Source organism: Conger conger, chromosome 9 (genome assembly GCF_963514075.1).
Source record: "Conger conger chromosome 9, fConCon1.1, whole genome shotgun sequence".
Taxonomy (NCBI): domain Eukaryota; kingdom Metazoa; phylum Chordata; class Actinopteri; order Anguilliformes; family Congridae; genus Conger; species Conger conger.
Window position 1 is genome coordinate 31889723 of NC_083768.1, and position 144179 is coordinate 32033901.

Sequence of the window (144179 nt, forward strand, 5' to 3'; positions counted from 1 at the left end):
CTTTTGTTTAAATGTATAGTTTTGTGTCGTAAATGTAGTTAAGCTGGATAGCATATCACAAGTAGATAATAAAGGCTATCTATCCCACAGAAAGAACTGCAGGGACAAACCTGCCCTATCAATCTAACTGCAAAATGTGGCAATTGCCTGAAAATGCAATGTAGGAATTGAGACAATTATATCAATCTTTTTTAATGTTTCAACTTAGAATTAATTTCTGCAGCAAAAGGCAACAGAGATATCACAACATCAGCAGGGGAAACAAAATGAAACTTTTGATGTACACCAGGTGCCTAATCATGTGCAATGGACAGACAAGAGTATGCAGGTTTTCATTCCAAACAATGACTTTACCTGCTAATTTCACTAATTAGTCCCGCCTCTCTGGTCGAAGGTGTGTTAATTAGTGAAGTCAGCTGATAGGTTGAAATGAAACCGTCATAGTCTCCCACCATGGCGCTTCATTGGGGCAGCCCTGGTGTAGGCTCTCATCTTGCGTGTTTGTAGATGTGTGCAAGCATGTGTGCACGTGTGTGTGTTTCAAAGTATATACAATTTCAAAAGATTAAACATTGCATGGCTGCAAGCTACAGCCTGAACTGTTGATGCAGTCAGCCAACCTACAGGACATAACTCTGTTTGCATTGGCCACCTGACAGTGTTTTCATTAACTGTCAGGTAGCAAGGTGTAAATAAGGAGTCCGTTGGACTCTGGTCAGGAACTCTGGACTCCGAAGAGGCCAGTTCCTGTGGTGACCATGCAGTGCCTCTAATCCTCTGTCAATCCTCTCTGTCACCACTAGAGGATGACAAAACTTCACATCATCATTGACATTACCTGTGGTAAAAATGGAAGCTGCACTGCTTGCAGGAGTTGTAATCAGATCTGTATGCTGTCCTTAAAAACTCAAACTGCAACTTCTTTTATACATTATGTATGTCCATTGATTTGTTACATTAAATGCAAAATGATCCTGGTCCTGGAGTGCCAAGGATGGTCCATGAAAATTTCCTTGTGCAACACCTTATTTCAATAGCATTAAAATGTATTTCCTCCTGTATTTACTCTTACTGAACAATGGATTAATAACATTCAGGTCAAAGTCTTTTCTAAACCATAGGCTACATTACACATTTGAACTAGTGATTTTACATATGTATTTATGATCTCATCATAAGTGGCTTCAAAACCTCTTAAATACATTTTAGGCTGTAGAGATTACATATTTGTAAACATATGAAGCTTGTTCAGAAGTGCAATTTAACAATTAATCCCTTGAAAGATGTCAGTTTAAATTGCATGGAGAGTTGATAGATCACAGGCTCTTTTTTGTCTGAGGAATATTTTAGTTAAGTACATATTAAAGCCCTCTTTCACTACTCCACCGCGTCATTCCTCTGAGTGCGGTCGCGTTATTCTTCCATTGTATCCCTTAATCCCAGACATCGTGCTACTTCCATTCCGTCTAGTTCAACAAAAACACCGGCGTTGTCTGGGATCATCACCACATACCACGCTCAGTGCAAGCCTTACTTATCACACATATATTTATTTTCATTTTAAGACAAACTCGGAAACAATTTTACAGGATAAAGGCTTCATGTCCACGCAAACCCCCCCCCCCCCCCTTTCATTCTTCACAAACCTGTTGAAAGACAACCATATTTTTTCTGCTGTCAAAACGAGATGAAACAAAGGTAAATTCATGAGTAAAATCACATTGCCTAGATTGTTATTTTACCGCTCTCCCTAAGAATTTATATGTAGTTGTTCAGTATTGACTGAGAAGGCACTACACTATTACCATTATTAGAATGCTGTTAGGAGACAGTTTCTCAACTTCTCTGGCAATATTAGTGTAAAAACATTGAGAATAATATCCAGCTTTCTCACAGCTGTTATACTGGCCTAATTCAGTCAATATAAATTGTGATTCACCATTTTTGATTCATTGGTTTGATTCACAAGGTACTTCACAGCAGCAGAAAAACAAAATGTCTAAAAAATAAAGACATTTATTTATCTTCGATTATCTACTTTTTTGACATTTTTTTTTACTGCTGCTTGAAATACACAAATTTTTGATCACGGTTTCTTGTGCCATCCTTTGTAGCTTTCATGGGCTGAATTGCATAATGCAGTTAATGTACCACTCTATAAATACCGCGATTTTGCATGTAATTAACTGTATTCATTTTACATATCAACCCATTTTAAATACATATCGTCATGATGCACCACACTTAAGACGGGCATGCTGGTGTTGCAGTAGTTAGTCTTGGAAACAACAATGTGCAATATAATGTGAAAACACTATCAGCTAAATCACTTTATAATCCCCTAAAGCTTGTCTGAGGTTTGGTTTGGGCCTCATTTAAAGCAGGTAGATACAAGCCTTTATGAGTTTGCTTGTGCTGCTGTCTTCCTGTTCATCTCTAAATAAAAAAATGTTTTAAAATCTAATTACAGTCATGAAAGACAAAAAAATATTCTTGGAAGGGGGTATATCTGTCCTTTAACAGACATTCCTCCTGCAACAAATCCTGCTTGAGAAATGGGAGTTCTTGCTAGTAGTGCATGACAGAGCAGGTGAGAAGCCATGCCACCAGAATCACACTTGAGAATGGCTCTCTGGGGCATGTGCGTTAGGGTGCGAGCCTCTTCTATACGTCTTCAGTGCCTGGTGATCAGAAGGACGCACATCAGCTTTTGTTCCCCTAATGTAACGCTGGCCTCTGTCAGCACCCAGCCTCCTGATCCCATCTCCCTCAGCCACTGCCAAGCCTCAGCTGCATTGCTTACATACTTTCTGCTCTTAGGAGGAAAAGTTTGAGTAATATGATATTTTCTCTTGTCCTTAGAGCCAGACTCCATTCATCCATAACTTATCCTTTCTTTTCTCTATTTTTTCATTTTTGATCATTTCGTGGAAGGGCTGAAACTTAATTCCTCTTAAAGCTTTGTAATTGTATTGTATGTTACGAATCATCTGTTAGATTTTTGTAAACAAGTGTTCCACTTACTTTAATTATATTACTGAATCGTTGTAATGGAATAATGTTGCATGAGGAAACATAATGAGCTTATATGAGCATTCTATGGAATAATAAACAGATTGTAGATAAAAAAATAATGGCTATTTGGTGTCATCCTTCATTCAGAAAAAAATATTGAGCTTGATTTTGATTGCCTTTGTGTTCATAAACCATTACTTGTTGGGGTAATCCTGTGGGATCAATGGGTTACATTACATGCGGGCATCCTGTCCTCAGCAATATGCTGGATATCCCAGCTGTACTTAAACCTTATATATCAGGGCCCCACACACAGAATAACCCAGAGATAACCTGGCACCTGTGTTCTGTGCTGCACTCAATAATTCAGCTCTTACAATAATACAATAAGAATGTGTCTCATACATTTCTTCAATAATACTTTAGATTTTTCATAGATCAGCCAGATCACTCTAATAAAATGAACTTTACAATAACAAGTGAAAATATATGTTCATATTATGGTTATTGCAAATATATTTTATTACACTCAAACAATTGCATGTACAATGTACTTACCTTCTACAACTGAACATAACATAACTCAGCAACATCGTGCTGAAACTTTGGACAATCTTCTCGCCAATTCTGCATTAGGCCAGCACTAACTTAGTGTAATCTTTTAATTGATTGACAGATATCCATATAAATTACCATTCACAGTACTCAGAAAATGTACAATGGTGCCATCTGGTGAATAATAAAAGATGCTGCAATTACCTGGAGACCAGTCCTCGCGGATCATTTTAATTTCCATTGATAATCCACCAGGAAACGATATTATATACAACTGCAGGTAAAAGAAGTGACATAAATCCTTCTGACTGCCAATGAGGAGGGGAAGGTGAGCAAAGGTCATCAAAGCCTAATCTGATTGGCTCATCAATTAATCACTATTACGATGTAATGGAAGCTCAGGCAGGTCTCAGAAGACACATAGCCACTACTAGGGTAAAACCTAGTCCAGCAACAAGAAGGATTGACACATTCACCACCTCTAAACAAAAAAAGGAAAGCACTCACCTGAGAAGACATCAATGCAATAAAACCAGGAGAGTTCTGAAACAGGAATTCTGCAGTTATTTAGAGACTGATATTTTTACTTCATCTTTAGTTCTATTATGGTGGCGTTTGGAAGAACAGTCCCAGCACAATTTGGTCACTGCCCCTGTTTCTGTGTAGGGATCCTCAGATCCATCATTCAGATGGATTTCCACAGAATCCATGTCATCACTTAGACTGAAGAAAGATGTTTTTTTAGTTTACAGGAAGAAACGTAATATTCTAACAGCACTGGAGACCAAATGGAGCATACAGTGACGAGCAGTAAGCAAGGTCACATTCAGACCACAGCAGCTCATACAAAACAAACAAGAAAACCACATCCCTTGGACAGCCTCAGGCACGTGTTTCCTAAACAAGAGGCAAATATGTCCTGAGCCAATGCATTCTCATGTGAAACTGATTTATAGCACTCTCACACACAAACACGCAGATTACTAATTTCCTTTTACATTGTAAAAGCTTGGAATAAATGTGACAAATCAAAATGAATGCACTAAGCTTTTGAATGTTTAGTTTTTCATGAATCATTTATTTTCTGCTAACTTTGTTTGTGCTTTTTGTGCTAACAATGCTGAAGCCAAAAACAGAACCGCACAGGGCCCAGGTTCTGCTAGCAATGCTGAAGCCAAAAACAGAACCGCACTGGGCCCAGGTTCTGCTAGCAATGCTGAAGCCAAAAACAGAACCGCACTGGGCCCAGGTTCTGCTAACAATGCTAAAGCCTGAACCGCAGTGGGCCCAGGTCCTGCTAACAATGCTGAAGCCAAAGACACAAACAAAGTCCTGCAATCCTGTGCAACTGATTTCAGCTTTATCTCTAAGTTGTAACAAATGAGGGGAATCCTATGTTTGCTCAAGAAACTACAGCAAGACGCTAATACTCCCATTAAAACATACACAGGATGAGGGATTTGGGGTTGGAGATTATTTCAGGATGACAAATTCCTCAAACCTCTCAGTACCTTTGGAACATACCTATTCATCCATTTGGTGCCCCATAGACAAATGCAGACATCAGACCAGAAATCCCGATCTTCTGCCAGTGGATTAACCATTTGATCCCTTATTCTGATTATAAATTTAACCAATCACAGGATAACTTCATTTCCAAGGGCACAGAGATATTCTTACTGTCCCTGGGGGTTTTATTTACCTGAATAGAAGGTTTACAGGCCCCATGTGTGCATTCATGTTACCAGGGGAGAAGGTGTACAGGTCCCAGGTGCGTGACATAATATCTGTGCTTATGATCCTGGCTTTTTTCCTCATCTCCAGAGTTATGCGGGCAGGTAGAGCCTGATGCTAATATTATCCAGTGTACTGCAGTGTAGTGGCAATCAGCATGTTCTTCAACAAAAATACTCAACAAAGTACTTTCTCCTGTGAACATGTGCAGTGGGATCCCTCAATGCACAATTCCCTGACAATATGACAAGTATCACTGACACTGGTAGTTACAAGGCCAAAAACCCAACAGATAAAGAACTTTGGTGTCTCATTTGTGCTGGTGTTCAGTTTGGTCACATTAGAGTCTGTGGCTAAGGCTGGAGGGGTGGGGTGCTAGGGTGATAGGCCAATTTTATATAAGCAACACCACTTTGTCCTTACTGTTTTTGCAGAAAATAAAAAATAAATAAATTAATTAAATTTAAATGTAAAATATAAAATTAATTATTGTCTTTATTGAAGCATACTAGTTTAGGTCACTGTATAGGACCTGACAACATCATAACTAGGAGCTTAATCTGTAGCCTGAACCCTTACCTATATCCTTATAGGCATACGTATAATCCATGGCAAATACAAATTATTGCTGCTAACTTGAACTGCTTTTGACTATTTGTTCCAAGTGACTGAAATATTTTGGAATAATCTCAATTTCATCCTACCTCAGAGATACTTGGAGATAGTAAGGGGAAGGTCTTGTGATGGCACTTTGCTAAAAAACCTGACATTCCTGTTCCGGGGAGTTTTGATAAAATATGATTCCTGCTGTTGTGTTGAAGCTAGGTTGTTCTTGGCAACATAATATACATGTTCTCACAGCAATTTATGATTCATTTAGAAATGTAAAAAAAAAGTAGGCTATGAAACAACTTAAACACAGATGTTCAACAACCTTAACAGCGAGCTCCCCAAGGATCAAGTTTGTGAACCACTACTCTAACGTAACCGTGAGAACGTGACCGAGAGAACGGGCTGATTGCTGTCAGCGCTGCTGCACGGTCGATCTGCACGTAGGCGCCTCTCCCGCTCCCGGGACCAGAGCCAGTCATAAATAGCGATGATTCGCTCATGCTGGTAGCTGTGATAAAGTATCTGTTTCCCTACTGTATGTCACCAGCAGTAAGGTAAGAGAGATGCATCACTATGGAAATGACAAAGAATGCAGATGTACCATCCTTGCAAGTCAAATTTAGCACCCACTTGGGTTTCTGTGGAGTCCAGTTTATAAGTATTTTTATCCCATCTAAAAAGATGCAGTCACAATTTCCTTCTATCCCTGAATATGCTGCATTGCTGTTGCCTATCATGACTTTATTTATAGTTGCATAGTGCCTTATAGTTCAAGTGAATTCAGTGACACATCAGCTATATTCTGTGTTGTTTTGAACCAAGGAATGCACATTAAAATGGCTGCGTAAAGTTTCAAAGTTCACGGGAATGCTGTTCTTCAGTTTTCTATTGAATGGGATTGGCCATTCTAACAATGTTTAGACAAAGCTGATAGATGGGTTTTAATGCGAACAAGGTTAAATCGTTTAAAATATCTGGGCCACTGAAAGAGCTGCATTCTCTCCGTGGCTCTGTCCTAGCTGACGTGCAGCTGTGGGGCGTGATTTATGGGGCGGTGGGGAACAGAGGCTTTGAACTGACCTCAGCTCCGATGTGACGGTCCCGGGTCAGCGCCTGTGTTTGGGAAGTTTTTGCCCGGTCGGGCAGCCAGTCGCTGCTCCAGCCTCCGCTGAATGGCGCTGGGGTGCCCCTCCCAGGCAGAGGGGTACAGGTGTAACCTGAGTCAGTCAGTTCTTCACCACTCACCTCATAACAGCGACTGCTCTCAGAGTTTGTCACCACTGTTTGAGCATTCATGCATATAGGGTTTCACAGTTTGGTCAAAAAAATCATTTGGTGCCATTCTTGCAGTGGGGTTGGTGAAACTGTGATGTTTCACTTGTCACATTTATTTATTTATTTATTTTGTGAGACAGATCTTTTATCTGTGGCAACTTTCATAGCACACATCTCATCCACATAAACAGCTGTGTCCTTAGCTGAGTAACTCAGATGAAGTTCCTTGTTTATAGGTACAATGGCAGTACCTCACTTGGTGTGGAATGACAGGCCTTGTGCACTGTACCATGTGTTCTGAGGACTACCGTGGAGATGAGTCATCAAGGTTAAAAGGTGAAGCGATGAATGGATGGTTATCTAAGTGCAGATGAGTGCATTAGCCGATGGGTGTTGCTGATAGCATTCACTTCCTGGTGCAGATCAGTTCTTGCACACGCCATTTTATAGTGAATCATCACTGGGCATCGTACCCCTCCACAGTACCAACAATTAAATAAATATGTTCACTGCCACTGTTTCTCTCATCCAATACGATGTCAAAACTATTCAAATACTTTAATTTTTTTTTCTGCCGGGTCTCATGGTGCTATACAAAGAAAAACAATTTGTATCTTTGTTATGTTTGTGTTACAGTACATGAACAAATTAATGAATCCATCATCGAGCAAATTAAACATCAGACCAATAGAATTCTGGGCCCTGTGACCAGCAAACAGGTTGCTTTTGAGAAAGGGCCATCGGACACTTCATGTGTGCCCTTCAGTTTAGTCTTCTCTGTAGCTGGCAACATGGGATTCATTTACCGAGGTACATGACTATGTAGAGAGGCCTTCTTCACGTAACCACGGGTCCAACACAAAACATTTTCACCTCAATCATTTTTTAAATAAATGTCCTGAGGAATGTCCGTTAGCGCTTCGCCCGGCTGCGCAGACACAACACGGCTTCGCTCTTTCTGTGAACCAGGAAGCCGGGCTGAAGGAAAGGCTAAGAGCCAGGCAAGGTAAAGAATGACCTCCGCACACTCCAGCACACCTGCTCCTCTTCTCACTTTACACAAAGCGTGTTCAGACTTCAGAGTGGATGTCTCCACCCGCCGACTGACCTGGGATCAGCTCACTCTCCGGTGGGTCCTGCAGGACTCAACACCTCTCTTGAAGGGGGACCCCTAAAAGCACGCAACACACCTAATCCAGTTACAGTTTTTGGGATTTTACAAGGGGCTTACTGATACCACCACCTAACAGGCACATCAGCATCCTTTTGCTCAGCCCAATAACTGCTTCAATATCTTAAGGAACAGATTAACCTTTGCTGGAGGTCATTTCTGTCCATTTAGTGTGAGAACAAGCACATTGTAATTACAAGTTGCCCCTTACTGGGTTTCAAACTCTGACATGAGCCATTTTCATTTTAGTCATGGCCATATAGCTGCACCTTTACATTGAATGTGTGATATTTTAAGAAATCTCTACAAATATTTCATAAGCAGCATCTCTGTTTGGGAATACTATTTCATATTCACTTAACTCCTCCTAACTATGTCTGATCTGAAATATTTTGTGTAAATTCATGGTAAATGAGGTTTATCTATGTATGAATTATCTTACATCATGTGTCTTATATAATAATCTGCTTTACACATTGCTTTCTACATCCTCACGTTAAAACCTCAGAACTCCCGTCATGTGCGATACCTTTCCATGGCATCCTCTAAAGATACTGGAGGACTTTCATGGTTCAAAGGAGCTGAATTATGTTGACTTCCTTGCTTCAGTGAGCAGCATTTCTTTTACAACAGCAAACATGAGAGGATATGTTCAGCCACTCGTTTTCTTCCTTTTTTGGTATTTGTGTTTCTGTAGATGGCTAGGTGCCCTGTCTCTTGATGTTGACTTTTTTATTTTTAATAGTTTATTTTTATACTGGATTTATTCAGCCTTCAGAGACACAACAATAACCATCTCCTAGCTACCGTGACTTTGTACGTGGCACATAAGTGAAACAGGCTGGGGAACAGGTCCTGATGGTCAGATAAGATATTTTTAAGAGTGTGAAATACAAAATCCTATTACTTTTATGAACTACTGATTGAATCTGTAAATTATTATTTCATTAATTGAAATAATTTTAGAACCAAAAAAACTTCACCTATTTATATGTTTGCTTTATAATAGCCATTGACAAAACAATATCCTGCAATTGCCTTTTCAGGTAACATTTGTTTGACATTTATTATGGTCAATTAATTCTGTCTGTCATTTCATGGTAATCATAATAATAGCTTTATTTTTATAGCACCTTTAATACAATTACAAGTTAAAAACATAAAACAAGTTTAAGAAAGAAATTACATATTAAACTAATTTAAACTAAATACTGAACTATTAAAATGAAAATATAAAATGTGAATAGGCAATGAAACACAGCAGAATAAAGGAATTGCTTAAAAGCCAAATTAAAAAGGAATGTTTGAAGTTGCTTTTTAAAATTGCCAACCGAGTCCATTGCGCTAATGTTTTGTAAGAGAATGTTCCAGAGTTTTGCATAGTAGCAGAAGGCACTATCAGCACTTCTTTTTTGTATATAACAGGTACAATACAACATACTTCTGAGGCAGATCAGTAAAATGTGCATTTGAATAGTCCAGATGGCTAGAAGCAAAAGTATGTATCAATTTTTCTGTATCTTGCTGGCTTAAGAAGGTCTTACTTGGGCTATTTTTCTTACAGTAGGTGAACAAAATGTAGACTTGGTCACCTCTCATCTACAGTATGTGTGATTTAAAAGTAAAAATACTTTTTTAGTTGACTGAATCATTCTTTGTTTTACCATCTAATCCCCAAAATGTATTTTTGACAGTGATGTCTTTCTCTACTGTAACAAAAATAAGAGGGCATTGAGCTCCATAAATGATCATACTGTACTATACAGTACAAAATAAAAAATAAAAATACAAAATAATGGATTAAACTGTTCTCCAGGCCAACCTGGTGGCAAGGAGCTGTTACCAAAATATTAAATATAATACATAACACAAATTACAGTTAGTAAAAACAAGCATGCAGTAGTAATTCCATGCATGCATGTATGTGTGGGTGTGTGCTTGGTATGAGAGTATGTGCGTGTGGTCATCGGTGTGTAGGCTAAAATGGGTAGGAGAGGTAGAGAGAGAGAAGAGAGAAGGTGAGAGAGAGCAAGATGGAGGAAGAAATAGGAAAAATAACTAATGCATAAGGGTAGACCTCAACTTGTCTTTGAAGTTAGAGAGAGATGTAGCGGTTTGTAATTTGGTTGTATACTCATTCCATAACTGCACCTCTGTACTGAATTTAAAAGTGACAATAAGAGGAGTGAAAGAGAGGGAGATTAAATGTTTGTAGTTATTCAGAAGTATATTCAGTTTAGTAAGAAAGTGGGTAAGTTGGCTTGGAACAGTTAGAAGGTGTAATCAGTCCTACCATTTTCAACCAAATGAGGCTGTAGTACAGAGTTAAGAGACAGGATTGCTGAAATAAATTATGTGTTTTTCAGATGATGCCAACTGATTTTGTTAGCAATTTAACTTTAACTTCAATTAAGATGCCAAGAAATTTGGCTGACCGGATTTTCATAACCAGAGGTTTCATAACCATCAATAAGTACTTGTTGTTCCTGAAAAGATAATGAAGTTTAATTTGTTAATATTGAGAGTTCAGTCTAAACTCACTGGATAATATAGTTTGTCCTAGACTGGCCTCGATAATGACTGAAGTGAGATTTTTATGTGCCAAAATTAGACTGGTATCATCTGCAAACAAAAAAGGAAGCAAGTTGCAGCGGCTAGGTCATCAAAACAGCAGGGGTCCCACAATGGAACCCTGTGGGACCCAACATGAAATTAGTTTGATTGCAAATCTAAAACTGTAGAGTACAGAGCCAAATCAAGAAACAATATGTACTTGTCCCAAACATTACGGCTATATACAGCAAACAGTTCCAAACCTGTCATGAGAAGTCTGAAGAAGAATCATCATGTGGTTTCATGGAAAAGCACACACACACACACACACACTGTAAATCTGTAAATGTACACCCACATGAGTACAGCCAAAACTCATGTGCCTGGAAATGTTCTGCCTTTAAGTAGGTTTCACAGACGGAAGCTCTTTGATGTGAAATAAGGGTGCTTTGCTTTTAAACACAGCACATCATCTTCCCGCTGTTCGTAAACAAATCCTCTTCAGGTACAGTGTGGATAATGAGGGCTGGGTGTGGATATCAGGGTGATGGAGGCTCAGATTCATCCAGCACACCACTATCAGTTACAAGCTGTCAGTTACCAGGTCTGGGCCGGTGAGGTTTTTTTTGCATTCACTGCTTTTTTCAGGGCGCAATTTTCAATCACTATGGTAACAGGACATACTGTTTGAAAACGTTAAAAGGCACGGTTCTATCTGTATACCATATTTTAAGATGCCATTGTTTTAGTGACAATTTTGTAACATGTGGGTGGTAAAACAAGTGTGGGGGGACTTCACCTTCTCTGCATTTTTGAAATCCACATACTACAAGAAATACAGTAATGTCAGTGTCCTTTTCACGACAAGTGTCCAGCAGACCAAATGCCTAATAGTTTATCATTCTAAACATGTGCTAACTTGGAGAAACATTGATAGAATGTCTATTGTTTACTTTAATTTTAACTCAGTCCTCTGCTTTAATGTTACTCTTGTTTAGAAGTAGTTTGCACCTTATTACTTTCTCATGAATACCTTATTTGCCTGGTCTCTTTTTTTATTATAGAGTCACTGATATTGGCTTAGGCTAGACAGGCCTGCTGGTCTTTGAATGTTCTTCTGGAATCATTTGCAACTTCCTGGGTGAATTGTCACTGCAAAGTTGGAGTAATTTTTGGCAGGCAGGCCATTCCTAGGATGATTCACCACTCTTCCAAGTGTTCTCTGTTTGGAGATAATGGCTCTGACTGTGGTTCGGTGGAGACACAGAGCCTTAGGAATGGATTTTTAACCCTTTCCAGAATGGAATTTCCTTTGATCATGGCATTCCAAACCTATGAATTTGTCTAAATTAGAAGTGTTCTACAAAGAAAAGTGGGCTTTCCTCTACAGCAATGTGAAAGATTAATATGATGCAATATATATGATGAAAGAAAAAAAGTGTTTACTCAGGTTGCCTTTGTCTGATATTACATTCTGTCTAAAGATCTGAAACCATTTAATGTGACAAATATACAATAATAGAGGAAATAAGGAAGGGAGAAAATACTTTTTCACAGCACTGTGATTGAATCGACTTGTTCAAATGATGTTTGAAGTAAGTGATCTGTTCAATTTTGTTATGCACTGTTAAAAACAAACGTTAGATTGAATTCTGCCAAGTATTTATTTATCCAGGGGTCTTGATGTATCTGGCCTTTGGAGACAATTGCATTACTCATGCAGACTACATTAAAATGAGATTAGAATCCCCTGTCTTATTCATGAATAAAAAGATCCGCATCTGTTCCCACATTGGATGGATATTGCGTACCGAATGCACTGTTTGATCTGCGTTTATTTGGATTTTTCAGGTCAGCACAGATCCCTTTCTGCTCCTTTATATCTTATCGTGATGTAATCGGTGCGTGTTTTGCGCTGACCGCGGTATAGATAGAAAACCTTAAAGAGGTGAATCCCAACCCTGGCGCTCAGGGGTTCCGTGGCAGCGTGCCTTGTTATACACAGAAGTGATTTTCTCTTCTTCGCATCTTCACAGATTGTGGGACTTAGGAGGGTAGAATAGGGGCTGTATGATCTTAACAATAAAGACATCACCTGTGTTTGTTCTCCCCACCTTCTTTGCTATTGTAGCGTCCGAGCGACCGGGTTTGACCATCCGTAGGCCTATTAGACTCAGTAAAATATAACTGTGAGAAGGGTATTGCATAGTCAACATGGATAACTAACTTCATTTTTATCTTCTTCTTCTCTTCTTCGCAGGAGAATATTTGATACCACCAAGAACATAAAACATATCATTGCATATCATCGTCTTGTCCTCATCTGAATATCGTTTTTTTAAATGAAAAAATACGGGTTAATTAAGGAATAAAGCTAATTTCAAGATTATGTAGCCTAAGGGAAAATGTCATCTTCAAACCACCTTTTCATTTTTTCAACTACTATTCTTTCTTTTTTGGTATTAATGCTGCTATTCATTTTGTTTGTTGATAGTTCGTACCTCTACTGGCAGGATAATAAGTTATTTTGTCTTCGCGTCTGCACATCTAAACAAACGCCGCTGCCGAAGCTTGTTGCGCGAAAGAGAAACGGTGCCTTCGCCTGAACCGCGCCACTGAAGAAAGATTCTGTCAGCGGCGCATTTTACCGTCTCGTTCCGCGTTTGGGCCTCTTAGTCGTTATCCTCCCGAAGCATAAGCTCCAGAGACTGCACAAATGAAAAGCATTCTGGTGACAAATTGGGGAGGGGGGGTCTATTTATTTGAATGCTGACAGACAATTGGACAAGCATGTTACCCAGCATACTGCCATCAAGTCCTTCACAGCCTATTTAATGATATAGGAATGGCTCATCTTGTTATGTTGGTTGTATGTATTGGCCATAATCAACATGAGTTTGTATAGCAGAGTTTCCAATTACTTTTTGGTTCAAAATCACAAAAAAAGTATTGAAATAGAACTGAAATAAATAGTATATTTTCAATATTTCTGTTTTCATATAAAGTTTTAATTAAACAACAAAACTCATTGTGAATGAAAAAATAATGATAATCTTAAAAATATGCATTGAAAAACCTGGATAATTATCCCCTCATTGAAATGAGTAGGGTACATGCCTGTGTGTATGCAGATTAATTAATTTTGATTCTTCATGGCTTTTTAGAAAAACAGCAAAGCTATCCATCCAAAATTATTTACACAATTCTGGCATATAAATAGGAAGCAATATGTACACTATTTATATTGTATATTGACAAACATTGGGCCAAATTCAAGTCAAATGTCATTGACTTTATCTATTGTTTGAATTTGTAAATGAACTCAATATTTTTCACCTTTGTAAAGTTTTTCAATAAATATCTGTGGCCACTAAATAAATTCACAACTCGCAGTAAGAAAAGGGATGACTGGCCTTTGTTTTCTGATAAAGATGAAACCATAAAAAGGATGATTGTATTGTTCAACTTATACATTTTACAACTATTCTTGTCATCCAGTATAGCAACACATGTTACAGTTCCTTTGGCTTAAATTTGTTGAAACAGAACTGTGGATTCTGCATATTTTCGTGACCAATCAGTACTCTCCACAGTCATACTTTAAGGAGTGCACAATGCGTTCTGGGTAGCTGTAGGACGAATAGCTCCCACACCGATAGGCCTCCAGGCTCTCCCCCCTCTCCAGCTTGGCGGGCGATGATTCCTGCTCATACGAGACGGCGGATTTGATGACTCCGGACTCCGGATTTGATGGCGCCTCTGGAAGCTTCAGGTCAGGGTAGGAAGCGGGCGAGTCAGCTTCTCGCAGAGAGTCGCAGCTGGTGGCACTTTTCACGTCGTAGAGGTTGTCGCCATACTTGGCGATGGGGGGACTACAGGGCTGGTAGGAGACCTTGGTGGTGGTAGTGATGACCGTCTGCAGGGCTGGGGTGGAGGCCGGGGGGGCGGCAGGCCCTGAGCCGCCCCCAGGGTACCTGTACAGGTACTCGCCGTTGTAGTAATGGTGGTTGGGCCCTGAGGGAGTCTGCACATAATCGCCCCGATCCCCGTGCCCCACCCTGCCCAAGGCCGACTTCCAGCCCTGGGGTTTTCCTGGCGGGGTGTAGCCGCATTCGTGAGCACTCAGGAAGGCAGCCCCATGTTGAGACAGGGGCAGCCCGGTTCCGACCTTGCTGGAATCGCCCTCCCCCATCGGGGCGCTGCAGGGCTCCTTGTAGAGCGACGCGTAGGAGCCTGAGCCCAAGTAGCTGGGCACGGCGAAGTCGTATCCGTACGGCGGGCGCGGCACGTACAGCCGGTGGCCGGCGCTGTTCTGCAGGGGGGAGAGCGGCTCTGCGGGGGCCGCTGTGGGGTCGTAGCTGAAGCGGTACGGGTCCGGGTTCTGGAAGGCCGGGTAGGGCTGCGGCTGCAGGGGGAAGCTGTGCTCCATTATGCTGAAGCGATCTGGGCCCTCAGCGCAGGACAGGTGCTGCAGACTGGGGAAGGGGCTGCCAGGATCATGGAACCTCCCCGCCTTCAAAACAGTCAGGAAATGACCCTTTACAATGGCACTCTGACCTCATACAGACATTGGAAATGCGGCGTAATGTTTTATGTTAGCTACCTCTGCTTCCAGAAGCCTCTTTTTATGAGTGAACTGTGGGGAGGACATCCTCCTTTTCAGCGCGGTTCTCCTGGCGTCTGTCTCACATTTGCTTTCTGGCCTGGGGTGGTCATGCACTCCTTTAGCCTGCACCACAGTGGGGAATTCACAGTACAGCATTAAACCACAAAAAAGTCTTCACCAACTGTATCCCAACCCATACACCACTATGTGTTTAAAAAAAACCCTGCTTAGCAGCCAGGAGTGCATATTGGATAAATGTGTCCCCACAACCAGAGTTTTAATATCTAAAATATTAAGACATTGTCATGTCCTGATTGATAGCAGACATTTCATACCTGAAAGAACACAGCCTTTCCCTCCAACCTCCAGAAGTTTGTGACAGGGTAGCCACTGTGTCCCCTGCAAGGCATGAGCTCCAGAGGTGAGTCACAGCTGGGACAGACCTTCTCTGCAAACCACACAAGGCCTTGAAATCTTAATGTGCAATTACAGACAACAACAGTCCACTTAACAATATTAGTGTAAATGTACTAGTGCAATTTTTGTTTAAACTTAACTTAAACTGTTTAAACTTTCCAAGAGACTAGATGCTCACCCACATGTTTATTACTCTTGGAGCATGCACATTTCTGAGTGAAAGTCTTCAGTCACTGCAACATTTTAATAAGTGTGACAAATGCAATATTATTATTATTATTATTATTATTATTATTATTATTATTATTATTATTATTATTATTACACTATGAAGATATTTGGCTGATAAATCATGAAATTCAACATTATGCAGTTTTTGGGATATCGTAACCATTCAGATTTTACCTTTAAGATTTTACGTATTATTTGAATTGAGCATATGGTATAGCTAGTCATGAAATAAATAATTACTGAAAATTATATGGGTCTTTCCTTTGGAAAAAATTTAATTAAGAAAACATTTCCTTCAAAATACATATTGCTGTCAGAAGAAACAACTTTTGGAAAGTTTTCAGATAATTTAGCAGCACTTTTTAGGTTTTTAGAATATCATACTAATAGGTTTTGTACATAACTTTTTTTTTTTTTTTTTTTTGTATTTGAGAATTACAAAAAAACAACAACAAAAAAACATCACTGGTCACTACCATTTAGTCAACATTCCCTCAAGACACAGGGTAGCGACTAAATAATATTTAAATTCACAATGAAACTGGAATTGAATGAATGGAATTCAGCATTTCAGATTCCCTGCTATGGGTCACATTCAGAGGCAAAGTTCAGTAGGCCTATTCAATTTATGGATGTTTTATTAATTAGCGGAGGAGCTTTGAGTTAGATTGTGGTATGGGTAGGTTATGTGCGATGTAATCAGACAGATATAAACTGATTACCTGTGAATATTCGGTCTAAATAAGAAATAAAAGCTGCAGGTGTGTACTAAAATATAGGCTATTGGAAATACTCACTCTGTTGCTTTTGGCGTGCTTTGTCGCAAATAGCTGGTCTGAGCTGTATTTTGCTGCCGTCGGCGAGAGAGCAATTCCTGCCACAGACGACAACGCCAAGGCACGACTTCTTGAGAATCTGGCAGTTGTGGTTGTTCGTGTTCCGCATCGCCCAACCACTGAGGTGTCGCTGTGCGTTCTTCTCCTCACTGCTGTATATGAACCGAACATAACCATCCGTCCATTCTTGGAATGCGTCGTACTGTTTGATATCCTGTCAAAGATAGCATTCAAAGGTAGTGGATACCTTAGAAATTATATAGAAGTTGGCAAGTGGCGCTTAAAAGATTAAATTGACAGAATAAGATATTGTTTTCGACTTTCAAATACAATTTCAAATATAATCCATTTTGTTTGATGAAATCGTCTCATTAGTAGGCAAAAATATAAATGAAACGATTAGACGCAATCAAATAAACGAAGTGCAACTAAACTAAGGAACCCAATGGTCTAAGAATGCAACCCCGTGTTGTGTATTTATGTAGGCAATTAATTCATTTCACCTGTCATCTCCTGGTTTGAGTGTATGCGATCAATGAAAGGTACTTTATGAGGAAATTCATTTTAATGAATTAAATTTATTCAAACAATGCTGCTGGTCAGAAATTAAACTAAAACATCTAGTTTTGAGGTTCAGGCTCTGAGATTAAAAAAAATTGAAATGCCCCTACCTGTGGCAGCTTCGGGTCGTTAATATCCCAGGTTAACTGCATCCCAAAGGAACAGACACAATCAGAGTCGTTATACGAATCGGCTGACTTTGACATGTTGTAACCCCTGTAGGAAGAGGGGCGGTCAAGCAATTATGTGTAAAGAAAATTCGATTTGTGATCTATAATTCCTGTAAGAGGAAATGCGTGCAATAACGTTTAATTCGTGCCCTACTTTTAAAAGGGGCAAAAGTTTTCCCTTATTTATCCGAAATACATATAGGTTTTTGGTTGTCCCTGTGGCGCACTGAGTGCGCTCCTTGGGGCCACGGAGCATAATGGCTGCAGGTACGGGCTCGCAGGTTTATGTAAAGTAGGAGGCTGGATTTGCAGTCCGTCTTATCAGCGATTCTGAAGTCAAGCACCTTACAGTTTTATTCACCTCATCCATAACTCTGACACCTCCAACCGCAAATCCGCATCCAAAAAGACTCCAAAGTCAACAACATATGAAAATTATTTAGACTTGTCTTTTCACGTATATGTAATGGTGTGCGTCCTTGAATTATTTATTTAGAAATTAAGAAATTATCAAAACAAATCAAAATGGTATGATTTTCTTCTTAATAGTAGAGAAATTTGTGCATGGCCTCGCCAGTCACAGAAGTGGGATTCTACAGCTCCTCTAAATGGGTCGTATACAGTGCAGACTTTTTCACCTCCAGAACATTTTAAGGCCAATATTCTCTGGGCATATGATAATTTACAATGCAATCCGGACATTTTTTATTTTGGCTCTGTGCTTCAGCACATTGGGTTTGAAATAAAACTGTGAGATTTAAAAATATATGGTTAAATTTGAGGTTAAAGTGTAGAATATCCACTTATGTGTCCACTTTACATAGGAATTATAGCCCTTTTGTTCATAGTCCCCCCATTTTTGGGCACCAAATAGACAACTGACTGGTCACCCCTTTCTTGATCTGTATTTTTCCATCAGTAAATTATGCCAAAGAGCTAACAAAATGTCTTGAGTTGATTGTTGGCATTGCGTTTGCATTTGGGTGCATGCATATTACTCTTGCCTTTGAACATGAGGACACAAGAAATATCATTTAAAAATCAGAGTAAATCCATTAGAGACATGGCTAAAACATTTGGTTCATCAAGATAAACTGTTTGATACATTTTTTAGGAAGCAAGAATGCACTAGTAAGCTCAGCAATAGCAAATAACCTGGTAGACCACGGAAGGCCACTGTATCGGATGACAAAAAATACTTTCAATTGTGAAGAAAAACTCCTTTCAACTGTTGAAGAGATCAAGAGCACACTCCTGGATGTAGGTGTGTGGAAGACTTCCATAAAGAGGAGTCCAGAGCAGCATAACCTCAGAGGGCCTCAGAGAAGTGACCTCTAAATGGTTCAAATTTTAAAAAACATTTTTTTACAGTTTCAAAATAATAATAAAAGGGAAAAGGCCCACCACCAACCCCAAAGCATAATGGATCCATCTCAATGCTCCAACGTGTTCTTCTCTACAAAGGCTTCACCCTTTTTTCTCCTACCTTCTTTGGTGGTGGCCAAAAAGTTCAGTTTTGGTTTTGTCTGTCCAAACACAGCCTTCAGACTTCTAAATGTTTTCTTTTGCATACTTCAGTCTCTTAATTTTGTGTTGAGGTCATTCTTTCTGGCAATTCTTCCAGGTCTTTGTTGTTTAAAATACGTATGTGGCTTGGTGAAGGCATGTAGTCCTACGGATCTCTAGATCTCACCGGGCCGCTGAGGGATGAGGACGTAGACAGTGTATCCTAAATTGTTAGAATGGGTCATTGGAATAGATAGGGTACGATTGGCAACCAAATTGGGAGAAAATAGGGGAAAAAATCAGAAACAAATTTTTTTTATAAATTGCAGAAAGGTCCCATGTTTAACTCTACCATTTAGAATTCATGTTTGCTTTTGATCTTTTGATCAGGTTTGCTTTCATTCAAATACAGATTTCTTGTAACAAATCTTTGCACCCCACTGTGAATTCCTCAATGTACATTACACCAGGCCATTGGGATAAGCAGATATATTTCTTCACGTATTATGTGTATATTTATGTATTATTTGCATGGTCTTTCATATTCGGCACTGTTTCCTGTCAATAGGCCAGATCTTGACAGTACAGACCCAGCCCAACCCAAAATAATAAAGAAAGACAGCTTTTCATCGAATAGTTGCGTCATTGTGTAGCCTTGTCATGGACACAGAAAACAGCCAGATAACATCTCTGGGACTGTCTATAAACAAACAGCGACATGCATACAATAGCATTTTCATTTTATCACAAAGCTGACACTCTATTGCAGTTCAAGCGATGATGTAAGCGGAAAAATACAGAAACATTTTATATTCCTTAATGCAATGTGCTGAACATATTCATAAAATGTACTGTTGTTAATAACAAACTGCATTTTCATCAATTCCCACATGAAATTCCAGTTTAGAGCAAATAATACTAGATTTAGTAGATGTATTAGGCTACTGTTTGTTAGATTTATTAGATTGGTTTAAAACATTTTCTCTCTTAAAGACTATGCATCAGTCCAATAGGCCCCATATGTACTCTGTGTACTTTCTGTGTAGATATATTTAAAATGTGTTTGTATACATAAGGGGATAGAATTTAATTCTGTTATTATTAAAAGTTTTCATAGCCCCTGGCCTTTACATTCTCCGGTCAATTAACTGATTACCAAAAGTTGAAATGACCAACTGAGAGGTAAAATAGATAATATCCAAACTTTTATAGTTTTGATCCAAGGTCACTGAAACAGAATCAAAGAGAACAATCTTCATCCAATTAATGTAAAGCATTCTGGAAGAACGTGTTTTAACAAGACTACTTGATAAGACATTGATTGTAGCAAAAACCAGCTTGTTCAACGTTCAAAAACCTCTGGAATGGCCAAGCAGTCGGTTGGGTTGTCTTTTACAAGGGCACCATCTAGTGTTTGAGAGAGAATAAAGCCAAATGAAACATAAACCGAGTACATACGAATAGTGCAAACAGAATCATATCGAATACATCCACAAGATGGCGACATGCCACTTTTTACTTTCAACTTTTAAGATTTTTTTTAGCAAATGGCTGTCATTCTATATTCGTGTGGGGCACATACAATGCCCTTTTTACTCACTTCCATTGATAAAAATGTGTTTTGTGTCCATATCTTGAAAATATATATTTTTATTATTTTCACTTGAACAGCAAATTGTAGAAGGCCATTCTCAGACCACTTCTGTGGATCCATACTATCATGGTCCTTTCCAGGAATTGCCTCTTGGTTACTAATTAATGGAGCAACGAGAGACACACAGAGTTTTTAAATTGGTCAGATAAGGGGGTTGTCACGCTTGTTCCTTGTACTAATGAACAGACTGGTTCAACTGTTCTGATTCCCTGAAAATCACAACATGGACAAGACCTTGGTAACCAGACAACCCTCATCACCTAATTAGTGGAATGGAGGCGTATCTAAAGTCCAAATGGTTCAGATGGCCAGGATTTATTTTGATGTTTGTGACTCCTGACCTGCAGTATAATTGGTTAAATTAATTGAACCGCTTGCCAAGTTCACCTTTTGATCAGTGCAGAACATACAGTAATATACATTTGATTACTGATTAGTTATTTAGCCTCAGACACCATGACAAGTTGATGACAATTTTATTAATCTCCAAGAATGAAATTCACCAACAAAAAAAGTTTGGATTCTAGGGTGGTCTATCAGATGTGTTTTATATTTCCACCTGTCATTTGCAAACCCACACATTTTAAATAACACATGACACAACTGAGACAGAACACAATCAATAAGTTGCCTGAGTTCACTCATAGGGCAGCCAGCCTCCACCTATCAGCTGTTAAAGCCGTGCCTTGTTATTGCATATTCACAGTGTACACGATGTACTTTGTGCAACTCACTCCACTCACTCCACTCACTACAAATTATCTTCATTACGTACAGCATAAATTAACCATTTAAACACTGTTATATACATCTGTTTCTCATAGGGCTGACTATTGTGACAGGATGTCCGCAGGATGACAGCATGTTAACGTTCTTTAGATAAAATATTTTATCAGATGTTATTTACATATTATATTATTATACAACACATTAGAAAATACTGAACACATTTGTAAAATGCCCAAGCTGTTGCCACTTTCACATAATTTAATATATCTTGTATTTTACAGAAATTTATGTTTCATAATAAGTCATATATTTTCACAAACTATTAAAATGTGTTTACTGTGTGCATTAGTGTTTTATTTTCATAAATCAAAATAATGTAAATGCTAATGTTTTATTAAACAAATGTCTCAGTATGCCTTCATACAGGAATATTTTTCATTATTTATATATTTACATATCTTAATATAGATCATTGCTGTGTAAGCATAGTACTTTGTACATTGGTTGGGAACACCTCTGACTCCTTTCATTCAGTCTTAGGACTTGTTCAGAGAGGTGTGTTTTGTGTGGTGATGGTGATTTGATGATAGCTGAGGGACTTCAGTAAGCACTCTTATCTTTATGGGGCCCAAAGGTTAGCGCCATAAACATACCTTATGCAACCAGAGACAGACATTTTATCACTGCTGGCTTCAAGTGGCATTAATTGAAAATACACAATTTCAGACACAAACAGCGGCAGTACTATCAGCAAGACTGGAAAAGGCAAACACTTTTCTTTCATAGCTTCCCCCCTTTCCCCAGTCTCAATACTGCCAATGTCCAGTTGCCATTACCCCAAAAGAGATTTACAGGGGTTGGCTGCCTTGGGAATCAGTAGGGTGTTACTGTACATTACAATCCATCCTTAAGCCTCAGCTGCCAAATTATTCAATTTGGACTATCATTGTTTTGAATTGTTTTATTTTATATGTGATATGTGAGTTAAACAAATACATTTTTTAATTTAAAATGTAAACAAATGGCAGATGCAATGCAAAGCTAATTGACCTGTAGTGAAACAAGAATTTAATACTGAATTGCCCAACATAACACCCATACCCCAGGACAGGATCTCTTTCATAAAATCCACGCAACATCGGGAGCGCGAGTATTTGCAACTGGAATCTAAAAAGTTGCTCATCAATCGATCGCCCAAGTAACCCACGTTAAAAGGGTTTTTTAGGCTACTGAATATCCGCACCAAAATCTGTATAGGTCTAACGAAGCCGACTTTCCAAAGGCCACAAGTTCCTGGTAAATTACGTTTAGACTGTAGAAAAAAACTGTACATTTACATTTTTACATTTTTGTCATTTGGCAGACGCTTTTAATCCAAAGCGATTTACAAGTGCAACTTTAGAAATACATTGGGTAAAGTAGGCGAGATAAAAAAATATAGTCTAATAATAACTGTCTTGGACGGCTCGTGCGCACTAAATAAGTAGTTGATGCTCATGTTAATGACAAAATAAGGATTCTGGTATCTCATAATAACGGCAACTCATAAGATCCCATGCGTAATGCAGTTGTGCTGCAATTAAATTATTGTGACAATTATTTAATTAAAATGCACCTGGGATTCATGATATTCCGCCGCCCTGTGTTTCCCTTTGGGAAATTGGTGGGTAATTCTCATCCGTGACTGTCAGGAGATGCGGCTGTTTATTCTAGAGGTTGCTCTTTTGGATTATTTACGGTAAGGTGGACCAGCAATGTCCACTAAGCGATCAGGTGATCCACCAACCAACTACGGCACGCGAGACAACCGACTGGAGAAAATGCAAAATGGCAAGTAGCAAATGTGGGAGCGTAATTCGTTCACCTTTTCGACCCACATTTGGATTGAAATTCTATTTCTGGAGCTTCGTTGAGACGATGATGCGTTGAACCTGCCGCAGAGACAGTCAACATAGTGAATATTTTATTTTATTTTGCGATTTCATTCATTCAGATAACATACATCGGAAAAAATTACAACATGGGGCTATGTTATAGTCTGCGTCCGCGTCTCTTTGGTGATCTGAGTGGGTCCATCTCCAATGCTACCTCGGATTCGGACCAGCCACCGGACTCATCTGTACCGCTGCGCGCTGGGGGCCTTCGCCATGAAGAGACTGGGGGATACAGTGAGACGGTGCCGCTCCGCGACGGCCAGATACGCCGCGGGGACACCAGCAAGACGTCCGCTGGGGAGATCCGCCGTGGGGACACGAGCACTGACGGTGTGGTGATCCAGAATGGGGGTGGCGGAGGAGGCAAGGGTGGGGGAACGGACCGCAACCGACGACTACAATTACTGCAGAGGCACAGCACCCAGAAACAGAAAAACTGGGATAAACTGCTAATGGAGGAGAAGGAGGCCGAGAGGGAGGCTAAGAAAGTCAGTAAGAACATTGACAGAGCCCTAAAGGAACTGAAACGGGAGTACAAACAAACCCACCGGCTGCTTTTGCTGGGTAGGTGTGATAGCATTAGCTGTCTTTCTGCATATGTATGGTCATGCAATTCTCATTATATGAACGGTGCTGATGTATTCCCTCGATATGTCTCCCTTAATTATGCATCGTCTTTACCAACAGGGAATACCATACCGCTATGTTTCATTTTGGGGTTTATTGTATCGGTTGTTTTTCCCCTTAACACTGAATTAAATTATGGAGGCTCCCTCTCCGCCAGTCCACGTGAAAGGGTGTATCCTGCTGGCAGTAGAGAGAAGCAGTGCCAGACCTGTCCGGTCGAATAGTTGTCAGGGTCGATGCGTCTTTTCATCAGTTCAACTGGTTTAATTTCTTAACATATACTCATAATGGGATTTCTAATGGGAGTTTTTCTTGCAAACGAGGAACAAGTGATGTTGCAGATATGCGCACATTGCGCGCACAGTCTGTGTCAATGACATGCATCTACAGTGTTGTCTAACTACTCACTGATGGGCCTTGAAATGACTCTCATTGCTTGTCATTACCTCGCGATGAGACCAGTGATGAAAAGAACCGCTGAAACAAATATTACTCAACGATTAATCATTTCATGTCTGCTCACGAATTTTAAGCAGTTAACACATCCTACGCATATTTCAGATGAAAAAGCACTGTACATGTTTATTGGTGTGTGTGTGTGTGTGTGTGTATGTATGTGTATGTGTGTGTGTGTGTGGTCCTCCTCACCACCTCAAAGACAAAACTACATTTCAAAACTATTAACTGGATTTCAATCTGAAATCAGGAGATTATGACTTTTCTGAACCGGTATGACAGAACTGTCAGACAGCTGATTGTTAGTGGATTTCCCAGGAGTGACGTTTAGTTTCCCGGGTTGTGGTTTCCTGTAAGAAGGTTGGCAACTCAATACAGTCAAGCCCCTGTGCAAGGAAGCAACCCCCCCCCCCCATAAAAAATAAATAAAATAAATGCAGTAAATAAGATGAAAGATAAATAGTGTATTGCACTGTTCCCAGTCACCTCAGCCATGTCTTTGGGAGGGTGTTTGAAATTATCTGCATTGACCTGACACGTGTTGCATGAAAGCGTCCGAATACAGACTGCTGCTCTTATTTATGTGGAGGATAAATGGTCACAGAAACGGACTCAGTGGAAGGCAAAATTGCAAAATGGAAAACATGATTATCATGTATTACCTTACTCCTGTACCAACCCTAACCCACACACACTATCTATTCAATAAGCTAACTTGCAGTTTGATAATAAATTGATTGATGTCAGAGATAGTGAGATTGCAAAGGTGTTATATTATGCGCACTTGGATCATAACGCGGTTATGAACATGGTTGCATTTCGGGAACGCTCATTGAACCCAACTGTCCCCCACCTGTTGCCCACCTCTGTGCCACAGTCAGGTCACTCTCTGTTTGTGTTACATGTAGCTGATTGCTGTTACATTAGCCTAGACATGGTATTCTATTAGCATCTTCCACATAATGGACAACCGTTGCAGTTAATTTTGGGTTGTAGATAATAAGAGACTCCATTGTACTCTAGCAATGGGCTTGACAATGAAGTCCCGTGCACTTAAAGCTTGGATTGTCTGGTTCCAGTCAAACAGGTTCACTGAGAAGGGTATTTATGGATTGATTCACCTGTGATAGAGTGAAGGCAGGGGGGTTTTTGAGTGTTAAACTCATTCCTGGAAACTCCAGTGCTAACCTTGAAGGGCACAATGCTGAGGTATCAAGTACAGAGTGCAGTACTTACCATTTTAACTCTATAAGGTGTAAGATAAGAAATATGTGATTGTGATTATGTAACAATCACCACTCGTAATTGAAAGCAATGAAGTTGTTGAACACTGACTTTTAATTTTGAATATACATTTGTAAAAAACATACTCTTCAAAAAACAGAACATGAGAGCATGCCTGTTGGTGCTAGGGGAAACTGGGTTGGGGATGTTTGTTTGTTTTTTGCCAAATTAGGATGAAACGATATAAAAGTATTTCGGCTTTCTATGGTTTTATCCTAACTTTTACAAAACGTTGCAGTCTGTGGGACCAGGAGTGTAGTCTTGTCAAATACCTCCGCTGACAATGGGGGAAACATATTAAAAAGAGACTGCTAATCCCCATAATTTAGGGTGCTCTAATTCCACTCTTGTAAATGCTGATTGGTTTTCTCGTGGGTAATGAGAGAGAGAGCTGTCCGGTCACTGTTCCTGTCCTTTTAAAGTACTCTTCAGATGAAACATCACCCAATTCAGAATACGCCTCACACAAATACTGAAAATAGAGAGGATTGAGCAGGGATATTCTCTATGTGAGATCGTCTCATCCAGCCCTTGCAGACCTTGCCTCTGCAATTAATTTATGTCCAGGGTCCGATTGATTCCCAGACTCTTGAGCCAGTTTTATACCTGAACCGGGGTGGGTTCTGAATGATTGATGGACATTGAGTGCAGGGAGGGGCTTTCGCTCTGTTAATGCTGTACCTGGTCAAGAAGCACTGTAAACGGCCTGGATGACACCTTCCTCTCTTGATGTGCATGTGCAATATTCCTGCTCTTTTGCGATTGGTCAGGAATAGCTGTTGGCTTCCTGTGGCTGAGGATTCTCACAGTGTCACGGTGCTTGTGCAGAATTCTGTGTGTGTGTGCATATGTGTGTGTGGTCATGCATGCACATACAGTGTAGGCCATAAGCAGTGACACAATTTCTCTTTTGGCTCCAGCACATTGGATTTGGAATGAATAGATGAATATAAGATTTAATTGTAGATTGTAAGCTTCAATTTGAGGGTATGTACAGTACTGTGTAATAATCTTACACATCCTAGATTAGGTCTTAGGTATTTTTGTATATATATTGTTGTTTTCTGCATTCGTGTCAGTAGAAAGGATATCCAAACATTAATTTTCCATAAGAGTTTATGTTAGTTACATTTTTGCATTTCAAGTAGCATATTAAGTAATAGATCACTTTTTAGATGGAAAAACATGATCAAGGCTGTCTGGGATTAACTGGAGAGCCAGAAGTCAGCGAGACAGCCAACGTCTGTAGAAGAAATGTGGCAAGTTCTCCAGTATGTTTGGTACAACCCAGCAGCCTATTTTCTTATAAAACTGCAGGAAAGTGTACCTAAGATAACTGATGCAGTTTTAAAGGTGAAGGGTGGTCACAACAAATGTTGACTTGATTTAGTTTAGCTGTTCACTGCTCTTTCACAGTATTTTTTTCTACATTTAAAACAGTTGATTTCATTATTTGTGAGAGCATCTGTGCTTTATGGAATTTATTTGACATGTGCCCAAGTCTATTGCACAGTACTGTACATCCATATCAATGTTGTAGGAATTACAGCCATTTTTATACGTAGTCCCCATATTTCAGGGCACCATACTATTTGGACAAATGGCTTCACAGGTGTTTCTGATTACTCAGGTGTGTTCAATCGCCTTAGTGCAGGTATAAGAGCGCTTTCAGTATTTTGTCTTGATTCTTGGCTTTTGATTGCATTTGGAGTCTGTCATTGGTGTTTGTCAACATGACATCCACAGTTGTGACAATGGAAGTCACAACTCTGAGAAACAAGAGGCTGAGAAATAAGAAAACAGTCAGAAAGACGTAGGCCAAACAATACGCTTACCAAAATGAACTGTTTGGAAGAAATAGAGAAATAGAGCCCTGGTGAGCTCAGTAATCGCGACTGGCAGACACAGTTGATGACCAAATAATCATTTACTTTAAAATCCAATGTGCTGGACTAGAGAGACAAAACAGCAGAAATTGTGTCACTGTCCATATATTTACGGACTGGACTGTATGTATATCTGTGCAATGTATTCAAGCAAGTCGAAATACACCCTCAGTATTCATTCAGATTTTTCTTACCACACACTGTACATGAGTGGGTCAAAGTCTGAACTTGATAAGTCCCTGGCCACATTGTTCCAGAATATAGATAATGGGAGTTGGAGACTGATGTAGACCCACTGTGGCATGCAATTCATAAAGTGTGTGTGTGTGTGTGTGTGTGTGTGTGTGTGTGTGTGTGTATGTATGCATGCATGCATGCTTGCGTGTTTGCGTGCATGTTTGTATGTGTGTGTGTGTGCATGTATGTGTGCATGCATGTGTTGTGTTCAGGCATGTCTCTGTCGCTGTAGCGTAGGTATGCATATGTGTATGTGTATGTGTGTGTATGTGTATGTGTGCATGCATGTGTGTGCATGCATGTGTGTGCACATGCATGTTTGCATGTTTGTGTGCGTGCATGTGTTGTGTTCAGGCATGTCTTTGTCACTGTGGCGCAGGTAGATGCAACGCTGTGCTTCAGGTTAGTTATCATGCTGGATCAGCGTAGCCGTGGTAACCCTGAGAGGCAGTCTGGCAGGGCATAGCTGTCTATTTTTAGCTCTTGTTAAAGCAGAATCTGGGTTAAGGAATTTTGAGAAAGAGAGATGGGAGCTGGCCCAGACCCTGAGAGTGTGCACCTTTTTCAGGGCCCTGCAGGGGGAATATCCTTCACGCACGGGCCGTTTCAAACACAACCCCCCATGCCCCCTATCCCCCTGTCCCGCTGACCCCCCTCCCCCTCTCCCCCGTCCCCCCTCCCCCTCCCCCGCCACCCCTCCCCCTCCCCCGCCACGCCACCCTCGCCATCCCAAACACAAACATCCTGCCTCTGACTGTCCCTCCAAACGGAGGGTGTGGCTTCAGATAGCAGGTGGGCCTCTGGTGCAGGGAAAACACTGCCCATTCCCAGCCACGTGAGTCTCCTTGGGAGAATTGCCTTGGTAGCCTGTGTGCAGCCTACATAAGGTACTGTGTTGGGGTCGGGTCTCTAAAGATGTCGGACCAGCGGCTTGGACTCAAACTGGGCCTGCTCCACCAGAGCACGCTTCATGTAATTCATACAGGTCCCAGATGTATGGCATCATTTAGAACATGGGCCTATGTTCAGAGTCTGCCCTCAGAATGGTGAGAATAGATTATATGTATTTGCCCCTTCCTGATTTCCTCCATTATTGCATATTCATCACACTGAATGGTTTCAGATCTTTAGACAAAATGTAATATTAGAAAAAGGGAAACTGAGTAAATGCAAAACATTTTTGAAATTATTATTTCATTAATTTAATGAAAAGTTATCAAACACCCATTTTGCCCATGTGAAAAAGTAATTTTCCCCCTTTGTTATTTAATTAACCAGTTAACCTAATTGAATTGATAATTAGCTTCAGCTGATTGAACACAGCCCGGCTTGATTGCAGACAGCCCCTTTGAGTGTAAACCTCGCTCATGTTGAATCTTACCATCAGAGTGAATTAGTCACCACAATGTTTCTGCAAAGGCACACTATGTCACAATCAAAGTAATTCCAGAAGAGATGAGAAAAAAAGTTGGTGAAATATATCCGCCCGGAAAGGGTTGCAAAGCCACTTCTCTCTCTCTCTCTGGGACTCCACTGAACCACAGTGAGAGCCATTATCTCCAAACGGAGAACACTTGGAACAGTGGTGAATCTTCCCAGGAGTGGTGGGCCTGCCAAGATTTCTCCCAAGGGCACAGCAACAACTGATCCAAGAAGTCACAGAAGATCCCAGAAGAACATCCAAAGACCTGCAGGCCTCACTAGTCTCAGTTAAGGTCAGTGTGCATGACTCCACAATGAGAGAGACAAACATGGGATTCATTGGAGAGAAGCAAGACGAAAAACACTGCTAACTATCTCCAATTTGCTAAAAACACCTGGATGATCCCCAAGCCTTTTGGGATAATATTTCATGGATAGAAGAGTCAAAATGGAACGTTTGGATGACACAGATCCCTATGTCTGGTGTAAAGCAAATACAGCATTTCACAGTAAGAGCATCATACCAATTGTCAGCAGTCAAACGTGGTGGTGGTGTAAGGATGTGGGGATGCTTTGCTGCCTCGGGACCTGGATGACTTGCCATTGTTGGAGGAACCATGAATTTGGCTCTTAAGTTGAATGCCCGGTCTTCTGTCCATGAGCTCAAGCATAATTTGGTTATGAAGCAAGACAGTGATCCAAAACACAAAAGCAAGTCCACATCTAAATGGCTGAAAAGAAACTATGAAAGTTTTGGGCTTGAAAAGGCCTGATTTGAACCCTGAAATTAGCAGTTCATACCCAAATATCTGCCAATTTGTCTGAATTAAAGCCGTTTTTCAGAGAAGAGTGGGCAAAAATTCTTCCAGAGTCATGTGAAAGGCTGATATGACCTTATAGGAAATGCTTGGGTGCAGTTATTGCTGCTAAAGGTGGTGCAACCAGTTAAGTTTAAGGGGGCAATTACTTTTTCACATGGGTGATATGGGTGTTTGATAACATTTTCATTAAATAAATGGAATCATTTTAAAGAGGTGTTTCATGTTTACTCTGGTTCCCTTTATCTAAAGGTACAATAATTGAGAATCAGCAAGGGGGGAAATATTTTTTTCAGGGCACTGTGTTCTGTCTGGGCTGGTTTGTATGTGCACCTGTGATCAGTCAGTGAGCCATGTGCAGTTGCAGTTTTTGGACAGCATGTACTGTTGACACATTGCAATGTGTTTATTGTTTGTAGGACTACAAACACCAGGTGCACTTCCACACGGATTAAGTGTGGTGTGGAGAGAAGGGGTACAGGCAAAAAGCTTCCAGAAATGCACAGGCTTTCTTTTTGAGATTGTCGGCCCTTTTTAGCACTCTCTCACTCTCACACTCACACACACAGGAATAGAGGAGTATTAGCATCTCCCTGCATGTGTGGTATGGAGAGCAGCATTGAGGTAAACGGGTGAAAAGGGTCAACCTGAGCGAGTGTAGAGAATCCACACACAACTTGTGCAGATATTGAAAGGTAGGGGGCAGTACTGTCTGCATGTGTACAGACTACCACTGTCCAAATAACTAACGGAGGAACACGAGCTCTTCCTCAACAAATTCCATCAACTCACTTCATTGATGGTCATTTGTGATCATTACATTACATTACATTAATGGCATTTGGCAGACTCTCTTATCCAGAGCGACGTACAGTTGATTAGACTAAGCAGGAGACAATCCTCCCCTGGAACGATGCAGGGTTAAGGGCCTTGCTCAAGGGCCCAACGGCTGTGCAGATCTTATTGTGGCTACACTGGGATTAGAACCACCAACCTTGCGTGTCCCAGTCATTTACCGTAACCACTACGCTACAGGTGAGGATTGACACTGACTGGCCTTATGAGGGTGCAAGTGGACCCCCAAATCATACAAGGAAGATCAGGAGACCAATTGTACTGTAATTCAGACATTTATAAAAACACTTAGTTGATCGAATATGGGGAGGGTCTGGAAGAAAGACGAACACGGATGGAAGTTTGAATGCTACGATAAGCAGGTCCTCACTCCTGGTCCTGGAGAGCTACAGGGTCTGCCTGCTTTTGTTGTTGCTCAGTTAATTGCACAGTTAACTCAGGTCACCTGGTTTCTTTGGCATGAATTGTTTGATCTTAAGGAAAGAATTCTGCTGATTCTGAGGCTCTCCAGGACCAAGATGGTACTGTAAACAATCCATATACATCTTTTGTGTTAAATTGGTTAAAGGCATACTATGTAGGATTTCTTTCCTTGCTACACTCCATTCTCAAAACCGCCTGTAACAAGTTGCTATATTGACTACAACGGTAATGTTGCCTGGCAGGCTGGTATGAAACTTGAGTGGTAGCCGGCGAAATATAACCGTTGTAGTTTCAATGTAACTGGATAGCAGCTTACTTTTTTTTAAAGCACATGACGGCATTGGAAGTGCACTGTTGAGATATTAACTCGTATAACAAAACGTGAAACTTTCTTTAGCGCACATTGACCACAGACCTTATATTCGGAAGAAATCAAAATCCCTGGGGGCGGGGGGGAGGGGGGGACTGCTGGGTTTCCATTTAAAGATGTCATTGTAGCACACTATTGAGGTGGTGAAAATGGGATAATTGTTTGAGAAGGGGCTTGACAAAGAAGCTATCGTGACCTCTAGCTGGTAGAGGACTGAAGTACAATGTGAGAAAATGGGGGGAGACAAATAGTTTCAGGACTACAATTCCCATCAGTCCATGCTTTTATCATTTTGTGGTGTTTTGCAGTCGGTACTGTACCTTGTACCCTGGTTTATAAAAAAAAAAAAAGAAGAAAAGATTGCCGTGTTGTTCTATGGGGCCAAAAGAATTTTAAGTGACCAGTTGCATGATAGAGGTGGAACATCACCTTTCCCATATCAAGCACCGCACATGCCTGCACCTTTACCCCCAGATTAGAGAAGCCAGCCAGCATCCACCAGCAGAACGTGTCACTTAATGTCTTACTACGCCCGTTTGTCCTGGCCTTGTACTCGCTGCAATCTTAAAGTTTATTGAAGTTCACTGACAGTCTACCTGTCACTTGCTTTTTTATAAATGTAAGGGTCAGAGGTATCCAACTGTGCTTCTTTTGCTTATGTGTGCCTCATGATGTCAGTGGAGAGAGTTCTACATTGACCTCTCAGCTCAGGCCACCACCTGCATGAACAGAGACTACTGTATATCTACTGCATGAACAGAGACTACTGTATATCTACTGCATAAACAGAGACTACTGTATATCTACTGCATAAACAGAGACTACTGTATATCTACTGCATGAACAGAGACTACTGTATATCTACTGCATAAACAGAGACTACTGTATATCTACTGCATAAACAGAGACTACTGTATATCTACTGCATAAACAGAGACTACTGTATATCTACTGCATAAACAGAGACTACTGTATATCTACTGCATGAACAGAGACTACTGTATATCTACTGCATAAACAGAGACTACTGTATATCTACTGCATAAACAGAGACTACTGTATATCTACTGCATAAACAGAGACTACTGTATATCTACTGCATAAACAGAGACTACTGTGTATCTACTGCATAAACCGAGACTACTGTATATCTACTGCATAAACAGAGACTACTATATATATACTGCATAGAGACTACTGTACATCTACTGCATAAACAGAGACTACTGTATATCTACTGCATAAACAGAGACTACTGTATATCTACTGCATGAACAGAGACTACTGTATATCTACTGCATAAACAGAGACTACTGTATATCTACTGCATAAACAGAGACTACTGTATATCTACTGCATAAACAGAGACTACTGTATATCTACTGCATAAACAGAGACTACTGTATATCTACTGCATGAACAGAGACTACTGTATATCTACTGCATAAACAGAGACTACTGTATATCTACTGCATAAACAGAGACTACTGTATATCTACTGCATAAACAGAGACTACTGTGTATCTACTGCATAAACCGAGACTACTGTATATCTACTGCATAAACAGAGACTACTATATATATACTGCATAGAGACTACTGTACATCTACTGCATAAACAGAGACTACTGTATATCTACTGCATAAACAGAGACTACTGTATATCTACTGCATAAACGGAGACTACTGTTTATCTACTGCATAAACGGAGACTACTACATATATACTGCATAGAGACTACTGTATCTACTGCATAAACAGACTAATGTGTATACTGCATGGACAGAGACTATTCTATATCTACTGCGTAAACAGATGACTGTATATTTAGTGCATAGAGACTACTGTATATCTACTGCAGAGAGTGCTGCGTATCTACAGCATAAACGGACCTCAGTATGTCTAATGCGTAAATGGAGACCACCAGGTACAGCATAACAGCTCCGATTTAGGGACACAGTGCAGCACATGCAGTACATGCATACTGTACAGATCCAGCTTCATAATGCGATAGCAGTGTGTATGTGCAGTACAGATTCAGCTTCATAATGCGATAGCAGTGTGTATGTGCAGTACAGATCCAGCTTCATAATGCGATAGCAGTGTGTATGTGCAGTACAGATCCAGCTTCATAATGTGATAGCAGTGTGTATGTGCAGTACAGATCCAGCTTCATAATGTGATAGCAGTGTGTATGTGCAGTACAGATCCAGCTTCATAATGTGATAGCAGTGTGTATGTGCAGTACATATTAAGCCTTAAAATGTGATAACTCCAAACCTGTATGGGAAGTTGCATCTACGTGTGTTTTTCCATGTACTGATAAAAAAGCTGGATGAATAAGGTACATTGTACATATGCGTAAGCAAGGAAGATACCTTTTTAAGGTATGCATAGCCACGATTTATTATGCATTATTCTGTCACCAGTGGGTGGTGTGCTGGTGCTGATGATGGGGATCTAGCCATAGTCACATATTTTAATGCATCTAAATACTTTTTTTTCTAAATAATGCTCTTTTTAACAAATATTTTTCTTATCAGTGACCAAGGGCCAAAAGTATGTCAGGTGGGCCACATTTGGCCCCTCAGTCTGCCAGTTGAGCACCACACTTCAGTAGTTCTTGCTTGACACATACAGTACATATTCAATACATATTGAATATGCATTTCCCCAGTCAGACATAAGAGGGAGACAATTCTCACTCTTTATACAAAAGGCTAGAAGCTAATCCTATTGCAAGATTCAACATAGATATCAGCTGAATGTGATAATGGTGTTGTTCACACAACCATAAGATTTGAATTAGAATTCAACACAGACTAGGGTGCTTAAAGTATCAATAAAGTGTTTGGATTGTTTCTTGGTTGGGGACGGAAATCTGGTTATATACAATACTATGCCAGAGTTATCCAAATCTTGTATAAAAGAGCAGTGTGAACTATGACTGCTTTAAATGGTCTCCATTCGAAATGAATAAAAACCAGTTAATATAAACTAGTTCTGAGAATATTTGAGTTTTAGTACAACTGAACTGAATCAGTATGGTTCGAATAAACCATGGAACATAACACGTACATTTGGTTCTGAAAATAAAATACAAAGACATCATTTTATGAAATCTGCTTCGGGCCCTCTACAGGAACTACTGCAATGGCATGTTATGCCTACAATGACCGCTAGAGGGAGACATATGCGTGCCACTGGTTTTGACCTTGCGTGTCAGAGTCGGGAAGGGGTGCAAACTCCTAAACCAGCGCAATTACAGTCAGGCGGAGGGCTGAATTCTATATGTCTGTCATAATTTGCATTCACAGGAGCCGTACGCCACTCATCTCCCTATGTAAAATAACATTTGCATCTTGCTTTCATAACTTTCTCTGGTAGATCTCTGGTAGATAATGATAACATTGCTTTTCATAACTTTGTACAAAAGTAGCTCTTTTTTGTTTTGGCAAGCATGTTAGCTTGGTGAGATATATAATATGAAGAATAAATCAAATTATTGATCAAGCTCAGTAGAGTAACTTAAACATCTGATATACAATTATTGAGTCAGTCAGACTAGTTTCACTTAAGGTAGTACCCATAACAGTGCTTCTAAACAGGGATGTTATCCACTGAAATGGCATCAAATGCTAGTCAAACATAGGATAGAATATTATTTGATTAGGCCACACTGTTCTTCACAACACTACTTCGGTATAATGGTACCTGAGAGGTAAATTGTTACATTTCATAATAGTAAGTGTTATAAACTTTGTCTTCCATACAAATTGTATTCAAGTAAAAAAGAATATCTTAGAAAATACATTTCAAAAGCCTTTAAAGAAGTGTGTCCCTTTGCTAGAATATTTACTGGCTTTGCCAGGGACTTGCTATTTAATGTCTGTAACCAGCATGTTCTGTGGATGTGCACCTATGCAAATCCTCTGAATGATTTGCATTTAGTACACATTATTTGCATTGTGCGTTCTTGTGTGTTGTTTGATAACTGGTTGAATGCATTACCATGTCCGGGGTTAGATCATGTTTTTAAGCCTCATAAATGTTTTAAACTCCTTTTATCTAATTACTTGCTTTGACCAGTGTTTATTGAATTCAGTCAAAGATTAACTTTGGTTAGTTTACCTTAAAGATTAACTTCGGTCAGGGTTTGACACAAGCATGTTATAATGTTACATAAAGTATACATGTTGGGCATATCAGTCAATTGTGTACAGTGACTACTTTTAAGGGACATTGACTTGGTTGGATGTATGTATACACTACCTACTACTATAGGCTTATGTCTATGAGTGAAATACCAGGTGAAGTACTGGTCATTTCTCAGAGAATGGTTTCGGTGCATTTAAGTTGAAATGCATGTGATAAAGTTAACCCAGCAGTGATGTAACTGGACTTAAATTATCATACATATTATTATTATTAATTCATATTTTAGGAATTCAGAGAATTCTCTCAACCAGATTAGATTCTGTACATGTAATCCATTTACAGAGTTGGAAATGTGCTGAAGCAGTTTAGGGTCAGTACCTTAGCTCAAGGGCTATAAATGCAGTGCCCCACTGAGATATCAGGCCAACACCCTTGTCATGATCAGGCCAGTTCTCTGACTATTGCACTATTCTGATTGTGCACTAGTAGTGGTGGTAGTGGTTGAAGTATTTGTTTCATAATTATATACTTAATTTGATCATTTATATACACAAGTGGTATATGCAAGTTTTTTACAGGCAAAATTAATTCCATGGTGAACAATGTCCATTAATATTTATATTGCATCAGTTATTAAAGTTATATACACTCACTAAGCACTTTATTAAGTAGACCTGTACACCAGCTTGTTAATGCAAATATCCAGTCGGCAAATCGTGTGGCAGCAACTAAATGCATTAAAGCATGCAGACATGGTCAAGAGGTTCAGTTGTTTTTCAGACTAAACATCAGAATGGGGAAGAAATGTGATCTAAGTGACTTTGACTGTGGGATGGTTGTTGGTGCCAGACAGGGTGGTTTGAGTATCTCAGAAACTGCTGATCTCCTGGGATTTCCATGCAGTTTCTAGAGTTTGCAGTGGATGATGCGAAAAACAAAAAAACAGCAGTTCTGCAGGCAAAAATACCTTGTTAATGAGACAGGTCAGAGGGAAAGGGCCAGACTGGTCAAATCTGGAAGCTGGAAAAAAGGAAGGTAACAGTAACGCAAATGACCACACATTACAATTTGTCAAACCTCTAAGTGGATAGGCTACAACAGCAGAAGACCAAAAAGTCTAAAAAATAAGTTAAAAAATTACATGAAAATGGCTCACTGGGTGCATAGCTTACATGAAATCCACTAAAATATGACATGGTGCATTCTCAACGATAATTGCAAGTTGTTTATGTTAAAACCAGGTCTCTTTCAGTCCATACTAACATGTCAATGTAATATGGGTGTGTGTGCAAATGACCACATCCTCATACTGCATACTAGCACCAAGGTTTTTAAACAGACTGGTGATCTAAAAAGTAGCCTAAATTGGCCACATTGTTTTACTGCCATACGGGGTCTCCCAAAATATGTTTTTTCAAAAGCCACCAAAATTTCCAGTTCTGTTCCTCTCTGAGACAAAGCAAGATAGGTGTGAGTTTCTCCTGAGACCACTGACTAACACACACACACACACACACACATTAACGTAAGAACAGGGGGCTCTGTCAGACACACAGGGTTTCTTTCTTAAATAGCCGTAGAGCCTCATTGGCCTAAACCCTCACCTAACTGGTATGGAATGTCCTACACTGCAAATTAATTTGAGTGTTTCAAGCAGGCATGTGGCTACTTGCGAGGAGCCATGATATTGAGGTCATTAGCAGTGATTTACTTTAATTAAAGCTGATAGGTAATTGATAGTATTGGCAGTTACCACCTACCTATCTGGTGAAACTTTTACCAATTACATGAAACCAGTACATGTGCATTATCCAGTGTATCAACAGATGTAGTAAAGCATCTCTTATCAAATGTGTAATACCATCAATAGCTTGTGATTATTAAAACAAATGTTCTTACTTGCATTACAAAATAATATTATGGTTAATTACTGAAGGCACCGGTACAATCAAGTGTTTTAATGAATACTTCTTGATCTCATAAAGTGGGCTCCAGAATTATTGGCATCCTTGATAAATATGTGCAAAAAGTGCTGCAAATTAAAAACTTATATAGTTATTGACATAAGCTTTATTTAACAACATGTATGCTTGATTAATGATTCAGTGGAAACCAAAGTCAAAAAAATATTTCACAAAACAGGTTCCACAATTATTGGCACCCCTGGTTCAATAATTTGTGCAAACACCCCTGGCAAAGATGACAACAAGGAGTCTTTTCCTATAATTTGTGTTCAGGTTAGAGAACACATTTGGAGGGATTGTTTTTTTACCATTCCTCAATTTTCAGAATCATTGATTTTGGTTGTTGTTTGCACTTAACCATTTCTTAGTGGATTTTGATTTATTCTTGGAGTCAACCTACTGGACAATCTACCTATTGCCAAGACTCCGCTTCCTAGCAGAGTCAACCAGATTTTCTGCCAAGATTTCCTGGTACTTTGTTGAATTAATTGTGCCATTGATCTTAAATGGCGCCCCTGGACCACTGGCAGAAAAATCTTCAAAACATCAAAAACAGTCTTTGTGTCACTCTTCCATAGAGTGTGTAGGTATGGAGAGGCCATTTTCTGTTAGTCTTTTAGACTATGTGACCCCAATACACAACAAATCTCTGCAATTCTTAAATTGTGGTCTGTGGGTTACTTTTGGCCTCCCTCACCATCTTCCTTGTCGTCCGTGTGGATAATATGCACTTGCATCCTCTTCCTGGCAAGTTTGCAACCACTTCATGTTTTACACCTTTTAATTATTGCCCTTAATATTTATGTTTTTTTTTTTGTTCCCATTACCTGACTTGTGATGGTCAATTACCATCTGTGTCTTCTGCATTGACAGTTCTTCGGCTTTTCCCATGCTGATGGTTAACAAAGGTAATTACTTGTTACCTCATTTTGTATACTCTAGTGAAACAGGAAGTGATGGAGTGACACAATATAATTGTCCTGCCAATTTCACTTTGTTTGATTTTATTTACAGTAATTGGGGGTGCCAATAATTTTTGCACCTGTGGTTTTCAGAAATAAATAGATTACTAAATGAGAAACATTGAAACATGAGAGTAAATGTATTGAAATAAAAGTATATAGTTTTCCCATACGTTTGAACATAAAATATAGATCATCACCCACGTTATTTATTATATGCAGCCTTTTTTCCATTTTTATTAAGGCTGCCAGTAACTCAGAGCCCACTGTATACCCATTGGTGTGTGTGTGTCTGTGTGTCTGTGTGTCTGTGTGTCTGTCTGTGTGTCTGTCTGTCTGTCTGTATTCTGAATGCTACAGATGGTATTTTGTCTTGCTTATCCCAAAAGTTACTATCAGGGTAAATCTCATTTAATCACCATCTTCATAATTTTGTCATCATCATAATAATGACAACAACACTATTGATGCATTGAATTAAATGTGTTATTTTTTATTAAATATATCTGTTAAATTAGAATAATTTAGAAATTTATTTAAAACTGTCTGATAGCAAACCAACTGGAGAAACACTAACTGCCAGGGTAATGAAATAAAATAATTGACTTGAAATGGGCTTTGGATATAAGGAACTGCCAAACAAAATACATCACATCAATAAAATCACAGATAAATATATTTTACATGTGAAGTGAGGTTTTAAATAACCTTAAGAATATAAAGAACGAGGGAATGCATAAGTACTATTTAAGGAAACGATTTAGTTTTTAAGCTTTAATTACATCTGGGAATTTGAAGATAAAAATATTGATCATCATAATTCGTCTAAATGCAGTTCCCGTAGTTGCGCGTACATTCGAGCAATGGTCGTGAACCCGCTTTCACGCGAGTGCCCGCAAGTGCTCGTGATACATTTGGAGAGATTTGCACCGCACATGCGCACGATGCGCAGGGGACATTTCCACAGAGAACTTTATTCGATACAACAGCTGACCGAGGCAAATTAATTCGAATGGAAGTGGTTAATATACAGCAGAATCATCACCTGGGAGTACTTTATCTCTAGTCTAGACTATTTCTTTAAATTAATTTAGTTAGGTAATCTATTCGTGTTTAACTTTGTTAAAATGCTGTATTATTTACATTTCTTACGAAGTTAGGATAGCGGTGAGCAAAGTTTGTGTTGGTAAACTGTTGGCAAGCTACAAATAGCTTACTGACTAAATGTACTAGCCACCGTAACTTCATTATTACAAACCGACTAACGCTGTCTGTAGCCTATTCGATTCGTAGGAGAGTTTACAAAAACCGTGGTAAAGTGGGGTAGGCTATTTCATACGTACGGGATTTCAGTCGTGTGTAAAGGACTTGGTGGACCCAACCCTTCGTTTTGCACCTAAGCCCGTTAACTTCGATATTTATTGACCGGCATTCGATTTGTTTTAATCGCAAGGACGCACGATACAAGTAATTGAAGTTCACATCGTACCTTCCTCATATAAATCATGAGATAATATCCAAACGGATTGTAGCTAGGTGTCGGTGTCATTAGGCTACACTGTAGCTGAGGTTTTTCTTTCTGCGCTCAGGGTTACTTCCTGGTGTGACAGAGAGAGGCAGTGCTGAGTTAGAGAGACAGAAATACAGATAGAAATTTAGATAGAAAAATACTGAGTGGAGAGAAGGAGTGAGTGAGGAGCAGTTGGCTGGTTTCCAGAAGCAGCCCCGCTCCACTCTTTTTGTGTATTTATAAAAATTATTTTAACGGTTTATTTTTATTTATAATACATGTATTTATTTGGATTATCTGAATCTCCGAGGTCCGGCTGCGAGAGAGGTTAAATCGAAATTGTATAGGCAACATTTTTTTTCGGAGCGACGGAGAAGCGTCGCGCGGATTTTTCGCACCGATCGTTCCTTTTTAATAACAATACGATCACTGATTTTTTAAGCTATTATTTCAGACCTTCAGTTTTAGAAAAGAGGTTAACGGAAGATGGGTTGTTTAGGCAACAGCAAGACCGAAGACCAACGCATCGACGAAAAAGCACAACGAGAGGCGAATAAAAAAATAGAGAAACAGTTGCAAAAGGAGAGACAAGCGTACAAAGCCACACATCGACTGCTTTTACTGGGTAAGGGTGAAGAATGCCTTTCATAATACACATGTACAATCTCTCCTGTTTTCACCCATTGTATTTGACAGCTCTTGCTATATGTCACCGAGGTGGGTATGCTCGCTTACGACTCTCTTGGTTTCTAAAGCTTCTCCCCTTTGCGGCGAATGCGGTCGTCGTCTATGCTTCTCATAAATGGCACTTGTATTTATTTATTTTTGCTTTATTTCGAAGGGGCCGGAGAGTCCGGAAAAAGCACTATTGTGAAGCAGATGAGGATCCTGCACGTCAATGGTTTTAATGCAGAGTGAGTGCACTGTTATTTTTAAACCGCTGCTACAGCCAAGACGACATGTTTTATAATGTATTTAACATTTTCATTCTGTAGTTGCCTTTACTTCTGTTTTAATGCGTTTCTTTCACCGTGACAGTCGATTACTTAGCCACCCAAGGCAGAAATACATTGTCGCTTAGCAGGATTTTGTCTAACACTGCAGCGCTTACAGGGCCCGTAGCAGCACCAGCATGGCGACGAGTTTCCAGCGCTATCTCGGCACTGACAACATGAAAGGCGAAACAGTTCAGGGATCACAGTATAGACGCTGGCGTTCCCGGATTCCGGCCATCTCAAAATTTACACTTATTTCAATTGGCCGATTACATTCTGCAGTAATTCCATTTTTCACATCGCCGACTGACTGAAGCTTTCGTGTGTCTGATATCTGACGCATCATTACAGTCTGAATTGTGTTCATGCATGTACAAGCATACGGAGCTGCCGTTTGTAATGTTGCCATGTCGCTGGCTATGTAGTTCCACAGTATTGATTATAAGTATGCAACGATTTTCTTGTGTGATTGCAGTTACATACCGGTCTCTTTTTTCATATAGGGAAAAGAAACAAAAGGTCCTGGATATTCGGAAAAATGTGAAGGATGCCATAGTGGTAAGTCGCAGTTTAAACATGTTCTCCTTTTTCGATTAAAAATGGTGTTTGGACACTTCCTGCACGTTCGTAATGCAGTCCAATTTAACTGATAATAAAGGATTATGACTTAATTTGTCTGGTATTTATCTATCTTAATCACTACTTTTGTTTTATCCTATTTCTAGACTATAGTTTCGGCGATGAGCACTTTAATACCGCCAGTTCCACTAGGCAACCCCGGAGACCAGTTCAGAGTCGACTACATCAAGAGTATAGCCCCTCTCTCTGACTTTGACTATACGGAGGTAAGGCTTATGTACTTCCCCTCCCTCTACACTGTTCTTTCAATATAGGCGCAGGCCAGACATTTCTTTATTCTTTCTATATTTTCCTAATTTAACATTTTCTAGCTTTTGCCTGAACACAGGAGTAGCCGATAATAGTAGTTGTATGTTGTATGTCCCTTTGGGTAAATCTTGGTGTAGTTGTGGTAGGCATTTTTTGGCGATCCTCTCCTATGAATGGTAGAAGTATTTGAATGGTGAAAGATGAGAGATGAACTAAATAGGCACTGCTTTGACTGCACAAAATGCCCACAAAGTCTGTTGGTGTTGTGCTCTGGCTGGCTTGCCCCGAATGTGGAAGAATAGGCTTTGAAGTACTCAATTTTCGCTATTGTACAAATGTGTGAATTTGACGTCTGAGATCAGCTATCATATTTGGCTTGACATGTTCATGGGAGCCCTCAGATGCGGTGTGTGTGTGGTCGTAAAATGACATGCATTCCTGCTTTATCAGTTATTCAGTGAAGGGTGACATACACTTGTCTTTTAAAGCAGTTTTTGGGGTGTTATTTAGGGTGTCATGTTTGACTTATTTTGCTTTTCTCTTGAGTTCAAATGTGTATCTGAAAGCGACCTTTTAGTTCTAAGCGTGAAGTATTGCCTAAAAACAAATCTTCCCTGTTGGCTTAACAGGAGGGCTGGTGTATTGCATTTACCTGGACACACTCATCTTGGATTAATTATTGTTGAACTAAGTTGTGGTTACTAGCTGTGCTGCCTGGTTGAATGGTGTGTATGTAGCCTAACTGATCGATCCCTTATGCTGCAACTTTTATTGTATTTATATTTAGGTTTTGTTCAAAACCTGAAAGTGGAATTATAATATTTTACTTTCTGTGTGTGATATTTCCTCCCTGTGTATCTGCCTGTTTGTCTGGATTTAAGGGTACAAAGGTTCTCGGCTGGTGCTGCTTTAAGTTTCTCAGTGTTAAAGCTGTGGCATGGTCAAATTTAGGCCTGAAACCAGGCTTGGACATTCTCTATTTACTTATAAGCATCGGCTGCGTGTACGTGTGTGTGTGTGTGTGTGTGTGTGTGTGTGTTTGTTTATCTGTGTGTCTGTTTTTGTGTGTTGCTGAGGGATGTGACAGGATGTGTTTTTGTCTATAGAACCGCAGCAACACTAATTGACTGAAACTGGGGTGGGGGGGGGGGGGGTGGACAGGCGTGCAACATGGTGTGTTAGCAGTAGCAGGTCCCAACTCCCCTTCCCGGCTGGTCCCCAGTCCCTATTCCCCTCTCTGGCCGGTCCCCACTTCCCACTCCCCTCTCTTGCCGGTCCCCGGTCTGTCCCCACTCCCCTCTCTGGCCGGTCCCTGGTCTGTCCCCACTCCCCTCTCTGGCCGGTCACCGGTCTGTCCCCACTCCCCTCTCTGGCCGCTCCCCACTTCCCACTCCCCTCTCTGGCCGGTCCCCACTTCCCACTCCCCTCTCTGGCCGGTCCCCACTTCCCACTCCCCTCTCTGGCCGGTCCCCGGTTTGATCTCGGCCTGGTCTGTCCCCGTTGTCACTGCTGGCTGCTGCCAGGGGCCGTTTTCTCTCTGCCATTTCTGCCATGCCAGTCCTGCTGTAGTCAGTCCCACCACATTACCGCAGAACTCGTATTCATCCCAGATTGCTGAAACAGTTTTCATTAAAAAAAAAAAAAAAAGCTAAGATGGAAATCTGTTGCCCTGAGTGTGTTCTTCAGCTTTTCTCTCTATGAAATTAATTTTCTGTTTAATGATCATGTGCCCCTCACCACAGGAAGTGATGGGGCTCATGTAAATGCCATCCCCTGGAAAATGCTCTGCTTCACAGTTATCTTCCTCGTGCTCATGGGAGTTGCAGTTTTCTTTGAGTAAGAGTCAATTTTTTCCACTGTCAGGCTTGCTTTGGGCTACAGGTACAGAGAGCTAAAGCAGGATTACAGCCTCTCAGTATAGTGGCCTGTTTTTGGCTTTAAGCATTTGACATGAATGGATCTTTGTGTAATATCACAATACTGCACTTAGTGTACTGTAGGTAATTCTTTCATCTGCAAAAAGTGTATTCCCAAAGTATTTAGAACATGGATTTCAATTTCAATTCAATAATCGTGAATGTAATCCTTTAATCGCTTCTCAGAGCTATAGTGTTCAACTGCAGTCTTTAACATTTTTCAGTATATTAAATATTAAACTAAAACCCTATTTAATTGTGGACCTTGGTTTAGTCTGTTAAGTGAGTGATCATTTATTGTAAAATTTGTTTTCTTAATTACTTCGCAATAGCTTGTGACACATTGAAGAAAGGGCCTATTGGGGAAACAAACTTGACTGAATATTCGTTGGAGATTATAACAAAATGGCCGTAAAGTAAATTTAGAGTTGCTAAATTATTTTTGGTTACTAGCCTAAATTCTATTGAGCTATATCTGATATTGGCCTCCACCTCTTTCTGTACATAAACTCTATGTTGAGAGAGAACTTTAACATTTTTTTAGCATTTGCTTGTCTGCGCTCTTGCGCTTGTGGTTCTGGTGTAGTATAACAATTGAAACCGTGTTTCGGCTAATGGTGCGTCAGCCACACCAATGCTCATGAAGAGCACATGTCTGTTAGTGGTTTACAGGGCTGTCTGATTAACTCGGTCATACGAACCACCGCTGCTATGCAACAACATTCAGTGAGTCACATTAAGGTGAGGGTATGAGGTTGACGGCTGAAACCTGTCTGTGTGGGGTACAGATCATGTGTGAGAGAGAGGGATCAGGTTTCACTTCTTACTCTGAGGATATGTATTTTGTGCCAGGAGGAACAGCCTAGCCCATGTTTGGCCTTGCAATTTCAGTGGTTACTCAGCATTTGTCTTTTTTTATCTTGAAGTTGCAGTATTTGAGCCAGTATATTACAGTGCTCTGTTTTCTGTACAGTGAACCTACATTTTGAATACTCTAGAAATGTTTGGATTTGAAGAGGCAATATTAACCGTAAGCCATTCGCTGTCTGTATTTCTGACACGGGGCTTGTCAACAATCGCAGGTGTTTTTCCGTCCTTCCTCAAAGTAAAGCGTTTCCGTTGACTGTGTCGCTGCATTCGAAACTGCATATTTGGCATACTACTCAAGCTACATTTCCATGGGAATCAACCTGAAATTTAGTATGAGTAGTATGCTAGAATGCGGCTTCAAACATCGCCTGTGAGTACAAAACGGAAGCATCCAAACCTCAGAAATGCCAATTTGATGGACTTTATATTTGTGGAGTAATGAGCAATGTGGAATATATCCGCCACAGAGCGCTCCTCCCAATCAGAAATGCTAACTGACTTTAGTACCTGCCCGAGTGTTCAACAGTGAACAGAAGTGCAATGCAAATAAACATGTTTTTTTCTTTTATGACGTAAAGACGGCACAGGTATTAAGGCATCTTGTGATTACATCGATGTGTGGTTTGTGCGCAGTGATGATTTCATTTTTCAGTCATTCAGTGAAAAGCGAGCCCTACGCTGTTAAAGTCAGCCTCCACTGAAAACACCTGCGAAAGTCATCTCTGTATTTGTTGTATTTCCATCAACTGTTCTAAGTGTGCTTTGGAAATACTTAGCATCTCTCTGAAATACTTACTGTGCACTTTCCCTGACGATTATCCATCGTTCTAGTATTTGGGCAGTATACATCATCAGTCCGACTGTAGTACGCTGTGCCAAACACCTTCTGATATCATGGCTGAAACAACCGTTCGCAGGAGTGACGCTGTTTTAGAGCCCACCGTTTCAACTTTGGACTTTAAGAGTTGATTGGCTGCGAGCGATTTGAAAGTGGATCAATAAATAAATAGGGTTGGCTGAAAACAACAGGGACCTGCGTGGCCTGAGTATGGTGCGGACCGTGACGTCATAAGCCCTGTGAAGATGGAAAGCGTTTCGTAAGCCCGTCGGACAGAGGGGAAAGGCCCGGAACGTCAGTCAGGCCGCAGAACTGGACTTTCACCCACATAGTAAGGGCCTATTATTCGGCATTTCCTGTTCTACAGTTCCCAACACGGTGAGGTACAGCTCACACACAGCGAGTGCAAAGGACCGGACACCTGTGCAGGCACGTTTTACTGGTCCTATCACACGTGGTGCTGCAGGAAGTCGGTTTTAAATATCAGTTATATGATATTTCTGTGGTCATCACCTTATTGAGATCAGATTCAGTGTTTTCTTTTCAATCTGGTTCTTATTTTCATAGTATTTTCCATCATCTCTAGTTTTGATTCAGTGTATTTCCCCCAGCTTCATTGTTTTAGGCTTTTTTTTTTAGTGGTTTGTTTTTCTCTGTAGCTTCACAACAGTGTCTATGGTGCATATATACAGGTTCACTTTACCTCACACAAGTCCAGTTTATCTAAGGCTCTTATTTGGAAAGCTAATGTGAAAGTTGACATTTATTTGCCGAAATTAAAATCAAAATAACGGTTTCTACTTACAGAATTGACCTACCGTACTTAACTATTCTGCGTGCGCAAATATTTATGGTTTAGTGGTGTGTGGCTCACCTTTCTAATATGGAAAATCACAATCTTACACCTGCTGCAATGACTGATTATTTATCAGACTATTATGAGGATGTCGTTGTCTCTTCACTTTGATGGCTGCTCGTATTTATTTGAACCGGAACACACGGGCAAGGAGCTCATTCAAATCTTTGTGGGAAATGATGGAAAATGCGATGAGAATAAGGATCGTACCGTCGGCAGTAGGCCACAGACAGGGCTCATTGTAAATGGTGAAGCCCCGTCTGATTTCACAATCATGCCTCTCAGGAAAGAGTATCGAAATAGCCAAACATCCTGAATCGCTGAGTCGGTTAGCCGGCGTCACAAGTGCTCATTTCTCCTCCGATCGAGACTAGCGTCGTAAGGAGAGGTTCCAGTCCAAGTAGGAGAACGTGAGCCCCATTCCTATAAACAGACATGCGGCAGGGTTGATTTGTTCTGAATGTGGAATTCTGGCTGTAGTAGGACGAGCTGCAGTTAGGTAATGCTATGTGGACCACTGCTGAGCGCTTGTGAATGTACATGTAGCCTAAATGCCGGACAGACGGGCTAAACGCTCTGCCCCTGCGCGTACTGGAACACGGAAACCCCTGCCGCTATCCTGCGGCTTATCAACACACCACGCATGACCATAGTTTTCTCCCTCTGCTATCAGCCATTTATGCTCCGAAGAGGTTTTGCTGAGATTTCAGCTTTGGCTCTGAAGCAAGTTGCCATCTCATCGGAGTTTATTATTGGCTATGATTCTGCTCTTGTCAACCATTTTCTGTGAAATAAATAAAAATTAAAAAAATTATCCACAACGTTAACATCTTTTGCACTGTTTTCTTAGTGTCTTTATATCTTCTGTCTTTGTATATAAAAGGGGACTTCCTTTTATGGTGCGACAAGTGAATTCTGTCTGCCCCAGAATTCCTGTCTTTGATATTGTTTGTGTAGTTGTTGAAGCTACAGGGAGATGTTTTGATAGATAGTTGTTGGGATGGCAGATGACTCATGTTGTCGGGGGTGGGCTGTCATTGGCATTTCAGCCAATGACCATACCTTTATTGCAATTTCCCCTCCCCCCACAACTTCATTTGTGATTAACATGGTCTTTTTCTGATATTATAACTTATGGATTGCTATGGCTGTCCAGTTTAGTTGTGAATTTATTAATGCATCATATTTAATCTATAGGCGTTTACTGGTGTGTTTGCAGTAAAACTTGTACACTGTTATTCCCATAGCATGAGACTAGCGCTCCGTTATTCCTGTAGCATGAGAGTGGGGCTCTGTTATTCCCGTAGCATGGGACTAGCGCTCTGTTATTCCCGTAGCATGGGACTAGCGCTCTGCTATTCCCACAGCATGAGACTAGCGCTCTGTTATTCCCGTAGCATGAGACTAGCGCTCTGTTATTCCCATAGCATGAGGGTAGCGCTCTGTTATTCTTGTAGCATGAGACTAGCGCTCTGTTATTCCCGTAGCATGATACTAGCGCTCTGTTATTCCTGTAGCATGAGACTAGCGCTCTGTTATTCCCGTAGCATGAGACTAGCGCTCTGTTATTCCTGTAGCATGAGACTAGCGCTCTGTTATTCCCGTAGCATGAGACTAGCGCTCTGTTATTCCCGTAGCATGAGACTAGCGCTCTGTTATTCCCGTAGCATGAGACTAGCGCTCTGTTATTCCCACAGCATGAGACTAGCGCTCTGTTATTCCCGTAGCATGAGACTAGCGCTCTGTTATTCCCGTAGCATGAGACTAGCGCTCTGTTATTCCCGTAGCATGAGACTAGCGCTCTGTTATTCCCACAGCATGAGACTAGCGCTCTGTTATTCCCGTAGCATGAGACTAGCGCTCTGTTATTCCCACAGCATGAGACTAGCGCTCTGTTATTCCCGTAGCATGAGACTAGCGCTCTGTTATTCCCGTAGCATGAGACTAGCGCTCTGTTATTCCCACAGCATGAGACTAGCGCTCTGTTATTCCTGTAGCATGAGACTAGCGCTTTGTTATTCCCATAGCATGAGACTAGCGCTCTGTTATTCCTGTAGCATGAGACTAACGCTCTGTTATTCCCACAGCATGAGACTAGCGCTCTGTTATTCCTGTAGCATGAATAGCTATCGATGAGACTGTTCTTTTAGACAGCACTTTGCAATATATGATAATGCTACATGCAGTAACAAGTACCAGCTCAGTCCATAGTGTCGCAAAATGCTAATTTGACTAGTGTCTCCCTACTGCATCTGTTCAGGGTCTACAGTATATGACTTTGGCTCTATATGTTGAAAGCCCAGTTTAAAAAATAATAGACAATTCTGTAGAATTATGTATAGAATTTAATACTTATGTGAAGTATTGCCCTGGGCCCAACTGGCGTGTGCTTTGGTCACCTGTGGGAGTCACCTGCCAGGATTTATAATGTAATGAGGTAATGTTGTGCAAACATGGACTTAGGATGGGGATCCCAAAGACTTGTTTTCTGGAATGTTGTCGAATAACCTCCAGATTACAGGGAACAAATAATTTTGTGTCAGAAATAAACATACGCCATTTTAAATCTGTGTGGTAGTTTCCCATCATCAGCGGTAATTCCCCTACTCTAGTGTGGCACAAGCCTTATATGAGATCACATGTAATCCTGCACACCGATGCTTCTAATAAGCCTGCAGAGACTGTTTCACTGGGAAAGGGGACATTGTCAGTTAATTTATTCTGATAAAGTTTAAAAACTGTGCTGGCTTGAAACCTGCATGGGCACTTTTCAGTAACCTTGGTCACGATGCAGAAGCAGTATTGCTGAAGTAAACCTGTGTAAAGTCATAATGTGAAAGTACTGTAAATAGCATGTCTGCTAAGCAAAAAAATAAAAAATGCAATGCAAGTTTCACATCAGAAATGTATCGGTAAAATAATAACTGTCTATGGTTTAAAAGGGGGACAATGGGGATTGGGCATCATTAATTGTAACGTTACATCAACATGAATGTACTAATGTATCGCACTGCTCCTGGGTGGCACGTTTTCGGCAGTGAGCTCAAACAAGCTTTAATCAGTATTTTAAAATGGCTTCCTTTTGGCCTTTTTGATTATGGATTTTTAATGGAGCCCAGGAAGTGATGTATTTTTGGAAAATACTTTTTAAATGAACTCTCGGGAAGTAAGTTATGTTTGTCTTCATGATGGCACAGCCAGTTTGTGGCTTTTCTGCCTCCAAATCCTCCGTCTAGAATTTAGCATTTGAGGTTAGTTTGAGAGAAAATATCTGTGGTCACGGAGGACGCCCCCTCCTTCACTCTGAAATGGTGTCTCCCTGTCTGCACCGGAGCACCTGCAGTACCTGCATACAAACATCAGTGTTATTTAAGGAGCGGGTGAAACCACTGAACACAGTGCTGGGGAGGGAAACGTATAAAGCGGTGTGTCAGCTCAGTTTGCTTGGGGGAAGTTTGCTCAGATACGTCTGATGGTTGCTGTTATGGTATGTTTTCCCTTCTGCCATTTTTAGACTGCAGAAAATATGCAGATTTTTAAATAGAGTTGCACTTTTCATTTATTCTGAAAAGAGAAATGGCGCTTACTGTTTAAGTTTAACTGAAATTATGACCCTGTTGAAAATTACATTTCAGTGGCTCTGTTAATTTGGCCTAATGCGACCAAGTCTTTGTCTTGATTTGTGTTAACTTTCACTGAAGGAACAACTTTCACGATGCCCCTACATTTAAAAAATAAATAAATGAAACCTGCTCCTTTTTATTACTTTTGAAAGATATTGGAAGCAAAGCAGGCTTTTGGCCTTAGAGAGAATGGTTTTATACATGCTCTCTCTGTTCAGTGTGTGAAGGCACTGGAGACGCAGCCTGAGGCCCTACCTAAAATTGGCTGTGTTTTTGTAAATTTGCTGTAACTAAAGTAACACATGAAAGTGTGGCTGTGCTACTGTGCTTCTCGGCTGTTATCTAACGCAGAGCTTTTTAATCCAACAAAAGTAGCGACGATGGCCCATCGGTCCGCTGCTTTGACGCTGCTTTCTGGGGGTTCCGCTCTGAACTCACAAAGTCCTTCGAGAGGGAAGAGGAGGGTCATTCACACAATTAAAAAATGTTAAGCGTCACCTTTCGATGTTAAAGGCAGTTCTGCTGAGTTACTGCGACGGCTCTAACCCAAACGTCTGATTGACACACCAGCTTTCGGTGCTCAGCGTTGGTGGCGTGGCCAAAATCAGCATCACTTTTCGCCCCGAAACTATATGTAATAATAATAATACGTATGTTAATGCTAATATCAGCTGCAATTTGGCACGTGGATGTGTGAGCTTAATTGTCTGTCCACACTGACTGCGGTACTCATGTCTGTCTGAAGATGATGTCAAGATATGTGCTTGTGAGGTACATTAATTACAATACAATACAGCACAACTTTATTGTCCACACAAAGTGTAAAATGGTCTTTGGCTTCGCATGGCCTTACGTTATGATGTAATGACCATTGATTTCTGACCCAGACAGAGGGTGAAGTGCTGAGGAGAGACCTGGCCTAGGCTCTCACAGGGCCCCAAATTCAGTTCACAAGACTATTTCCAGTTCCAGTCTCAAGTCATTGGTTTGGATTATGTAAAAGTGTGTTGAATGGGCACAGTGCAGTTTATTCTTTTGTTTGGGTGGGCTCTCTTCTTTTGGCCTCCCTGCATTATGCTGCTTCACCTGAGGGCTCCAAAGTAACCTCCAGAGCCACATTCGGCTATGCAAATCTTCTCAACTGTTTACTAACAAACTCACCCATTTCCTTAGCTCTGTTTGCTAAAGCAGCTCCTCTTTTGTTTGCTAAAATGGCTGATTACCTGGAAGGAGCTCGTACCTGAACAGATTATGTATACTCCCACTGTCAGTGTTTCTATTAAACACACCCGGAGTACCTTACTGTCGTCAAAGTGTGGCATTTCACATGGTTTCACAACAGAAAATAAATTGTGCTCCCTCTGAGGCATTGGTAATGGCAGCAAGACGAACCTGCCCTAATGTTAACTCATTAGCCACATTTTGGTTGTTCTAATGTTAGCTCATTAGCCACATTTTGGTTGTTCTAATGTTAGCTAGTTAGCTAGCTAGCTTGTTTCTTCTAACATTAGTGCTATACGTCTTGGTTGTGCTAACCGGCAAACTAGCTAGGTAGCAAGTTTGGTAACTTGTAAAACCGCAATTCTTTCATATTTTCTTCAGTAGGTAGCTGTTCAGCCAGCAGGCTTTGTGTGTGTGTGTGTGTGTGTGTGTGTGTGTGTGTGTGTGTGTGTGTGTGTGTGTGTGTGTGTGTGTGTGTGTGTGTGTGTGTGTGTGTGTGTGTGTGTGTGTGTGTGTGTGTGTGTGTGTGTGTGTGGGGGTCAGTTGAAGTAACACTTAAACCAATTTGCTTGAAAACTGCACTTGTTGCTGTGTAGATAAATTAAAACAATTTAGCTTGGACCTGTGTGTGTTGATGACCATGCAGTGCTTCTTCTGAATTGGGACTTTTAACTGCCGAGGTCTGAATGTTCTAAACCTGTGGGCTTCAAAGACCCTCCTGAGGTTTCTCGCCAACAGAACTGGTTAGCAGGGTTTTGCTGAGTGTGTTGCTTTGTGGAACACGTGTTAATATTGTTATTCATGTTTAAAAAAATATATATATATATTGTTATTCATGTAAAAAATAAAAACCCCAGCCCATTGCTGATATTTATAAAGCAGTTATTGATCTCGTGGGAGCCTAACTATAGCTCACCTCAGCAATGTGGATAAAAGGAGGACCACACTTTTTAAAACAATGGCGTAACGCATGCCATACTGTATCTGTGCAGAGGCACGGTACTGTATGGGTAAATTAGGCTTTAAAAGATCTCAACCCAGTACTCCTATGGAGTCAGTCAGGCTGCACTCATTTCAGTTGAGTTGCTTCTCAACTGTCTCTTAATGAGTTTTTAAATGTTTTAGTAGTGAAGGTAAGGACAGTCTTTTCAGAGTGTTGGGCAATACACAGCTCTTGCGTTGCTTGTGTGCCCCGCAAAAGGTTCAGGTGAGGCGACATCTTAACTTCATTCGAGCGACTGGGCATCATTTGGCTTGCTAAATGCGCAGTGAGAATGCAGTGTGTGGAATGCAGGTTCTGGTGGTTATATGTGGTGTGTGTGGTTCTGGTGGTTATATGTGGTGTGTGTGGTTCTGGTGGTTATATGTGGTGTGTGTGTAGGAGTGATTAGCGGAGGCAGGGGGGGCAGTGATAGAGTGAACTCAGCTTGTTCTTTGCTGGGCTCCACTGTAGGGCAGTACATCTCACACACTGCAGTTATTCAGCCCCATTCAGCCCCTCTGTGTCACAAGCCTCTCTGGAAATGAGCCTGCGGGGCTCTGCTCTACTTTACACAGCCGCCCCGCCACGCCAGGAGAGACTGCAGGATCAGGGCCCGTCTTCTGCGCCGTGTGCTGGGGTGGGAGAGGAGAGGAGGCCCAGTGTAGAGTAGTGGGAGAGGAGGCCCAGTGTAGTGGGAGAGGAGAGGAGGCCCAGTGTAGTGTAGTGGGAGAGGAGGCCCAGTGTAGTGTAGTGGGAGAGGAGGCCCAGTGTAGTGTAGTGGGGAGAGGAGGCCCAGTGTAGTGTAGTGGGAGAGGAGGCCCAGTGTAGTGTAGTGGGGAGAGGAGGCCCAGTGTAGTGTAGTGGGAGAGGAGGCCCAGTGTAGTGTAGTGGGAGAGGAGAGGAGGCCCAGTGTAGTGTAGTGCGAGAGGAGGCCCAGTGTAGTGGGAGAGGAGAGGAGGCCCAGTGTAGTGTAGTGGGGAGAGGAGGCCCAGTGTAGAGTAGTGGGAGAGGAGGCCCAGTGTAGTGTAGTGGGAGAGGAGGCCCAGTGTAGTGTAGTGGGAAGAGGGGGCACAGTGTAGTGTAGTGGGAGAGGAGGCACAGTGTAGTGTAGTGGGAGAGGAGGCACAGTGTAGTGTAGTGGGAGAGGAGGCCCAGTGTAGAGTAGTGGGAGAGGAGGCCCAGTGTAGTGGGAGAGGAGAGGAGGCCCAGTGTAGTGTAGTGGGAAGAGGGGGCCCAGTGTAGTGTAGTGGGAGAGGAGGCCCAGTGTAGAGTAGTGGGAAAAGGGGGCACAGTGTAGTGTAGTGGGAAGAGGGGGCACAGTGTAGTGTAGTGGGAGAGGAGGCACAGTGTAGAGTAGTGGGAAGAGGGGGCACAGTGTAATGGGAGAGGAGAGGAGGCCCAGTGTAGAGTAGTGGGAAGAGGGGGCCCAGTGTAGTGTAGTGGGAAGAGGGGGCACAGTGTAGTGAGTGAGGAGAGGAGGCCCAGTGTAGAGTAGTGGGAAGAGGGGGCACAGTGTAGTACAGTGGGATACATTAATGGTATTGACTAACTGTGGCTCCAACATTCCACTCCATATAAAAAAAAATACCAAAATATAAACTTGACCCCTAAAACCAGTTCTGAAGTGGCATATAAGATGCGGGTGGCTCGTAGTTGTTGTGGCGTTTGCAGGGAGCGGAACAGCAGGGCAGTAATATGGAGCCTACGTGCCCTCAGAGCTGTGACAGACACCTGCTCTGCGGCTCTTCAGCAGCCATGCAAACCACATCGCTGAGTGGAGTCAGCAGGAAGTGCATCGGGTGGCCAAGGGCGTGGCGTATTGGGAGAGGATGTTTCGGCGTGTGTCTGTGTGCTTGTTCACTTGTGTCTTTGTGTGCTTTTGTGTGGGGCTGGAGGAGAAATGTTTGGAGTGTGTGTGTGTGTGTGTGTGTGCACCCATCACCTGCCCCCCTGCCACCTCTTCCTCACTCGTGTTAGAAGCTGCACCGCCCGTCCGATTCGGCAAACGGCCACACGTAAGGGAAACCTCACAGCGCAATGGCTTAAAACCAGTCCGCCTTATAACCACAAAATGTCCTTTCATAGGTGCCAGTTTGGGAGGAGTATGTGTGAGGGTGTTCATGCTTAGACAGATTTAGGGAACCCCAGCCCCTGAGTGACGAAACGCGAAATAGCGGCTTTTCCGTTATAAAATATTTTCTGGATTTTCTTTTTTGCATACTGCTATTCAAACCGATTAGCAGTAAAGGGACATATTCAAAAAAGAGTTATCTAAACTGTCTGTTAGTTGTTTTTATGAACTGGTTTTATGTAACTAACATGTACAGTCGGTTACTTCTAAATGGCATGCGGGAAGGTTGAGCACTTCAGTTTTCTGGGCTGAACTTTAACAGCGTGTGAAAGAACACGCACACCATAAAGCAGCAGCACTAACGGGCGAGAGGGTGAAAAGGTACGGTCAGTACATGTAGTCAGTATATGTAGCAGAGGAAGGTCCAGGCGGTGAAGGCGTGCTGAGCAGGCAGCTGCACGTCCGTTACAGACGCGTTCGGCTCGGTGGCTTTCGCTCGGCGCGATGCTTTCAGTTTTGCTTCCTCTCTTTGTCCTGTGAGCTCCCTGGCTGGCGGCCCTCTCGCAGGTCTGTGAAGGCGGCCATTTAAACCGGATCCGAGCAGGAAACGCACGGGGCCGGCTGCGGTCAGCTGATCGCCGCCGGCCTATGGGAACAGAGGGGAGTTTGATGTCCGTGTGTCCGTCAGCGCGGCGGGCGGAGGCTGTCGTTTCCACGGGCTGGAGAGCTCCTTCCTGAGACACAACCGCCGTCTAAAGATAGGCTCATTCTCACTTCAGCCATGACTCATCACCGGCCTAAATGTGACACAGGGCTAAACATAGACCAGAATGCACGGATTATCGCCGGCTTGCGAATACACACACACACAGCCTAAATGTTTATATCTTTTTTTGATGGCGGTCCACGGCGGGATTAGATTCCGGCGGGTTTTTAGGCAGCCGCAGTCTGGGTGTTCCATTACGTAAGGTTCTTGCGGCCGCATCGATCTACAGGGCTTGAAATTAAAACGATCGTCTTCATTTCACTCATGGGTATTCTCCGTTTACCGCAAAGGCCTGTTTGAGCAGACAGGCTTTCTTTTTTTTTTTTTTTAAACAACTGCTGAACATGAATGTGGAAGCAGGCCTTGATTCATATCGCTGGCTGGCTGCACACAGGCCTGTACTGTGAGTGACAGCGGGGAACACTAGCAGCATTCGCAGAGCAAGGCGCAAATCTCAAAGCTCTATACAGGGAGAGATGGTGTGGGATTCATCATTTATATATTATATGTTATGTATTTATTATTTATTCTGTTATTCTTATTAAGGGATGTTTAGGTGCTCAAACTGGGAATGAGGGCAGGGTACCTTGAACCCACAAACTGAGTCAGAGCCTTGCTATGACATCACACCCAGGAAACAGGGTCTCCTTTAGCACTGTGTCCCCATTCTCTAGCACTGCGAAATGCCGCAATGTTGGACTTAAGTGCAGGTGCTTATTTTTCATTCTGGTCAATACCATCGCTGTGTTTTTGAACAAAGAACATTCATTAGAAACAACATGCAGAAAGGTGTAATGGGTTTATTCCAGAGACGAGACTGTAGCGGTGTATGTTAAATGTGGTGAATTGGGTTATCCACACTTGTGTTAGTGTGGATGGCTTTGGTGCCCCAAAGCATATTCATCACTGCAAGTGTTCTTTTGAGCACACATACACAATGAAAAATGGAAAATGGCATTGGGCTCAGTTCATATATTTGTGCATTTTTGCGGCTGTAAAGTGTGAATGTTGCTGCTAAAAGTTAAAGGACATGCACAATGAGGTGGTGAAACAAAATGGCTGCATCACTTGTTATTAATGATCACTGCTGAAAAGGAGAGATGTGACATTTTACTGTCCTTGTACATCACTACAAACACACACTCGCACGCACGCACATACACTCGCACGCACACACTTCAGATTGTGCTACTCCGGTAATGGAGACACTAATTGTGCATTTAGGGACTCTTTGAGAAGCAGACCGTAGGTTCAGGTGGAAGATGACAGGAATTATTCAGCTGTCGTATACGTATCAGATGGGGACACCAGGGAGATTTTAGCAGTGTCATGTTTTAGACCAAGGGTTGGTGTGCAGCTTAACGATCGCTGTCCTTTTAATCTGTGTGTGTGTGTGTGTGTGTGTGTGCGTGTGCGTGCGTGTGTGTGTGTGTGAGAGAGAGAGAGAGAGAGAGACAGAAACAGAGAGAGATAAATGCAGTGAAGTTTGTTTGTCTTGGTGTTTTTGTTCTTGGTCTGGTCCCACTAACATGGCGTGTGAATATCAGCCGTGGGACTTTGGAGCTGCTGTTTTATGCTGGGCTATCCTCCTGGCTTGGTTGGGTCCTTAGGCCTCATAGGAGTAAAAACTTAACTACAGGATCTGGCTGGCTGACTTCAAGGATACGGAACGTACCAGAAGAAATTGCCTCATGACGGCAGTATGTTGGAAATCTAAGGAGCCTGTAGTCATCCCAGCCTTCTGGCGGCCTTCATTAATTAGCAACTCTGTCTTATCTGAATGTGTAAAACACCTGGTGAAAAAGTGGCCATTTAAAGCTATGGAAACGGAAGAGTGCCTTAATGGGTACAGAGGAGCCCCTTCGGAGTTGTGCGGTTGGTCTGTCTGTGTCTGTCTGTCTCTCTGGTGTGCGGTGTGCGTGATACCGTCTTCGCCATTTTGCGGAGTGATTACGCAACAGTGTGCAAGTGTTGCCGCACGCTAATGACCATGTACATATTCTCCTCGCTTGTTTTGACAAAGGTAGTTACAGGCCTCTCAGGTGACTGCCATTATCGCTGTGTTTGCCAGGCTCCCCCCCCCCCCCCCCCCCGGGACCCGGTTAGGATCCTTCCTGCACACCACAGCTCCGTCCCACCAGGGAGATTCCTCCACCACTGCCCTCTGTTCCTCCGCTCTGCCTCCTGCCTGTCCCCTCCTCTCCCCCAGCCTCTCACCTGCGCACGGTTACAGAGGATGTGCCCAGAGCTCCGGGAGGCGCTGGGCCGGAGACCAGCGAAGGCCACTAGGTCTGAGGGCGGCGGGACTGAGGGAACTGGACATCAGAACCCGGCTCTAGCCCCCGTCTGCTCGCACTCTGAAACTTTAGCCCGTGTAATTAGGGCATTAGCGCACTCTCTCTCAGTCTCCCTCCCCTGACGTGGCCCCTCCCCCTCGGGCGGCGCAGCCAGTCAGCTGAGCCGGTGAGCGGAGGTACAGGGAAGCCTCCCCGGGCGGTGCAGGCGGTCATTAAGCGTAGCCTGGGGGTGCGGGGGAGGCTTTTTTTAACCCGCGCTAATGGCTCCTCTGCTATCGTCCTGCCGCTAATGATGTCGCTGATGAAGGACCTGTTTGCAAATTGAAGGGACCTGACGGTCATTAGTTTTGTTTTTATTTGGTGCTGGCGAAGGCCCCAGAGCCGCTCGTCTCCCCCGGCTCCCGCAGAGGGGACCCCGAGTCTCCCCGCGCGGTCCCAGAGCTCCGGCTCATCCTGTTGTTTGACACGCCGTCCCTCTCCGATCAGGGTCGCTCTGTTCCGCTCCGAACCTGCTGCCGCACCCCCACAAGTCATTCCGTCTTACCAACATGGACCCGGCCTCACCCTCTGCTTTTACTGACGTTTGGCACGACAAAACAAGGACACCATTTTCACATTGAGGTCTAGGTTTATAGTAGACTGTGTTAATTTAAAGTAGGAATGCTGTGTAGTTTCTGGGTTTTGTCAGGCTCCATAAAAGATCTACTTCTGAAGAGGAAGGAAGTGTAATTAAATTTAAACGGGTTCCCAATGAAAAAAATATTATACACGTTAGTTTGGATTCCCCTAAAAGTGTTCTGAGCTCACACGGTAGGGTTAAGTCATTGCCGTAGCAACGGTACCTGCCATAGTAACAGTATTGGATCTTATTCCCCTCGTAAAAGTGATGTCACGGTGCTTTTGGGTCTGTGTGCCGGCCTGCTGCGTGCTCCTTGGGTGCGTGCAGACATAGGATGTTCCACTGAGGTCAAAGCGCAAACGTTGAGGAAACTAAAATGTAGCGTATGGCTGCAGTAGCCCACCGCTGCAGAGCGCCACCTTCCCGCTTGTCCCCTCCTGTCCATCGGCCGTCAGGACCCTCACCCCTCACCCCACGCCCGTCTCTCCAAACAGACACGGTTCTGCCCCAGACTTAACACCAATCCCATTCTGCACCATCATTGTGTTTTATTCCAGAAATCTGATCAGATTATAGAAACAGGTAGTCAACTTGCATTCACTTATAAAGTGTGTAGTGGCTCTCAGCATACAGAAGTTAGGCAGGTTCTCTAACTGCAGGCATGTGCTGTGTAATTAGAGCTAGAGTAGGAATAGGTTGTGAAATTGCACAGGGTCAATGGGGTTTGAGTTTAAAGGTTGCACTGGCCTGTGGGAAAGGGTTTCTCTACTGACTTTGGTAACTTTGTGATTTAAAGGTGATGTCGCAATTTGCCAATCCATGAGGCATCATTGAGTTTTTGACATGGTAATTGATTTTCAGGTCGTGGAAAGTGATTGGCTATTGGAAAATCTTTGACCGAACATAAAGAATCGTGGGGCTGGTTAGTAAACCAAACCTGGTGGTGCTTGTGACTGTACACATGCCTGTGTTCACACACAGTGTGGATGCAGCATTGATGGTGCTCAGTTGCTCTCGTTATGTTGAGGTGGTTCAGAGCGGTTTAGTGGTTCGGTAGCTGGGCTTCAGAATTCCATAGAAGTGTTCTAGTACTCCACCATCGCACCTCTTGTTTTAGTTTTTTTTCTGCGTTGGTAGATTATGATGCGATATCGTACTTTGAGCTTCGTACTCCATTTTGTTTAGCCAGGAGAGCCCTTGTCATGAAACATGATTTTTTTATAGGTCCATAACTTTGTAAGGAAAAGCCATAAATCTTTGAAAATTTATGTCTAATTTTGTATGCAGAATTCAAATCCCCAGCAAACATGGATCTACTAATGTTTAGGTCTTTGGCTCAAAAAATGCACTTTTGTTCACTGGTGACCCATTTGGGGGGCATATCTCCAAAAGTAAATATAATTTTAGTGTATATTATATATTTGGCATTGGAGTGATACCGAAACAGTAAACCCAATTAACATTCTTTTTTTTTTATGTATGCAGCAGTAGCCTGTTTAAAACGTGGAATAGTCGACAGTGGCTATATTGGTAATGGCAATCAGATTGTGTGAACTTAGACTAGTTGGAAGTGTTGTGTAAACAAACCCCACTCAGTACCAAAGCTAGCTCTTTCTAGAAACGTTTGATGAAGTATGCAACTTCAGCAACTTCTGAGGTAGAGGGTTGGGTGACATTTCTCACATTGGTTTCTGGGTGGGTCTAAATGTGCCAAAAATGTTCCATGGGTCATATCTCAGCTAATGTTATTAGTACTGTGTTATTTTTTACACAATGAGAGCGTGCTTTCAAATGAATCATTTAGAAATAAAATGACACAATATGTTTACTTTAAGTTGATGCATGTTTTCTGAGGCGCTATATGAATTCTACATACTAAATTATCCATACTGTACATTTCAAGTTTTAGTGCTTTTCTTTATACAAACTCATGGGCCTGTGGTGTGTCTCATCACGACCTCCGGCAAACTTTAAATTGAAAACAACCCGGGAAAACAAAATTGAGTAAGAAGCTTTAATATCTTTAATATTTAATATCTCATAATTGTCTGCAGACACACAGAAAGAGAAAGATCTAGAAGGTGTGGAACATGCTGACTGTTTGTTCCTGTATGGAGCGTGACCTCTGGGCTGCCGGTGGACAACGCGTGGGGAACGCGCGCAATGATGCGCAGAACGGACAGGGTGTTGTGTGTGTGTTGTGTTGTGTTTGGGTTGTGTTTGGGTTGCCGTGGGCTTGTTTTGTTTCGTGAGTGCGGTGGTGCCCATCTGGGACCAACCTCCTCAGGCCCAAAGCTCCTCAGAGTCCCCCACTGCCTCTCCTCTGAGGAAACACCGGTGGAAAACAAGAAACATGCTCTCCCACCCAAACCTGTGTGTGTGTGCGTGCGAGTGTGTGCACGTGTGAGCGTCCGTGTCCCATTTCCGTGTGCGTGTGAGTGAGTGCGAGGGTGTGTGTGTATGTGAGTGGTTACAGTATGTGTGGGTGGGTATGTGTGTATTGAATGGGTATATGTGTGGGTACAGTACGCTGTATGTGAATGGGTATGTGTATATGTGAATGGGTAGAGTATTTATGTGTGAGTGGATGTGTGTGTGGGTGTGTGTGCATATATGTGTGGGTATGCGTGTGGGTATGACTATGGGTATCTTGTATGTTTTCGGTCCCCTAATTTCCGAAACCCACGTGCTCTTGCATAATGATTTCCACTTGGCTGCCGTCTCCTGCTCCTCTGACATTTTACCCCCTTCTGTTTACAAACATCGCACACAGCACTGAAAGGATATCAACACCACACAGACATTCAGCTGCACTTCAGAGTCAGCGGGCCAATTTGACCTGTTACTGAAACCTGGTACCCAAAAAAGAAAAAGTCGAGCACAATGGGCCCTGTTGTCCCGCCTGCAGGTCTCCACACATTGAGATGTGTGTGTGGGAATAGCACAGCGGTTGTGTTTGTCTAAACCTCTGTCATATTAATAGAACAATGCACACTTTCGGATGGGTATCGATGAACTGGAGTGGTCACGTTGTTCAGACCGTACGGTCGAGCAGCGGAGGCCTGTGGTCATGTGGGTTGTTACTCGCGTATTTATTACTGATCTATTTCTGGGAAGAATGCAGTTCCTCAAAGGAATTATTTTGAATGGCATTACATTTTGTCATTAAGAAATAATGCTTAAAGGGGCCATTGAATCTGAATTTGTTGTTTGAATTATGGAGATATACTTTAAAGAGAAGCATTTCTCGGTTTCATGTTAAGCTCAGCTTCCAAGCTGACTTCATGGAAGAGATGGGCCTTACGGTTGGCTCGACGGCAGCATTTGTGCTTTAATGTTGAGCCACGCTTTTGGAGTTGGAGTGTGGTTTTAACATGTGGGTTTATCTTTCAAAGGTAATGATGAATTTTGTGTTGTTCATGTCTGATTCATCAGTGTGTGTGTTCTAATTTGGCCATTGTGAAGTGTGGACCATTGAACTGTAGGTCCTGGGTGAAATCTTCAGTCAAACAGTGCGGTAGCTTGGTGCCCAGCTATGGCGGTGTCCGTTTGGAGCTGACCCTTCGCCTCTAACATAATTTCTTCTTGTTTTTATTCAGGAGTTCTTCGAACACACAAAGAAGCTTTGGGACGATGAAGGGGTGAAGGCGTGCTACGAGAGGGCCAACGAATACCAGCTCATCGACTGCGCGCAGTAGTGAGTACCCCACCCTGTACCGCACACACACCGCAAACACCCGCCGCACCCACCACTCCCGTGCGTTAACCCTGAAATCACGAGACTCAGCCCATCGTGGAACACTTCTTCTGACTAGTCGGACTGTAGGTGGATTGCTCGAGAAAGGCGTCCACTTTGAGAAGTTGTGAAGCAGCTATTTTGGCTGAATTGGTAATGTGTAAATGTTTTTAGTTATTTATTTATTTTTATTAAAGGTACAATAGGTAAGATTTTTGTGTTAAAACATTGTTACAAGACCATTGTAAATCCCTTCCTATAATTGAAAAAGGCTCATTGACATGTTGACTCACCCACTGCCTGTGTTTATAGTCCTTAAATTCAGGTTTCTAAGTGTAAATTTGTTGGGCCGTCACTCTGTATCTAAACATTGTACAGCTGTACAACAATTCAAGCTCATTGGTTGAAAATTGGTTGGGGGCTTATTCTTGTGTAGCTGCCAAAATTGCACTCCAGACAAGTGATCACTGAAACTGTGTATACTATTCCTTATTATGCAAGCGAAGACTACATATCTAGTTATAAAACAATACCAGTTAGACTATCATATCTTAGTTATATAGCCAGCTAGTTACATAGCCAAATAACTTGCTTGCTCACAATATAGTTGGTTAGCTAAAGTGAAAACTAAAAAAAAAAAAAAAACATTTAAAAATATAAAAATAGTGTTGTGTTGCACACCGAAGTCAAGATCTCATAAAGTCACCTGTTTGGTGAAAGTTTTCTTACAAGAACACTACGAAAAGACGGCAGGCTCTGTTGCGTTTGTCATGGTCAGCTTTCCAAAACGGTGCACGAGAACACTGAACTGTATAATAACGATTTATATTATGCGTTATATTCAATGACTGTGGGAAGCATAAACAGTGTCGTGGTCCGTTAGGAGTCCAAAATTACCTATTGTACCTTTAAGTTTATCTATGAATTCATTCTTTCTTTTTAAATTAATCAATTAATAAAGAGGGGTCTTTGGTTATCTTAGACCTAGTGGCTATGAAATTAGAAAGTCCAAATCGATAAGAAAATAAATTTAGCATGGGGTGATGGCATGTTCACATATTAACTAACTCATGGAAGTGTGACATTTGTGGTGGAAATAAGCCTCCATGCTCTTTAAATGCTTTTACAGGTCACGTGATGGTGATACAATTCATCGTGTTTTTGTAATGGCTTCCTGGTGTGTTACGACACTGGGTCAGGTGTTGTGGTCCCACTCATATTGTAGCTGCACTCTGATTGGTCAGAGTGGACAGGCCTCTTGTGGGTAGCCATAGCCACCGTAACCCCAGCAACCGAAGAGAAGGGCGGTGGCTGACCTTGCTCCCAACAGTAGCCGGCTCCCAGGTCTCGTGACTCAATGGTTGATTCTTGCTCTGTTTTGCCTAGAGCTGACTTGTGGGGACTGTGGTCGTCCTTTTAGCCTATTAGCTCTGCCGTCCACCCTCCAACAGTTTAAACGTTTTTTTTACCACATGTAAAAGAAGGACTGATACTTCTGCTTTATCTCAGAACCTGTAGCTGCATCTTTTACAACACAAATGTTGTATTAGGTTTCAGAATAAAGGGAACCTTTTTTGTATTCAGGCGTGAAGCCAAATGATGTTCTCCACAACTGTTTCCTGTTTCCTCATCCAGTCTCACCTTCATTCAAATGCACCGATAGATCTGATTAGCAGGCCTATTTTCCATAGCACCTTGGCGACAGTGGTTTTTCCCCCATGTTTTGGCCCATGCAAGGCTTCATCTGAAGTTCTACGCATGGAAACATCACCCTTGTGAGGGCACTAGACTGGGTTTGTGTTCAACCTGTCCGAGTGAACACTTTGTGTTTGTTTTGAGTGTTTGTTCAGTCTCCACTGAAGTGAACTGGTGAAATGACAGCAGTAAGGCCAAATGGGGGCACAGTGCTCTCTTTAAGGCCAAACCCCCCTGTGTCTGAGCCCCACTCCATCCCTCAAATAAACTCCCTTTGAACCCCGAGAGGAAGTGGCGTGTGGGTTAGCATTTCTTTTTACACAGACCCATGCACCCCCCCCCCCCCTCATGCACAATGTCACACTTCTGCGTGTAGGGTAATACTCAGGGTTATTTCCCTTTTCAACTGTCACAGAATCCTCTCCTGCTGCCTCTTTCCTGCCCCCCCCCTCCCTCCCTCCCAAACTGGTCTTTCTTTCTCTCGCTCTTGCCCGCCCCCAAACTGGTGTCCCTCTGTCTCGCTCTCATTTGCACTCTAGCCCCCCCCCCCCCCCCCCCACACACACTGCTGTAGCTTCACTTCACTCAGATGTCAGCTGTTCCTGTAATTTCTGGAATAGGACTGGCAATTCCCTCTCAAACAGGATTTTCACTCCTTTGTTTACTTTCTATAGATGAATGCCACAATACACGCACACGCTCACCTTACCTCTATCTTACTTTATATCAATGAATGGTAGGGCTGAACGATTAATTTATTTCACACCAAAATCGTGATTTAAAAGAATGCAATGATGTTTATGATATAAATGAGTATTGAGGTTTATTCAGGAGTGCTTATAAAGTTGTCCATCTGGAGGAAAAGTGAGGTTAGTAACCCAATCGACAGGAATGATACAAAATAGAACATATGTATGCTTTACACTCAATAACTGAACTCAATAGTGTAAACTGCACATACAACATCGTAATGTTGCATGGTTTGCCTCAGGACGCTTCTGGACATCATGAACTGTCACAAAGTGCCTCTTGAGAGGTGTGCACCTACCTCCATCTTATTTTATATTGTTGAATGGCAGAACACACACACCTCTTACTTTATGTTGATAGAAGGTTGAATGTACACACATACACACACACACACACTGTGTGAGCCTGTGTGTTGGTCACACCAGTGTACACTGCCCCACAGCAGCTCTGCCTTTTCCTGGTTAGCAGCAGTGTTCAGTATTCATCACTGACACCTGCAGCAACAGGCCATTCCAGTTCCCATCCAGATCAGAGCCACGAGCAGAAAAACACTTAACATAAAATAATACTGCACATAGCACTGCTCCATGAGGCTGTGGAGTGGGTGAACAGATGGAGGGAGAGAGAGATGATCATAGACGGAGAGGTGAAGTCTGGACGGGTTCTGGCAGCTCCTCATCCTGAGCGAAGTTCTGGGACATGTCCCGCAGTGCGATTTCCGGGAGAGAGATTCCAGGGAAAGAGTGGCAGGACTGTAAATCAGGGGCAGGGAATGCAAGTCGGGAATATAGCTGGAATTACACTGCTCTAAAAGGCAGCCTCACATGGCAAGTGTCTGAGACAGAAATATCCACAGAAGGGGAATTTCCCTTCTCAAAACCAGACCTGGGTCAATTACGTAATTGTTTTTGGTGCAAATACTTTTCTGTGCTCGATTGATTTTATTTTATTTTTTCCTGGTGAAATTTAGCCATCCGAGAGGACCAGAGATACTTTTTGAGAGAATATCATTGGTTCCCTCTCTTGAGGGCGGCCTGTAGCGTAGTGGTTAAAGTAAATGACTGGGACACGCAAGGTCGGTGGTTCTAATCCCGGTGTAGCCACAATTAGATCCGCACAGCCGTTGGGCCCTTGAGGCCTTAACCCTGTATTGCTCCAGGGGAGGATTGTCTCCTGCTTAGTCTAATCAACTGTACGTTGCTCTGGATAAGAGCATCTTGCCAATAATGCAAATCTGAATGTTCCTGTGCATCAGACAGACAAACATTGAAATGTATTTGAATCTGAAACAATTATGCTATTGACCTAGGTCTGCACAAAACGGATTGTGCGATTTAGTTTGATTAAAATTAAAGTGCCATTGTGTTAACATGTAGTTTCTTTAGGATATCTCCTGTGGGATTTTTGGATTAGTCGTAACGAGTTGATTTTCCTTCCCCGTTCCATGAACAGTTAATGGTCCGTTGGACACTGACAGTGGAAATTGGTATAGGCAGCTCCTGGCACAAAGAGCATGTTCATATTGACGGCGTGTGATTCTGTAAGCAGTCGATACAGGCTGCACATTGAACATTTATGTGCTGTTATAGCAGTGCAGCATGTCTGCATGTTAACCCATTGTGGGCTCCCCAGAAACACTGCAAGTAATCAAGAGCTCCGTGTGCAATTCTGTTCAGCAGAAGCTTGACTACTGTCTACTTGGAAACTGCATGGAGAATGACTACATGTCGCTAAAATTTTCAGGATTTGCATAAATATTTGACCTTAAAACTTCTGATTTGTTAATGTGTGTATGTACATTTTGTGGTAAAATTATATTGTGTGATGTGGCCCCATGAACCCAAAATAACTCTGACATGGGATTTATATAACAATGTAAAATGCATCTAAAACTAAAATGTATGTAGTCAGCTACTTTAAAACCTGGGTTATGGGTTGAGCAGTCTGAAGCTGAATTAGCCCAGACAATTACACCTTATCCTACCCCTTATCACTGACGCACGAGCATGCATTCAACGGAACTGAGTCACTTTCTATTGATACAACCTAAACTACTATCAAAAAACGCAACAGGGCCTGTCTTAGCGCTACTTCTAACGAATGTGATATGGAACATCAAGTGATATGCGAAGGGACAGAACAAACTGGAATGCTAGCCAAAATTGTGTGTTGCAGAAAAAGGGGATGTATTGTCCAGAAAGTACAATTTTGTTCAATCAATTACTGGTTTTCCGCATAATGGTAGGCCTATTATAGCCACAGGAGTAGCCTGTTATATGTAATAATTTATGCTATTGTAAACAAAATATGTAATTACAAACAAATTTGTTCAAATCCACAGAGTTTAGCTTCAGCAGAAGCAGAACACAGTTTAGGTTTGGCGCAGTGGTAGAGCAGAGTTTAGGTTTGGCGCAGTGGTAGAGCGGAGTTTAGGTTTGGCGCAGTGGTAGAGCGGAGTTTAGGTTTGGCGCAGTGGTAGAGCGGAGTTTAGGTTTGACACAGTGGTAGAGCGGAGTTTAGGTTTGACAGTGGTAGAGCGGAGTTTAGGTTTGACACAGTGGTAGAGCGGAGTTTAGGTTTGGCGCAGTGGTAGAGCGGGGTTTAGGTTTGACACAGTGGTAGAGCGGGGTTTAGGTTTGGCGCAGTGGTAGAGCGGGGTTTAGGTTTGGTGCAGTGGTAGAGCGGAGTTTAGGTTTGGCGCAGTCGTAGAGCGGAGTTTAGGTTTGGCTCAGTGGTAGAGCGGAGTTTAGGTTTGACACAGTGGTAGAGCGGAGTTTAGGTTTGACACAGTGGTAGAGCGGAGTTTAGGTTTGACAGTGGTAGAGCGGAGTTTAGGTTTGGCACAGTGGTAGAGCGGAGTTTAGGTTTGGCGCAGTGGTAGAGCGGAGTTTAGGTTTGGCACAATGGTAGAGCGGAGTTTAGGTTTGGCGCAGTGGTAGAGCAGAGTTTTTATCTGGAGCGCAGTCACACTGCGGGGCCCCGCCGCACCCTGGCGCTCAGGCCAGAGGGCCATCATGAGGACGGGGCCCGAGCGGGCGGGGGCAGAGCAGTGACAGGGGGCCATGGTCACGGGACCGAGCCGTCGGCCTGGGGGGGCGGGGGACCCTGAAACGCTGATCACAGGCAGCCTTGCTCAGATAATGGAGGCCATTGTCACAAACCCAGTTACTGCAGGGCCTGGAGCTGCAGCCTTTACATTTTCAACAAAGTATAGAAGAGCTCTCTCTGTCTCTAACACTCTATCTCTCTTTGTCTCTCCATCTCTCCCTCTCTCCACATTTTGCTCACTCCCCCTCTCATCTCAATCTCTCACTCTCTCCCTTACTCTCCCATTTTTCTCACTCCATCTCTCCCTTCATCTCCACTTCTCTGCCATACTCTCACCTCTTTTCCCTTTTCTCTCTAACTCCCTCTCTCTGTCTTTCCATCTCAATCTTGTTCTCTCTTTCCTCATTTCTCTCTTTTTCCTGGTTTTTGTTTTTAATGGTATATTTAATGTATAACACACGTATTTTGATACTGTTTTCTTGCATAAATATGACCTTGTTATTTTGCATTACATTTCCTTTTATGAATTCTTGTAATAGAGTGATCTGTAGCAGTTAAGTAACACTAATTACATAGCAGGGGCTGGTAAAAGACATGTAAAGGCAGTCAAGTGATGCTCAAAGTTTCTGTGTAGAACTAAAGCAAGTTTGGCTTTTTCAGCTGGTTGTTTCTGGACACAGTGTTATCTTTTATGGGGGTAAATGGACACCTACCTGGTTTACATTGAGTCGCGCTGGCAGCATGTGTGCCAATGCCACCCTCTATGAGTAGAGCTCACGCTTTGCTGATCACACACTCATAGCATGTTTGTTTGTCACAGCAGTTGCTGGAGTAAGTATAGGAAAAAGCCCTTCCTGGCAGTGATATATTGCACAGGATAAAGCAGCCAGACCCTCCGTCTAGACTCACAAGTCTTTAACATCCACAGAGAGAAAGAGCAGTTTTTTTTAGTGTACTGCAGCGGTAATGGAACTCTGCTCTGCAGCGGTAATGGAACTCTGCACTGGCGCAGTAATGGAACTCTGCACTGGCGCGGTATTGGAACTGTGCACTGGTGCGGTAATGGAACTGGCGCGGTAATGGAACTCTGCTCTGCAGCGGTAATGGAACTCTGCTCTGCAGTGGTAATGGAACTCTGCACTGGCGCAGTAATGGAACTCTGCACTGGCGCGGTATTGGAACTCTGCACTGGCGCGGTAATGGAACTGGCGCGGTAATGGAACTCTGCTCTGCAGCGGCAATGGAACTCTCCTCTGCAGCGGTAATGGAACTCTGCACTGGTGCGGTAATGGAACTCTGCACTGGCGCGGTAATGGAACTCTGCACTGGCGCGATAATGGAACTCTGCACTGGCGCGGTAATGGAACTCTGCACTGCAGCGGTAATGGAACTCTGCTCTGCAGCGGTAATGGAACTCTGCACTACAGCGGTAATGGAACTCTGCTCTGCAGCTGTAATGGAACTCTGCTCTGCAGCGGTAATGGAACTCTGCACTGCAGCGGTAATGGAACTCTGCACTGCAGCGGTAATGGAACTCTGCACTGCAGCGGTAATGGAACTCTGCACTGACGCAGTTATGGAACTCTGCACTGACGCAGTTATGGAACTCTGCACTGCAGCGGTAATGGAACTCTGCTCTGCAGCGGTAATGGAACTCTGCACTGCAGCGGTAATGGAACTCTGCTCTGCAGCGGTAATGGAACTCTGCACTGCAGCGGTAATGGAACTCTGCTCTGCAGCGGTAATGGAACTCTGCACTGGCGCAGTAATGGAACTCTGCACTGCAGCTGTAGCAGTGCTGGTGGAGGCTGTGCTCCTCTCCAGGCTGTGAGGCCAACATTAGGGTACAGAGTATATAGTGCATGTTGTTTTCTGATAGAGCCTAAATTTAGCCCAGTGTGACTATAAAGGGAGCTCTGTTTTAAGAACAGAGTCATTATACATATGAAATGGGTTCCCCGTCACACTAATCTGCCTGTTCTCTGCACTGTAGCCAGTGGGGGCGTGCAGCTGGCCTGCTCTCGCTCTCACTCTCGCTCTCGCTCTTGCTGATGATGGATGGTGGAAAGCACGCAGGACGGACAGGATATAAAGTCATTTTTGCCGTTTTATGCAATTCCCCCCCCAAGTTTCACAAACCGGGGATATTTCCAGTGTATTTTACCGATAAAGTGCTTTGTTTTTCAATAGAGGTTTCAGCCCGTACTGCCTTTCCAATTGTCCGTCTTTTAGCATCGCAGGTTACTTTCGCTTTCTAACCTATGATGCAGGGTTTGGGGTCAGATGAGAATGAGATGAGAATGGATAAACTTCACAAAGAATGAAAAACTCCATACACAGGGACCAAGCCGTTATGGTGATGCAAAATATTTCTGGTCAAATCTTACTCTGCTTCTTTTTCGCATAGCTTCAAAACAAGAGACCGTAGAGGTTTTTAAAGGGGTCTGGAGTCTAAAGTAGTGAGATCTATCTATCTTGAGATAGTGCCATGAAAGTCCACTAAGAGGAGGTAAAATGGTCTAGATCTTTGGTAAAAGGAAAAACTTTCAGCAAAGGAAACGTTCAGTATCCATGGGTTGGTCTTCCTCAGACTGGCTTTTGGTTTGTTGTTCCCTTTGAGATTCAGTGCTTGTCACAAGCCGATCTCTCTCTGAATTTGCGAGGATTCAGAGTCTTTCTACTGATGTTTGTATCAGATCATTTAGTCATTGGAGACTCTCGCAGCCCAATCACAAATAAAAGCTGAGATTGTGGGGCGTTGGGAAGTGGCTTAAACACACTGATATCTCCCTGTGCCCGGTTCAGCACGTTTCTGTGTGCAGAATGTTCCAGAACGGTCCTCTTTCCCACCAAGCCACATTAAGACGCGGGCAATGCAAAGTCCAGCCAATCACTCAGGATTTCACATTTCTGACACGTTTTTCTGTGTTGGTATATTGTGGCCTGCAGACCAGCCAACTAAATATATTGCATAACGGAACTGGAATTTCATCCCACTCTTGTTTTGCCTTGGATGTTGCCTGGCAACGTTTTGGTAAAATTACAAAGTTAAAATAAAGTCTGCAGGGATTTGCAAATATACATATATGTGAATGCATTTTTTTTATTCAGTGATTGTCATTCGACGTGTGGATCCTAATTAACGGCTGCAGATTACACGTGACAGAGGTCCTGGATTCAACCCACAATCCTCAACAATCTGTGGTTGGATAGAATGCATTTGGGTGGCCATATATGCAGTTGAATGTATGTACAGGTCTGTATACAGTTCAAGTTTTGGAACCGCAACTACGTTTTTGTACTCGTGCACATTGCATTTGAAATAAAACAAGAGGTGCGGTTGAGGTTAAAGTGCAGACTGTCAGCTTTAATTTGCGGGTGTTTACATCCATATCTGGGGATCCGTGTAGGAATTGCAGCTCTTTTTATGCCTAGTCTTAGTCATAGCCTAATTTTATATATTTAACTGTATGTAGGAAGTTTTTGATAAATTGACATAGCATGAGGTCCTTTGGCTTGATTTTAATATTATTCCTTGCAGCTAATTATACCCAATCCACCAATGTTTACAGCAACATCAGTGATTGAAAAAACTGTTCATACATGGCCTTGTTTGTATAACTTTTACAGCATCCCGAGTAACAAATGACTTTCTATCAAATAAGGAAGTCAGGAGACCCAAGAAAAGTCAGCTGATGGAAGTGTTGAGAGAGTGCTTTTTTTGAAATGCTATAAATCGATTAGGAGAAAAGGAATAGATGAAGTTTGAAGCTGAGGTGCAGAAATAGATGACATTGACGAAAAGTAAATTGTTGTATAAAATTGCATTACGGGAGCCCCTGTACCATCGAAAGGCCAGTGTTCACAGGATCTAGCAGGCAAATTGAACAAACTGATTCATTGAATGTTCATTATATCCAGATAGATGTACCAAGATCAGCAAAAACACAACGCAGAAAAACTTTAAAATACTTTCAGTTCTATACCAACACTAGCGGCCATGCTTGTGTGTGGTTTTTAAAATGGACACTGTAGGAGTTAGGCCTGTGTGTGGTGGTGGTTAACATGGACACTGCAGGAGTTAGGCCTGTGTGTGATGGTGGTTAAGATGGACACTCTGCAGGAGTTAGGCCTGTGTGTGTGGTGGTTAACATGGACACTCTGCAGGAGTTAGGCCTGTGTGTCATGGTGGTTAAGATGGTCACTCTGCAGGAGTTAGGCCTGTGTGTGTGTGTGTGTGTGTGTGTGTGTGTGTGTGTGTGTGTGTGGTGGTTAAGATGGACACTCTGCAGGAGTTAGGCCTGTGTGTGTGTGTGTGTGTGTGTGTGTGTGGTGGTTAAGATGGACACTGCAGGAGTTAGGCATGTGTGTGTGTGGTGCTTAAGATGGACACTCTGCAGGAGTTAGGCCTGTGTGTGTGGTGGTTAAGATGGACACTCTGCAGGACTTAGGCATGTGTGTGTGGTGGTTAAGATGGACACTCTGCAGGAGTTAGGCGTGTGTGTGTGTGTGGTGGTTATGATGGACACTCTGCAGGAGTTAGGCGTGTGTGTGTGGTGGTTAAGATGGACACTGTGCAGGAGTTAGGCGTGTGTGTGTGTGTGGTGGTTAAGATGGACTCTGCAGGAGTTAGGCCTGTGTGTGTGTGTGTGTGTGTGTGTGTGTGTGTGTGTGTGTGTGTGTGTGTGTGTGTGTGTGTGTGGTGGTTATGATGGACACTCTGCAGGAGTTAGGCCTGTGTGTGTGGTGGTTAAGATGGACACTCTGCAGGAGTTAGGCCTGTGTGTGTGGTGGTTAAGATGGACACTGCCAGAGTTAGGCCTGTGTGTGTGGTGGTTAAGATGGACTCTGCAGGAGTTAGGTGTGTGTGTGTGGTGGTTAAGATGGACACTCTGCAGGAGTGTGACAACAAGTTACATTATTTGAGATTTTATTTCATCGTTGTTACTTTCATGTTCTAGATTCAGTTTAATGTGCATGCAGTTTTGTAGAGGTATTTGTTGTTGAAGCTCCATTGAAAATCAAAAGGCATACAGCAGTTTTCAGTTGTGTAGTCCTACTGTACTTTTGTGAATGGATATATGTTATTTCTGCTCCGCTTTTAATTTGTCATAAAACAGTCATTTGGGGGATTTTCTTCGGCAAGCTTGATTTTACGAAATGGACTTCAAGATGCTATGCCCTCGCAGTGGTTCAGAAGTCCTCCCTGGGGGATAACCGGGGGATGTCTCCAGGCCTCAGAGAAACTCACAGAAAGATTATTTCAGTTTCTATCCTTCCTCCTTGGAAATGGCGACTCGGCCATGTCTGAAACGGGCTCTTTGAGAGAAGCGGTCTTGTGATTTCGTGAACTAGTCTATAATGTGTGAGTTTGAGAGTCAGTCTATTATGTGTGAGTCTGAGAGTGAGCTGTAATGTGTGAGGTTGAGAGTGTGTCTGTAATGTGAGTCTGTAATGTGTGAGGTTGAGAGTGTGTCTGTAATGTGAGTCTGTAATGTGTGAGGTTGAGAGTGTGTCTGTAGTGTGAGTCTGTAATGTGTGAGGTTGAGAGTGTGTCTAATATGTGAGGTTGAGTGTGTCTGTAATGTGTGAGTCTGAGAGTGTGTCTGTAATGTGAGTCTGAGAGTGTGTCTGTAACGTGTGAGGTTGAGAGTGTGTCTAATGTGAGTCTGTAATGTGTGAGTCTGAGAGTGTGTCTGTAATGTGAGTCTGAGAGTGAGTCTGTAATGTGAGTCTGAGAGTGTGTCTATAACATGTGTAAATGTCCTTTCTAAGGGACAACACCTCTTCAGCAGGTTGACAGCAGCCATTTTTACCGGTTCCTGAGTAGTTTTAGTGGGTCCAAAGGTGTTTTTCCTATTTACTTAAATTTGTCCCTGTAAGTCATAGGGAACATTCTTTTTTGACATTACTATTGTCATTCATATTTACATAGTTGAAGACATAATTGTGTATGTTCAATGCAGATTCATACATATTTCTGTCCTTAGAAAATGTTGCACATTAAACATTTACTTATTATCACGTATTAACGTAATCTCGCTGTGTTCCGAACAGAATACGTGGAAGCAGCTGCTTCCAGCACAAGTTAACGTCCGTTCGATGGTAGTTTTCTCCCGAGGAATGTGGTTTATCATTATTGCTTATTGACTATCCCAGACACTAAAACACTTTGATTGATGTGTATTGGCCCAGTAATTATAGAGAAAATGCCAAATAACTGCACAACATCCCTGTGTTCAGAAGACGGTGTTTGCTCACGATGGTCCGGACACCACCGTATAAGCCTGCCCGGTTCATAGTCTCTTGTTAGCAACAGCTTCCCCATCACCATATTGCAGTGGATCACCATTACCGTGTTGCTGTATGCTGGAATGGATCACAAATGTGACTCGTTCCAAGTTTTTATGAAAAGAGAAGGAATTAGAGACACGCACGCACGCACGCACGCACGCACGCACGCACGCACGCGCGAGCACACAGAACACACACACACACAAAAACCAAAGTTGATCTGGCAGTAATTTTCTATTTATGTGTCATGGTAGTTGCACTGTTCGGACATAGTGAGCTAACTTGGTGTTCAGAACATGGTGTGTTTACGCTACATTTTCCATAATTATTTTGTGTGCAAGTAATCCTCTGTTCATGTGTGCGGGATAGGCCTCTGTCCCGTTTATTACTATAAGGAGTGCCTTGTGGTTAAGGTGCTTGACTGAGACCTGAATGGTTGGTGGTTCAAGCACAGTAAAATCAGTGCAGCTCCAAATCGCTTTGGATAAAAGCATCCACTAAATAGTTTTATTGTGAAAGCAATAACAACCCTTTCCTGGTCAGCAACAGCTTATGGCAGTTTAGTATGTGTGTAATTATATATATATATATATATGTTTGTGTATTTAATTTTAAACACAGCCCAGTGCAAATGGTCTACATTTCCTTTATCGGGGCCTTTCTAAGCTTGTGACCTGGGAAGATGGCGATTTCCTCCCCCTCGCGAATGTTTTGAAAATACCCAGTGTTACTGCCGGACTTGGCAAATAACTGGAACGTGATGTGGATCTGCCAGACCAGTTAACTTCTGTTAGGCCACCGCAATGGAAAAAAACTGGAGAATGGCTGTCGTCACGGCATTCATCCCAACGCCATAAATTCAGTCATCACCGCTGCCCGCGTCCGTCTCCACAGTCATCAGGCTCCGAGCGTAATCTCCATTTTAGACCAAACTCTTCCCAACTTCAGACTCTCCCCCCCCCCCCCCCCCCCCCCCATCCTATCTCTGCCCGCTTATCAATAGCCAAAGTGTTTTTTCCACAGATTATGCGAGCAGTCATGCAACAATCATGCTTTATCCTGTAAAGGTTTACCACGAAAACAAGTAGTTCTTTTTCCCGCAAAATGTCTTACTTCGCGTTGTTTGTTTGCTCCCCTCTAATCTCCGAGGTAACAATATGTACTGTAAGCAATAAAATGAAACGTGTGCGTATTTAGAATTTGTGTCACTGGATCCTGCGTCTTGGAGAGACGGTGACGGGGGTGGAGGGGGGATGGGGGGGGGGGGGGGGGGGGGGGGTAAACGCTCGCCCCTGAAACTGAAAGCCGGCGGCGGCTAGGACAGAGGAGCTGCTGTGGGCTCACCGTGGGACCGCGGTGCCATCGCCGCCGTCCGTCGCTCTCCCTCTCCCCCCCCCACCTCCCCCCCTCCTCAGAGAGCTTATGTAAACTAGCTGTGGAGCTGGGGCAAGCTGGAGCTATTTTTAGCAGCAGCACTGCAGAGCGGTAGCAGGGGGTCACGTGTACAGAGCTGAATCAAAGGGAGTATCCCAGCAATGGACTGTAAACAAAGGAAGGTCAGCAACCAGAAGGTGAGAGGCGACATTAACTCGGAGTGCGCACACATCACACGTCGCCGTACGGCAACCGAAAAAAAACAAACGTTTAAAAAACGAGGCGGCTAACGCGGGCCGCAGCCTGACGGACGGGCGCGCTCCTGTCCGTCGGCACAAAGACGCACGTTCACGCGCAGCGCAGGCGCTCACGGACGGCCAGACGTTTCTCCGTTCCTACAACAAAGAAAAGCATGTGCCATTATGCATTCGATGATTGTAATTATAATAATTACAGCTTAATGCGCCTCACGCCTTGGGCGACCTGCGAAATTCGGGCGGGCGCAGAAGACCGAACCGGGCTGCCCCTGTTTGGGGGCTCAGAGCTGTTCCTCCTCCATAAACTCAGGGCTATTAGACTGACTCATCTCCCAAATATGAATGAATGAATGTCGCTGAGATATCCTGATTTTCACAGCCGTGGTCCACTGAAGGCTGTGAATACAGTTACAGCAGGTGAGGGCGGGCTCCAGGGTGTTTTGCATATAGGGAGCTTTGCATCCCGGAGATAGCGGTCGCAGCTGCTGGCACTGCTACCTGCTGGTGGTGGTCTGGAAAAGAGGCGACATGTAGCTGCTCTGTCTGGGCCACTGTGGAATCAGTCTGGTGGTTATGAGCTTTTTGGGTCTGTTCCCACTGTAACCGGGGGGATTATTTTCTACTGTATACTCTGTTGGAATCTGCTGTTTCATGTTTAATATTACAATCTTCTGGATTGGAGTTTCCTGTTTGGAACGAAACCTGAGACCATGTATTTGAATGAGAGGTGGAAATGTATTTTGGTTTAAACCTTCTGTTCATGCGTTGGACCAAATATTAAATATTAATCGCCATCGCTCTAGATAAGGCAGGTTCCGTACTGAGAAGAACTACTGAGCCAGGCTAGGGAGATATTCACGGCCCATGCTTCTAAAGCCATGGACCAGGGGTCATCAAGTCCGGCCCTCTAATCCAAATCCAAGCCTGGTTTTCTTTTCTCCCTAGTAATTAGTGCTGCGCATTTGCCAGATTGTCTTCACGCCTGACTCTCAGGTAACGGGAGGGTGGAACACCAGCAGTTCTAGCCCCTCGAAGACCGTGAGTTGCTGATCATTCAGTGACTGTGAGGTTTGTCATTCAGTTAAAGTGGCCAGAATAATAATAATCGTCCAGAATATTTCACTTTCAGTTGACACCATCTTTTGGTTGGTCCAAGAGGAAGTGTCCATTTCCTGTCCCCCGATAGTGCCTCCTTTCTCTGATAGATGCAGATTCTCTACCCAGATTATATCAGTGTTTTAATCCTTACCTTTCTGTTACATTATTACAAATGCATTCCATCATTTGTGGAATGTTTGAGTGGGCAGAGGATTACTAGTCTGAATATATTGCTGACATGTTGACAATGTTGCATACATCGTATATATCAGCGGTTCCCAACCCTGTTCTCGCAGATCTAGCGTCCTGTTGGTTTACTCTCTGACCTTAACAAAGCACAACTCATTCAGCAGCAAGAGAAATTTCCTTGAGCTGCTCCTTGGTAGAATCGGCTGTGCCAAATTAGGGTTGAAGTGAAAACTTAGATCTCCAGGAGCAGGGTTGGGAACTACCGACAGCGTTGTGATTAGTTTCACCGTTTCACCGAGCTTTACTCGGTGTTCCAGACCTGGTTTACCCCCATGTTCCTGCTTCAGATCGTCCAGTCTTGTCCAGGCCTTTGCATTAGTAAATCCCCTCAAAAGCACAATGGAGCCTGTGACAGGCATGTTCTGGTAATCCCGGGCCCCCCACTCCTGGCCCCGTGAAGAGGGCGAGGCTGCAGATTTATTTACTCGCCGATCTTGTACTTGGACACAGCTGCTGACCTCCGATCGCGCAACTTTCAGGTGACGTCTGCGGGCTTCAGAGGCTCGCCGCGAATTTACGACGTACACTTTCGTTTGTCAGCGCCTTCCGCAGTCATTCTGAGCCAGGGGCCTGTTTTAGGCCCGCCGAAGGAAGTTCCGGGAGGCCACAGGTCTTCCAACGGGCATGCTTCTGCAATCGCGTTCCCAGGGCCGCAGGTGCCCTGCTGGCCCCGGTCTCTTCCCCTCTGGAGCGGGTCAGCTTCAGCTTGTGTTCAGATGCCTCCACTCGGTAAAACCCTGTTCCTAGAGATCTACCGTCCTGTAGATTTTCATTTCAACCCTAATTTTGCACATCTGATTAGGAGCCCAACAAGATCTCTAGGTGTTGAACGAGGTGTGCTTTGTTAGGTTGGGGGTGAAAACCTACATAATGGTTGATCTCCATTAGCAGGGGTTGGCAGATGACTGTAGATCTCTAGGTACTGGGTTGGCAGACGATGGTAGATCTCCAGGAGCAGGGTTGGCAGATGACTAGATCTCTAGGAACTGGGTTGGTAGATGATGGTTGATCTCCAGGAACAGGGTTGGGTACCACTAATGTAGGAAACTAGGGCACTGTTTCTGGGCCGCAGGTTTGGGTGTGTTACTTAAATAAAGGCTCAAATGAGAGGGGGGCTTGTGAGGAAGAGCATGAATTCTTCAGCACTTGTACGGCACAGAGTTTGCCGCTTTTCTGGGCTTCCCACAGAAGTGACCTCAATGGCCACAGTCTCAGTCCTCAGAGGATCAGTACAGAACCACCTGCCCCAGTTTCAGCACACAGGATACAATTCCATGTTTCACAGTGAAGGACTGTATCTGCACCTTCTCTGTACCTTACATATCTACTCTAATGCTATATCTACTGTTACATCCCCCTAATACTACCGCTACTGTTACATCTCCCCTAATACCACCCCTACTGTTACATCTCCCCTAATACCACCCCTACTGTTACATCTCCCCTAATACCACCCCTACTGTTACATGTCCCCTTATACTACCCCGGATGTTACATCTCCCCTAATACTACCCCGGATGTTACATCTCCCCTAATACCACCCCTACTGTTACATCTCCCCTAATGCTACCCCTACTGTTACATGTCCCCTTATACTACCCCGGATGTTACATCTCCCCTAATACTACCCCGGATGTTACATCTCCCCTAATACCACCCCTACTGTTACATCTCCCCTAATGCTACCCCTACTGTTACATGTCCCCTTATACTACCCCGGATGTTACATCTCCCCTCATACTACCCCAGATGTTACATCTCCCCTGGGCTTCCACGGGTACATGAGGGTGGGACATTCATGCCATGCTAATTCAGCCTGGAACACAGGAGTTTGATGGACCACATCTTCATTGTCCCAGCAGAATGGCATAGTGGTTATTGATTAACACAAATGCGATTTGCACCGTTTTCCCGGTCAAGGCGGTGGCCTCCCTTCATAGTCACGTCGGTTATAGCCACGTATCCCGTGTATCCACATCGGTCATGTACTTTTGCGACCTATTAGCTGCACACGCAATAGCCGCATGAAAACTTCTGGGCTCAGTGGTTCTAAAGCGCAGCAGTAGGGAATCACAGACGTTACCTGCAGGGCGGGCGGAGCACCATCTCGCGGTCCCTCCATCCTCTACCCGCTGCCTCCAACACAGGCAGAGAGACCCATCTCTGGGGCCATCTGTCTTCATTTATTGCTCATGTAGAAAATATTAGCTTGTTTTTAGTCATTTTTTGTCAAGTGAAATTCTTGTAGCCCATTGGCAAAATCTTTAATGAGCCAAACTCTCCCCTCGTTTGCAATATTTGTGTAATTTCGCAAAAGAACATTAGATTGTAAGTCACCTTTAAATCACACTAGAAGTATAAATTGTACAGAGCATGTAAGAGCTGCATTTCAGTCTACATACGGTTTGTGTTGATCAGTAAAGGATGATGGCTTTGTCCTCATACCGAAATATTAATTTTTTACTCACTTTCTGAGCATGTGCAATAATTAAATAATCCGACGCTAGTAGAACTAGTCTTGCTTTGCTACTGTTGAAAATACTTTTTCTCATAAATAAAAATCCTGCAAATGTAAGCATGGCCTGGCATCAAAATCAAAGTAGCTGTGCACACACACACACACACACACACACACACACTCACACTCACTCACTCACACACACACACACACACACACACACACATACACACACACAATACACACACGGACACACTACACACACGGACACACGGACACACTACACAGACACATACATACACACACACGCAGACACACACACACACACACACACACACGCGGACACACACACATACCCACACACGCACACGCAGACACGCAGACAGACACAGACACACACACACACGCAGACACACACACACGCAGACACACACACACGCAGACACACACACACGCAGACACACACACACGCAGACACACACACACGCAGACACACACACGCGCGGACACACACACGCGCGGACACACACACACACACACACACACACACAGACAGACAGACAGACACAAACACACGCAGACACACACACAGACACACACACACACACACACACACACACACACACACACACACACACAGACACACACAGACACACACACACACACACACACAGACACACACACAGACACACAGACAGACTCCACCGGTGTATAAATTGTGGTTGTACTTGAGGGGAGAGAGAGGAGAGAGAGCAGGCTGAAGCTGGTATCTGGGAGCGGAGGGAGCCGAGCGTGGCCAAGCTAAGGAAGAGGAGTGGTATCGCGCGACTGCCGAGGTTTCCATGGGAACCCAGCTGCTGAAAGCAGGCAGGGTCAGCGGAAGAGGGCTGTGTGCTGCAGGGAGGGTGAGCGCCATCTGGTGGCAGTTATAGGAGCTGCACTGTCACTGCTTCTGGTTCAGGAACCGGGGATTCCTGTTTTTGAAAAAAACATTAAATACGGGCCGGACGTTTACCTTGTGCTGTAATATGATCCTGTGTACAGGATCAGATTGTGATATTTTGCTGAGAGCCTTAGAGATGGTATTCAATGGCATTTAATGGCCTTGGGGGGCGGTCTCTGCTTCAGCAGTCAGGATATTTCTGTGATTGTGCAGAGTGAATTCAGGCTGCAAGCCAGGTGCTGCTTCCCCTGTCCAGCCGGAGTCTTAAAGTAAAGGTTTCCGGAAGAATCCGAGGCCAGTTCCACAGACACAGGATTCAGGAAATAATGAATGATACTTAAAAAGAAATTTTTTTTTTTTTTAAAGTAATACTTCATATTTATTTTAGTAAATGGCTATAGAATTTAGCTGGCTCATTGGTGTGGGATTATTTATGATTTTTTGGTTAGGTTTGGAACAATATGAAATGAAATGAGACGATTATCAGAACAAATTAAATAATATCCATTATTTTGTATTGCACTAGACTAAACATTGAAATGGAATGCATAATTATTTGGTTTATTTGTTGGCATTGTCTGGGAGTTGTAATCCTGCACAAAAGACAAATCCACCCTATTTATGGAAAATTGACATTTTGGACCCTCATTTATGGAAATGACAAACTGTAATATGACGTTATGAACGCATGCTTTCCAGAACAACTTTCCCGTTCTCAGCAGCAGTTTTCTAAACCGAGACTGCTTAATGTATGTTTTGAACTATTTATTCCTTCATCTGAGACTGAGCAGGTACGTCTGTTTATACCATTTTGGTTTGTATAATCGGGCTTTTAGGAGGGTATTCATTCTCAGGGTTATATTTAGAAAGCTCCTCTCCAGCTGTGGAGAAATATATCATTTTTTGAGATGCGTATTTAAATCTGTTTAACGTTTCTGTCAGGTTGTTAAATAGTTGGGCCTTCCTCGTATAAACCGGGTCTCTCTCCCCTGGCCCCGGGAAGGAGCGCTGCCACACTCAGAATTCCTAGATTGATTTTCAGGTAGTAAATCAACACTTGTTTTGCCATTTGAGTTCTTAGCATGAGCTCTAATGTGGGCTGTTAGGCTGCGGTCCGCTGATGGCGTGTGACGGATGAGAACCGGCCAGCCGCTCAGCATTCTCATTTACATACTTTCATATCGGAGGGGTTCAGAACGGCGCGGACCCCTCTCCTTTCCTCTCCTGCCACACGACCGTTCCACCGCTGCGCCTTCAGGTCATTGTGGTGCGTGTAAAAAAAAATAAAAATAAAAATGCATTCCTTTCCTAATTGTTTCGTGAAGTTGAATTATGTGTCGAATTATATGTTGCTTTAAAGCATATTTTTTGGCGTCTGCCAAGCGTTACATAGCACGATAATAAAAACATTGTTTAAATGAGAGAAATGGTTAAACATAAATTAACAAACTAAACTGTTTAACTTTGTCCTTTTTTTTTTTTCTTCTTTTTTTCTCTCCATATGCTTCCCATGAGCAGTTACCTTACGGGGAATAGAAAGAAAGTATTTATGATTATTCTCTCTTTATTGAGAGGGGCTAAGACTCATTAGCCAACCCTTTTAATGTCTTTTTCAGAAGCCTTAACAAATGTCCCCAGTGCTCTCCATGTTAAATTAACTTTGTCACACTGCTGCTGTTCTACATGCCCATCAAAAGTCCACCACTTCTGAAACTACTCAAATACATACAAGTACAACAGAGCTCCTGACCAGCGGCAAACATCGAACGGACCTGCGTTTGTATGGTCTGAGAACAAGGTCTTCCCCAGCTTGCATACTGTGATAGGTCTGTGTGTGAGAACGCCAGTGATGCATATGAGTTAGTCACTGTGAGTTTCATTACAACACAGAGGATGATGCCGTTTATTTTATTTATATTTTGCATTTTACATAAGTAGTGTGTGTGGCGTCGTGAAGTTTAGAGTTTTATTGTTTTTAGCTGATATAACTGCTGCGAGTGGAACGTCAGTGCGTAACCAGGCCACTACACGCTGTACAGCCCTTCACTATATGGAAACTATTGATCTCCGCTCCCCTCCGCTAATTAAAGATGCTCCGCTATTTGTGAAAAGTCAACACAATTATCAAGTGAGCATACGAGTCTTCGCCCACTGACATTGTCATGAAGGTTGCCTGCGTCTGCAGCCCTGCCCAACGGTCCTACAGCTGTCGTTGAAAAGTAGATAAACTTTAAAAAAAACTCAGGGAATGTTTTTTTTTTTTGCTCAGCCAGCACTGTGACGAGCATCAGCTGGCGTGCTTCATCCAATCAAACCGTTTCACTGGCATCTCTCATTCGCTTGTCTAAAACGTGTGTTTAGGTTTGTCTGGACTGTTAAATTGGTCCTGTTTGTAGCTGTGAGATCAGGGGTTGACTGTAAGTGGAAAGGCTCAGGGGTGGCTGTTTGGGGCAGGTGGGCACGGTTGGGGCATGGTTGGGGCAGGTGGGCACGGTTGGGGCACGGTTGGGGCAGGTGGGCACGGTTGGGGCAGGTGGGCACGGTTGGGGCACGGTTGGGGCAGGTGGGCACGGTTGGGGCACGGTTGGGGCAGGTGGGCACGGTTGGGGCACGGTTGGGGCAGGTGGGCACGGTTGGGGCACGGTTGGGGCAGGTGGGCACGGTTGGGGCACGGTTGGGGCACGGTTGGGGCAGGTGGGCACGGTTGGGGCACGGTTGGGGCAGGTGGGCACGGTTGGGGCAGGTGGGCACGGTTGGGGCAGGTGGGCACGGTTGGGGCACGGTTGGGGCAGGTGGGCACGGTTGGGACACGGTTGGGGCCCGTGAGCGCTGTGGTAGCATTGCGCTCAGGCTCAGGCCCGCACTCCCAGGCGTTCGGTGTAGCCGGGGTTTGGGACGCGGTGGAACATCCTGAGCCCTGGCTGGGCTGTCCTGTTTCCACGGTAACCCTGCAGGGGGGGAGGGGCACGGTTGACCTGGAAACCCAGCGCGACCCTAAAACGAGCAGCGGGGTCAGGCTGGGGGCAGCGACGTGAGAGCTGCCCATCTCTCTCTCTCTCTCTCTCTCCCTCCCCCCTCTCCCCCACCCCGTCTCTCTCCCTCTTTCTATCCCTCTCTCTCTTTCTCCCTCTCCCTCTCCCTCTCCCCCACCCTGTCTCTCTCTCTCTCCCCCACCCCGTCTCTCTCTCCCTCTTTTTATCTCTCTCTCCTCTCCCTCTCTCCCTCCCTCCCTCCCTCCCTCCCTCCCTCCCCCTCTCTCTCTCCCTCCCCGTCTCTCCCCCCCCAGTTGGCAGGCCATGCCAGCCCTGGTCCTCCTGGTCCTCCAGCTCTCCAACAGTGACAAATTGAAGTGTTATGTAATCGGGCACATGGAGACGGACAGAAATAGCTCGGCCTGTGGTAGCCTGCCCTCTGCTGGCACAATGCTCCTCGCGTCACAAAATGGCTCCACTGGAGTCGCAGTGCCTGAGACTGTGCCCAGGGGCGCCTCAGACACAAACAGCTCTTATGATGCTGTGTGTCTACCCCTCCCCACCCCATTAGTCACAGTCTGTCTGTTTATTAACTTGCGCGTGTATTAATTTACTTACACATTTTCAACCTTTGTTTGAACGTCTCAACGTTTACTGGAGGGGGGGACCCCACACCCTTCCAGCCCGGGCCTTCTAGTAGCTATGGCCCGGATATCGCCCTCCTTCCAGAACCGCGTCTTCACAACCCCGCGAGCGGTGCAGTGTGACCAGGACAGCGATGAGCGCCCTGGGGTCAGATAATGTCTGACTCAAGACCCCCGCTCTCGTCTCAGCAGAACGCTGTCACCACCTGCATCACTGTGTCCCCATCGCTGCTCTGGGACTTCCAGCAGACCTCCCGTGCCACACTTAATCCATAGACGCAGTAGTTTTCATCGGCTTCCTATCCTAAATGGTATCAGAAACATTCACGTGGTATTGTGAAATGTGTTGCCATGAAGCCTGCCTTTTGGAGGAATGTTGGGACATTGTTGGGCCGTCTGGTGTAAACGTGCGGTCATGTGTTCTGTTGTTGAACGTACTGGCACAGAGATGCCAGGACTGAGCAGTGTGTTGATTAATTCACCAGCTAATTTACCAGCTAGTTGTTGAAGTTAATTGGCTGAGGAATTGTGCCAGTTAGCAAATCACGGTGATTGGAATAAAGATGTACTTTCTGAACTGGATTTCTACCTGTGCTGATATCTCTCTTCTGTCTTCCCACAGCTTTCTGGAAAGAATCGACTCAGTAGGAAATGTTGACTACACACCAACAGATCAGGTAAAGATGTTTCCTTAAAATTTGGAAGAATAGTAAATTATGGATTTCATACCTGACTGGCAGTATTTATGCAGTCAGTCTATTTTGACTTCTTAACATTTATCCGCAAGGGGCAAATTACACAGCTGACCTCGACTGCAGTCAGAGGAATCCTCAGATGGTCATCACTTGATCAGATATACGCACGGCTGTGTCACAGTGGCTTGGGTTAAGGCGCACCAAGCTCCTTTAAAAAAAAAACCTTTCACAAAACCTTAAAAATCTGAGCAGACGTTTTGGGAAGTTTGTGTGTGACTTTAAGAGCAGGTTTGGCCCTTGCTGAGGCGTGTTGCGTCCCTGCTCTCTCTCACGCTGCAGAGAGAATTAGCAGTGGGATAACTCCTCTCCTGCTTTTCCTCCTTCCAGGACTTGCTGCGATGCCGAGTCTTGACTTCAGGGATTTTCGAAACGCGATTTCAAGTCGACAAAGTCAACTTTCAGTGAGTGTGTTTACTGTGTTCTGTTCTCATGCCCAGGTAGTAAAAACCCCGAGAGTGGCATTTGTCTTGAATGGCTACTGCTTCTAGAACATGGGTGTGTGTCACCACAGCCTAGTGTATCGGATTTGGCTGACAGTCGTGACTGTTCCAGTACTTGAGAACAGGTTTGGTCAGTTTGAGACAAACCTCCAGCCCTATACGCTTGCCATTGTGTTGCATAGACTTCTTAATACACATCCTCCGCCTAACTTCTTAAATGTCAGACGTGCTTTCGAGGGGGATTACCAGAAGACAAGTTCTTATCTTGCATTCAGGTTTCATTACATTTATTTGGCAGGAATAGGTTTCATAAACCAGGCTATGGATTTGTCTGAGTGGAATGTGTCTGGTCGTTTCATTAAAGACCAGTGGAATTTGTGTTCATTGTATTAGCCCTTTTTTGTAGATTTTTTTTCTTCCCTGTAATTGTTTAGTTTGCACACAAGGGGGTGCTACTGTGTAGTTAGAGTACAGCCATACAAATAGCAGTACAAATGCTAAATAATGGTTCATTTTGACATATTTTTTAATCAAAGCTATCATAATAATTGGAAATGGTAAGCAAAGTATCTGAGGAATGTAAATGTTCATTACCTGTACAGAACTATAATGATGCCGCTATCTTCCACTCATTTTAATAAGCATCCCGATTATCCAGCCGTATGATCTGAAGAAAGACAAAATCTCAGTAGCATCAGATGAATGGATATGAATGCCAGCAGTAACCGGGATCATGGCTGACTCGTGAGCCCTGATTGGCTAGCCTGTCCCGATAAGCCGTGCGATTGGTGGATTGTGTGCTTTTCGTTCTCAGCATGTTTGATGTGGGAGGTCAGCGAGACGAGAGAAGGAAGTGGATTCAGTGCTTTAATGGTGAGTCTGCACACTCTTCTCTCACCGTTTTTACATTGTGTTCTTCTGCTACAAAAACGCAGTGCCTTGTTAACACCCCTGAGTGATACGGTGCAACCTAACTGCACACAATGAGCAAATGACGTGAATGGCTTGTCCTTGGCCATAGTGCTTATAGCAGGTCACCCTCTGTCCTGCTTTTCTGATTGCTAGTGGGTTGGATATAACTACGGTAAGTCTGTGGATCAATCTGTAAATCTCACCAATCATGTTTGTGTGAAATATTCATAGTTTGAAGTATTATTCTGTTGATGTGACTGAAATTGTCTTTTGATGAGAGATTTATGGCTTTTTTGTGCTCCTCCCTACCCTCTTCTCTCCCTCTCTCCCTCTCCTCTCCTCCCTCCAGACGTTACGGCCATCATATTTGTGGCAGCGTGCAGCAGCTACAATATGGTCATCAGGGAGGACAACAACACCAACAGGCTACGGGAGTCTCTGGACCTGTTCCGCAGCATCTGGAATAACAGGTTACCCTGCTTCACCTCTGACCCTAAACTGAACCCCAAACTGACCGCCTAAAGGGGCGGCCTGTAGCTTAGTGGCTAAGCTCCATGACTGGGCCCCGGAAGGTTGATGGTTCAAGCCCCGGTGTAGCCACAATAAGATCCATGCAGCTGTTGGGCCTTTGAGCAAGGCCCTTAACCCTGCATTGAAATACATATAAAAGCGTCTTCTAAATAACGGTAGTGTAAAGCCAACCGTTATTCCAGGCAACTGTCTCACTATGAGCGCCACACCTAGTAAAACTCTGGATTTAAGTATGATTATTAAGCATGACTGTCATGTCTGGACTCCCTCACATAGGACTGCAGAGGGAAGTGAGAAATGCACGAGTCACGCGTAACCGGTTCTTTTTTCTGACAGGTGGTTACGGACCATTTCGGTCATCCTCTTCTTGAACAAGCAGGACATGCTGGCTGAGAAGGTATTAGCGGGGAAGTCCAAAATCGAAGACTACTTTCCTGAGTACGCTCGCTACACCGTACCAGCTGAAGGTACGCACCGCGGGGTCTGTTCTCTTTAAGTGAAGGGTTTGGGGGTTGCCACAGGGTCTCTAGGGTGTAACCACAGATTCTCTAGGTTAACCACAAGTGGAAATCATTCATCTGAGCACTAAAAAAGCCATATGTCTTTTGTAGATGCTGAAGCTTTCTCATTGGGTACTAATTCACGAAGGGGTGTAACTAAGGCTTGTACTCTGGTTATGGATGTGTAATGGAGTATGCAGTGTCCCTTATTTATAAACTAATATCTCACCAGAAACAGACATTTTCTGATCAAATTAAAGTGTCAAGACTTCTCTGAATATGTTCATTCTTTTTTTGGGGGGGGAGGGGGGGATCTTTTGTTTTTATTGATTTAATACAGGACAGAACTGCCTTAACTTCATGCCCATTTGAAAAATAAAAAAAGAAGGCAAGTTTTGATTTCAAATTTGAAGTCAGCGTCCCAAAAGCACCCCCACATTGTGGGTTCAGCGTGGGGTTCTCTTGTCCTTTGTGGGGGTTTCATCACTGGTGTTTCCTCCTTTACAGCAACCCCTGATCCTGGAGAGGACCCAAAAGTCACCAGGGCCAAGTTTTTCATCCGAGATGAGTTTCTAGTATGTCATTTCCTTTTGTGTGTGTGTGTGTGTGTTTACACTCAGTCAGCACTTCATTAGGTAGAACTGTACACCAGTTTGTTAAGGTAAATATTGAATCAGCCAATCATGTGGAAGCAACTAGATGCATAAAGCATAGAGCATTCATGCTCAGCAGTCTCTAGAGTTTGCAGAGAATGGTGCGAAAAACTAAAAACATCCAGTGAGCAGCAGTTCTGCAAGAACACCTTGTTAATGAGAGAGGTTCGAGGAGAAGGGCCAGACTGGTCAAATCTGACAGGAATATGACAGTAACACAAATAACCACACATTACAGAAGAGCATCCCTGAACACAGAACGCATCAAAGTCATGCCTCCAGTCCTGGTTGGCCAGTCTGCGTGCTGGTTTTTGTTCCAATCAGTTATGTTAGTTTTAGTTTTCGGGCAACACTGCAAACTACGCTGGTTCACTCCTGTACTTGAGCACAGTAAAGTCTTTAGGACACATTTGCAGTGTGGCTGTAGCTGGTGCTTATACAGCTATCAGATCAAGATATAATTGAACTAATTCAATAATTAAGAAGTTAGCACAAAATCCTGAAACAGATTGTTGTGCACCCTTGCTTGAAGTGGATAGGCTACAGCAGCAGAAGACCAATAAGTAAAAAAATAATAATAATAATTTTTTTAAGTTGTCTAAAATACCTAATAAAGTGCTCTGTGTTTGCGCGTGTCTGCGTGCGCGTGCGTGCGAGCGTGCGTGCGTGCGTGTGTGCGTGTGCGTGCGTGTGTCTGCGCGCGCCTGCCTGTGAGAGAGCATCCGCGCGCGTCGCGAGCTCAACCGCACGGCCACTTCCTCTCCACGCGCCCTGACCCCTCCTCTTCCTGTGTGCCACAGAGGATCAGCACGGCGAGCGGCGACGGCAGGCACTACTGTTACCCCCACTTCACCTGCGCGGTGGACACGGAGAACATCCGCCGCGTCTTCAACGACTGCCGCGACATCATCCAGAGAATGCACCTGCGCCAGTACGAACTCTTGTAACGGCGGGAGAGCACCCGCGCGCTTTAAACCTGAGCCCCTCTCCCGAAACCAACGTCCGCTGACGGGGACACAGTACTACTGAAGTGTGTCAAACCCCCTCCCTTTCTTTCATTTTGTTGCGGCCTTTTTTTTTTTTTTTTCCCTTCTTCTCTTTTTTGTTTTTTTTAATTGAAGCCATTCTCGGTCCCCGTTCCGCTGAGATAGAGTGGGGGTGGGGAAGCCATTCGCTTCTGCCTCTGCCACGCCTTTGTTATGTGTCATTCCACTAAGCCTTTGGCTACCTCCGTTTTTTTCTTTTTGTCATAGTTTCTTTCGTGACGTCCTGGGACTTGGGACGAGAAGCTTTTTTTTTTTCGCTTTTTTGTGTGTTCTTTTTTTGGGCCGGCAGTTGGGTGCGTTTGAGGAGCACCCGTGGGACTCCTCCCCTTTGAGAGGGAGCCTACCAGCTGGCACACCCAGTGACCTGCAGCGACCCTGTGTGGGCTTGGCATCCTTAATCGACACTGAAGAGTACTTGATGGGGGCGGGGGGTGGGGGAGGGGAGGGGGGAGAGAGAAAAAAAAAGATTGAATGCACTTTGCATCAGGTTATTTAAATACTGTTGCAGAAGTATACACACCATGTAGCACCACAATATTTAATACTGTCACGGTTTTTAGCGCTCCGAGTTGCAGGTCGACTGTGAAGTTACCGACCTCCTCTTTCAAGCCGACTCGAGGCACAGATAGGAAGTTGGGGGAGGGGGGGGACGGGGGGGGAGACAGGAGGTAACTGGGACTGAATTGCTGTACCTCGGGCCTTAGAACAGTCGCTGCTTTCTGCCTATTGTGTCTAGGAAAGAAAAACTACCACACTCACTTTGACCTGTCCACAGATGATCCTTTTAGCTTAGATCTTCTTGGACAACAGTCCTATATATAAATATAAATATATATATATATTATATTTTTTTTTTGTTTTGTTTTATCTTGTACAGACTGTGCAAGGTTGATTTATCTTGTACAGACTGTAAAATGTAATATTATTTTGTACAACTTTATTGAAGAAAAAAAAATCTACTTGTAGAAGATCTTTGTGCCTTGATTATGGCTGTACCTGTACAATGAGCTCAGATGTAAGTATGTTTTTGACTGCGCTGTACAGCTTGATGTCACTCTATCAGCAGGAGAGACTGCGGTAGGGATTTTCTCTGTAGAGTTTAGTTTTTTCTGGTTTATAAAAAAGGAAATGCTCTTTAGTAAAAAAAGAAAAGTTTAAAAAAATTAGGGGGAAAAAAAAATCCTGTATACATTATGCAAATGAACCACTTACCTACAGTGACGACCAGATGTTGCAGCGACATGCCTTCATTACTTTCTGTTCCTTTTCCTTTTGATTCTCAGCTTTAAAACATTGGAATCCATTTGAAGTGTCCAAATTTGCAACCTGGTGTTTTAATAGGAACCAACTTTTCCATATGAAGTACGCCAGAGAAATGTACACGTGTGCGCACGCGTGTGTGTGTGTGTGTGTGTGTGTGTGTGCGCGCGAGCGTGTGTGCGTGCGTGTGTGTGGGTGTGTGTGGGTGTGTGTGGGTGGGTGGGTGTGTGTGTGTGTGTGCGTGTGAGTGCGTGCAGGTGTACATAAAACATACATAGACTCGCAGCGCATTGCGAGTGTATGTCTGTGCTTTTTATAAATGTGTGTACATGTAAATTTATAGATCTATATAAATATATATGTACAATTTCACATGTTTAAATATGTGTGTGCCTAGGTGTATACATACCTATGTATGTCCACAGAGTAAATGTGTATACATACACACATACATAAGCATGTCTAGAGTGAGAAGAATAAATGCAAGTGAGATTTGGTAACTCTTGGGTCATTCAGAGACATTGTGAATGTGTGAGCGCCCCTAGATAGGATCTTCATTCCTAGAACCAACAACAGCTTTTATTGTGCAAGTATATAGTAAGAGAGAAAGTGCGGTGTGTAAACCTGAGAGAATTACAAAAAAATGACATTTTTATTTTCTTTTAATAAAGCGGCACATTAGAAGACTTGATTTTATTTTCAATGCAGAATTTGATATTTTGTGTGAATATTTCTCTTAAACCATTTTATACAGGTCCTACACAGCAGAACAAGTGATGGCTTTAAGAGACAAAAAGATATAAATTACTTTTTGCACCAATACTTAATATCTACCATGATGCTTCATATCCACAACCAAACTTCATATCCACAGCCAAACTTCATATCCAGTCAAACTTCATATCCACAACCAAACTTCATATCCACAGTCATACTTCATATCCACAACCAAACTTCATATCCAGTCATACTTCACATCCACAACCATACTTCATATCCAGCCAAACTTCATATCCACAGTCATACTTCATATCCACAACCATACTTCATATCCAGTCAAACTTCATATCCACAACCATACTTCATATCCAGTCAAACTTCATATCCACAGTCATACTTCATATCCACAACCATACTTCATATCCAGTCAAACTTCATATCCACAACCAATCTTCATATCCACAGTCATACTTCATATCCAGTCAAACTTCATATCCACAGTCATACTTCATATCCAGTCAAACTTCATATCCACAACCATACCTACCAGAAAACTTCATGTAGGATGGAGGTTCTTCATGTCTTGGTGCATGTCTCTCACTCATGCCAGCAGTAACCTAGCCATTTTAACAGTGTTAAGAGTAAGGATTACAATACAAACCCATTTTGGCATTAGCCTCATTAGTCCATTGCTTCCAGTGGCCAGACTATCTGTCTGAAATGGCTTCATTAGAGACTGGATTCAGCAGGTGTGTGGTACAGGTAGCACACACTGCCATTTTGTTTTTCAGTGGTGCTGAAGAAGCTGTTCCAAACACAATGGCAAGGATCACTGTCCATTCAAAGCAGTCGTTCCGTTGTGCAGAGAGAGTGCTGAAGTGCCAAAGCAAAGCAGTGGACAGCATCTGGACAGCCAGAGGGGCTGGTTTACTGTGATTGGGTCCCTGTGTTTCTGTTGGATCACAGTTTGAGTGGCATGTGCTCTTATTGGTCCACAGGGAGGAAGGTGGGAGGCTATGTATGCTATTGGCCCATAGGGAGGAAGGTACTGTGCTGTAGGTCAGCTTTTGGTTCACAGGGGGCAAGGTAGAAATGTACTGTACAGTATGTGTGCTTATTTTGGTCCACAGGGAGGACAGTGAAAGGGTATGTGCTTATTTTGGTCCACATGAGGCAAGGTAGAAGAGTACTGTACAGTACGTGTGCTTGTTTTGGTCCATAGGGAGGACAGTGGAAGGGTATGTGTGCTTATTTTTGGTCCACAATGGAGAAGTTGGGATGGGGGGGGGGGGGGTGGGAGGGTGTGTGTGTGTACTTTTCTTGGTCCTCAGTGAGGAAGGTGGAAGGGTATGTGTGCTGCTTTTGGTCCATGGGAAGGGGGGAGGGGAGGGTATGTGTGCTTTTTTTTGGTTCACAATGGGAACGTTAGGAGGGTATGTGGTCCACAGGGAGGAAGGTGGGAGGGTACATGTGCTCCTATTGGTCCAAAGGGAGGAAGGTGGGAGGGTACATGTGCTCCTATTGGTCCAAAGGGAGGAAGGTGGGAGGGTACATGTGCTCCTATTGGTCCAAAGGGAGGAAGGTGGGAGGCTGTGTGTGCTCCTATTGGTCCACAGGGAGGAAAGTGGGTGTGTGCTTCTTTTGGTCCTCATGGGAGTAAGTGGCAGGGTATGTCTACATGGAGAAAGGTAAGGAGGATGCTTGTGTCCATTGAAGGGCTAGAGAGGTTGGGAGCGTGTGCGTGTGCTTCTATTGGTCCACAGGGGTTGGGAGTTAGGTGTGTGCTTCTATTGGTCCACAGGGGTTGGGTGTGAGTGTGTGCTTCTATAGATCCACAAGGGTTGGGAGTGTGTGTGTGCTTCTATAGGTCCAGAGGGGCCAGGGGGCAGAGTCAGACGTATTTGTGCTTGGCCAGCAGGCAGCCGGCGAGCTGCAGGGTGCAGCGGACAGTGTGGAGGTTCAGCAGCACCAGCAGCAGCAGGATGGCCGCCCCGGCGCTGCAGTAGACGGCGATAACCGTGCTCTCCTCAGGGAGGAAGCACTTGGACAGCATGTAGCTGGCAGAGGAGAAGGAGCCCTGAGGGACACACAGCGATACTCCAGATCAAATCAGCAAGCAGACCTCACCTCCGCTTTCCTAGAACCCATATCAGAAATATCAGGTATCAGCGGCCAATGGAGCGTTTTAATGGCCTTTGTCATGTTTTTGGAACGCTGATCGGATCTCTGGGGCTGTGGTCCGTTAGCTGAAATCCTATACTCATTGGGGAGTCGCTGTACACTGCACTACAAGGCTCTTGTAGTTAATAGATCGTTACATGCAAAGCGATTACAGACCACAGATATTGTTTTAATTGAAATCATACTATGCCTGTCACTGGATAGTCTATCTGTGTGGGTGAGTCTCCCTAGGCAGGTCTTCCTCTGCATATACTGCGCAGTATGTGCGAAACTACCCTTTGTGTAGAGCGTTTTACGATTTGCACACTTTTGTTTCTCTCCATTAACCCAAACCTGTTACAAAGGCTTACCAGGAGGAAACTGGGGATGTACTTTAAAAAGTCATAGTTACCTGAATGACACTGGGCCTGTAGTTCTAGAAGGTCATAGTTATCTGGATGTTGCTGGGGTTGTAGTTCTAAAAGGTCATAGTTACTAGGATGAAGATGGGGTTGTTTGTCATATTTCCCAGGATGGTGCTGGGGTTGCAGTTTAAAAAGTCCTAGTTACCAGGATGAAGCAGGTTTGTAGTGTAAAAAGTCCTAGTTACCAGGATGAAGCAGGTTTGTAGTGTAAAAAGTCCTGGTTACCAGGATGAAGCAGGTTTGTAGTGTAAAAAGTCATAATTACCAGGATGAAGCTGGGGTTGTTGCGGTTTCTCCAGCTAAATGAGGGAACGCTGATCTCTGGGTACTTGTTTGCATGGAGAAACTCACAGGCGCTGTGGGTGTGGCCACTCAGTATGAGGCGGGGCTGAAACCACCAGAGAAGCTGTGGGAGAGGAGATGGGCGTGGCCTTGTGAGCAGACACACCTTCACCTGCACATTGATACCCTGCAGATTCCAGTAAAGTCAGTTTCACCTCTCAGGACAATTTTATTCACGAATGTATCTTAATATTGAGTTCTAACCATGAAATCAGCACCAAATTTTTCAGTCACAAACATTCACTGAGTGATGGCGTGTCCATTAGTTAAAAAAGGAGTTTAGCTTAAAAACAATTGCTCTGCCAGAATGGGAATGGACATCCTGGTTTGCCAAGGGAAGACAAAGTTTATTTGTACTTTTAAAAGCCATTCTCCAGGCTCAGAAGACCGAATTCAAAAGGAGATGAGTTGATTCTTGCGTCCTTCCCTGAGCATCTCACCTTTCGCGAGGCTTCCTTAGAGAGCACGTCGTACTGCTCTTTGAACAGCAGGTGGCGCTGTCCGGGCGGGGAGGCGTCCTGTCCTGTGCAGGTGGCGTCGCTGACTCGGTACAGAGGGAAATGCTGTGAGGGTGAAAGGCAAGGGAGAGATCTGCGAATGTGAATGTTCCGGAAAACACACAATTGGGAAATGTTTTTGGAGCTAACGAATGCCAAATGGAAAATCCATGCTTTGTTTTGCAGACACCCTTAGTCTTTGTGTCTTAACACGGCTGGCCTTTCATTTGTGTACAGTACACTGATATTTACTGGTAGTTCAACCACAGCACGTGGGTGCAGCGGCAGGGCCCCCCGCCTTCTCGTCAGGCCAAGCTCCTTGGCAGTCCGCCGGTTCCCTCTGGCCTACCTGTAGAATGATGGGCCGAGAGAAGGGGAACCACCGAGCGTCTCTGCAGTCTTCTGCCATGGGGTCTGCCTGAAGGGAGGAATATAACGCTACCGCAATGTGGTTTTCATGCCGTAAAGCTGGTCTCCAGTAAAAACTGATTCCCCAGAGTGTCTTTGCTCCCAGCAGATAACCTTAAAGCACTTAATTGAAAGTCCTTTATAGCTTCATTGTTCTTCCACTAGTGTTAAATTAATGCATTGTTACATAATTTATGTGCTCAACAGAAGCCTTGTCCAGTGCAGCCTGCATAGCTTAATCCTTTATATCCTGAACTGTGCGTGCCTCCACTGAATATTTACTGTTCAGAGGATCAGCAGTGCACCACCTGCAGGTCAGTCCTGCTGGTGCGTTCCTAGATGCCCAAACATTATTGAGGTTCCCACACAAATTCAAGGACCTTTTCAGCCATTTGGAGGTCCCAGTGAAGAGCAGACACACTGATCCATGGATTTTACCATTTCCTGAAAAGTCCTGAATCATAGATCACGATCTGCTGAACTGCAACCCTGATCCACACAATCACGTGCGTGTGCGTGTGCGTGTGCGTGCGCGCACGTGATGCACACCTCCAGAGAGCAGTTGAGGTCCTGGGAAAGGCGAAGAAGCTCAGTCTCTACAGCCTGGCAGATTGCGCATCCGTCCCCATGCAAGGCCACACTGTTCACCAGCAGGAAGCTGGCTCAAAAAGGAATATTTATTTATTATTATTATACTATACATACAGTATACTGATTACCTCACTGCAGGGGGCAGCAGTACTGCCCGTAGGGTTTGATCATTCAGTCCTTTGATACTGCCACCTCTACATTATGTGTAACCTACTCCCCATAACAGCTGAGTAAAATTCCTACAGTCAGTCCTGTAAAATCGCAGCTGTCTTTTGATTAATTAAAAGCAAAGTATTGAAGGGTTGACAGCCAGGTTTAATATGGGTTTAAAAAGTGAGAGGTTGTAGGAATTTGGAGGACAATTCACTCACTTGACTCCTTTCCTAGTGGCCATTGTGGCTGAGGTGACATTGAAGACCTTCTCAAAGCGATGCAGCTTGTACCAGTTCATCCTGATGGAGGAAAATGAAGTGATACAGTCAGCAGCCATACAGAGAATATACTCCAAATAGAGGACATACAGTATAGATAGAATACTGCTTATAGTGCATATACTGTGTAGAAGAGTGTGCACTGCATAGAACAAATACAGTGCATATTATAAAACTATGCCAAGCAATTCCATTATCTTCAGCTTCAAACCTTCAACCTATTAACAGCTCTATGTAATAGGCTACTTGCTGGCAGTTCAAGTCACAAAGGTCCAAGGGCCGGGAATGATATCTGTGATTTGAAGTATCTCAGAAGGGTACATTTGAATATATTTTAATTGACAAAAAATAAAGAGTAAAATAAGCCCAAAAAGCAAAGACGACGCACTACACGGACATTCCAAGTAGACATTAATCAGTTTAAACTCGCGCTAAAAAAAAACTATGAAACGGTTAAAAAAAGCTCTAAAAATATACAAAACGGTTTGCAGTTGCTCTCATCTTGTCTAATCGCACATAAACTCATAATCACATCTCCTCTGAACAGTAAGTTCACATTTCTACAAATTTAAGCAGGCTACAATTCCCAACAAATCCAACCCTTGTGTATGAGGCTACAATTCCCAACAAATCCAACCCTTGTGTTAATTTTATCAAACAAACGCAGTGCCCTTTATTCATTGGATTATTTTTCTTTATACTTTAAACTTGCTCGGAATGGAAGCCGATGTCATGGTTCCCAATCAGAACGATCAGCTCCGTGTCTCTGGGGTGGCGGAACATCTTGCGAAAGCGGCGGACGTCATCGTCCCAGTCCTGAGGAAGAGGTGACAGAGTCCTTTAATGTTGTCTGAAGGAGCTGCACCCATTTCGTCTGATATGTCATACTGTAAAGGCAACGTTGGCCTTCAGTAAAACGATTGAATAATAGTCTGACGTTTTAATGAAACCTGTCTCCTTTAACAACCGGTTTCAGGAGCATTTCTCTCAGGTCCATTTTAAGTGATTGCCAATCAATGATGCCTGGTTGTATGATGTCATGTACATGTATGGAAAAAAGAAAAAATCAAATCCTGCCAAAACAATACTTAGTACTATTTATTGATCAAATAGTACTAAGTATTAGTACTAAGAGTACGCCTTTTCGTACTCTTAGCTTTTGAAATTGTATTTACCTCTAGGGTCTTTCAGCACACTTGTTCCTGGTGATGGGTATGCACTTTGCACTTTGTTGTACGGCGCTCCGGATAAGCGCGTCTGCCAAATGTCAATAATGTAATGGAATGTACTTGAATTGTAGCCACATAATATATTTCAGTATATTTGCTCACATGAACCATTTAATGTTTTACGTTTGTGTTACTTCGAAACATAAATCATCCCTTAACTGACTCTCTGAACCAGAAAAAAAAAAGTTTTATTCTACATTCAGTTGAGTGCCATTTGTCTGGTTTAAACTAATTTTACTGCTCATTTCAGACTGGAGAATCCGGCCTCACAAATCGTGGTATCCTTAAGATGCTACGCGCAGTTTTCAGTGTTTGTATTTTCATTGTGCATCAAGTTGAGCAATGGACATATTTCCCCCCCAAAAAGTTCAAACTTGTGCGTTGTGATTTTCACTATGATGACCCTTCTCCATCCTTGTTCTGGAAAGCAGAATCTTTTTGTTGTTATTGTTTTTGCTCTTCTTTAATTGAGCCAATGTTTAATAAATAGCTTACTGTGTAGCATAACTAGTTTCCTTTAGAGTTGGACATTTCAAATCCATGGTCGAGGGTGTAACAGCACACAAGACACCACCTGTTATTTGTAACACTGGATTCACTTCTCTAACGACTTCAAGACAATTCTTGTACGTATAGTTGTGTGCAACCAAATGATTCCATAAATATTTTCTCTCGCGATTAGTCTGATTTGCATGTACGTACACCCCAACGCACGCACACTCAGTATATAAAACAGATGCATTAATATTCAACGTGAACGCAGGCTGCTGAAGAACGCACCTTTGTAGAACTCCACTTTCCCTCATCGAAGACGTCTCCAAGGATGAAGACCACCTCTGGTCGCAGTAGCCACATCGCCGTCTGGAAGGCCCTCTCCATCTGCCATTCCCTGGGGTACCCAAGAGCCCTGTCAATCAGGCTCTTCTGTTTTCCACACAGTCATTTCCAATCAGTTTGCTTCCCATCTCTGTTTTAGTGCTTACATAATCGCTCCGATTTATCACTCGTTACAATTCATGTCGTTGTCGCTTCATCACTGAATGGCGCTCACCCAAGTCGATATCTGGCCTACTGTACTTTAAAACTGGCTCCTGAATTCATTGATTCTGCTATTCGTATCGTCGCATGTATATTATACACTAGTCCCTGTCTAACGTTCTGTAAAATTTTATTATTTCTGACCCTTTCTCCCCTATAAGAAATGCCTTACAACTGAGCCATACGCGTAGGGTGTTTGAACCGAGAGCAATAAATAAAAAATACTGAAAAGATAAAATACAGTCTATGACAGCCGTTCCATGCACTTTGCTCCGTTGAAAAGTAAGCGTGTATCTAATTTAATTGCGCATCGATCTTTGCATCTTGTCAACGCTGTGAAGGAGATGTAGACGTCTGTCGACGCACTGATTTATTGAATTGTTTTATATTTATCACATAGCTGCACAAACTAAATTAAATGTTATTTACGCCATTAAGTCAAAATTATAGACGTATACATTTCCTCGTTCCTCCACCATCTGAAGGGAATAATCGGCGTGTCCTGAACATATGTATGCATACATACATACATACATACATACATACATACATACATACATGATGAATTTGTAATTGCATACGGTAGTTACATTTCCATTACAATTTCTAGAGAATTAGAACACCGTTAGAAACAATGGCTCCTTGTGCGCAATATCTTTAAAAACGTTTCCAAAGCGCTTTGTCGGAGAAAAGAGGAATCACGTTATATGAACTAGATTGAAATAATATATATGTATATATAAAAAAATTACGTTCGATTTCATGTTTATGGCAATTAAATCACAACTTGCGCGAGCCAGATAGGCTGGCACATTGCATAATAGAGCCTATAGGTGCCACATGACCAATACTTCGACTGGACGCATTTCGGTTATGCATATTTGAAATATGACAAAATGATTGCTACACGTGTCTAAATGGATTAATCAAAATGTATTTATTTGCTTTACCGTCGCTCGCTACTCCCGTTTGATTTCTCGCCAAAATAAATCGAGGAGGTGGTTGTCATAGAGCTTTTGCACAGCAACTGGGAATGGCTGAGAGAGCTTATCAGACCTACCGAAAAAGCAAGAAAAACGTTGGGTAGCCTACTGCCAGTTGCGTTATATGTCTCACCTTTCCTCTCGCATTTTCTAAACTCAGTGGGTTTATATCTAAATTAGAGCCATACAATGTCATTCAAGTGAGATTACGCACGTGCTTAAAATTTGAAGTAGCTGTCAATTTCACAGACTGACCTTCGGAGTTTGTCGAACCAGTGTCCCCTGATAGCTCCCAAGAGATGTGTATCCGACAGGATCAAAGCGCGCAGAATTGGAACAGGCTCCCGGTCCCTGCTTTCCCCGCTTGGTGCACGATCCATCTCTGGCCAAGAGCACTGAAAAATTGCCGGATAATATATCAAATACTCACAAAATATAAATGCGCAACTAACGGTCCAGACGACAAAAATGAGGGAACTCCATTTGCCATTCAATCCTGGCATTATTTTAGCGACTGTAATGTCTCAGGAACGCATAATTGCCTGGTTACAATTGAGCGACTTCAAAATAATTATTGTGTGCCAATGTTCAATGTTGACTGCTGTCATTAATGTCCATCCGTTGAAATGCATTTTTAGACTGCTCTCATTTTTCTGAGAAAACCATCTTCAGTGCGCTAGCCGGTAGGTACACCATTCATGGGCACTCGAACGTATTTAGGATGAATTGCATGACCCAGATTACAAACAAATCCGGATGATTCAAAGCATCTTTTTCACCCCCCAGCCTCAGAATTTAGGTCAATGAGAATCGAGTAAAAAGTGACACAGACTGGCTTGATTTTGCTTTAAAACATCTCCATAATATTGACATAGATGACGCCTTTGTCACATGGGTCTATTGCTCGTCACTTAAAACCCATATATATATACAATTATTTGAAAGTAACTAAGACTGATGTAGCTATTGGTGTTCATATCATTATCCAACTCGAACGCAAAGGAAGATTAAACATAAAGAATACATCATCCAGGGTAATAACGAATATCTCTGTACAGCAGAAAACGTGGTGCTTTTGTTTAAACTTATGCTAACAAATGATGAGACAATTCAAAATTGTCGCGCAATAGTAAAGTCAACGCACTTCAGTCGAACCAGCAGATCAAATCTGTTGTCCGCAATTCCAGGCAGATTAGATGGGGGCGCTACCACCCACAACCTCTTCAATAGGCTCAACTATACGCATGCAAAAACTGTAAATGACGGATGTAGGCCATGTCAAATTACGAAACAGTTTGTATGTACTTTTTCATCAGCACATATAAATACAAATCCAAACACAGCATTGAAAGAAGGAAAGCAATATGGCCGCACAAAGCAAGAACGATGACCAGCTGAAGGAGAACCTGTTGTGTTGCGAAGCGAAACGAGGCTGTAGAGCCAGTTACAGTTTAGAGCTTAAAAGCTTAAAATGGGAATTACCCAATTAGACCCAGAGAGCTGTACTGTATGCGTGCTCCTAGATCAAAATCTATAGGACCTAACAGGATTACAGGGTAAAATGGGGGAATATGTCCCCCTTAAAACAGTGTTGATTTACTGCTAAATTGGAACATATTTAGATACCGGTTTAGTATTTACATAAATGTTTATGCTTAAACCAATACACTTCTATAGGGAAATCAATTGTAACAGTGGGAAACGTATAACACAAAAACAAAGTAATATAAAATGGCTCCTTGCCCCACCGTTGATCACCTTTTTATACCAGGTTGTAGAGGTTAACTACCCAATCACGATGCACATACTACAAATATCCTTTAGACCAGTTAAAGTGTGAGTTGCATCACTGAATCAGAGCAGAAACAGCAGACTTCATGTCTGTCAAAGGGCCTTAAATGGGACACTCTGTTAAGTGTCCTAGAGCTGGGTCATTTATAGATAGATTAAAATAAAGTGATAAACCATAAAGTGTGTAGATAATGTATCACATCCAGGAAAAGTATCTTTACAAATTACTGTTCTTTAGCTGATCATATCTAGAGACAAGCCACATTCCCTAAGTGGCTACAGTCATGGACAGATCTTAGGCCTACACTTCATCTGATTAGAAGATTAGTGGTTCTGGTCCTCAGCTGAGATGCAAAAGACCAAATATTTTCACTGTCCCTTTCAACATTGCCACCCCACAGGAAATGGAAACATGCAAAATATCAGGATGGAATTCAGTATAGTATTGGGAATGACAATCTTTTATTGATTCACTTTTTTTTGTGATAATTACCTGCATGTTATTTTTAATCGAATAAGTTTACACAAGAGAGACTATGTACAGCTATAGTAATCCTTCTATATTCTTATGTTTACTGGATCTTTGTTGCAGCCCAACCCACAATGTATGTACTTAATCTGTACTGGAATAATGTGAATCCACAGAGTCATCTTCACATTTAGCTCATCACGGTGCTGCTGGTCACACTGTAGAAAATGTGGGTGTTTCTGAACATATTTTGTTCTCCAAAGAAGACCTGATTGTATAGAGCTCAAAATATCTTGGACATTTCTCTAATTAAAATAATTGAAAACCTCTATGTTCCAGTAAAAATTTAAATGACTGACACAGAAATTATAATTATAGCTATCTGTACTTTAAAATAGCTAAAACATCTCTTGGGATCCAAATGTTCATACAGGCTCATACAAAGAATCAATCAACATTTGCCCAGAGCTGGAGTTACTTTGGTCATAATACCTTTCTTTTGTCCACAAATACAAGGCTATGCTTGGGACCTCCTCCACTCAAATAATCTATTGTAACTGTATCAATATGAGTCAACTGCATCAAATTTAAAGACAATATACAATACAAATTATTTTCAAATAACGGGAAGGGCATACTTTATATGAAAAGTAAATGTGTATTATTTTCCTGTTTATAAATGTGAAAAAGTACCCAGCTTTATGAATTCCAATTTCGGGAAGAAATTGATGGCACAGGGTGAACAAGTTCAAAGACATGTTAATATTCATAGTTTTAACATAGTTTTTTTTCAATATGGAATGCTTAATAACTGAAATCACTAAAATGCCTGTAAAAATCACTGAAATCACTGTTTCTCTGTAATTAAACAGCATCAGTAGAAAATCTGCAGTTGACTTTGACTACGATCAAGCAGCATCCTGTATGTGCACACTCTTCTTATTGTAGTTTAAGTTTCTTCCCCCAGCCCACCCCTCTCAGTTGAAAATGTCCACAGGAACCACAGACTTTCCTCAACCTCCCAGAATTCACCCTGTGGGATGTTCACAGTCCAGCAGGTCTCCGCACTGGCCCAGAGCACCAGTCCTCCGTTCGACAGGAAGTGAGCTGACCCATTCTACGGCACGATGGGGTCGGCGTACGCACAGCTTCTCTCAATGGCCAGGTTGTACCAGTTTCCCTTCCCACCCTTATAGGCACTCGTGACGATTCTCGCCCATCCGTATTCTCCCTATATTAAATATAAAAATAAGAATATCATTAGAGCTGGATGCCTGTTCCTTGTTCTACCACTGCTAGAGACATTGCTCAAGCAATTCAGTGAATTTGCAAAGCATGTTCAACCACCAGTGACCACAATGAACCATGAATAACCTTGACTGTCTTTATTGTATACTTTTCGAAATAGTAATTCCATTGCGCTAGGGGTACTCAAATTTGACTAAAAAAATCCAATATATTGTATTCTATGTATGTCTTAAATGCATGCCAGAGTATTCTCCATGGTGGATATACAGAAATCCTCTGCCTCCACTAGATGGCACAAGACGACCATACTATTAGCTGGAGTATTGCACAATAAGTAGAAAAAATTGTAATAGATACTTGTTCTGTGGCTTTTGTCATTTAAAGATACCAATGATCATATAATGCTTCTTGTGATCATATCCTTGTGTTGTTGGAATGATAAGTACTTCAAAGTAATTTCATAGGAACTTTGAGGGAAATATATTTTAAATATATTTTACTGCTTAAGAGGTCTGCAGGTATGATCTGTAATTCTAAATAGGTTAAACCTTTCAAGGGTTCTGATCAACTTCTTTATCTTTTCAGTTTTTCTCCTCTCTCCTCTCTTTTCTCCTGGAATCGGCGGTTGTTCCTGGCACATATTTGTAATGAGAGATGTGAATCAGACAAACCCATGGCTCTCCCCAGGAGTTCCTCATGATCCAGTACTCAGTCCCCTCCTCAGACACGCCCCAGCCCGCCACCGACACGATGTGGTTCGGGAGCGACAGGGGGTGGAACTCAGCGAACACCCCGCCGATGTAGGACTCCAGCCCTTCTGTGGCCATGATAGCGCAGCTGACGGACAGGTGTCAATCATAACCAGCTATGAGAGCAACACTGAGCATTCATGCCTGATACACAGTTCAAAATCTAAAGAAATGTACTTCATTTGAGATTATATAAATATGTATTCTACAATGTACACAAACGCACAGTATTTAACAACACTACACAAGTAGGGCTGCAGTGTGCCTAAGATTAATTGATATTATATAATGTAAGCATATAAAACCTAAGAATGTCATACTGTAGATCTATAGTCCCTGTTCTTGTGGCAGTACTCCTTATTAAGCCCTCACACACATAAGGGAATATCACAAATGGGTTTTTAAAATGTCCAATTACACTTATCTGCAAACTCCCACCATGCAACTGAGCAGGCTTCTGTTCATATTTTTTAAATAAATGTACTTCTCAAAACCCAACAGGTATGAATGGTCAGAATAAATGATATGCCCACTCTCTGGAGGCCCAGAGGGGCTGCGCTCACCTGATGGGCCCATTGGTGTAAATCTCTGCTTTCATCTTCTCCCGTCCGGAAACATCCCCAAAGTCGCCCACCTTCCACAGAGTGTAGTTCTTCACTGTACTGCATTTTCCAAAGAACGAGCAGGTCCCACACTGGTTGAAGAGGTCACAGGCTACAATCACAGGGAACACAAACAAGCAATAGTCATGATTTTTCAGCTTGTGGCTAACATACTGATGAAAACAGTAGTGGTCCCACAGAATTATGTCAATTGTACTAGTCTAAATCTAAGATGTGACCCTTCAATTCATCTGATGGAATTTCCAGGTCAATATAAATGATAATGTACTTTGCTGATCTGTAGGTAAAATATTGAAAGTGATGCTTGAAAAATGTTCTTGGACAGAATAATGTTCACAGGATACTCTTTTTTACTTATTTGTAGACTTTTGTTGACCGAAACATTGCCTGGTGTGTGTAGAAATAACTTTTATTGGGGGAGAACAAGAGTAGTGTGTTGACTTTAATTTATCTCTTCTCAAAATAATCCTTTGCACCTATAGTATCATTCTTAAAAATTCACTTTACATTCGCCATTGTAGTGTGCAGGTGCAGCCAAAATAAAAAATATTTTGCTATTTTGGAATCAATCATCAAACAGAGAATCAATCAATTCAGAAGAGTACCTTGGTTTCTAGCCTGGTAATTGTTGCAGGTTTCATCAGGAATGCCCTGTCGGTGGGCATATTCATACACCATGAAGTGGTCTCCGCCAAAACAGGACCCGGCCTTCCCGCAGTCTATGACGTTCTGAACAGACAGGTACGCCGACGGCCACGCCCCTTTCCTCTTGATGTTGATGCGATCTTAAAACGTGAATTAAAAAGCACCCAATCACATGTCAGTCCAGCCTTTCTCGACATATAATTTAATATAATAGCATAAATAAATAAAGACAAAATAGTATTTTTGCAAGCCAGCCCTCCTATGGTTAACATCAAATTTTACACAGCTAGACCAATTAAGGAGGACTGTGCGCTGTAAGAAGGCCCCTGTTAGTGAAGGTGTACTGAACCTGCAAGGGCGCTAGTGGCCCCCATGGCCCAACAGGAGCCACAGTACTGCGGGATGTGCTGGTTCCGTGTGGCGCTCACGTAGTTCCGCCCATCTATGTTCCGCCAGTCCCATGCTACGGGAAGCTCCGAGACGTTCAGGTATTCATGGGGTCTAGGGTAGGTTCTGAAAGAAAAATGATACAGAACATTTCTAGTCCATGGAAAGTTAAGTTGGACCAGGGGTGCACAACAAGGGCCGATCCGTCTCAGGATTTTGTGCCAATGTCTTAATTATTTAATCAACTCATATCGTATCTCACATGTTTATGGGTACCGGCTACAGCTGCAGACTGCAAGTGTATCCTAATGATTTTACTGTGCTCAAGCACAGACTTGAACCAGGGTTAAAAACAGACAGAGTTGTGCATCCCTGAGTTAGACACTTTCGTGAGTGTATTGGTTAAGGCAGGGGTCGGCAACCCTGGTCCTGGAGAGCCGCAGGGTGTGCTGGCTTTCGTTGTTACTTGGCATTAATTGATAAATGTCGTTGATTGCACAGTTAACTCACCTCACCTGGTTTCTTGGGTCTGAATCGGTTGCTTATTTTAAGGTGGAGACGAAAACCAGCACACCCTGCGGCTCTCCAGGACCAGGGTTTCCGACCCCTGGGTAAAGGCCAGGGGTGCACAACTCCAGTCCTCAAGGACTGATCTGCGTATTGGTTTTTGTTCCAATTAACTGCCTTGTTTTTAATTTGCTGACAAGCGTTTGGAACGAAAACCAGCATACACAGGCTCGAGTTTGGGAACCACTGGTTTTAAAGTTTAAAGTTACAGGTGGCTAGACAGCTAACCTAAGGCCAACGTACAGTGAATGAACTGGTGACCTCGACGATAAAATAATCATTAATCCATATTGACTCTCGGTTCTTCAGTAAACTTTACAAGATTGCTAATAATTATTACTCAAAATTCATGTCAGCCACCGTCTCCAACTAGCTAGCGGTAGCTACTCACACCTTTAGCTATATCTAACGTTAGCTCCCTAGCGCACCTTGTAGCCTAGGGTGACTAATGTAACATGAATTTTAAGATAACACTGTGCTTACTTAATAAATGCAGGTCTGTGGTCCCTTATAGGTTTGTAGCATGAATTTGTGATTTTGTGTATGTCGTTAAAAGCACTCGCCCACAAGACAAAGTTAAACCAAAACGACAGACAAGATAAAACAACTGCGGCAGACGCCATCGCATTAGGCCATGTGATACAAATAAAAAACACGTGAGAAATGCGCGTGCGCACTGAGCATGGAGTGGCGCTGACGTTTTTATCATCGGGGACACCGACACTTCATGCGAAAACATTGTTGATCTCATTAAACCACGAAACCTGTTTTTTATTTTTTATTTTTTGCACATGTACCCAGTCTAAAAATAGTTTTCTAATTATTTAATTATTAGTTCAGCATTAATTACATTTACATTCTTAATAATAACGCCATGTTTATGGTTGGTGGAACAATACTAGGCTACTAATAACAGGAAATCCCTTGGTAAATCATAATAGTATTCCTTAACTATTTGCCAATGGACGTGCTTTTGTTATACTCTATCCATCTGTTCGACGTCATTACAAATACTTAGATCTGACTGAATGAATGGGTCCTTTTTTTCAAAATTACCCTACTGACATATCTTCCTTTCGGTATACACTTTTCGTTTATACACTAGAGGGCAGCATACGGTCACATGAAACAGAATCATTTCATTATGTCGTTCCTCGGTTTAGAAACGATTGATCAAACAGTATAACACCAATGCGCGTACGCTGTTGATCTCAACAAACCATGTATTAATTCTGCTAGTATCCAATCATAATGTACGTAGGGCTAATTATTTAATTCAATACTATGTTGATTTTGACTTTTGGATTTTTATTTATGATTGTATGTTCTCATTGTTATGTATACCTTCCTTTACACAAAATGTTTGAACTTTACCGGTACAAATAAATGAATAGTTAGCCAATTTATACGGCAGGGTTCACTTAATATTATCACCCCCTTACTGCGTGTTCTACGAGTAAGAAAACCATCACCAACAAGGAACAGCTGTTTCTCTAATGGGTGAATAAACCAATTATTCAGCAAGTTAACTTGGGCTTATGTTTGGCAGTGCACAGAGACAATGAAATTTTCACAATCGTATCCAATGCTTTTCAAAGGCCATTTTGTTTAATTGTTGTTATGTGGCTGATTGATGGCAGAGATAGCATGTCTGCAGTTGTTTCTACTAATGAGAGTAGCACAGTTATGTGGAAAATTGATTTGATGGATAAACTTATTCCTAACTGCTAAACAAAAGAAAGAAAAACAGCAATTGCCTTTTTGATTAGGTTTCTTCTTCAAATATTAATGTCTATGAGTACATTAGCACAAGACCCTCAATCATAAAAGTATGCCTTGATAAATGTTTACTGGCCAAATAAAAGGGAGACAGATGGCCTTTAGTGAATAGCAGGTCCGTTATATACATTATTCATCTTCACTTGGATATGTCATTATGCCCATTTCCCCTTTCCGTTTTTATCATTAGTAGACTACTGAAGTCTAAGAAGAAAAAGATCAATAGTTACAAGCTGAAGGAGAGAGTCATCATCTTGTGAAGTAACAATAGCCACAGTGTGAATGAAATGACCCTTGGTTGTCTGTGAAGCCAGAAGAACTCGATGTCAGCAGCATTTCCTCGGGTTTGAGGTTTATTTGAAGTGTTACAGTGCTGGCCCGCAAGGTGAATTATGCTCTGCCAGGACCTTGTCTTGTGGTTAGACTTGTGCTTCTAGAGAAGTTTTTCTTTCTTTCTACGAACACTATGCTGTGTTTACTACATACTTTGCTATGTACATGACATGGTATGTTTTGCCTTGTTGAATTATAAAAAGACAAAAAGACAAAAGATAAAAAGACATCCTTGAGACAAAATGAATTTGATGTGGTGCTGTAGTTATTTGGAAAATAATAGCTTTCACTCACTGATACACATAAAGAAAGTAATGATTCATATTCTCATCTTAATTAGTCAAGGTGGCAATGTACAGTATGATCCAAATGCATTCACCAAATGCACAGCACAGTGAATGTACTAATATTTTGTTCCCACGCATATTTTTTAGAAAAGTGATCCAGGGATCACTAGAGATGTTCTGTCAAATACCCTGTGGAAAGTAAGCATAGAAATATAATTAATGGAAAAAAAACTTCACTGCTCAGCTGTCAAATATGTAAGATTGGATCTGTAGGAAGGCCTGAAACCCTCTGAAATGTTTATTGTATTGAGATGTGAAGTGGCCAAGTCCTCTTACGATCCACCAAAAGAAAAAACTGAACTATCCCTAATGATATATCCTAATTACACTTGATGAGAGGCCGGTTCTTAGATAGTGATGAGACCAGCAGTAACTAATACTTCAGTTATTAAATTGGGCTTTTACTAAATGCACCCATTTCTTTTAAAAGCTTCTGATTACATTAAATGAACGGTTCCTCTGCCAGATCCGGTAATTAAAATTTCATTAGTATTTGTTGTGTCTGCAAAGGATGTGTGAATTTTTTGGACAGTCAGTAAGTACTAAATATCTTGCCTCTCAAAAAATGTTAACTCCAAACATCCAGTCAGTCCCAGAATTAGAAGATGATGATGAAGATCATGAATGTAAGTATTATTGTCATCATTATTATTCTTCTTATTATCAACATTATGTTTGAATGTTTGAATATACTATACATATTTGACTCTGTGCTTTCTTTGAATTCTAGATCAAAGTTACCAGTTGTGGGTATTTTGTCTGTTGTTGAATAGTGTGTGCTTTGCTGAGTAGCATGATGTGTTGGTTGGGTGAGGGGCTAGTTTACTGCATTTTACTGCTATTCACAGGGGACTATCTCTCCTCCTCTCTCCTCTTCTGAACCCGAGTGCTTTGTTGCTGTTTCATTTCTTAAGCACTTGTTTGTTTGAGGAACAAGATGACCTTGCTCTTTCATGCCTGCTTGAAGGGTTCAGTTTCCCACCCAGGGAGCGTTTAGGTGAATACTCTGTCACACCATAAAATATTTAACATGAAAACATGGATTAGCAGGCCCTGGTAAAGCTCATCAGGAAGTTGTGTTCAACTCTGTCCGGGGACAATTAGCGTCTTTGATCTGGTCTCACTACGAGAGCTTCCATTCTGTCAGCGGTAGTTAGCAGCGCTAAAGCAATGTTCTGAAAATCTGTAACAGGGAGTAGAGCAGAGAGCTGTCTTCTTCAGCTCGGACCAAGGGCATAGCTGTCTAACCTGACATCATTGTGCTACTTTCTTTCTATTACCTATCTTCCTTTACTCCATCATTGTATTTTATCATTTTCTGTTTCATTTCCAAGCACTTGAAGCTTTTTTTTCAGCATGGTGGAAGTTAGCATGTACAGTTTGGTGCTTGTTACCAGAAAGTAGCAGTTTAATTGATTTTTTATAGTAATACACTTTATTTCGGCTTCAGTAAAATCATAAAATACAGCATGTACATTGTTAAGAAAAAAAAAAGTCTGGAATCTTAGGTAAAACTCACTTGGTGAAACCCCAGATCCCTAAATTGGATATGAAATCTTTATAAAGTCATCCCAACACCAGAATAATTTTATCATTGATTATTATTATAAATTTTATTTGTGTATTTACAATGTGTATTTTTCTTATATGCTTCCCCTTGTCGGTCATTCTGGGTAAGTGTATCTGCTTAATATATGGAATGTAAAGTAATGTATACGTGGTAAATAACCTAAATAATTGTACCTTGAAATATGTGGCATAGATGTACAGTCCATACCGTAGATCTTTCCACTCATCCATTATCAGGGTGTGTACCCTGTGGAGGGTTACTGTAAGGTGCAGTCAGACTGGGCAGACTATGGAGCCGCACCCTGGACAAGAACCATGCCGTGCTCATCATTCAAACTGAGAGGAGCCCAGCATGCAGTGAAACAACAACAGCAGCCAGGACAGACTAACTGGTGTGCCTTATTGTTAATGTTTTACTAAAATTTCTGTACTGCATGTTTTTTTATGGTAACTACAATAGGATTTAGTGTTATTACGGTGCCTTCATAACGCTTCACAGATGACCTTGTTCCATTACGAGGTAGACTGAATGCCTCCATATAGCATGAACCACATTTTGAACAGTCAGCACTATATTTTGAATCAGATAGTTTAATCACATTAAAATGCATAATGCATTCCCTAAATACCACTCTAAACAAATAATCTCTTAACAGACTAAGAAGTTTATTTCCAGGATTCGATTAACTTCATTTGTGTGATGTGTTGTTTTCTCTTCCAATACACGATGGTTTAGGGAAGGGTTTTCATGAAATCCTACACCAATTAAGCAGGAGTTTTTTTGCTGAAGGAGCACATTAGCCAGTTTATTAATGCAAATGAAAATAAATTGGACACACATTAGTGCGGACAAAATGGTAGCGGAAGTTTGGCTCTAGTGGCCTTTCACTGGCTTTTGCTTCTGCTTTATGGTGGTGATCCATCTCTCTTTGAGGGTGCTGAAATGATGCTCTCTCTGTGTTTTGTTACCTGAGCACCTCACTGCTAAAGTTGTTGTCATTACTCTGCCGATACTGAGAAGGGTCAGTTACTGGGTAAGCGCAAGATATTGCTCATTCAGGGTAAGTATTTAAAAAAGAATTGACTTAGCAAGAAAATATAAATAATGTCCACTTTTAAAATCAATGTTCACACACAGGTCTATTAATAATGCGGGTATTGTTTTGACAAGCTGACAATCTGTCAAAGTTGGACTGATTGCATTGCAAATAATATTTTCACATTCACATTCATAAGTGGACTATGGCTATATGAGAAAAAAAACATGGGTGAACAAAATTTTGTGAATGCAAACCAGACACAATAAGATCACACTTATATCATCTCATGACCACTCATGAAACATGTTTGATATAAATTAAATGCACCACAATGGTAAGAAAAATTTAAGTAAGTACAATTTAAGTGTATTCAAGTAAGCACAAATTGTACTGAAACTAATGTACGCCATACCTGCCAGAATGTGCCGGTGACGGTTCATTTGTGAGAGCTCCAGCCATCACACTGTTTCCAAACGTAATCGCGCTACGGAAAGGTCTGGTTTTACGGACGAGTCTGCTGCTGGATTTTGGCTCTCTGAGTTAGCATCACAGTGAGAGGAAGGAAGCTGAGGGACTGAAGTCCGTAATCTCACAGGAAGCCAAAAATTGCATGGCAGTATTGAGGGAAATTCAGAAGACTGTTGAATTTCTCTACTCCAATGAAATGGGCATTTGTGTAGAAGGCGCTCCATTCACCGACTGCAATGATATCACCTGACTTACGTAGCTTCCTGCAGGACATTTGGACAGCACAACCATGGATCACTGGGAGGTCATACTGAAAGGACCAATTAATGTGAAGTTACCAATCCCAATGGAGGTAGAGGTGTATCCTTTTTTTGAGCACAAATTTCTTTTGACTTGCTATGTAAGGGCAGTGACGTTGGCAGCTGGTGGGGGTTAATAGCTGGCTACCTGGAAGATGTTGAGGGAGAGTGTGGCAGCCAACCCTACCCAGTTTGGGCACCATTTTGGTGAAGAAGGTGTTGAGTTCAGGACAGTGTTGGTTCTTTTAGGAAATACCTGTGTGTTGAAGTACGGACTTTGCACTGCAGTGAAAACTCAGATTAAGATGCTTGATAGTCGCAGGTTTATGGCCTTGGTACATTTCTATTTTGGGGTTTTTCAAAATAAATAAAATGTGATAGTTTAAATAAACACTTGGGAGCAGTATACAATCTGCAGACTCTACTTCATCTGTTCATAGTTCGCTAGCAAACCCACAACAATTCTACTGTAGTGGATGCGGTGGGTGTAAAATCACCATGGAGATGCTGAATTCAGGAGTCATTTCCAGAGTATTTTAAATCAGTGTGGACTGGTTGGGAATATTCAGTCATAATGAAGCTAAAGATAAGTATCATATCCTGACTTTAAATGTATGAAGCATTGTTCCCTTCTAGTGCTGCAGTTTAAAATGCACGGCTACAAGCCCCAGGCTGCTGGGGTCATCAGTGCAGTGTTTAAAAGCTTTATCCCCTGAATTGCCCTGCGAAAGGAAATACGCAGGGCAGACGAGTAAACAGCCTTCAATAATGCATGCCCTGCTCGGCCTGTCCGGTCCCCCGGTGAGGGGGTGGGGGTCGTAAACGCTGGAGGACGTGATGCTACACGCCAGGCGATGCCAGGAAAACGCTGCATTCCTGATGAAATCAGGTGATCACTCCGCTTTATACGCGGTGAAGATCTCAGATCAATGCACTTAACAAGGAAACGTAATTATGATCACGTTTGCTATAAGTGTTGCCCATACACACATCATTGAGTGCATGTTGAAGAAACGGGAGGAATGAGAACGGGAATGGCGAACAATGGTGATGGAAATTCAAAAAGGCAGGTTAGTAAATATTTGTAGCAAAAACTACGAAGAAATATCACAAATTTCACCCCCACATGTTAGCTTTTCATTGTATTTTTTGTCAAGCCATTTTACAAAATACAGATTCAGTTGCTTATATTTGACCTGACTGGAATTGATTTTTTGCATCTGGATATTTATTGAAACAATTAAAGCTCCATGCTGCAATAGCAGATTCTTTTTAACCTTTGACCTTTTAACGCCCCCTCCCCAGCCCCTCTTATTTATGTTCAAACCAGTTAACCAACGCCATTACTGGTTGAAGAGTTATCCAGTTAATGTTTCTCATAAATGTTATTAAATTTTATTACTGTAGCCTACACTAGCAAGGCTGAAGATGATTCATATTGAATAACAATTATTCTGTCATAGACATTTATGTCATTCAAGTGTATCAACTGTAATAAATAGATATATATTTTACTGTATGATCAGAATTTTATATCAGAATCAATATTTCTGGTAAATACAACATTGGTGTTTGTCCTTCAAAGGGAAAATTAGATTTTGCTGTTGTAATCTTGATATATCATAATTTTACTGCTGGTTGGAATGATTGTCTAGTTTATTGTCCTTTTGGAAATGAATCATACCATACAGCAATCACTGTATACGATGCATAACAGACAACCAGCAAGAACAACAACAGCACAAGGCATACCAACATTATGTCTACACACAGCATAAAATAAAAATGCTCTACATGTAATAGTATACTAAGGTGCACCATGCACATGCACAAGGGTTCACTTGTTTTTTTCACAGTTTGTTCAGCAGTGCGATACTCGTAGGCATGAGTGAAAGGCCTGGTGGGTTCAGAGGGGAGGCCCAGAGGGGTGTTGCCAGATGTAGCAGATGGTATCATCTGCTACATCTGGCAACACCTCATATGCACACAATTTTTAAAACTACATTTTTAACAATCTCCTGTCTCTTTCACTCACAGGTTATCTGTGACTGTTATGTTGACTCCAGTGCTCCTCTTCTCCAGTGCCTCAACTCAAATTGGAAGTCACACCACATGTCCAGTTTTAGTGAAACAATGACTTTTAGCAGTAATGAAGCTGCTAATGCATTTATGTTTATTATATTTTATAATCAGCTTGGTCATTGGCATAGTCCAAGTCCAGCTACCATTCACATCGGTCCTTCATTATTATATTTTGAATATATGTTCAAATGTATTCATTCTATCACATCACAATATTAAACCCTTACCTCCTGTGCCCACAGGAACCAGACAGGAAAAAATGAATTGCTGTATATTACACATTTGCACAGACTGAAACAAGTGTGTCCATATCAACATTGAAAGAGCTGGTGTGGATTTCACAACGGATCAATATCTGAAGCAGTCTACAGACATAATCCTTTTTACACCTTCAGTTTTCATCAAATCAAAAACATTTTTGTTTCTGTTCACCATACTTGAAACACTCATGGCGGCCCTTCTCTGATTACCCACTGGGTCATATTCCTTTAAAAAAAACACCTGCGCACTCTGCGGTGTTTTACTATTGATGATGACATATAATACATTAATATAACAAATTGCCTGCATATAAAAGCTTAGGCAGTAGAAGATAGTACAGTACCCACCCAACAGAGTGTTAAGTCCTGCAGTCTGAGAGCCTTCCGTACAACGCTCTGTCTGTCCAGCCATGCTTATGCCTGAGAAAAGACTAGAAAGTTAGACCAACATTGTCAGATCAACCATGTTCAAACACTGCGTTCTGTTTTGTTCCACGGTCCATGTGACATGCTCAGAGAACTACACTCCTCAGGACAATCTGCTGTAGACAGGCTTTTGTTGATTTACTGACTGATTGCTCAAACTCAGTAAGTTTGAACCACTTGTGTTTCACAAATGACAGTATATATATTCAAATAAAGCAAAGTCATTAACATGCATTATGGCACATTCTTTTATTTTTTGAATGTGAGTATTTTCCTGTTTGAGTTTGCTAGTGAAATGTTTGTACACATTATCTACTTAGTAAATTACTTCTGATTATATTTATATTTTGAGCAAACTTCAAAAAAGTACTTGGGTACAGTACTGATGATTTATACAGTACATATATGCCTAGACTGTTTATAATAAAACAGCAACACAAATCTTTAAAGCCAGGAAGTGCTTTGTAGCTTTGTGCATTTATCAGTAATACTTGACACACAGAATGACAGTGAGTTCCTGGCTGTAATAGTTGGCACCAGATATTTGAAGATGGTCAGTTACACATAGTCAATAACATATACATTGTAGAACATTAAAAATACATTTTAAACGCTAATGCATTTTTGTGATTGTAATCTTCCTTTATTGTAACCATTCATTTTGAGTTGATTATGAGGTCTGCTTTACTTGTTTTTATTGATTGTACATGCTGCACTCTGTGTATGTCTGTGTGTGTAGACTGGGTGTGTCACATCCATTTATAAATTTTCATTTTAACCCACACGCTCACCAGTTGAATTGACCTTATCACAACAAATGGAAATATTTTGATATCAGATAATTACCTAGTTTAGCGGCACAGATGGTGCAGTGGGTAGCACTGCCGCCTCACAGCAAGGAGGTCCTGGGTTCGAATCCCCGTCGGCCGGGGCCTCTCTGTGCGGAGTTTGCATGTTCTCCCCGTGTTTGCATTGGTTTCCTCCGGGTACTCCGGTTTCCTCCCGCAGTCCAAAGACATGCAGGTTAGACTGATTGGAGAGCCTAAATTGCCTATAGGTATGAATGTGTGAATGAATGGTGTGTGTGCCCTGCGATGGACTGGCGACCTGTCCAGGGTGTATTCCTGCCTTTCGCCCAATGTATGCTGGGATAGGCTCCAGCCCCCTCTGACCCTGATCAGGATAATTGGGTTAGGATAATGAATGAACGAATGAATGAATAATTACCTAGTTTATAGGTAAATAGTTATCACTGCTAATATTCTTGTGGTTACTGTATGAGACTTAAATGCATGTGAGGAATGAGGTTTGAGTTCTCAGGGTGTTCTGACTCACCGTTATGGTAAAGATGAGTAACCCGACTCAGGTGCAGTCAGAGGAGGCTTCACTGCTGCCTGAACTGAAGTCACATAAAGATGGGGGGCATGACATCACAAAACACTTACTGAACAGAACCTGGGAACCACCCTCACAAGGTGCCTCTTTTATAATGTGGATTGTGAGATACGATTTGCCTCAATAAAATTGAAAATATGGTACAGATGCATTGACATTAAGTTGCTCAGAGTCAAGCAGGGGTTAAGAGTCTTGGTCCACCTGCGGTCAACCAGATGAATATGTATCACAGCCTTGATTGGAAAATTAAGCTGAATATTCTATTTGCTTCAGAAACACCCCCTCCACCCAAACCCACAACTAAACAATATGATTAATAATTGATTAAAGGAAGATGGCTTAAGGTATCCTTCAATACGCACATTTGGAATTTAACTGTCTAATCTACAGAAAATAATCAATGCTTACCATTTTGCCTTGAATTGATTAGTGAGATGGCTGTCCGGCCTTTCTTGTTGGAAGATTAGTCCTTTACAAGTCTGCCCTTCGGTCCAATGAACTGCTGGATTGTGGCTCAAACTTTGTCCCTTAATTTTTTGTAATTAATTTTAAGAAGGGCGTATCTTTAGCAGATGTTGTTAACTTACAGTCAGTAATCGGCAAACTCATGAGGCAGGATAATAAATACAATATTTCCTCGACTGGACTTGAGTAGAATTAAAGACTTGGTCTGTAGAAGGCTGAGTGGAGATTGCACCCCTGACACATGTGCTACACCAGAACTGAACAGAAATGGAAGAGGAGCCATCATGCCGATGTTCTGGCAAATGCTTTTCCTGTGCCGTGTCTACATTACATCTAATGTATATCTCTGATCCAATGAATGCATGTTCATATCTATGGTTAGGACAGACTACCAAATCATATGGGACACAAAGAAATGAAAAGCAAGGAAGGAATCCACAAATCTTAGCCAGAACAAATGTCTTTACTGGACATGGCTGTTATTCCTGGCTGAAAGTTGATGTCTCTTGGAAAAATAAAAAATGGGGTGGATGGTCTGGTCTCAGTGCTGGTCCACAACTGTCTCGGTAAAGGCACCTAAGTCCAGGCAACTGAAACCCCTCCCAAAATGAGGTATTAATGAACAGAGTGGAGGGTATGACCACCAGCTGGATATATAAAGGAAACCATTTCCTATTGTGTTGTCAAGGCAAAAAAACACATTTCCCCTCAGGAACAGATTGGAGACAACAAAACATTTAGCCATGGCCCTTCCCAACTTTGCCTCCAGTCATAAAATGAATGTTTTTTTTCTGACATAAACAGTTAATTGCACTTCAACTGGGAATAAAATTATTTGATATCCATAAAGTGTTACTTGGTTCAATACACACTGTGCTCTGCTGTCTCACAAATGTGGTTCAGACATTGATGAAAGAAGAATAAAATTACATGTACTCTGCCAAAATATGTCACATTTATGAAATTTCATCAACCCGACTACAGTAGTAAATGCAGCTTGGATGATAACTATTTATCCCTCAAATTAGTTTTCATTGAGAAATTTTATTATGCAATACCAATGGCCCTATTTCTCAATTTACATTCTTTTCTTTACAGAAATGAAATGGAGAAATAGTGCCACTGGCATCGCATAATCTTAAATATAGGCCTACGTGTGATTATTATTTTTCAGGAATTATAGAAATATCTCAATGGTGATACTTATTACCAGTTTATTTTTCGCTCATTTATATATTTACAATGGGGATACTGTAGATGGCAATGCCAGTGAGCAGCCACACAATCGACAGATGGCGCTGTTGTATAATCCCGTGTACCGGTCTGGTGCCATGAACCCATCATGGGGGCCTTCACAGTAGAGCCAAACCTCTTTTTCCCTTTCAGACTGCCCTTGAAAGCTTAAATGTAGCTAAGAATTCCACTTATTGCATGTTATTTAAGGAAATAATAATGATTGCATACTACCATGCCTATTGTCTACATACATTCTGAATTTAAGGGCCATATTGTACACCTCTCCAGTGTTTTATTTCAGGTCCTGATATCCTAGATAGAGGAATATGGTTTTAAGTCCTAAAAACAATCTCAATCCAGTTTTACATGTCCATTCTCCAGTGCCTCTCAGAAGCTTTAGTTGACTGTGACTTTAAGGCTCATTGATATCAATAAACCTCTGTTCTGATTGGCTGGCTAGCTCCAATAAACTGAATGCCATCTGCGCCAAGGCTTGGATTTGTTCTGGCTACAAGGTGGGCCCGGATGAAAGCAAATGAGTGTATGGTTGTGATGTCACAACTTCACGGAAGTCCTGATTGCTTGTTTAAATGCACATTTACATCATGTGGATTTACTTGGGGGTTGTGCGTTTTGATGTTTTCACAGTGGAATAGTACCCCTTTTCCACAATATGGGACCTTTAAACAAACGTGTAGGTTATAAAAGGCTTTCCAGTTTCTTGAAGTGTTCATTTTTGTGTGTCAAATATATTATGGCTATCTTTAACTACTACATAAATTAAATGATTTAGCCATGGCAGCAGAAAGAGCCTACTACAACCACTACTTGACGCTTAATTAAAACAAAATATTTTAACTGCTCTTCATGGAATGTTTCAGTACATCCCAGGCCATTTTATCAACCATTGCTTACTGCGCACAATACTTCTGTGGAATCTGTATTTTACTTTCATTTTGTCATTTTGCTCTATTTCTTCAGTTTATAACTTATTAATTTATTTCCTTCCTCCCGTGCTCAAAGCTGAAAAAGGTCTGGAAATACAACATGACAGTAACTATGAGTATCCATTAAATATGGATACGACATGCCAAAATATCTCCAATAATCTACAATATATTGCCATATTCTACACGTGTCAGTGTTTTTATAAAAGACTAGCCCCTGAATTTTCAGGGGTTAAGATTTCTGACCCGAGGAGCCCGCTGAATGAGGCAGTCCCGACCGTGGCACGCGCCTGGGAGGAGAAAAATACTGATCAGAGAAAGGGCTCCACCTCCTGCTTGCTCTCACTGGGGCCACGTTTCCGCTGCCGGAGTTCGGGCTGACTTCTGAATGGTTGTGCCGTTTGTCAGTCACAGGGTGGTCCTGACAAGTGCTCATCGATTGAGGAAGGACTGCGATCCGGTTAGATGTAGCGCGAAAGCAGGTGCGAGTGCACAGCTGCGTGAAATTGAGTGGTTGCTCCAGTGCACTGTGAGGAGTTCAGCAGAAATAACTGCGAGTGCTTGATGCAACACCGTGTACGGCTTCTTCTGCGCTGCTGTATTAATTTCGGGATTCAGGGCGGCAGTTATTACTTGAAAACTTGTTCACCGCGGTTCATTATCGTATCTTTGCTTCGAGGTGTCAGAACTTGCAACAAAAGGGTCCCAGGGCAGCACAGAAAGTAAATAAAATCACACTGAATGCCAGCCTTTTGACGGTAACAGAGGAGTGAGGTTTTTATTTGACATTATGGGCTGTCCGAACGCATACACAAACTGAAAAGGCAATTAATGGGTCGTCAAGAACATTTCGCTGGACTGATGTGCAGCGGTGAAAGCGGGATGTAAAGCGGAGGAGGAAAATGTGGAGTTTGGAAAAGGCTGGACTTGAAGCGAAAGGAGTTTTGAAAAATTTGAACGAGAGCACATCTTTAGAAACGTTGGTGTATGTTTGATTTGCAGAGAGGAACCCAAAGAGATGGCTTCTCAGGTTGTGTGTGGATTGATCTTCAGATTGCTTCTCCCAATATGTCTGGCAGTTGGTAAGTTGACATTGTGTTTCACCTATAGCCCATTATCTTGTCCAGTGAGAAACCAGTGTGAAAACTAGTAATAGCGTTCTTTTTCTTAATAATAATAATAATAATAATAATAATAATAATAATAATAATAATAATAATAAAACAATGACAATAATAATACAATTACATTGATAAATGTATATTAATGAATTAAGGAAGTAGTAGGCCTAGTTGGCTACTAGTAGGCTACCTACTAACCTGATTTTAATAAGGCATCATAATTCGTTTCTCATTTTTGAACAGTTTCAAATGAAGCATATCAGGCCAACATTGACTTTATAATAATTCGATGACTGAAACGGTTATGAAGTCATGTACACGGAGTATGAACCACGATGAAATAACATGATGTAACCTAATTATCTTCATCCTTTATATTTTCCTTATTAAAACTTTGTCAACTGAATACTTATAGTATATAAAATATGATTAATAGTAGCATATCATAATACAACAGAATGTCTCAGTTCACAATAAGGTCAGTCAAATGTCTAATACTGAAGTGATGATGATGATAATAATTATTATTGTCATCATTTCTATTATTGGTATTAGTAGTATTAATAGTCGTAGCCTAGTTTTTCACCACTACCATAGTCTAAAAATGAAATCACATTTTTGAACGAAGGACTGCGGTTAATATTCACTTTAATGAAGTTGGTACTTCTGAGGTTAAATTGAGGTTGACGATGAGTTCCAACTTTTAGTTCGTATTTGATCTGTGATGTAACCACAATCTCAGTTTATTAAAATGAAAGATGAATTGTGTGATTGAAAGGTGTATTCCATGTTTCAGTGTTTATGAAGCAAAGTCAAATTGTTTGAAATGGTATGAATATCTTATCACGGACACAACATTTAGCAGTAGAAAATTGCAAAAATACAGCCATATATTTGGTTCATTTTAAAAACGGAGATGGGTCAAATAAAACATGTTCGGAGAAGTATAGTAATCACACCCTTCTTTGTTCCTATTTTGCTTTTCTCGGCAGAACATTTTATTTCTATGTGTGATCATAATAAAGACGTGATTGATTTTACGCTGTAGTTTTGTTAGTACGGACGCAAAAGAACCAAACAACGCTGAGACGGATTCACATTTTCCGAACAGAGTCTTGACTTGTAACAAAACCCAACAACAGATACCTTGATGTGAATATTTTAAAATATTCTAGCAAACTGGAAGTCAACAAAGCAACTATTAGTAGGTCCGATGTCTGAGAAATTTTATTAATCGAGCAATTGACCGAACACTAAGTTTATTTTTTCCTTGTATCCATAGAGGAACGCTTTTTAGTTATTTATGGAACCCTCTATGATAAATGTGAATGCTTCCAGACAATGAAACTTTTTGCCCGCTCAAGAAACCTTGAAGCAGATATTGTTATTTTATGGAATCACAGGGTTCCTTTCGGAACCATTTTTTTCTGAGAGGCTGCTATGCCCATATAAGGATTCACAAGCGCTCGTTAGCCGAAAAAGGTAGGTTACAGATGAATTAATATTTATTTAATTCGTGTCATGTGTGTTGAAAATGTATTTAATTTCTAACGCACACATTTTCACTTTTCCTATTAGCCAAGGTCATATCATGGCATTCCTGCGATAGGCCTATCCATGTGTTTCAGAGTAGCTGAGAGACAGTAGTCCAACACACTCCCGTAAATTGTGTTGCCATTGTTGAATTATTCAGATGTACTTGGCTACTGTTGCATAAGTCCACACAGTATGCCTTAGTACCATTAGAAGAACACCAAGGTATCTGAACTTCCTCCATTTTTCTTGTACATTTTTTAATGTTCTCTCGGCTGATTGAAATCTAATACATGATGATCTGCATGGAAAAACAGCAGAGATGAATGTTCCTCCTGCTGCGCATTCTAATGCAGACAGGTCTGTGCTGAATGCCAGAATGCTTCCTTCAGACAGATGCCTCTCCCTGTGTCTGTAGTGGAACTGGGCAGGTGCGACTTGCAACCACACTTGGGTCTCAGCTGAGCCTACATTGGCCTCAAGACCATCAGGATTGCCCTCATGTTGTGTAAAGGCCCGGATGGCTTACAGAGACCCTGGACCTTAAATGAATTGACCCCTCCTGGCGGTCTCCATCCTCACAAGTGTTTTAAATCTGACTGTGGCTGCGCGGAAACCAAGCCAAATGCCCCAGTTTGTTTTACAGTTACCTGCCATTCAATCTGGTGGCACAATGGATTACTATGTCCAAGATGAGCTTGAGTAGGGTTGAGGGCAAGGGGGCATGGGGGCAGTAATGGCTGTCCTTATAACCACACCCTGAGCTCTCAGACATTCGCAGTGTGGTGTACACTGGCCGTGTGCAGGTTCGGTCCTCTGTTTTATGGCTAGCGTAGCCCACATTCACTGCATCACAATCCAGCTTGGCGCAGCATGTTTTAGCCCAGACTCAGTGCATCTCATGCACCATGAAATACAACTGCCATTGATATTCCTGTTTCTACGACGACCCGCGTGTCCGTAATTAGCCTGTAAAGGACATGTGGGCTCGTATAAATACCCTGCTAACTCTGCTGTTTGGGAAAAATGCACACCGTCCGTTGTGTTATTCAATTCAGCAAGATAGCTTCTTGTGTTCTCCTTATCTTCTGAAATGTTTGCAGACATAGCTGAGCTGTGGTAGTGCTTCCTTTTGTCCAGAAACCATCAGTTCATGACATTCCTAACTGAGAGACAGAAATTAGTCTCGCACTCACTGAAAACATTTATTTTTTGCTTTTTGGTTAATTATGATAAAAGGCCAAGGAACAAATTCTGTGAAAAAGTTGGAGTTGTATATATTCACTCCTTATTCCTTATCTTTTAATAGCTACGCAATACTGGAATATTCAGGAGATATTATGTCCTTATGAACATGGTCATGATTGTCCTGGTGTAAAATGTGTTAATATTCAGATTTGGAAGGATATTCTGATATCTCTGTTACTGCCCTGTATAAATAAAAGTTAATTAAAAAAAAAGAATTCTGCAACATTCAATATAAAAATAATTTCACTGATGTAAACCTGGGTATTTTTTCTCCAACCTAATTATTAAGTAGTTCAATGGGTCTGCTTGTCTGATTACGAGTGCTTTCTTTTTCGCTGATATTTTACCACGTTATGGTCCAGGCTGTCCTTTATTGACTAGTTCACAGCATATTAATTAATGTTGGCAAGTTAAGAGAATATTAATTAATTATGTGGTCCAGTTGGCCCTTGATTGTCCGATGAACATGACACCAATGTTATGGTCCAGTGGCTTGTTAATTGGCCGGTTAACAGGAAAATTGTAAAGGGCCAGCCAGGAAGATGAGCAGTGCATTTTGGGAGCGTGTATAAAAGTGAAGTCCCATTAAAAGAGAGAAATGCATGCGGAATGTCATTTCAGCCGTTCGTTAGTATTGATTTGTAGTATTTGACGTTCATGATTGAATTCAGATATCTTGCATAGTGTTCGTTAAACTGCTGAATACTGAGATATTTGAAAGGTGTCTGAAAATAGCAATAAGAGCCTGCGCTATATTTATACTCGCATTAGATTATAACTGATTTTTAGTCCTTTGGCTCTGACTATGAAATTAATATCCGGGCCACTTTAGAAAAATAAAGGTCAGACAAAATGTCCACAGGTTAGTTAAAGTTAGTAAATGGAGAAGCTAATTCCATGCATATCACACTACATCAAACAAGACTGAGCTACTTTCCAAAACAGTGGCCATGGTTAGTGAACTGCCCCAGATCTGGTGAGAAGAAGCGGCAGGCTCATTCACTGCTTTCTCAATGTTGCGATAGCTGGTGTCCTTCAGCTGAGCTGCGCTCCTGTTGCCCCTGCTGCCCAGGGGAGAGTTTACGAAGATGACCCCATAAAAGGCGCAAATGGGTTTTAATGAGGAGGCCCGGCTCCTGTAGTGTGGCCCGGCCCTGGGACGGGGGAAGCAGTGACCTCTGGGTCCTGCTCCGCTCCACTGCGGGTCCAGTGAGTGGAAACAGGGCCATTCTGACCATTTTAGGGCATGCTTCTCTTAACAGGAGCGTGCCGTTAGAATAACCAGGAGCGTAACAGTGCAGTATAACCGATTAGAAAATGCATGCCGTATAAATATCATTCTGCCCATCTATTATAGATTGGTCTTTAAAATGTACCCAAAAATATATGCACTGTGTCGTGTGTATATGTTTTTGATGTCATATTTCACCATATTTCTACTGCATTACTCGTTACCAATACTTTATAGTGGTGGGATTTGCCCAGAGTCAGAACTCTGAATGAATCTTTAAGGTCCTGGGATTCGGTTTGTATGTGAGGCTGCCTTACTTTTGTCTTGACAGTCTCTGGGTGATGCTTTAGGAGCTCACAGTCTCTGGGTGATGCTGTAGGAGCTCACAGTCTCTGGGTGATAATGGTAGTAATGGTTATGATGGTAATGATAATTGTTATGATGGTAATGGTAATTGATGGTATGATGGTAATGGTTATGATGGTAATGGTAATTGCTAATGATGGTAATGGTTATGATGGTAATGGTTATGATGGTTATGGTAATTGTAATGATGGTAATGGTAATGATGGGTCAGGATTGTGTCTCCCTTCTTTTTCCAGAGTGATTGTGTGACCCTGCAACATTTCCATTAATTCACGGAAAGTAGTTTTAACCTCATGAATTGATAATGATCCACAAGCCAGAGGAATATTGGCTTCCCGTTATCATAAACACGCTTTTAATATTTTATGGCTTTTTTTCTCTTTTCTTTTTTTTTTACATGGCAGTGAATGCAAGTCTGTCACTGGATTATCCCTCAAAAACCAGCAAATTATTTAGATGTGGCTGAGGATCTCAGCAGGCCGGGGCAGGACACTGAAGGTGCTATGGTGCTGTGCTGTAGTTGTAATTAATTTGTGTTTGCGGTTGTGGTGAAGGCAGGATGGGCGGGTGGGGGTTTGGGTGAACGGTGGAGGTCTGGCCAGCCTGGTTTTCAGTGGGATCAGTTATGAACTCTGGACCACAACCTCTACAGGTCACTGCCATGAATAAAATGATACATATTACACTCACATCCACATCAGCACAGTTTCACACTGTTGAAAGTACACTGCAGGTTTGTTTGACCCCTGCTCCGCCATACTGTTTACTGTCTGGGACTGATGAAAGTAGCACTATAAATGCTCCCTCACTGAAACTCACAGGTTCACTGACCATGCTGCCCTCTCCCTGCCCGCTCACTGGTCACCCTCCGTGCCCGTGAATGGGCAGATTATGCAGTTACAAATGATGTCCACTAGAGGCACTAGAGAGGAGGAGAATGGTTGCGACTTTGCCAGACTTTGCAGATAAAAGAAAACAGAGCGTATTTGAGAGACTTCTATGCTTGTGGGCGGCGGGCAGTTAATCAGAAGCGGCCGTACATAAAATGAATTTACGGCAACGTGGGTAAAAACAGCTTTGTTGAGAATAGTGGTGAGAGCCTGCATTAATCACCGGGCCCACAGAGAGAATAAACTTCATGCTGACAGGAAAGGAATCGTTAATGAGCAGTGAGAGATTTGGTAAAATGTACAGGCCTGGGCTTTTAAACCAGCCATTGTCCAGCTTACCCTCATACAGGGTCTCCATACGGGCAGCCACGCGTGAAGTCAAGGGTGGCTTTAACACATCACTGGTGATTGGTGGGTTTAATTGGTGGGTATTAAATAAATAGAAAAGGTAGTAAAAACTATGTTTTTGCAAGGGGACATATATATACTGGCTGAGAAATGAGTAAAATAAAGTGTCCCCTCTTTTTTTTTTTTTGCTTTATACCAAAACTCTTTAAAATAATTTAATGATGCTTAAAAACTTGGTGTAACTTACTCTGGAAAATATGTGGGTGTTCTTTTGGATTCCTTTTCTCTAGTGCTGATGCAGTCTCTACAAAAACGTATTGTCCCCATTTTCTCGGGTTTTCAACTGAAGTATTCAATGGAATATAATTTCTTATTGATATAGAGTTTGCATGTGAAATTGTAACCATGTAATGGCTGCATTAGACACACAGTACACCAGGTAATCGGGGATTGACTAAAGGTGAAACAGTGCTGGAACTCACATAATGTAACCATATGCGACCTGATCAGAGAGACACTTTACAAAATGAACAAGGCAAACAGCAGTTACCAAGTAATGGGTTATTATCTCGATTCTAAGTTGTTTTAGAAGTGCTGTTTACATGGTGAAGAAAGCACTTGGTGGGATTGTTTTCTCATCTGATTTTGATAATGATTGATGTCATGGCTGGAGGCTGCTGTGAGAGATGATCCTTTCTGGTGTATGCGTCATGGCTGACTTTCTCATAGTTTACTCTCTCGCCTCATTCATCCCGCTTCCATTGTATGGAACAAACGGATAATGGTGGGAACAGTGTAGCAATGGCCCACGTCACTTTGCCCTGCAGAAGACTAACAATGACACATCAAGCCTTTGCTGAAAAGCATCCCTCTTCCAGGTTACACTGTGTATTTCTGTGGACCCTTATCTCCACAGTAGCAGAGAAGTTTGTCCAGAACATCTGATTCACTGGATTACCGCTCATCTGCACCAGCCTAATTATCAAAGAGAGTTCCTTTGTGATTACTGGGGTGAGTCACTGCCATTAAAACTGGCTGTTCCAACTCCAGCAGTGAGAACAGACATCTGTTCACGTTCAGCTGTAGCAGCTCACTTATTTTCATAACATTTTCATTTTATCTTCTACAGCTGAATGAAGGATATTCCAGCAATTACTACAAATCTGAAAGGCAGTTTGCCATTTTGGAAAGAGTGATTTCATCCGCCAAGATGAATTTCAGAAAAATGTTCACATAATTATTTTGTGTGAGATATTCATTCATTCATTATCCTAACCCGCTTATCCTGCACAGGGTCACAGGGGGCTGGAGCCTATCCCAGCATACATTGGGCGAAAGGCAGGAATACACCCTGGACAGGTCGCCAGTCCATCACAGGGCACACACACCATTCACTCACACACTCGTACCTATGGGCAATTTAGACTCTCTAATCAGCCTAACCTGCATGTCTTTGGACTGCGGGAGGAAACTGGAGTACCCGGAGGAAACCCACACAGACACGGGGAGAACATGCAAACTCCGCACAGAGAGGCCCCGGCCAACGGGGATTTGAACCCAGGACCTCCTTGCTGTGAGATGGCAGTGCTACCCACTGCACCATCCGTGCTGCCTGTTTGAGATATTTCAGAAGCATATTTCTTTTAATAGATGCCCATAATTCCTAGTGTTCTTAGCTCTGTCATCTATATTAAGAGGGACTCTAGTTTACATCATTTGATTGAGTAGGTTTTCATATTCCGTACTTCAGGTATTCTTTATGTTGGAAGGTTGTGTAGATGAAGCTGAACCAAACTAGCGATGCATTGTTGTTAATTGACTTCCTGCAATTGCTGTACAGACATGTCACTTAAAGCACCAATCCTCAGTTGTACTTTTTATAGCTCAGCTAATTGTCTGATTTTTACGTGAGCTGCTTGTGTTGTGAGATCATGTGATTTCTTGCAAATGAGCAAGGAAACATGTTTAGTACTTAACTCCCTTTATTTGTTATCGATAGCTTCACTTGCTTGGGGAGACATGCTCACATGCAGTCACATGCAGATGATAAACTACACTTCATACATTTAAAAGAAACTGATTCTCAACAATGTGCAAAACGCTGCATTTTATTCAGTCTTTGTCAGCCCTATTTTAGCACTTTTCCAGGATAAAAATAGTACTGAGTATGTATACAGTCGATCACTGACCTGTTTAAATGCTTGACCACAACAAGATTTTTAATAGCAACATTTATAGATTCCTGCCTGTCAAAGTAGGTGGTTAAGATCAGCACATATCCACTCCAAGACTCACAGAATGAGAGGAGCCAACTGTATAACAAACAGTTATGAGTCGATCGAGAAATCGCATTCCGTGTTTATATTATATTTATGAGTCCACACCGTCACCCACTGGGTTATATCCAGCCAATCAGCTTGTTTGTATCAGGAAATTGCCCTTAATTCAAATGAATTACAATTCTACTTTGTGCTGCATCTCAGTTTTTGTATTCGGCATGTGGGCACACTTGATTAGAAGCAACAATTTATGTCTCCACACAAACATCAATAATGTAATTAATATCCACCAACCATAATGGCATCTCTGGTCCTGGTGTTAAATTTGTTTGGCTTATTTCCCAGATCGAAAAGATTTCAGTACATTTGTGATAAATCTGTCCTGCTATCGTACGTCTCCATTTTCTGTCATCCAACAAAATATACTTATGCAATGGTACGTGTAGTTTTGTAAAGATACACGTGATAACCATGACATTCCACGAGAGCAGAGGCCTCCCGTTTGGCCATTGCAAATTTGGACTTGTTTAACAATTGAATGCAGGAACATTTTATCCTTATCTGCTCGAAAGCAGGAGCGCATAAAATTGGACTTAAATGTGGTCGAGCTGATGGCTGCACTCTGGCTGTTTTACGGATAATGGCCTCAGATGAGCTGGGTGCTGAGAGTTTGACTGGAGCAGCATAGCTCCGGCCTATCTTAATGCAATCTCCTCCGGCCCAGCCTGCACAGGGTTTCAACCAGCCCCCTCTCTGCTGTCAGCCGAGCAGCCATGTCTCTGTGCGCTTCCCTTACTCTACTCTGTGCTTTTCTGCTCCTGGAGCTGTACATTGATTATCATTACATTACATTTTAGCGTTTAGCCGCCACTCTTATCCAGAGTGACCTGCATGGATTACATTATGCAAGCCATTTACACGCCTGGATATTTTACTGAAGCAGTTCAGGTTAGGCGCCTTGCGAGGGTGGAACGTTTGCATCACAAACTACATTACTTTCCGTATCAAACGTATTTACATTCATATTGGACATTTATCAGATTAGCTGTTATTCAAGTGACTTTCATAGATGTTACTGTACGTACAGGTTCATGCAACAAGCAGTGCTAATACTAAGTCATCACAGTTACAACTGATAGCAATGTCGTAGTAGGCCAGGGGATAGAGAATGTAGTATTACGAAGCAAATGCATTAAGATATTAGATTTCTTTTTTTTTGTATTAGATTTAGCATGGAAGACCCCTCAATTACGATATTTACCATCTCATAGGGCACCTATCAATGACTACATTTCCCAGCTCTCTTCCCTGTAATGATGTAATGTGGACATTGAGGTTAACATGAACTGTATCCACGTGATTCTGACAGTGATTCTGACCCTCTTCACTTCACTTAAGACCAGTTTTGAATGTGAATTTGTCATGGTATAAGTACATATTGTAACTGTATGATGTTTTATAAATATATGATGTTTGTAGTTCATTTTCAGACTAATTACCCAAAAAAACAAAAGCCAAAAGTCACAAAATAAGAGATGATAATGTCAGGCGAACCTCTGGTCCTCCATCTTAGCAATTTATGCCCACACATTGTACTAAATTGTTCAGCAACCGAGTGATGTTGAGGCATTGAATGTCTGCCAAGGTAAGATAGAAGGAAAATCCAGGAATACATTGTTAGGCGCTCGTCCATTTACCACGCAGCAGTCTGTTCTTCAGAGATCATGTTTACTTTCTCTTTCCCAATTTTATTCTTGTGAAACGCATTCTGCTAAAATGTTTTCTATGTATGTGATGTTTATCTGTAACATGTGTTTATACCACGTGTATGCAGTGTGTGTGCAGTGTGTATGCCGTGTGTATACCTTGTTTATACCACATGTATGCAGTGTTTATGCCATGTGTATACATTGTGTATGCTATGTGTATGCTGTGTTTATATGCTGTGTACTCTGTGCGTATGCTGTGTGCATACCTTGTTTATTCAGTGTACTTATAACCCTTTTGTAAATGGGACGCAGTCATCATTTCCCCGTGGTATGTGCATGTCTTCCTGCAGCCTGCATGTTCCGGTACAACGGGCTGTCCTTGGTCTACCTCATCTACCTCCTGCTCATCCCCCTGTTCGCAGAGCCCACCAGGACCAGCATGCAGGGTAAGAGAAGGCTGCTCCATCGGGGCATCACAAACCTGCTCCAATCTATCACTCATCTTCAGCAACCAGGGGTTATAATGTGTTAATGCAGGGACCCTCAACTTCACGGTATACCGAATGATTACTCAGCACATAATGAATCTGTTAAACCTGTCATTATGGTTAACTCACTTGGTTTCTTTGGTTTAAATTGGTTCCTGCGGTGAAAACAGAAACCAACTGCCCTCCTCCTGTTCCTGTGTGAATGTTCTTAAATCCACCACTCCACCACGCTGAACCTTTGGTCTGGTGCAGTATGGCAGGAGTCAAAGATCCTTGGCCTATTTCTGAGCCATGGAAAGACAGATTAAACAAGTTTACTGATTGCCACAAAAATCTGCTAAATTATTTGTCAAATCTGCTGGATTAGCCATTTCCTGTCTTCTCCATTTTCAGTTCACAAGGGTTTGAATTTCTCTCAGTGTTGGATGATCCACTGTAGTCTCCATTATGGCAGGAACTGTTAATGTGCTGATGTACATTGATGTCACAATATAGTCAGTTACATGTACTGTATGTGTACTGATGCGTGTTGGCGTAACACTGACGGCATTTCGGCATCACGCTAAAGGCAGTTACTGTATGCATGTTTTCATTATTCATGAGCAGTCTTGTCATCATGTAGTACCACAAAGGGCGCACATCCTGAAAGCTGAAGTGAACCAATTAGGAGTTCTCCCAAGAGTCTATAGTTATTACCACAATTTAAAATAGAAAAAAATGGTCTACTGGGAATTGAAAGTGTTTAGGACAAAACCTTTAAAAACATAAATGGAGAGGCAATACTGAAGGGTGGACTGCCAGTCACCTGTTCTCTTTGTCCACACTGGTTTAAAATCCAGCTATGAGCAACTTAACTGAAATACCAGCTACCAGCTGTTTCAAAACATAGCTTGAGCTGGCAAAACCATGTTGAGTCTAGAGCTGGTCCAACTAGTCAACCACCTCCCAGCTGTTTCAAAACTTAGCTTGATATTTTTTTCAGCCGGGCATCTCACCGCTTAAACAGTTTTCTAGAGGGGTCTGAGCAAGTGCCATCAAACAGATCCATAGCTCCTGGACTGGCTTCATCCTGCCGTGTTAAGGCTCTGCACAGAAAGAAGTTTAAAAGGGACTCGAGATCTGTGTCAGAGAGATCTTGTCTGATCCTTTATTTTTCAGGGACTGGAAACATTTGTAAGGCAGTTTAGCTATATTTCTGCTGGGTTTTTTGGCAGAGATGTATGCCGTTTGTAAAAATCAAGTTGCTTAGATTTCAGCCCCCCTCCCCCTCCCTGTGCATAATTAAATTTAGCAAAGGAACACTTGGCTTTAATGGATTCCTGCCCTCCTGCTGTGAATCAGTGCAGAAATCAGGGATGCTTCTGCTCAGTAGTGCATGGAGCAGTGTGTAGTGTATTGTGTAATACACAGAGCAGTGAGTGTTGTAGTGCATGGAACAGTGCAGTGTGTGCTGTAGTATATGCAGCAGTGTGTGTTGTAGTGTGTGGAGCAGTGTGTGTTGTAGTGCATGGAGCAGTGTATGTGTTGTAGTGCACAGAGCAGTGTGTTGTAGTGCACAGAGCAGTGTGTGTTGTAGTGCATGGAGCACTGTGTGTTGTAGTGCATGGAGCAGTGTGTGTTGTAGTGTGTGGAGCAGTGTGTGTTGTAGTGCACAGAGCAGTGTGTGTTGTAGTGTGTGTTGTAGTGCACAGTGCAGTGTGTGGTGACTGGTGTAGTGTGTTGGCCAGTGTGTGCATGGAGCAGTGTGTGTTGTAGTGCATAGAGCAGTGTGTGGTGTAGTGTGTGTTGTAGTGCACAGAGCAGTGTATGGTGTAGTGTGTGGAGCAGTGTGTGTTGTAGTGTGTGTTGTAGTGCACAGAGCAGTGTGTGGTGTAGAGTGTGTTGTAGTGCACAGAGCAGTGTGTGGTGTAGTGTGTGTTGTAGTGCACAGAGCAGTGTGTGTTGTAGTGTGTGGAGCAGTGTGTGGTGTAGTGTGTGTTGTAGTGCACAGAGCAGTGTGTGGTGTAGTGTGTGTTGTAGTGCATAGAACAGTGTATGGTGTAGTGTGTGGAGCAGTGTGTGTTGTAGTGTGTGTTGTAGTGCACAGAGCAGTGTGTGGTGTAGTGTGTGTTGTAGTGCACAGAGCAGTGTGTGGTGTAGTGTGTGTTGTAGTGCACAGAGCAGTGTGTGTTGTAGTGTGTGGAGCAGTGTGTGTTGTAGTGTGTGGAGCAGTGTGTGGTGTAGTGTGTGTTGTAGTGCACAGAGCAGTGTGTGGTGTAGTGTGTGTTGTAGTGCATAGAACAGTGTATGGTGTAGTGTGTGGAGCAGTGTGTGTTGTAGTGTGTGTTATAGTGCACAGAGATGTGTGTGGTGTAGTGTGCGTTGTAGTGCACAGAGCAGTGTATGGTGTAGTGTGTGGAGCAGTGTGTGTTGTAGTGTGTGTTGTAGTGCACAGAGCAGTGTGTGGTGTAGTGTGTGTTGTGTGTTGTAGTGTGTGTTTTAGTGCACAGAGCAGTGTATGGTGTAGTGTGTGGAGCAGTGTGTGTTGTAGTGTGTGTTGTAGTGCACAGAGCAGTGTGTGGTGTAGTGTGTGTTGTAGTGCACAGAGCAGTGTGTGTTGTAGTGTGTGGAGCAGTGTGTGTTGTAGTGTGTGTTGTAGTGCACAGAGCAGTGTGTGGAGCAGTGTGTGTTGTAGTGCACAGAGCAGTGTGTGGAGCAGTGTGTGTTGTAGTGCACAGAGCAGTGTATGGTGTAGTGTGTGGAGCAGTGTGTGTTGTAGTGTGTGCTGTAGTGCACAGAGCAGTGTGTGGAGCAGTGTGTGTTGTAGTGTGTGTTGTAGTGCACAGAGCAGTGTGTGGTGTAGTGTGTGGAGCAGTGTGTGTTGTAGTGTGTGGAGCAGTGCACAGAGCAGTGTGTGGTGACTGGTGTAGTGTGTTGGCCAGTGTGTGCATGGAGCAGTGTTCTGGCAGAGTGACAGTATGGTGAAAGTTTGGAATTGAGACCATGATGTTGCAGGCTGAAACCCTGAACTGGTCACTGCTTCTGTACCTCTGAGAAATGTACTTTACATAGTCTGATTCGCACACACACACTCAGACATTGCTCAAACAGAAGCATGCGCAGAAGCACATGGCACATGGTGCGTCAGACATGGTGTGTCAGAGTGCTAAGGCGGATCTGACTGGAAGCAGCATTCTGGCTGGAAATGGGTCACAAACTGTTTGCTTTTCCATCCAGGCTAATTTATCTCCTGTAGACTGACGGAGCACACAACCCCAAGCAATCGTCTCTCTCCCTCCCTTCTCTCTTTCTCTCTTCCCTCCTCGTGTATTGTGCATGATGATTGTTTGCGGTGCTCTTCTATGTTGCTTTTGGTGTTTTGTTGTAGTGTCATAATAACAGCGTGTTAAAACTCAAACGCTCTTTCTCTCTCTCGCTCTCACACATAACATACACTCTGTCTCATTTTATCTCTCTGTCTTTGTCTGTCTGCCCTCTTTTCTCTCTCTCTCTCTTGCTCTCTCTCTCTCACTGAGAGAAGGTAACGCAGGTAACATCTGTTTCTCTGCCAATAACAATGACCTGTTTCAGGTTCTTTAATACCTAGGGCACTTTGCCACCCAATCTTTCCCTCTATCGCACCCTCGCATGTCAAAAAGCCTATATCACCTGATTTCAGTGTTAATATGAATTATAGTCCCATTGAAAAAAAAACTTGTGTGTAAAATTTCATGGACAGTGATGGCATACATATAGGTAGTCTAGGAACACGCTTCTTATGATGATTTTCGTGGTACTTACAGTAGGTGCATTAGCCAAGAATGTGTACTGTGGAAAGGATGTGAGAGGTTTCTACACACTCTCCAGAGGATGCAGACTCTGTTACTGTTTTCCACATTTCTTTTGAGTACCCTTGGAGTGCAAGGTGTGATGGCCGGAAGCTTGTGAAGTCAGCACCCCTAATATAACTTAAACCAGATACCGTGCATCAATTATTAAACTGGCGCTCGGGGTGAGCGGTGATGGGAAACTACTGAAGGGAGGAGAGGAGAGGCACGGACGTGTGTGAGGGAGGAGACCTGCGTGGCGTCTGTGTTTTAAATGCTTGTAGCACTTGTGAAACCTACTGAGCGTGCGTAAGTGGTTAAAGTGGACATGGCCCTAGCAGATGCAGGGACAGATGCTTACACAAAATACAGACCGTTTCCAGCAGCGGTTTCCAGCCATTTCTGATCCAGGGACCCCCTCTGAGGCTCAAAGGCATCCAGGGGATCCCCATCAGAAGTAAAAAAATATATATTTTCCCAAATCTGAACCCTGCCAGTGCTTTCTACAGACCCCTTGTTGGAAACCCAGGCACTAATGTTAAGGGACCAGCTGCAGAATCGCTGTGAGGCTGTGGGATGATGGAAGTGCAGTTCTATGCAGTGGAGCAATATTCCGTTTTTGATCCTGGTTATGTGTGAAGTACAGTGTGTACAGTACTGGAGACACACCGTTTTTCATAGGTAGTGTTAATGACTGTGTGGCAGAAATGTAGGCTGTGTGGTGTTAATGTGGGCTGTGTGGTGTTACTGTGAGCTGTGTGGTGTTAATGTGGGCTGTATGGTGTTAATATGGGCTGTATGGTGTTAATATTGACTGTGTGGTGTTAATGTGGGCTGTATGGTGTTAATGTGGGCTGTATGGTGTTAATGTGGGCTGTGTGGTGTTCATGTGGGCTGTGTGGTGTTCATGTGGGCTGTGTCGTGTAGGTCTCTGCCCTGTGTGGTGTTAGTGTATGTAAATCTTGGCCCTGTGTGGTGTTAAGCCTGATTTATTACAGAAATATATCCTCTGTGTAGCCTACGGCGTAGGGAACGCAACTACATGTAGTCTATGTCGTAGCCTCTGTGTAGATTTGTATAAATCAGGCTTTAATGTGTGTAGGCCTCGGCCCTGTGTGGTGGGGATGTGGCACTCTGTATGTGGCGATCTAGGTGCAGTATTTGGGGAAGCGACCATAGCTCCTTCAACATTTTTGGCTGGCAACCTGACTGCAATACAGTCCTGGGTCTTACTGTGATACTACCGTTAAATCCTATATAAACTGCTGTAATAATTATGTAAGAATATACTGAGGATTGGTGCGTAGAAATAAACAACACTTCGTAAAACCTCTTGCATTTTTGCAATGTTTAAACAAGCAGCTGGTGACAACACGTGTTTTGGAGGATGGTGGATGTCTACACTCCTGAATCAGTAGATTCCTTTTTTGAGCCTGCGCATGAACACAACTACTGAAGTTGCAGAAAATCACACATTCCAGATTAGGGTGAGAATCAGATATTTACAGCCCCATGATGAGCAGAATTTATACAAAAATATCCATCCATCCATCCATTATCTGAACCCGCTTATCCTGATCAGGGTCGCAGGGGGGCTGGAGCCTATCTCAGCATACATTGGGCGAAAGGCAGGAATACACCCTGGACAGGTCGCCAGTCCATCGCAGGGCACACACACCATTCACTCACACACTCATACCTACGGGCAATTTAGACTCTCCAATCAGCCTAACGTGCATGTCTTTGGACTGTGGGAGGAAACCGGAGTACCCGGAGGAAACCCACGCAGACACGGGGAGAACATGCAAACTCCGCACAGAGAGGCCCCGGCCGACGGGGATTCGAACCCAGGACCTCCTTGCTGTGAGGCGGCAGTGCTACCCACTACACCATCCGTGCCTATACAAAAATATAAATTAATTAATTAATATATATACACTCAGATGTGAACATTCTCCTCTAACGTCTCTTATTAACAGGCCGTTTCTGTCTGAAGAAATGCTACTCACTGGATTTTTTTGTTTTGTTTTTTGCACCATTCTTTGCAAACACTAGTGAAACTAGATGAAAATCCCAGGATATCAGCAGTTTCTGAGATACTTAAACCACCCTGTCTGCCACCAACAATCATTCCACGGTCAAAGTCACTTAGATAAAATGTTTTCCAAATTGTAATGTTTGATGTGAACATTATCTGAGGCTCCTGGCCCATATCTACATGATTGTATGCATTGCACTGCTGCCACACAATTGGCTGATTAGATAATCACATGAATAACTAGGAGTAATAAAGTAAAAATGTTCCTAATAAAGTTCTATATATATAAATCCCCAAGGCAGAAAGGAAATTTGTTTTTGTTACTTGGCCCATCAGAGTCAGAGAGTATCTGTGTGTGCATGGAGTGTGGCACATGTGTGTTTCAGCTCTACTTCAACATCCTCTCTGTTTAAAAGCAGACAAACAGCCTTCCACCTCCACTCTGTCAAGTGCATTTCAAATCTGAAGTTCACAGTAATTTGGTTTTATGGCTTTATTATAAATATGTGACAAATCTGTTACTCCACATACTTGGTAGACAATAGTGTGGAATGGTTCTTATGAAGTAACATTGTAACCAGAAGTTATGAGGTCATATTTCTTGTGGCACTTCCAACAGATCCCATAGGTATGCTCAATAGAGGATCTTTTCTGAATGTGCTGTAAGAGCAAGGCAAAGGCAGGTATTGATATAACTTTCCCTGTTACGCCCGTGTCAGATCCTCTGGAACAACTTCTTGTACAATAAATATTTATTGTATGTAATGTGCATTAGTGCATTTCTTCTTTTTAATGTAGAGGAGGGTGGAGGAGGGTGATAAAAACCCAACCATGCATGTATTATACATGTAATACCTTTAAAAGTCACCCTGGAAGATGTCAGTGTCTGAAAGGGAAAATGTAGTTTGTCCCGAGCACACCTTGTAACTAAGCTCGTCACGCCTTGACTTTGTTTCCACAGAACAAGACATTTGTTTGTCATTTTTGCTTCTTGTGCAAGTATCACCTTGTATTGTGTGGATATTTGCTTGGTAATGCATTTCAATTTTATGACTGATGGTGTTGGACTGAAGTATCGCCTGGAAAACATTTTTAACAGCCTTATAAACTGTTTCCAAATTACAAGCTGCTGAGGATTGGTAACAGATGCCTTTTATTTCTTTTGATTGATTCGGAAGGTGTTAATTTGTTTTTATGCATTCCGAAATCCTCTCTGTAGTAAGCAGAGTTTCAGCCACTGTGCTCTGTGTTCTGGAACATTCCCAGCGCAAACGTGTGGACTGGAGATGCGTTTCAGCGGCTGAGACTGTGGACTGCAGCAGAGCCCACGCTGCCTTTCTGAACAGACGTCCCATAAATTACAGCCAATGCATTAGGAACATTAAACATTAATGGCTGCTGTCTAGGTGTGTCCTAAGCATTTCATACAGGATAAAGATTATAAACAGCTTTGTGGCCAGTAACGTTTCTATGGGTGCCACGCTTTCCTCTGCTTACTAATCCTTCTCAGTGCAGTTCTGCGGGCGAGACCCAACTGATTACTCATCACCCTCAGTCCAGCCATTACATTACTAGTCACCCTCAGTGCTGTTCTGTTGATGATGGCCATCAATCTGATTACTAATCACCCTCAGTACAGCACTGTGGGTGAGGCCCATTACATTACTAATCACCATCAATACACACTGTGGGTGAGGCCCATTACATTACTAATCACCATCAATACACACTGTGGGTGAGGCCCATTACATTACTAATCACCCTCAGTGCAGCACTGTGGGTGAGGGCCATTACATTACTAATCACCCTCAGTGATGTTCTGTTGATGAGGGCCATCAATCTGATGACTAATCACCCTCAGTGCAGTTCTATGGGTGAGAGCCAACTGATTACTCATCACCCTCAGTGCAGTTCTATGGCTAAGAGCCAATCGATTAGTAATCATCTTCAGTGCAGCAGGCCATAGAGGTATATATAGATATCTATGACTTTATATATTGTGACATTGAGTTCTGTGATCTGTGGCTATACTGTAAGCTAAATGGGGTGTGGGGGAGAACAAAGGAACATGCAGATAAAATGAGTTTATTTGTTCAAACAGTCATAATGTGATTTCATTGTACAGTCATCTTGCCGTGCTGTAGGAACGCACCATTACATATTGACATATGTGCCACACACCAATGACAGGCTCCCAGTCAGCTGACGAGACAAAAAAACAATTAAAAAAAGCTTGTGCTGTTGAACAGCATTGAGTGATGTCATGAGAAGAAGGTCAATTGCACTTGAGTGTGAAATGAAGCCTCTTCTAAGTGTTTATGCACTCCTTGGAGTGTTTGCACAAAACCCAACTCTGTTTCCTGTCTGTGGCTTTGGCCTGACAAATCCTCTGTGTCTATGGTAAGAATATGTCTGTCCCCTGAGTGCTGTTTGACTTCTAGGAGAGTAACTATTTTTCATGACAGATTTCAGGATAGTGCAAAACATTTCAGCGAACTCTTCAAGAGTAACTGTGGTATAAAACTGGAGTAACACATTTTTGGAAGTTTTTTTGGAACAGCTGTATAAGAGACATTATGGGAAGATGACATAAGATCAGATAGAAAGTTCGAGAAATTACTTTGATGGTAACAGTGCGTGCAAACAAGATATATTGCAGCTCTTAGCCCCACAAGTATATCTTATCACAAATACCATGTAAACAGTGTATTGGTAAGCAATTAATAATTCAGCATTTGTGCCATAAGACCAATAAAAGCACAAAGCATCTGGCACAAGCGTTTCCTTTGACTCAGTAAAACGACTTCATTTTAACAGTTGCATTGTCCTAAAGGATATTGGCGAGACATTTTGCTTTTAACAGAAGCAGCACTGACTATTCCCTATTCTCTTTTTTTTAAACATGCACCAGTGCCTGGTTTGGCCCGGCCATATTGGTAGTTTTTAGGTTGCTAGGGGTGAACCAGTAGAAATGCTGGTTCCTTTTTCCAACTGAAATGATTCCCACTGAGTCCCAGTGCAGCTGTTCTGCCAGACACTTATCCACCCACCTTCTGGTCCCTGGTTCCATGTCTAAGACAATGGAATGCAACACGGGCATGGAGGGAACTGGGAAACTCAAATGAATGTTTTTTCTCATCTTTATTGTCAGAAGTGAAGTCTTTCATGCAGTGCTGTGTTGTCAGTAATGCGCACCCTGTGTTCTTTAAATTGATACAGATATGAGGGCTGTCACTTCTGAAACCACAAACAGGATATTGCTGCTCACAGCAGGGCTTCTCTCTCAGCACTACAGCATTACGCCTAAATCACAGGCTGACAGGTGGCCCCGCCCAAGCCTCCTCTCTGACAGCTGAAACCTGGGACCTCCTGTCAGTGATTGGCTCGAGCACCTTTCAGCTGAAGTCAGTAATAATTGCCACGCTGGCCATGGAGGTTGCAAACCCCATAGCCTGATGGGAATCCAGGGCTATTATGATGTCACGTAATGGCACCTGCAGTCGCGCCAAAGAACCATTAACAGGGAAACTGCAGAGACGCGGAAAACCCAGAATGCACTGAGAGGAACTGCCTACTCTGTAAATTGGACCTGTGTAAAACAGAGAGCTTTAGTCTGAGAGTCTGAGCTCTATGGAGTTCTGCAGGGTTTCAACTGTACCAGGGTGTATATCACACCTCATTCAGCGTGTTTCTGTGATGCTGTTAGCCTTTTGGAACTCATCCTGTCTTCTTGTCATTTCTCCTCCAGGCCACACGGGGCGCTTGCTGAAGTCCCTCTGCATCATCAGTATGACCTTCCTGATACTGCAGATCATTTATCAGATCACTATAAGCAGCCTGCTTGCCAGGAAAGCCATTGACCCCAACTTCAACTGTGAGTATGGCTTACACTGACCAGCTCTCAGTCCCCATAAATCATACTGACATATGCCAGTCAAATGCTTGTTCTGCAGTGAGGTATAGACAAGGGGATACTGGATAGGTAATTAAAAATCCACTATCTCTTCATGGAGCCAATTACAGAAAGTTGGATGCCTGGCTGTCAGATATTGCCAAGGTGCTCAAGTACAGTATACTCTTTAAAATATAATTAATGCAATTTTTGTTGCTGTACAGTGTGACTATGTGCGATATTGAATATGTTGTCAAATGACATATTACATTTGAGGCAGCCCTTTTAATAATATTATAATTTGAAGTTTAAATAGTTCAAACAGAAGTTTAAAACAAAAGTCCAACAGAAAACAAATTGTTGCAGAGGTTCTACGACTGTGAAGATAGAAACTCAATCGGTCAAGCCATTAGAGAATCAAAATTTAAGAAAAATGTTTTGGAATGCTGTTTACTCATGTTCCCATGTACTCATGTGTCCCAGTACTGACGCATTCAAACCACAATCAAATGCATATTTGAAATGGCTCTTTAGAAGCCTGTGTAATTGAACTCTGCAGAACCCTGAGAATTACAGCATACCTACCAACAACTGGAGACCCTTGATAGAATAATTTTAATTCTTAATATTAGAGCGTGTATCTAAAATATACAGGAACAGGTCTCAGGTCTGAACTTAGACATCACAGTGGACTAAGGTGGCCTCAGACACCCATTCCTATGTCCACTTCTCCACTGGTGTCTAGAACTATCCTCTCAAAAATGTGATTGTTTTTCAGAAGAAAACAAGTACTGTCTCCTTCCCATGCTCTGTATAGCATGCCTCAGGGCTGTGTATCCAGATCTTCCCTAAAGATGCGCAACGCAAGGTTAAACAAAGAAGTGGCAAAGCCTTTGCAATTCTCCTGATATGGGTCCAAAACCTCTGGCAGCTAGCAGTGTTTGAGAAACACTGAAAGAGCACTGTTCCTCTTATTTATTTCTTGCATCATACCAGGAAATTGCCAGGCAGACACTGCACTCACTTTCTGCTGACAAATTCAGACCCAAATCAAGCTGAACGGAGTTGAAGAGTGCTCTAAGTAGAGGCTGTGGAGTTAATTTCCTCCCTGGTCCTGGAGTACTGATGTCCAGATGTTTTCCTCAGCCCAATCTGTTTATACTGCTTACACTTACAGAAGCTGCAAAGGGTCCAGAAAGGAAACTATCATAACAGTAGTTATCCTCAGATGGTTAAGTGTCTGGGGGCTGGTCTGGACCAGAAGTGGTCATCTGGACTTGAGTTCATCCTGCAGACACAGACGCACAGAATTAAGTTAGGTTGGCCCCACAGGAGCTTGGTCCTGAACTCAGATCTGTCCAGTGTAAAACTTTGGTTGTGTTTTCTGATGATGTAAATTTTCAGTCACATGAACCTGATCTTTGCCATGTCTTGATGCCCCTTATATGTGTAGTGAAAAAAAGTTCCAGGACAAGTTGTAGTCAGAGCCGAGCCATGAGAGCATCAGAATTAATGAAGCAGGCTGTAGCTCCTGGTGACTCATGTCGTTTTTATGAATGGTAAAAGCTGAGTGTCTCATGGTGTTTTGATGAAAAGGGATTGTTGTGTGAAAAGTGAAGGTAAAAAACAGTTTCTTTATTCACAGTAGATCATCAGGAAACAACAGTCCTAGACTACAGGGGATTCTTCTGGTTTTTGTTTTGTATGATTTTTAAATTGCATCATTATATCGATTATTAGCCTGAAATTGTGCCAATTGCTCCAGACACTCATTAGTCCGCGGTTTAGACAGGCCCAGAAACAGGGCTGCTAGTGCTAGCCTCTATTGCAGATATCAGAGCACTTTAGCCTAAGGCCTGCTTTATTTACTGTCGGTGGTTGTGTAGCACCAGGACAGAATTCCTCATCACGCAACTAAGGGCATTGCTAACGTCTGTCAGTAGTCTCATTAGCCTGTTTCTACTCTGTAGTCAAAACGGGAGAGAAATCAGTGAACATGTTGTGACTAATGTCCTGTAGTTTTGACTCAAGCTTCCTTTTTAATTGAAAAGCGGGAGGTGCTGGTGTTTATAAGAATAACATGAGAACGTCAGGTCAGGCCCACTCCGCCATAAGTCATGCTGGAGGGGCTAGGGCCAAAGTCAACATGAAATGTGTGAGAGAACTGCTGGAACACAGGACCCCCCCCGAGGAGGGCTAGGCCTAGGAGCTAAACTCTAAACTTCACAGACAAGACAGAACATGCACTCGCCCCCCCAATTTGTCCCCATATCCAGGGCAAGAGCAGTGACAAAGTCCAGTTTTGCACCAGGATGTGCTGTATTTTTCACTCACTTATGGCCTGTATGTGGTGCATGCATGCACGTATCTGTCGATCCCACTAATGAATAAATAAATAAATATTTTACAAGTATTTTACTTTTTTTACATAATACAAGTGTCTTGGGTGACAAAAACATATTGCAGTGAAAATATATTCAAAATATTTTTTTTCTGTAATTTTAATGGAATGTCCCTTGTTTTAATATAACTACTGTACAGAGCGCAGGGAAGCATGGAAGTTGAATGTCCCTATTTAAGGTTGCAGGGTCTCAGGGGGATTTTTTGGGATCAGTATTACCATATTTTAATTTACACACAAATGGCGTTTGAGGTTTTTTAATTTTTTGTAGTAAGATTTTATTAGTTTACTTAATATAATAAAATCTCACAAAAAATATTTCAATTATATTTATCCCAGTGGTATTAATTATTAATTAAACAGTTCTACAAAAATATGCTTTTGCAAAACAAAATCCGCTGAACAGAAAATTAGTCTTATTTTTTTCATTTCCCTGCCTTTGTGTTCTCCCTTTTTCCGCATCTTTTCTCTCTGCTGTTGTGCTATATTTTCCCACCCCCACTTCCCCCCTGTACCTTCCTTTTCTGCTCACATGTTCTTTCTACAGAAAATAAAATGGCAGGCACATCCTATAGAGAGTGTTACATGTAGGCCCAGATCCTCAGAGCAATGAAAATAACAAAACCAATACTGTAGATGGCACTGATTCAGAATCTGCTGTGTGCAATGCTTACTGTGGCTTTAATGAAGTCACATAAAATAACACTGTTTCTAATTATCGGTCACATTTAACAGTACACAAACGTAAGTCCAAGCTTTTCACCCTTCTAGATTAGATTAATTAATATTTTCATTTTGTTTTATTGTTCAGCAGTTTAATTATATGTGGTATTGATAAGGAAGTACTTTCATGAATTATTACATCTGGATTAACATATTCTCTGGAAGGAAATAATCAAATGAACCAAGGGTGTTTAATGAACGTCTTATCTTTAGTTTCACTTGACAAGATTATATTATTTATATGTACATAGCCTACATGCACTCTCACACATGTTTATGTGTATGTCATGTAAATTAAATAAAGCTGTTGCCAAACTCGACCTATACATCGAATTGCATAACCCTAAATTAATGTAGAATGCATATATCTTCCTGTCGCATTATTTGAACATTTTTTAAATATAATTACATTTCTGTTATTTATTCGTAGTTGTTGGGTAGCATATTGATTGTGTAGAGGGGTAAAGAGTACATATGTATTCTGCCGACTGCTTAGGTTCATGTCTTTCAGTTCATCCTGTGACATCTTTGTACCCTAGAAAACTAAACAAACGAGAAGTGGTTCGTCACTACGAGTGTTTGACGCTCAGCACCATTTCCTTCAGTTTTATATTTACTGGAGCCAAATAGACCATTAGAGCCTCAAAGGGTTTAACTAAGAAACATTAGTGAGGCCGAAGCAGCCAGCGTGTTAACTGGCCAACAACCAACTTTGGGTTTTCATCAGATACGGAGACAATGATATTTCCACAGGATGTGCTCAGCCACTGTAGCTTAGCGATTCTTCCCAAACTGAATTCTGATGTACTTCCTCCGCCTGCCTATTCTTTACTGTACGCAGTACTGGTATTTCAGGGTGAAAAAGTCATCCCAGTCTTTGACTGGAATATAACTGTGACACCATTAAACTGTGTTTGCAGCAGACCGATGGCTGCCCGTAAAAACAGGCGAGGTAGATTAACGGGCACCCGAATACAAGAAGCCTTTCTGTTAGACATTCTAAGTAGAGAGTTCACACAGAAGGAGAAATTATTCCTTTATGGTACAGAACGTGTGCTGCAGAAAGAACTGAGAGCAGCACTGTTAGAGTGAGGTTCTACCAGCTTTTGGGAACTTAAGCTGGGCCCAGGGGTAGTCTCAACCTGAGAGACACAATTAAATACATATTAATGTTAAATAAAAAAGTCTGTTATCATTTCAACTCGCCAAAGTGATAGTACTGATAGTCTCTAGTAGGTGCTCTTTGGAAAATGTCAAATCAGTTTACTTATTCAAAGGACACTTTCAAATCACTTTTTTTTACTGAGGCTACTAACGGCGAGATAACTATAATGTAAAGTTACGTTCATTTCGGTTACAAAGTAGATAACGGTGATCTACAAACGCGAAGTAATATTAAAAGATATGTAAACATTCCATTTAGCCGTGCGTGTATCCTGGATATTGGCAGGGCTGGAAAGCGAACTGACCAATAGAGACAATGGACTGAAAAATTATATAATGCAAAAATATTAGAGTAAATGTTTAAATATAACTTTAAATAGAATTGCATTCATTAATGGTAATTAAGTTTCAAGCAACTTAAAACACTAAAACTGTTACAAAATGTGGAAATATTAGGGAGTAAGATGTGGAGGGGGGCTTTCCAACACCCCATCCTCAAAGGTGTTTGAGAGAAGTCGTGACCGAGAAAGGAAGGATGGTGAACTTAGCCCACCCGTATGGTTATTGTGATATTTGTGAGCATGGAAGGCTCTTCCAGAGCTGGATTTGGCTCTGATCCTAGTGCTATGGTGACACTATTGTTCTCTCCATCACATTTCAATTAACAGCCTTTTATTTTCTCTGCTGACACACTGGCCACGTAATGATTCTCTGGAGATGCAGAGAGTAGAACTCAATAACACGGAGCGCAGATGTGAATTATTACTGACTCCCGCTGTCAGCCGGCAGCTATTGGGTTGTGATTAGGATTTCCTTCCTCTGGCGTGTAGCTTAACTTGTTTCTAAAAATAATTGCTTTAACATGAAATATAATACCAGGCTCAGGGTGCAAAGCAGCTATTTTT

At 42.4% G+C, this 144179-nt stretch overlaps 5 protein-coding genes across 6 annotated transcripts in view; 2 read left to right on the forward strand and 3 right to left on the reverse strand.

The window, feature by feature from the left end:
- Positions 1 to 13654: 13654 nt before the first annotated feature.
- On the reverse strand, positions 13655 to 18028 carry LOC133137395 (chorion-specific transcription factor GCMb-like). Its single transcript, XM_061255646.1, has 5 exons — positions 17677 to 18028; positions 16967 to 17219; positions 15857 to 15969; positions 15519 to 15644; positions 13655 to 15428 (listed from the first exon to the last, which is right to left on the reverse strand). The coding sequence occupies exons 1-5, from the start codon at positions 17770 to 17772 to the stop codon at positions 14493 to 14495; spliced, it is 1524 nt and encodes a 507-aa protein (XP_061111630.1). The 5' UTR covers positions 17773 to 18028; the 3' UTR covers positions 13655 to 14492.
- A 5389-nt stretch (positions 18029 to 23417) lies between these two features.
- LOC133137082 (guanine nucleotide-binding protein G(olf) subunit alpha) lies at positions 23418 to 89796 on the forward strand. Of its 2 annotated transcripts, none has more exons than XM_061255107.1 (12): positions 23418 to 24123; positions 41373 to 41445; positions 42030 to 42084; positions 42252 to 42371; positions 62073 to 62170; positions 84614 to 84668; positions 85074 to 85147; positions 86001 to 86059; positions 86448 to 86568; positions 86966 to 87096; positions 87637 to 87704; positions 88583 to 89796. In XM_061255107.1, exons 1-12 carry the CDS (start codon positions 23646 to 23648, stop codon positions 88727 to 88729), a joined length of 1479 nt encoding a protein of 492 aa, XP_061111091.1. In that variant the 5' UTR covers positions 23418 to 23645; the 3' UTR covers positions 88730 to 89796. The 2 variants fall into 2 exon arrangements, with proteins under 2 accessions (XP_061111091.1, XP_061111092.1); XM_061255108.1 differs by lacking the exon at positions 23418 to 24123 and adding an exon at positions 39980 to 41156.
- A 2306-nt stretch (positions 89797 to 92102) lies between these two features.
- Positions 92103 to 99415, reverse strand: LOC133137860 (metallophosphoesterase 1-like). The gene is made up of 9 exons (XM_061256248.1): positions 99168 to 99415; positions 97672 to 97780; positions 96375 to 96478; positions 95603 to 95683; positions 95190 to 95298; positions 94582 to 94650; positions 94176 to 94298; positions 93659 to 93799; positions 92103 to 92885 (listed from the first exon to the last, which is right to left on the reverse strand). Exons 1-9 carry the CDS (start codon positions 99413 to 99415, stop codon positions 92700 to 92702), a joined length of 1170 nt encoding a protein of 389 aa, XP_061112232.1. The 3' UTR covers positions 92103 to 92699.
- A 1728-nt stretch (positions 99416 to 101143) lies between these two features.
- LOC133137035 (cathepsin Z) lies at positions 101144 to 106050 on the reverse strand. Its single transcript, XM_061255017.1, has 6 exons — positions 105875 to 106050; positions 104787 to 104950; positions 104398 to 104577; positions 103733 to 103883; positions 103092 to 103257; positions 101144 to 102403 (listed from the first exon to the last, which is right to left on the reverse strand). The coding sequence occupies exons 1-6, from the start codon at positions 106012 to 106014 to the stop codon at positions 102290 to 102292; spliced, it is 915 nt and encodes a 304-aa protein (XP_061111001.1). The 5' UTR covers positions 106015 to 106050; the 3' UTR covers positions 101144 to 102289.
- A 12534-nt stretch (positions 106051 to 118584) lies between these two features.
- The window catches only part of LOC133137162 (piezo-type mechanosensitive ion channel component 2-like), a 79276-nt gene continuing 53681 nt past the window's right edge, over positions 118585 to 144179 (forward strand). The window contains exons 1-3 of the mRNA XM_061255242.1: positions 118585 to 119119; positions 129113 to 129208; positions 138843 to 138968. Coding sequence (XP_061111226.1) covers positions 119056 to 119119; positions 129113 to 129208; positions 138843 to 138968 — 286 coding nt within the window. The 5' untranslated portion in view covers positions 118585 to 119055. The remainder of the gene's footprint in view (positions 119120 to 129112; positions 129209 to 138842; positions 138969 to 144179) is intronic.

Coding starts and splice junctions, on each gene's coding strand:
- LOC133137395 (XM_061255646.1), bottom strand. CDS start 17,772: ATGTCAAAGTCAGCCGATTCGTATAACGACTCTGATTGTGTCTGTTCC. Junction 15,970..16,966: donor AGCACGCCAAAAGCAACAGA/GTGAGTATTTCC, acceptor TGTGGTTTGCAG/AGAAGGTCTGTCCCAGCTGT. Junction 15,645..15,856: donor GAAAGGCTGTGTTCTTTCAG/GTATGAAATGTC, acceptor ACTGTGGTGCAG/GCTAAAGGAGTGCATGACCA.
- LOC133137082 (XM_061255107.1), top strand. CDS start 23,646: ATGGGGCTATGTTATAGTCTGCGTCCGCGTCTCTTTGGTGATCTGAGT. Junction 24,124..41,372: donor CCACCGGCTGCTTTTGCTGG/GTAGGTGTGATA, acceptor TTTATTTCGAAG/GGGCCGGAGAGTCCGGAAAA. Junction 85,148..86,000: donor GTCGACAAAGTCAACTTTCA/GTGAGTGTGTTT, acceptor TTTCGTTCTCAG/CATGTTTGATGTGGGAGGTC.
- LOC133137860 (XM_061256248.1), bottom strand. CDS start 99,415: ATGCCAGGATTGAATGGCAAATGGAGTTCCCTCATTTTTGTCGTCTGG. Junction 97,781..99,167: donor TGGTTCGACAAACTCCGAAG/GTCAGTCTGTGA, acceptor TGGGTACCCCAG/GGAATGGCAGATGGAGAGGG. Junction 96,479..97,671: donor GAAAGTGGAGTTCTACAAAG/GTGCGTTCTTCA, acceptor CCTCTTCCTCAG/GACTGGGACGATGACGTCCG.
- LOC133137035 (XM_061255017.1), bottom strand. CDS start 106,014: ATGGCGTCTGCCGCAGTTGTTTTATCTTGTCTGTCGTTTTGGTTTAAC. Junction 103,884..104,397: donor TTACCAGGCTAGAAACCAAG/GTACTCTTCTGA, acceptor CTGTGATTGTAG/CCTGTGACCTCTTCAACCAG. Junction 103,258..103,732: donor TACACCAATGGGCCCATCAG/GTGAGCGCAGCC, acceptor CCTGTCCGTCAG/CTGCGCTATCATGGCCACAG.